General features: G+C 43.7%; 3 protein-coding genes across 3 annotated transcripts; 2 read left to right on the top strand and 1 right to left on the bottom strand.

Annotated features, from left to right (window-relative positions):
- Positions 1-6,067: 6,067 nt before the first annotated feature.
- TTF1 (transcription termination factor 1) lies at positions 6,068-23,453 on the bottom strand. Its single transcript, XM_065418771.1, has 11 exons — positions 23,372-23,453; positions 18,313-19,260; positions 17,646-17,890; positions 16,448-16,633; positions 15,407-15,485; positions 14,235-14,365; positions 11,788-12,016; positions 10,528-10,617; positions 9,197-9,262; positions 8,349-8,434; positions 6,068-6,638 (listed from the first exon to the last, which is right to left on the bottom strand). Exons 2-11 carry the CDS (start codon positions 19,197-19,199, stop codon positions 6,466-6,468), a joined length of 2,172 nt encoding a protein of 723 aa, XP_065274843.1. The 5' UTR covers positions 19,200-19,260; positions 23,372-23,453; the 3' UTR covers positions 6,068-6,465.
- Positions 23,454-27,125: 3,672 nt separating this feature from the next.
- Positions 27,126-124,027, top strand: CFAP77 (cilia and flagella associated protein 77). The gene is made up of 6 exons (XM_065419036.1): positions 27,126-27,296; positions 82,040-82,139; positions 83,398-83,626; positions 108,113-108,215; positions 110,588-110,689; positions 123,905-124,027. The coding sequence occupies exons 1-6, from the start codon at positions 27,126-27,128 to the stop codon at positions 124,025-124,027; spliced, it is 828 nt and encodes a 275-aa protein (XP_065275108.1).
- An 11,331-nt stretch (positions 124,028-135,358) lies between these two features.
- BARHL1 (BarH like homeobox 1) lies at positions 135,359-143,863 on the top strand. Its single transcript, XM_065418933.1, has 3 exons — positions 135,359-135,818; positions 140,184-140,406; positions 143,569-143,863. Exons 1-3 carry the CDS (start codon positions 135,359-135,361, stop codon positions 143,861-143,863), a joined length of 978 nt encoding a protein of 325 aa, XP_065275005.1.
- The last annotated feature ends 316 nt before the right edge of the window (positions 143,864-144,179 follow it).

Genomic DNA, 144,179 nt, shown 5'->3' with positions numbered 1-144,179 from the left:
ATGCAGGACATATTACAGCTGTTTTTAAAACAAAATAGCTGCCAAAATTACAATTCAGGCTTCTGCAATTCCCCTGCAGCAACATAAGATGTCACAATCATCTAAAACAGTGCAGCTCCCTGATTTCTTTTAGTTGTTATTGGGTCATCAACTGTTGCTGGAGAAATAACCGAATTTCAGGTCTCAGCAGATGAATAGCTTTCTAAACTGAATTCATGGAAGTCCTATGGCCTGTGTTTGCTAGAGGTCTGACTAGATGACTGCAGTAGCATCGTTTGGTTTTAACAACTATGAATAGATCATTCTAATATTGAAGAACTGGCAACATACCACCACACTGAGCATACACTAAGCATAAATGCAGAGTTTGACACTAGAATAAGCAGTCTTATTAATACAGTTTTCTGAACTAAACTTGCACCCTTCCTTATTCTGGAACAGTTTTCAGCTGTAGACAAGCCCTTAGGAAACAACTTAAAAGTTTTTACTCATAAAAGTTAATATTTTTGATTAAAAAGAAAAATATAAAATGCACAGGCCAATAAAAACACATGATGCACCTAAGAGACCACACTATGGCTCCTCTATGAATTTGGACATTTTATAAACTGATACTATTTAACCAGAGGCCCAGAAATGCTCCATAATTCTTCAAAAATTTATTACTCTAATACTTCTACAGTGCCCAATGTGGGCTATGTAATAAAGATTCTTAAGCTTACTTTTCTGAAAAAAATTCTTCAGATCAATAGTCTGTTTATAAACTTCAGTTATTTGACCATTTTTACAGTATCAAAATCAGTTTGGTCATATAAGTGATTATACTGAAATGGATTTGTCTTAGCCAGTCAGAGCAGAGGGGAGCGCAAGGAGAAAGGGGGCAACTGTGCAGTTACTGACTCACCAGTGTAACAGCTTAAATTAGCCATATAGCAATCAATTCTCCGCAGTCTGGCTAACAGTACACTGGCTTCATTAATATTCCAATGTTTCAATTAGGTGGAAAATGTTTGACAGAATCTACAAAATCTTAGGGTATGTCTACACTACGAGAGTAGTTCGATTTTAGTTAAATCGAATATGTGGAGTCGATATTACAAAGTCGAACGTGTGTGTCCACACTAAGGACAGTAATTCGACTTTGTCAGTCCACACTAACGGGGCAAGCGTCGACATTGGAAGCGGTGCACTGTGGGCAGCTATCCCACAGTTCCCGCAGTCCCCGCTGCCCATTGGAATTCTGGGTCGAGCCGCCATTGCCTTCTGGGTAAAAAAATGTGTCGAGGGTGCTTTTGGGTAACTGTCGTCATCCAACCGTCACTCCCGCCCTCCCTCCCTGAAAGCGCCGGCGGGAAATCAGTTCGCGCACTTTTCTGGTCAGTGACAGCGCGGACGCCACAGCACTGCGAGCATGGATCCCGCTGTGACCATCGCTGCAGTTGTGGCCGTTGTCAACGCATCGCAGCTCATCATCGACCTTTCACTGAGGCAGATAGAGAGAAATCAGGCGAGGAGGCTACGGCACCGGGGTCAGGACCTGAACTCCGAGAGTAGCACACGCCTGTCTGAAACCACGACACCCAGTGCCGAGGACATCACGGTGGCAATGGGTCTTGTGGATACTGTGGAACGGCGATTCTGGGCCCGTGAAACAAGCACGGACTGGTGGGACCGCATAGTGCTTCAGGTCTGGGATGAATCCCAGTGGCTGCGAAACTTTCGCATGCGGAAGGGGACTTTCCTCGAACTTTGTGAGTTGCTGTCCCCTGCCCTGAAGCGCAAGGACACCCGGATGCGAGCAGCCCTGACTGTCCAGAAGCGAGTGGCCATAGCCCTCTGGAAGCTCGCAACGCCGGACAGCTACCGGTCAGTCGCGAACCAGTTTGGCGTGGGCAAGTCTACCGTGGGGGTTGTTGTCATGCAAGTAGCCAAGGCAATCGTGAAGGTACTGCTGTCAAAGGTAGTGACCCTGGGAAACGCGCAGGCCATCATAGATGGCTTCGCCGCGATGGGATTCCCAAACTGCGGTGGGGCTATAGATGGGACTCACATCCCTATCCTGGGACCGGACCACCAGGCCAGCCAGTACATCAACCGAAAGGGCTACTTTTCAATGGTGCTGCAAGCACTGGTGGACCATAAGGGACGTTTTACTAACATCAACGTTGGATGGCCGGGCAAGGTTCATGACGCTCGCGTGTTCAGGAACTCTGGTCTGTTTAGAAGGCTGCAGGAAGGTATTTACTTCCCGGACCACAAAATAACTCTTGGGGATGTGGAGATGCCTACAGTGATCCTCGGGGACCCAGCATACCCGCTAATGCCCTGGCTCATGAAGCCCTATACTGGCGCCCTGGACACAGAAAAAGAACTGTTCAACTACCGGCTCAGCAAGTGCAGAATGGTGGTGGAGTGTGCTTTTGGCCGTCTCAAGGGGAGATGGAGAAGCTTACTGACTCGCTGTGATCTCAGCGAAACCAATATCCCCATTGTTATTGCAGCTTGCTGTGTGCTCCACAATCTCTGTGAGAGCAAGGGGGAGACCTTTATGGTGGGGTGGGAGGTTGAGGCAAATCGCCTGGCTGCTGATTACTCCCAGCCAGACAGCCGGGAGATTAGAAGAGCCCAGCGGGACGCACTGTGCATCCGGGAGGCTTTGAAAGACAGTTTCCAGACTGAGCAGGGTCACCAGTGAATTTTAAGTTTGTGGACTCAGAACCTGAACTTGCCACCGTTTCTTTACCCAGTTACCGTTGACTATCCTCTCCAGTTACATACCCCCTTCACCCCCTTCCCAAAAAATAAAATCTGTTCTGTTTTGTTAATGAACACCGTTGTCTTTATTACTGTTTTCGCGGGAATGTTTTAAACCTGGGACGCAGACTGTGGCGGGGTGCGGGTTTACTGTTGTGATGCAAATGATGCTTCTAAACTCCAGGAATGACGGGTTCCGCAGTGGTGGACTGGTTGTTTCAACAGAGCCTGCCAGCCCTCCTGGGCGGGACAGCGTGTATGTGTCGGCTATGTGACTGTCTGGCAGGGGGAGGAGGGTTACAGCTCCCCTGCTGCGGGGCTCTGTGATGCATTAGATCTGTAACTGCCCTCCCCCGCCACAAAGTCACAGAGCAACCCCCCCCCCCCCAGAACACGAAAACCACCTCCCAGATTGAACAGGGTCACTAGTCACTGCACTGGGTATGTGTCCTGATCCTGGACCTGACCCCGCCTCTGTACCCTGGTAAAGGTGACTGTCCTGTCCAATTACCATGCCCCTTCCCCTCGTTCAGACAGACTCTCCTCCAAAATAAAATCATGGAAACAGTAATTAACAGAAACGAATATTTTATTATGAACCACACATGAAACGTGGGGGTTGAAACTTGCACGGGGGCTTCTGTGAGGTGTGTAGGAAAGGACTTTTAAAATTTTGGGGAATGAGAGCCTTCTAGTGCTAGAGCAGTCTGCAGGGGTTGACTGAAAGTTTTAACGGCCCTTGCCGCCCCTCCTTCTTTGTACTTTGGGTGAGGGGGGTGTGGGACTTGGTGGCGGGGGAGGGCGGTTAGAGATAGACCGCAGCGGGGCTCTGTCCTCCTGCCTCCGGTCTTGCAGAACATCCACAAGGCGCCGGAGCGTGTCCGTTTGCTCCCTCAGAAGTCCAAGCAGCTTTTCAGTAGCCTGCTGGTCCTCCTGACGCCACCTCTCCTCCCGTTCCATGACTGCTCGGTGCATTTGGGACAAGTTCTCCCTCCACTGTGTCTGCTGGGCTGCCTGGGCTCGGGAACAGCTCATTAGTTCTGAGAACATGTCCTCCCGCGTCTTCTTCTTCCTCCTCCTAATCTGCGCTAGCCTCTGGGAGTGTGCTGACAGGCTGGGTTGGGAGACAGTCGCAGATGTGTCTGTGTGAATGGGAAAAATGGAGTGAATTCCTGAGACAGATAAATGAAGTTGTGTACAAAGAACCTAGTCTTTCTCTGTGAACAAGACCATGCACTGCACCTCTCACATGCGCACTCAGGACAAGGTCGAATTTTCGGCCATCGCCTTCAGTGCCTGGGGTCCTGCAGTGGTCTTGCAGTTATCTGAGAAGCGTGGCAGGACACCTGAACTTCTGTAGCGTGCAATCATGGTAAGCCGTAGACTTCTGGCTGCTTAAAACTGTACTAGTAGCACTGGCCTCCTTTCACATTGAAAGCAATGCCAGTCTCTGCTGCCAGCAATCAGGACAGCATGAACTATGCCCCTGTCCCACCCCCTCGCGGCTGTTCCAGGGAAAGATCCCTGTATGCTGCCCCTCTCCCTCCACCGCGTGGCTGTAAAGCAGTCCCAATACTAACATTCCCCTCCCTAATTCAAAGCAGGGCGTAATGAGCGACATCACCCTGCTGAGGATCTCGGAGTCCCAGAGGGAAAGGATGTTTCGAGAAAGCCTTCAGAAACCAGGGCCGTTTGCCGCTATGCTCTGCAGGGCAATGATACCAGACTATCTGATGGTGTCGTGGCGCGGTAACGTGTCCTACCACGGAGGGCCCAATAAGATCGCCCTACCCAGGAACCTGATGAACAGGCTGGAAATGTACCTTCTTGAGACCTACGAGGAGTTCTCCTATGAGGATTTCGCCTCCATCCCCGGCCATATTGACCGGATTTTCGCGTAGGTGCACTGGGACTAAAGAGTGGAGCGTCTTGGGCAGCATAATCATGACTTACCGGACATTGTAAAAAAAATTTTAAATACTTGGGACTAAATTGTGAAGAGCCTAAGGCAGACAAATCATGAAAAACCCTTTGTTACGATTGTAAATATTCCAGTTTTTTTGCAGTTAATTGTTTACATGTTTAAGCACTTTAATAAACAGCCATTGTTAATATTATAAATATTCTAGTTCTTGTAAAAATAAATGTTTAGATATTTAAAGCACTCACTGCTTGATCCTTCCCCTGATTCTGTCTCCGGGGTAAGGGATGGGGACGGTTGGTAGGGGATCTCGGTAAGGGTGATGAAGAGCTCCTGGCTGTCGGGGAAATCAGCGGTGCCAGCGCTGTCGACTGCCTCGTCCTCCTCATCTCCTTCTTCATCTTCCCCGTCCGCTAACATGTCCGACGAGGAACCTGCCGCGGACAATATCCCATCCTCAGAGTCCACGGTCAGTGGTGGGGTAGTGGTGGCGGCCGCACCTAGGATGGAATGCAGTGCCTCGTAGAAACGGGATGTGTGGGGATGGGATCCGGAGCGTCCGTTTGCCTCTTTGGTTTTTTGGTAGCCTTGTCTCAGCTCCTTGATTTTCACGCGGCACTGCGTTGCATCCCGGCTGTATCCTCTCTCTGCCATGGCTTTAGAGATCTTCTCGTAGATCTTTGCATTCCGTCTTTTGGAGCGCAGCTCTGAAAGCACGGACTCATCGCCCCACACAGCGATGAGATCCAAGACTTCCCGATCAGTCCATGCTGGGGCCCTCCTTCTATTAGATTGCATGACCATCTCTGCTGGAGAGCTCTGCATCGTTGCCAGTGCTGCTGAGCTCGCCACGCTGTCCAAACAGGGAATGAGATTCAAACTGGCCAGACAGGAAAAGGAATTCAAATTTTCCCGGGGCTTTTCCTGTGTGGCTGATCAGAGCATCCGAGCTCGGACTGCTGTCCAGAGCGTCAACAGAGTGGTGCACTGTGGGATAGCTCCCGGAGCTATTACCGTCGATTTCCATCCACACCTAGCCTAATTCGATATGGCCATTTCGAATTTAGCGCTACTCCTCTCGTTTTGGAGGAGTACAGAAGTCGAATTTAAGAGAGCTCTATGTCGAACTAAATAGCTTCGTGGTGTGGACGGGTGCAGGGTTAATTCGATGTAACGGCGCTAAATTCGACATAAAAGCCTAGTGTAGACCAGGCCTTAGTCATTACATTTCAAGTTGATTCATCCACAGTTGTTATTATCTCTGAAGACTGGTGGTACCCTCTACTTACCTAAACAGTTTGTTGCATTTTTTTTTAAATACATACTGAACACAGCAAATTAAAAAAAATTCTCCTTACACAGACTTTTTTTTTTTTTTTTTTTTAAAGGCAGATTTTTTTTAAAAAGAAGATCCTAACTTGACATTAGAATGCTGAAAACCTAAGTTCATTCAGACAGGCTTACCCAGGACTTTAAGCAAATTTGTAATGAATGAAATATTAAGAAAAAATATTGTTTTTCAGTGTTTCCACAAGTCCAATACAAAGTGACCTTTAGCTTCCTCAAACAATCTGAAGATAAGGTTAAAAGTCTCTAATAACAAAGATACTGCAAAAAATAATCTGTATTTACTTCTCTCTTCAATACAAAACAATAGAAGCAGACTTGCGTGTCTTCATTCTTCCCATTATTTCATGGCCATATACATTCAGTTTCTGATTTAACCCAGTTTAATCAAAATCCATTTTTCATATTGGGGGTGTGCAAAGAGGGAGCATTTTAGAGGATAATCAGTCATTGTCATCAGCATCATCTTCACTGTAGTCAAAGATATCGCTGAACTGGAAAACCTTTCTCTCGCAGCTGGAAGGCGAAATGTCACAACTCTGAGGCCTCTTCTGCCTTTTTTCTAATCTTTTCTCAAGCAATGGAAGTGTCTCATCATAAAGGTAATCGATTATTTCTTTAAAAATGAACAATACTCAGTTTAGTTTTAATCTCATCTTGGTCTTTTCATTAGCAAACTGTGTTCTCTCAGAAAGGTTTGCAAAACTAAATGTATTGTTACTTTTTTTTTGCTGATTAAATTAACAATTGCATTTATGTGCTAAGAGTATATGGTGCACTTTTTCCAGACAGACAATCTCAAGGCACCATATTAACATTAATGTTTGCAATGTACCCCCATAAGCATAAGATCTGTTTTACTGATATCAGAACTTTGACAAAGAGAAGTGAATTGACTAAGCTTAGGGAGCAAGTCAGCAAGTTGGAAATAGAACCCAGGAATCCTGAGACTCTTGGTCTTCTGCTCTAACCATGAATTTGTTCTGCACGGTCTTAATCACAGATTCAAAAAGGAAGTTTTTCTTGTTTAATATCAGAAAGGTATTATGTGATGGACGCTGTTGAGTGGCAGATTAGGGGACTAGGAACTCAGACTCCTGAGTCCTCTTACTTGTTGTCAATAATTCACTTTGTGAACTTGAGTAAATCCCTTAACCACATGTAAAATGGGGATGATAATACAATCTTACAAAGTGATTGGTATGTCTTAATTAGTTGGAAGTGCTTTAAGAACCTTGGTTTAAAGGTGTGATGGATATGTACAACACAGTACTATAAAAATGTTGCAACAATCTCCACTTAAATGTCTGATGGTTTAAAAAGGAATAATTTAATATAATCTTTTAATGGGAAACCTCAATGCCCTACACCCTTCACAGCTTGGTATTCCACCACTGTAATCTGTTTATACCCTTCAGGGCTCAAGCTGGTTACCAATGCCTTTTTCATGCTGCCTCCTTGTTCTCCAGAACCTAGGCTTTTTATTTTTAAATTAATTTTCTAGCTGTTATGGTTGCTGAGCTAGCACTGAAAATGTGAACTGAGCATATAACTGATACACTGACGTCTGACTGCATTTGCGGTACCCAAAACAATAGCTCTGATTGGTGTGACCTGCCCTATTCATCTCATACAGTAGGTGCTAATTCAGACACCCAGTGATAATACTTTAAATGTCAATATTGTTAACAGTTTCATGGCTCCTCAAAGCATGCCAGAAAGGAATGGGGAGAGAATATATGAAGACCTGCACAATGTATAATGACAGCTCATTTTGGCACCACGAGCAAGTTGACTTGGAAAAAGCACCACTTCTTCCCACCTCAAATCAAGAAAGAGCCAAGCCCAGAGAGACTAGCAGAGCTCTACGAGGCATATAAACCACATTGCCACCCTTTATGGGAGCCATGTTCAAGAAGCCCAGTGGGACATACATGTCTAATACAGGGCAAGTCAGGTCCAAGTTTCCCAGCAGAGCCCATGGGCATATTTGGTCTCACCGAGAGGAAGCCAAGCATAGAGACCATGAATGATCATATTTTGAATATCTACTAGGAGCAGCATCTCCAATGGGTAGAGCTTGGACTGGTAATCCTATCAATACACACACACATAAATGCTTTCTAACAAAAGTAGTACTAAAAGTTCCAAGTCTAGGGTGGTTGGGCAATGCAGACTGACACTGTGAACTGCATCAGTGATTGGGTGCTATTGCGTAACTATACATCAAAAATATTAAACGATGATAGAATGTGTATGATCTTAGTCAAATTATATAGGGAAAACCTGACAGAATGACACACAATGCAACCATAAATACACTAACCGGGAAAAGTCTTTGTTTGCCAAGAAGGGACGCTGGTAGCTTTTAACTTGTAAAATTTGGCTTGAACATAGGCTTCAGGGACATCTCTGAAAAGAGAAAGGTTCAAAATTAGTGATACAACATTCTATCGGGAAGTTTCACTATTAGAATGGCGTCCATTCATGGGAATGGCACTTTTTGCTCCAATTAACCAACCTCTCACAGTGTTAGCTAAAATCTTTTTGGTCTTTAGACCACTGAATATAGATCCCAAATAAATAAAAAATATTGGCCAAGACACTCTTGTCCCTTTAGCATTAGTACATCAAGGCAAACACTGTATGTTATGAATGTGCACTAAACAGTAAGTGGGGTTTACAGTGGAAAATATTTTCCCTTCAAATCAGCTCTATTGTATGATCTGGAAAATTCAGTACACAAAGTCAACAGTACTGGGTATTTTACATACAGCATCCATTCTGTTCTAAGAAAAGACTGCAAAATTACAGTTCAATTATCCAATAATTATACTATAATGATGAAATAAAAATGTCCCCAGTGTTATTCATCACAGGCCTTCATATAGGGAACAGCAACTCAGCCTCAGAATGTAAGCAGTATTTGTATGGCTATAAGATGGGGTGGGTAGAAGAAATAGCTTTCCGGCATCTTAAATTTCAACACTGATTCCCAAAGTTTTAGGTTCTAATCTTGCGGAGATCTCTGCAAGTGCAGAATCCTATTGAATTTAACAGGACAACATGAGGCTGTATGGGTCCAAACCTGTGGATTCCTTTGTAGCACAAGCCAGATAAGATGTATGATAAATGCTACTTGTTTGTGGCCATATAATAAACAAAAGTTTTTACCCAATTATCTCACAGAGCTCTTCCCAGTTCACTTCATTAGCGTCTTCCACCTTCATTTCATACAATCTGAGAATCAAAATACAGAAGGAACTTATAGGGAGATCTGAGACGGCAATTAACTAAACCCTGAGTCTATGTTCCTTCTCCCCATTACAAGACACAGCACATTTTGGGCTGGTAAAATCTGCGTGTAAGTGTGCTTGTGTGTTAAGTGCATAAACTGTGTTTATGCAACATTAAGGTTGCCAAATTAAAACAAAGCTATATAAAAATATCTTCTACTCCTTGTGCTCACAACAGCATTTTCAAATATTGTTTCATGCGCACTGACAAGGCTTACACTGTCTATATCCATCTGTTGTCTAGTCTATTGTATTACACATTTTAGGCTCCATGGGGCAGGGACCACCTTTTTGTTCTATGTTTCTACAGTGCCTAGCACAATGTGGTCATGGTCTATGACTAGGGCTCTTAGGTACTATGATAATACGAATAATAAATTACAATAATAAAATAATAATAATAAGTTAAGGTGCTAAAGTAGAAGCATTTAGTTAAAGTCCTTATTTTGAACTGCTCCTATCTTTCTGAAAGTTTAATCTATTTGCACTAAAATTTTCCAGATTGTGTGTGCTCTGATTACAAGAGTAAAAACATTTTTTTCCCAAGTGCCAGCCATGAAGATTCAGCCTACGCTCTTTCCATCTCATGCTTCATTACCAGTAGATAAAGGTGCTGAAAGCCAAATTAGGTCCTCAATAATACTTAACATGCATGCAACTGCCTGTCTTCAGATCATGCTCTCATTCACCTGTGGCAAAATCACTGAAGGCAACAGGATTACACAGTTGTTACTGATTGGAATTTAAGTAATTTTCTTGATGATGCACAAGATGGAAAAGAACATACTAACTTGCTCAATATCAGCTATGTTGGCTCTGTAGGACTAACAAGAATAAAAAGAAATGGAGAACAAATATGAATCTGAACATACAGAAGGAGCAGCTCCGTGGAGTACGAAAGTACTGTTTTTTACATAGTCAAGCCACAGTCTAAGTCCCCAGGATAATTATTAGGGTGCTTTATAACTGTTTTTCTGTTACAAAATGCCTGTATAAACATTACAGAAACCTAAGTGTGGAATATAACACCATGGAGGTTACTGTCCTTTGAGTTTAATAATCCAGAAACCTCCCACTCTTCACTTTCCCCCTACATGTACTCCAGATTTTTACTTTACTAGCAGGTTCTTATCAATCAGGACACTTTCATAACATAACCCATGATCCCTAGACAAAAAACACAGAACATTGCACAAATATGATCCATACCTTTTAATAAGATTGATTTTGGCCTGTAAACCTTTAGTCCCACCATATACATTCTGCCCATTGGACATTTTCTTTGTTACAATTGAAATCCTGGGGAAAACAAAGATAAGAAAAGAGCATTTTCCCACCATGTCGGGGGGGGGGGAGGGGGGGAAGAGAGAAATCAGGGTTAGGGTTTAAAAAAAGATCTATTTTTGTTCCCCACTAAATTAGAGAGTTATGTGTTTTGTTAATTGTCTTATATGGCTCTATAGCTTTGCTTTTCCCTCTAAGACCCTTTCTCCCCTACCTTCCAATCGTTTTACCTCTTTTATGAGCTTGCTAACGTGTTTTGTAAGTGAAACTGTTCAGATCCAAGAGGCTCAGTCTAATGCAACATTCAAATCTAGGGGCTTGAATCTCTTGTCACTTACATCAGTGTAATTCCACTCACTATAGTGGAATTACTCCAGATTTGCACTAGTGTAAGGGCGAACTTTGGTTCTAGATCTCCTATTTCTTAAAACTTTTACTTTTCCATCATTTCCCTAACAATTTCTTTTCATTACTATGATGAAAACCACCAACTGTGCCTATGAAGTTGCCTCTTTTCTTTCAAAAAATAATTCATAATATGTAACACCACACTGTCACAGACAACAATAGAACAGGCCCAGACCGTGCAAAGACTTCAGCATATGTGTAACTTCACCCGTGAAAGTAGCCCCACTTCCAGTTATGTACATTCTTATGTCTTTGTAGAATTGGGGCCATAGTCTGTGTACAGGTAAACACAAGTTTTGGAACTGAAAAAGAAGGAAGTCTTTTAAAACCAACTGATGTGACACGTATCTATTATGACCAGTTGTTTAATCATGCAAACATATGCCACAGTACATCTAGTTTGAGGAAAGGGAACAAGAAGGTAAGGGCTGGTCCACACTAACCCCCCACTTCGAACTAAGATACGCAACTTCAGCTACGTGAATAACGTAGCTGAAGTCGAAGTACCTTAGTTCGAACTTACCGCGGGTCCAGACACGGCAGGCAGGCTCTCCCGTCGACTGCGCGTACTCCTCTTGCAGAGCAGGAGTACTGGCGTCAACGGCGAGCACTTCCAGGATCGATCCGGGATCGATTTATCGTGTCTAGACAAGACGCGATAAATCTATCCCAGAAGATCGACTGCTTACCACCGGACCCGGAGGAAAGTATAGACGTACCCTAAGAGAGGTAACTCCAGAAGTGTGTATTAATAGCCAGACCCAAAATAAACCTTACCATTTCTGTTTACACTGTCTCCAATATCTGGTTCCCACTTTAGCTTCTATCTCAGTCCAAGATATGTTCTTGTACAGTTGTTCACGTTCAACTGAGAGAGTTCCACCTGAGTTCTCTGCCTGTAGCAAGAATTGTATGTCTTCCAAATCAGCCCTCTTCTGAATGGTCTCCTTCACTGCTTGAACTAGCTTCTGTGTCTCCTCCTTACTCCAAGGACCAGAATTAACCTCTATATTATTAAATAAAGTTATTGATTTATATAGCACCTCTCACAAGTGAGTAGAATAAAGAGAAAAAGAAGTGTCTGATCCTGCATCACAAGTGAACAAAGGACAATATCAGGAGCCAGGAACTCCAGAGCTCCATTCCCACACCTATCACTAACTCCTTCAGTAGACTTTGGCTAAGTTATCTAACCTCTTTGGCTGAAGTTTTCAAAAAGGATACCAAAAATTAGAAGCCTAAATCCATATCCAGGCATACAAATAAGTGGCCTGATTTTCAAAAGTGCCAAGCACCCCAGCAATGCCCATAGACTTGAGTAGACATTGCTGGGTACTTGGCAGTTTTGAAAAGTTGAGCCTCTTAGTTGCATGCCTAAATATGGACATTTTTGATAACTGGCCTCTGTACCAATTTCCCTGTCTGACAAATGCAAATCATACTTGCCTACATCACACAGGAGTGTTGTGATATTCACTTATTGTTTATATAGCACATTATATTTTCAAAGTGCACTGCAAAGAACTAATTAGGAAAAGAAGAAAAAACTGTTACAAGCTAATGCCATCTGTTTCTTGTAGTAACAGCTGGAAAAATAGAAATGGACCTCTTAGAGAACAGTGATTTTTTTCTCAATATTTGCTGATGAAATATAGCTCACCTTAAATTGCAATGCAGTTTCAAACAATGGCAACTTTTCAAACATTCTATATGAGAATATGGGAATGAGAGAGAGAGAGAGAGAGAGTGTGTGTGTGTGTGGGTGGGTGGAAGGGGAGAGAGATTAGATTAATGCACGGTTTGGGCTTCAATCTCCAAGTTAATTTTTCCAGAAAACAAGTTTACTTGACTTTCCATAAGTACTAAATTGAAAATGTAACAGGAATACTTGTACAGTAGCTAGTGTATATGCATTACTTATTTGTGCTAACTGGAGATATGTTCCTATTTTTGCAATGGAGGAGCATGGGGAAGTGACACATACTAATGCGTCTACTTTTTAACACCAGCCACTGTGTTACAAAAGCCTCCCAGTGAATATTTTTACTGCCATTCCATGAAGCAGGGAAAATCTTTCCTCTCTGCAGATTAGAGTTACCAAAAAAAAAAAAAAGTCTTTTCATTTTTGAGAAACAGCAAACCAAAAAAGTATACTTAGCCATTTCTTTGGCTAAAGGGACTGCAGCCAACTGAACCTGTCTTAAATATAATATGAATTTGCAAAGGGTATATTTCCCTACAAAATCAACTACAAAATGAGGTATGACTGGCTATGGATCTAAAATTGAATAAGAGTCAATGATGTGATGCAGTTGTGAAAAAGGCTAATTATCATTCTGGGGTGTATTAACAAGAGTGTCATATGTAAGACAAGGGAAGTAACTGTCCGCTCTACTCAGCGCTGGTGAGGCCTCCGCTTGGGTACTGTGTCAAATTCTGGGCACCACAATTCAGGAAAGATGTGGACAAATTGGAGAGAGAGTATAGAAGAGAGCAACAAAAAATGTTAAAAGGTTTAGAAAAGGTGACCAATGAGGAAAGGTTTAAAAAAAAAAAAACTGGGCATGTTTAGTCTTGAGAAAAGACTGAGTGGGGACCTGATAACAGTCTTCAGATATGTCAAGGGCTGTTATAAGGAGAGTGGTGATCAACCATTCTCCATGTCCAGTGAAGGTAGGACAAGAAGTTAAGAGTTTAATCTGTAGCAAGGAAGATTTAGGTTAGATATTAGGAAAATCTGTTCAGTCAGGCTGTGTCTTCCAAAAAAGGTTGTGAAATTCCCATCACTGGAGGATTTAAAATAGGTTGAACAAACACCTGTCAGGAATGGTCCATACAGTGTTGTTGTAGCCTTGGTCCCAGGATATTAGAGAGACAAGGTGGGTGGACCAACTTCTGTCAGTGAGACAAGCATTTGAGCTTACACAGAACTCTTCTTTAGGTCCGGGAAATGTTTTGGCATGGTCTAAGGTTTACATGTCCTGCCTCAGTGCAGGGAGCTGCACTTGATGATCTTTCAAGATACCCTCTGGCCCTACATTTCTAAAATTCTATGCACCTAAAACAGTGATTTGGAAAAGCAAGAACCCATGCAACCCCCAGAAAGAAATCAACCCCCTGAACTGTTTAATTCATAACATCCAAAAACGATACTAAAAATACTTGCTAGAGTAGTAACTTAAAATGTGAATTGTTATTTTTAAATGATGCATATTATGCCTTACGGGACTTAATCTGAGAATACTTCATAGCAACTGAGTGGGTACTGCGAGACATCATCTCAGAAATTTTCTTCCAGTTGTTGCCATGTATAGCATAAAACTTCTTTAATTTTTCTTTTTCGTCCTCAGAATACCTAAGATAGCAAAAAGTAAGTAGCTTCAATTGCAAATCCAAAAAACCCCAGGTTGCTATAGATGAACATCACCTTTAAAACGTCTGAAAAGATACCCGCTCCTGTTACAAGTAGTACTTTGAAACAGACCTTTTCCTCTCTCTAGTCTTATAATGGATATCTCCATTAATTTATTTAATTAATTAAATTCATTTATTTATTTATTTATACTTACAGGAATATTAGTTTGTTTACTTTGGCTTTATTCACTGTCAAATGCACATTTTCCCTGTACAGTCAGTCTCCCTGTTTACATGGATGACGCAACAAGGTAGAGAAAAATATTTTAGAGTAGAAAAATGTGATTGTAAACCCATAGACTTGTCAGAGGAACTCTGACAGAGGCAGTACTTGGAGAGTACTAAACTTTATTCATTCAGTCATGGAATTTTCAGACTACAGGGCTCAACAATTTATGTTTTAAAAGGAAAAAAACAATCAGCAATGAATTATACATGCCACATTTTGTTTTTAAAATAAACCCAAGTTGACTGCAACCATAAGAGAGCTTTTTCTAATGCAGTGTCAAACTCATCAAAAGATGTGTGCTGTTTAAGATTGCTACTCTTTGTGTGAACAAGGAGGGAGGGGCTATCACAACAGAAACTCTGGAGTCAAAACTCACCAACGAGCATTCTCTGAGAGAGCCTCAATTCTGAAATGCACTTCTTCCCATTCTGCCAAAACCCAGATTTTAACCTTCCAGACATGCTGCAAGGTCCAACTTTTTGCTCAGATATTTGTGTAGGGGTTAGATTGAGGGCAGGACAGGGTGTTTCATTAGGTGGGAGTTGCAATGTAACAGCAATGGAATTGGAATCAATTAGGACTGGTCAGCAGAACAGTGTAAATTCATTATTTTGTTTTAATAATTGGAAAGTTCTCACATCAGGGGAGGGGAGTGGTCCTCTTAGTATATATGTTTTTAAAACTGAAATAAATTAATGTGTGAGCATCTGAGACAATTTGTGAATTCAGATGCTGCCTGAATTATTTTCTTACCTCCCTTTATAGTTGTTTGGGTCAAACATCTTTCTTGCCCGAAAATATACCTGTTTCCAGGGCCGTGGAATCCCCTCAGCTACAAGACAGACAAATAATACAGTTTTAAAATATATTAGACACAGAGAAAAGGATACTGACGAAACATAACATAACATACTAATGGGAAAAAGATCAATGATTTTATATAATCAGTGTAAAAACACATTCTATGGTGCTGAAGAAAATGGGAAAAAAAGGAGTTGGCACCAATTTGAATTGAATCTCCTGAACAGTTTTGTCAAACAATTAGTACAACACAAAATAAACATAGTATGAAAAGTCATTTTGAAAGTGCATTAAATAAATAGATAAAAGACACAGATGAACAAGTATGTTATTTGAAACATCTGCTTTTTGAAGAGAAAAAATGGTTTGATCCTGTTTTCTAGCACACATGAAAAAGGGACTTAGCAAGTAATTTGGGAAATCATCAAAAGTTCAATAGTTAATTTTCCAAGATAGGAACAAAGCAAATAGAATTTTACACACAAACATTTTGACTAACTGCCTCTTTTAGTAATCTAATTTCCTTTGATTTAGGCCAACACTGTGCATGGAATTTGCCAGCTTATGTACACTGAGAACAATGGTTAAGATTTGCAAAGCAGCCTAAGGGATTTAGACTCATATCTACCATTAATAAGCCTCCTAGGTTGCTTTGAAAATTTCAGCCAGTCGGTTTACTTATTGCCCAGCCAGTAAGAAATGGCACAAATTGCACCTTTGATCATAAAGGCCTTAAAAATCAATTAATCTTGCTAGGTGGGATGAAGTTGAATCCCAACCTCCAACCCCATCACAAATGAACACAGCTATTCACAACAGCATAAAAGATATTTTACAACTATATGTAATCTCGAAACTGTGTTTCTTTCATTTTAGTAAGATTTACAATTGAACATTTTTAAACAGATCATTTTACAAGACATGCAAATGATGCCACCATATACTGGAGGGCAGGATCCATCTACCTAAAGTGGAACTATAATTAATACTCACCAATCTTCATACCAAAAGCATATTTTGTTTTCAATTTGGTGATGGCTTGTTGCTCTTCTGGGTACCGGTAGGTAAATAAGAGTTTCTCTGCATTCTCTATTTCTGTAAGCGATAAAAAGTCTTCAACATTCTTCTGTATTTGAGTATTTTCCTTCTGAGAAAACCTGCCAAACTTGATAGGCATACCTGGAATATACAATAAGTTAGGTTTAGGAAAACCAAAACTCAAACACCTCATTTGCATTACATCTTGAAAAGACAAGTTTACAGGAAATTTTGGCAAACAGATGCTAAGATAGCAATTAACAGAGAAAGGGAGCAATGACGGATGATTTAGATGTACCCTAGTGATTATAATTTGGGTGCCAGGATAATGTGCACCAACGAAGACTGAAATAAGAGAAAAATGGAATTGGGAATAAGGACATAATAGAGCTGTTCACAGATGGAATGCAACAATAATTTTCAATAGAATATAACACAGAACAAGGAAACAATATTCAGACAGTAAATGTTTTACATCCTAAAACAGAGGCCTTCAATCTGTGGGGTGTGCCCCCGAGGGGGGCACGGAGTAATGTTTGGGGGCGGGGCGACTGGAACCTGGACCAGCCCCCTACAGGGGGTGGGGAGGGAGCACTGCCCAACTCTGCTCATGACTGCCGCCTTAGTTGCCACTCCGCTCCCGGGGATCCGTGCCTGGAATCCTGGCTGCCGGCCCCGCACCTAGGGTCCCACCTGCAGCTGCCAGACTGGGGTCCCCACTGCCCGCTCTGCGCCTGGGGTTCTGTGTCCAGTCATCACTGCAGACCTCGGGTCTGCTCCTGCCCCTACCCACAGCTGTGGCCCCTGCCTTGGCCTCCTTATCCCTGTCCACGATCCCCCAATCGGAGCCACAGCCCCGCTCCTGGCTCTGGGGTGGGGGGCTGGAGGGGTGAGGGGCAAAAAGTTTGGGGATCACTGTTCTAAAGAAACACTCTAGCTGGAGCTAAGTCAGACGTTTTGTCTTTCTGTTAAATAATTTAAACCGGTTGCTATTCCACCGGAATTGGAAGCTGTGATAGAGTCTCCTGTATTTCAATTTCTAGAAGCCAGATATTTTGGACATGAAAGGCACTATATAAAATCTCTTTTTTATTCTCCTCTATCCAATTACTTTCAGTCCCCCAATCAGTACAGTGTCCTCCCGGGGGCTCACCTTGTTCTTTAAACTTTTTAAACCTGATCAGGTCTCTCCCAGCCATCTTTAGGATTGATGTTTCTGACAATGTCCACACTTGAGGAATGAACTCCTCCAATTTCCTTTTGACAGTCTCCAAATCCATTGCTGAACACATGGAACTTTCAAGGAACTCTTCATTATTCAACATCATAGAGTTTTCAGATTCTGTAAATCCAACATCCTGGTCTTCCTCAGTTTCAGATGCCACAGACTCTGGTAACCTGGTAAAGAGAAGAATTATATAGCTCAATGGTGTAGATGATTATCAGCCTCCCTATGATTCTTCAAGCCAAGGGTAAGGAACTATATTCCTTGCCTCGTCCCAACCTATTTCTAACCCTTACAATATAGCTGTAATTCCATTAAGGAATTCTGATACCAAATCCTGATCAAATGGTTTGTCAAGGTCATCAAAATCCCCAACATGTAAATGTAGCTTATATCCATAGACGTTTTGATGGAGGACACTAGTAAGAGAGAAGCTGTTGACTTATAACATTTCCCTTTCTCTCTGTTACTAATACCTTTGATTATTCAAAGTGAAATAATTTTTAGAACATACTTTACTTCACCAAATGCAGTAGCTCAGATAACTATGTGATGGATGCAATAGAAATGATGAGAGAGAAAATTCAAGCCTTACGTTCTCTTAGCTTCTGAGGTTGCTTGTTCAGAGTGTGATTGGAAAGGGAAATCAATATTTCTAACTGGTACCATGGCTTCTTCAGAACAGCCATTATTACCCTCTGAAGTAATCATAGAAATGTCAGCAGTCACATCCAGAGGATTTTCATCAAATACTGAAGAAATCTTTCTCATATCAGTCTTGTCTTCTTTGGAGGATTTTCCACCTTTATGGGTTTTGTGGCGTTTTTTGGGCACTACGGGAATGCTCATTTTAGAAGATGACCCTGACATCATAACCTCATCATTCCTTTCTTGAGAGGACGTAGAATTTTGTCCTGAATATGACAAAAACGATGATGCAAAGGTTTCATCACTGGCTTCTTGTGTCTCACAGGGGCTGGACTGTTTTCTTTTCTTCTTTTTTTGGCTTCTGCAATCATTTCCAAATGCATACAAGCCAGGCAGTTTGTTTACCTCATCCTGCTCTTCTGACAAATTCTTTTTTCTTTTTTTCTTCTTAGCAGATGCATTTACATAAATATAATCAACTCTCTCCAAAGTTGTGTCCATCTCTTGGTTCACATGGATACAGAGTACATTATTTTGCTCCTGCTCACTATCACTGTGTTTCCGTTTCTTTTTTTTCATTTTCTTTTTGGAAGCATCTGTTACAGTTTCGTTATTAACTTCACACTTCCCACCAGTACAAGAATTATCTAACCAAGAGTCTTGTTTCTCTTGCTTGGTTTTCTTTTTTTTCAATTTCTTTTTATGAACATAAATGTCCTGGGAAGATTGATCTTCAAAGAGCAAAGGAGAATGAGGGCAAACTTCCACACTCTGCATACATTTCTTTTTGTTGCTTTCAAGGCTCTCGCTATGTTCTCTGTTTTTCTTCTTCATCTTTATAAAGTGCAGGATATGCAAATAATTTGTACTTGCTTCTTATGTCTGCTTCACTTTCCTTGAATAATAAAAAGAAAATAAGTTTTACTCAAGTGTCATAATTTACACAAGTAAACTTCATGAAAGTCAACAACATGCAATTGGATACTATCTTGATAATCTCTACATCAACACCATTAAATAGAGTTACATGGAAGAAAAACAAGGATATTTAAAATTACCACTGGCACTACTTCAGAGTCATCCAGTTTTCCTAAAGAACCAAAACATTTAAGCTGTTGTGCTTTCAAATGCAATTTTACTTTGAAAAGTGACTAGGTAAAAGTTGGTCCAATAAAATGTATTACTTCACCCACCTTGTCTCTCTCTAGATAAAAGTAGCACATTCTTACTCAAAAGAGGTCCCCCAGGTTCTATTCATTTCATGTTATATCTCCTTACTATAGTGACAAAAATATTTTTTTATTGATCATTTACTATTAGCTCTAACTTGCCTAAGACCAACAGAGTTACGGAAGAGAGCTTACTTCTATCCTGGCTCAAGTATCATACTCTAGAACAGAGGTTCTCAAACTGTGGTCTGTGGACCACCAGGAGTCTGCGAGCTCCATTCAGGGGGTCCGCAGTTAGTTCCCTCTAAGGTGCGCATCTGGGCGGCCGCACACAAGAGAATGAAGGGCCACTCACCTAAGTAGTGGAGCCTCGCCGGTGTGGCTCCACTAATTAGGTGCCTGGACCCTGGAGAAGATGCACATGTAAGGTGAGGTGGTGGCCTTGGGGGAAGTAGGGGGGAGGGGGCAGTGGAGGGAGAAAAGGGGGTGGGGGGAATTGGGATGTGCAGGGCTGCGGCTGCCAGAGAAAGAGGCGACTTTCCCCAGCTCCAGGGCTGCAGCTGCTGGGGAGAGACGGCCCTCCCTCCCAGCCTCAGCAATGTGGCAGGGGAGAGACCCCCCCTCCTTCCCAGCCCAGGCTCGGGGGCTGCTGCGGCGGGGGGAGAGGGGGCACATCCATTGCATTAGAAAGATAAGACTACTGATATTAAAATATGAGTTGTTTGCTTTTATTTGTAGAACAAAAAAAGTTTATTATTATTAAGGGTTTTTTTATATAGCGCTTTTATGCAAAGCGCTTTACAATAGTTAGCTTACGGCACAAACAACATTTGGAAAGATCATTAAGTGGTGCGCCAAGAGCCTCAGCAATTTTCAAGTGGGTCCATGAAAAAAAAAGTTTGAGAACCAGTGCTCTAGAAGATATACACTGATTACGGACAGATTTGCAAAGTCTGCAGAAAGGTACAGGCTGACAATCAATCTAAAAAAGACAGAGGTAATTTATCAATCTGCACGAGGGAAACCCAACACAAAACTAAAGCAACACACAGCTGAATGCTGGTACAAACTTCTGTTACCTTGACAGTATATTGTCTAATGATATTACCATAGACAAGGGGCTGACAAGTCATATTAACAAAGCCAGTTCATCATCTGGCAGACTATCAGAGTCTGGCAGCAACACGGTATAAAAACAGTTGTGCTGTCCAACTTGCTGTATGGTTGTGAGACCTGGAAATGCTACAGGCATCACATTAAGCTTCTAGATAAGTTCCATTTACTATATCTGTGTGCTATACTGGGCATCAAATGGCAGAATAAGTTACCAATAATGAGGTTCTGGAACGTAGTCACTCTACAGGGATTGAAAGTATGCTTATTGCATCACAGTTAAACTGGGCTTGTCATGCATTTCGGAGGGGTGACACCAGAATGTCAAACCAGTTGCTATATGGCCAATTGTAAATGGGCAACTGCACATGAGGTGGCTAGAAGAAACACTTCAAGGACACATTTAAAGCATAACTTGAAACAGTACAACATTGAAATTGACAGCTGGGAGTCGTCAGCAACAGACAGATCATGCTGGTAAGCAGATGTCAACAATGGGGTTACCCAGTTCAAGATTAACCACCATATGGATTTTAAAGCACAGAGGCTGAGTCGTAAACAGCATCGGACTCAGCCTCTGTGCTTTAAAATCCAACATCAGCAGACACAGACTGTAATCCCTTCCTCATCATCGAGCTACTTATGCATTTCATGTGGAAAGGGCTGCCAGTCTTTTTAGCCACAGCCATACGTGCAATAGGTAAAACCGTCATCAGCGTCATCTTCAGCCATGGAGGACAACAGCAGCAACTAGGATGAAACTACAAAGTTAGTCCACAATGGACTTCCTACTAATACTAACAGGAGATCATACAAAGATTAAGACTAGAACACGACCCTTATATAAAATCAAAGAAGACCACTTTTTCAAAAAAGATACTTAAAGATCAACACCTAAAGCCATTTTTAGGGACCTACATAAAAGTAGCATGATTTTTAGAGATGTTACTGTCATAGAATTTAAGGCCAGAAAGGACCACTAGACAATCTATTGTCACCTTCTATACATCACAGGCCACCAACACCACCCTGCAGCCACACACTAAACCCAACATCTGAAATTAGACCAAAGTATTACAGTCCTCAGGAGACTAAACTATTATGTGCCACAGGCAGAGAACAGGAGGCACTGAGGTGCACTAATACCTGAGGACCCCGCAATAGCAGGAAGCTGATTACATGAGATGTACCCAGATGAACCTGGCAAACTACCACGCTGCAGAGGAAGGCAGAGCTCCCCGAAGGCCAGTGCCAATCTGACCTGGGGGGAAATTCCTTTTCAATCCCACATACCTTGATCAATTAAACCCAAGACACCTTTGTAAAGGTTAAGGCTTGTCTGGACACACTCCAAAGGTTTGTTCCTAGTGTAGCTGAGAAAATGTTTTGGAGAGCATCAAGACTAGCGTACAAAAGTGTTAAAGCTCTTGAGTTAATTAGCCATCAGTTAACCCAAGATAAAAATCTTCAGTAGGGACAAACCCTCTGAGGGCTTCCCCTATTCCTGCCCCCTTTTTTATTTGAGAGAGACAAGGTGGGTGAGAGAATATCTTTTATTGGACCAACTTCTGTTGGAGAGAGAGACAAGTTTTCGAGCCACACAGTACACCATTTATAGCTGCAAGTACATTAACTACATGAAGAAATCAAGCACGCTGCCATGAACCATTGACTCTCTGGCCTCTCTACTGAGTCTGCCAACAAGGGAACTGATTAGTCAGTAATAGTTTTTGTCATCTCATTACCTGACAGATACCCCTACATTAATTTCACACCGATAGCCATTCCGTGACCAGACAGTAGTTATAAGAGAATGGTAGGGCTGAACTACCTGCCCACCCCAGGGAGGCAAGTTACTGTGTTAACGCTAATGTTGCGATTCTTCCCATAATACCATCCCCAGCCGCACTTACTCCCGCACAAAGGAGCTCGGTTCTGGTGTCCCAATAACATTCTGCCCCAAGCCATTATCATTCTGCCCATAATCCTCCCCACCACCACTAGCCCCGCCTTCCTTCCACTTGACTCCTCACTGCCCCCAACCCTCCCACCATCCTTCCCTCCCTCCCCGCCCCCAACCCTCCCACCACTCTCCCCCTCACTGCCCCCAATCCTCCATCCCTTCCCCTCACTCCCCCATCCCTAATCCTCCATCCATCCCCACTCGCCCCCTCACTCACCAACTCTCCCACCACTCGCCCCCTCACTGCCCCAATCCTCCATCCCACCCCCCCACACACTCCCATCCCTAATTCTCCATCCATCCCCACTCGCCCCCTCACTGCCCCCAACCCTCCCACCACTCTCCCCCTCACTGCCCCCAATCCTCATCCCCCCCCACTCCCATCCCTAATTCTCCATCCATCCCCACTCTCCCCCTCACTGCCCCCAATCCTCCCACCACTCTCCCCCTCACTGCCCCCAATCCTCCATCCCCCCCCCACTCCCATCCCTAATTCTCCATCCATCCCCACTCGTCCCCTCACTGCCCCAACCCTCCCACCACTCGCCCCCTTACTGCCCCAATCCTCCAGCCCTCCCCCCACTCACCCCTCACTAACCCATCCCTCGCCTCCACTCCCCCCAACCCTTCATCCAGCCTTTCCTCCCCCACCCTCTCGTTCTCTCCAAAATCATTCCGCCTTCCGTCCCGCATCGCCGTCACTCCTCCTATCAACCATCTCCCCCATACTCCGATTTCAGGCCGCTCCCCCCGCCCCATACCTGTCCAGCTCAGCTTTCCGCAGGACACAGCAGCACCACAAGTGCGCACGCCTCGCTCCCGGAAGTGTCCGTCGTCATCCCGCTTCCCCCGGGCGGCCGGGCCGGAAGTGTCTTAGCCGAGTTCCGCTGCCCCATGGACCGGAAGTGTCCCCTGCCGGACCTGAAGAGGAACGGACCCGAGTCCTTCTGTCACTGGCTAGCGGGTGCGCTGCTTCCGCTCGGGAGGAGAGAACGCGGCGCCCCGTCGCGCCTGCTCCTCAGCGGGCTGGGCCTGGCCTGGTTTGCATCTTCCGACTAGGCCTGGGCTCCCCCTGGGCCCTTCCCCCGACCCCCGCAGCCTCGGGGCTGTGGTGAGCCCGGCCAATCCCCTCCTCTCCCGGGCCAGGCCAAGCCCACCTTGTCCCGCGCGGGGCGCTGCTGAGCCCATCGGCTTCGTTCAAGGGGAAACCTGCACAGCCCAACACGTCCCACTGCGCCCTCAGTCTACATGCCCGCCCCCGATTGTACATCACTGTACAACCGGCCAGGGACCCTGCCTACAGCTTCCGGGAAACCTGCCTGGGAAGCTGCTTTTGTTGGCAGGAAGGTCAAAAGTGAAAACGTGGCCAAAAACTGTGCTTTAAATATTCCAATTCTAGGTTTGTGTGAGCAACACAGGTGAGAAAGTGTTTTAAAGCGACCATGTAATTGGCTGGTGGGAAGGCCTGATCCTGCAAATCACTTTACCCTGACACAGTGCACCTGCCTGCAGTAAATTATAGGATCAGTAGAGCCCTGAAAATCTGTGGATGTCTGTGCATGGGAAGAGATACAGATTTTGTATCTGCACAGGGCTCTAAGGATTAGGGATCTTGTTTGTGCATTGTAACATGCATTTTTTTCTTGCATGGCTATTAATGCAGTATAGAAGTTTCAAAGACTTGATTTTTTTAAAAAAGAACTTGCACAGTTGAGGTGCACCAGGATTGGTAACTGATCATTATCCTTTCCTGTTTTACTTATGCACTTATATTTTGTGATTTAAGGTGGTAGTATATTGTCCTAAAATTCTCTTAATAAAGCTTTGAAATTGATTAAGCTTGCTAAATTGGTGTGGACCATGTTTTTCCACCCGGCAATATTTAACCAGATATTAACAATAGATCATAGTATGAGTCCAGCTCAAGGAGAGTGGTAATGTGAGCAGTTCCTCAATATAATCATCCACATGTGCTGCTTTTACTAGTTACAACTTCAACTCAGGCATCAGATGGCTCTCCTCTTGTCCCTCCCTTTTTGACAGTCTGGCTGCAAGCTAACAGCAGACAGAATTCCAGCAAATCCTGATGAGTCTACTTTGACAGCTTCCAATTTGTCTAGGAGTTCAAAATAGAGTTCAGAGGAGGGACAAGATGAAGCAGTCTGGATGAAACTGAAGAAAAAGAATTCAAGCTTTCCTTGGCATTTTTAGCAAAGGGAACATAAAATCACTCTTGATAAAGGAAGATCAACTCTGGCAATTATAATAAAGTATGTGTCTCCCTCTCTACTATGTGATTTAAAACATTAAGCATATGTGTTCCTGTCTTGTAACTCTCCCTGACTCAATCCCCAGTAATATATTGACAGAAGATAATTTCAGATTAAAAGTAAAATATAAATTCTTACTCTGAAAAAAGATATTTTCAGCTCCTGTATTTCAAACTTCTTAATGTTGTTGTAGCCTTTTTGGTCCCGGGATATTAGAGAGATAAGGTAATACCTTTTACTGGACCAACTTCTGTTGGTGAGAGAGACAAGCTTGCTAGAAAGCAGCTTGTCTCTCTCACCAACAGAAGTTGGTCCAATAAAAGATACTACCTCATACACCTTGTCTCTCTGTTAGCACTTTGTATTGTCAGGTTGGGATTTAATCAGTTTCCCCTGTCATTTGTTGAGGCATTCACATGGAAAAGAAAGCACTGAAAAAAGAGGATTATAAAAATACCAGAGTTGGCTGGGTGTGGGGGGAAATCAGCTATATTACAGGATCTAGGTACTACATGATACGTTTCCCCCCATAATTGGCTAGGTTTCCGGGGGGCAGTGTCCCTTGTAACGGTGAGCTAAGGCAGCCCTTTAATCTCTGCATGGTTTTGGGGGAAGCAAATTGTAAGTTTTCAGAATGGAGAGGTAAATAGTGGTGTCCCCCAGGGGTCTGTTCTGGGACCAGTCCTATTCAACATATTCATAAAGATCTGGAAAAGGGGGTAAACAGTGAGGTGGCAAAATTTGCAGATGATACAAAATTACTAAAGATAGTTAAGACCCAGGCAGACTGCGAAGAGCTATAAAAGGATCTCTCAAAACTGGGTGATTGGGCAACAAAATGGCAGATGAAATTTAATGTTGATAAATGCAAAGTAATGCATGTTGGAAAGCACAATCCCAACTATACATATAAAATGATGGGGTCTAAATTAGCTGTTACCACTCAAGAAAGAGATCTTGGAGTCACTGTGGATAGTTCTCTGAAAACATCCACTCAATGTGCAGCGGCAGTCAAAAAAGCGAACAAAATGCTGGGAATAATTAAGAAAGGGATAGATAATAGGACAGAAAATATGTTGCCTCTATATAAATCCATAGTACGCCCACATCTCGAATACTGTGTACAGATGTGGTCACCCCATCTCAAAAAAGATATATTGGAATTGGAAAAGGTTCAGAAAAGGGCAACAAAAATGATTAAGGGTATGGAACGGCTTCCGAATGAGGAGAGATTAATAAGACTGGGACTTTTCAGCTTGGAAAAGAGACGGCTAAGGGGAGATATGATTGCGGTCTATAAAATCATGATGGGTGTAGAGAAAGTAGATAAGGAAGTGTTATTTACTACTTCTCACAACACAAGAACTAGGGATCACCAAATGAAATTAATAGGCAGCAGGTTTAAAACAAATAGGAAGTATTTCTTCACACAACACACAGTCAACCTGTGGAACTCTTTGCCAGAGGATGTTGTAAAGGCCAAGACCATAACAGGGTTCAAAAAAGAACTAAATAAGTTCATGGAGGATAGGTCCATCAGTGGCAATTAGCCAGGATGGGCAGGGATGGTGTCCCTAACCTCTGTTTGCCAGAAGCTGGGTATGAGCGACAGGGGATGGATCACTTGATGATTACCTGTTCTGTTCACTCCCTCTGGGGCACCTGGCATTGGCCACTGTCAGAAGACAGGATACTGGGCTAGATGGATCTTTGGTCTGACCCAGTATGGCCATTCTTATGTACTTTGGTGACCCACGTTTCCTCCTCCATCTGCTGCTGCTTTGGAACAGCAAAAGGCTTGTGAAAGGGCCAGTTCCCCAGCAGGGCAGGCACCGGGGTCAAAGTTTGCTTGGGAGGGAGGAGGCCGGGTTACTGCCTGGGGACACACACACACCCCCTTAGTAATTTTCCCCGCCCCCAAGCCCTTCCTTACTATATCCATTACAGAGCCTGTTAGCGTCCTTCGTTGTCCTGGCAACGGGCCGCTCCATCACTGCGGGGGGGTGTGTCTCCTCATAGCGGTTCCTATTGCCCCCCCCCCAGCTGTAGCCCCGGTGGGGTGGGTCTCAGGGTCGGGGTCTCTGCCTCTCTTCTGTCCCTGCGCCCGCAGGGTGCCTCTGCCCCATTGGGGGGGTGTGTGTCTCCGCTTTCCCTCTTCCGAACCTGCCCCCCCGCGCCTGGTGCGGTCTAGGGCGCCGGGAGCCAGCGGCACCGCGTTCCCGAGCGCCAAAGCAGGACCCCGGCCATGGCGGCGGCCACCAGCGGCCCCAAGGAGCTCCCCCGGCGCCGCAGCGCCAGCCAGATCTGTCCCCCGCCGCGGCGGCCCAGGACCCTGGCCGAAGTGCAGCCGGGCAGCGAGAACGAGCGGCTGGGGGTGGCCCGAGACAGCATGGTGCAGAACCCGCTCATAGCCAAGGTGAGGGGCACCCCCGGCAGAGATCCCCCATAGACACCCCCCGCCTGGGTAACCTCAACCCCAAACACCCACTTTCCCCCAGACAGCATGGTGCAGAACCCGCTCATAGCCAAGGTGAGGGGCACCCCCGGCAGAGATCCCTCATAGACACTCCTTACCTGGGTAACCCCTACCCCAAACACCCACCTTCCCCGAGACAGCATGATGCAGAACCCGCTCATAGCCAAGGTGAGGGGCACCCCCGGCAGAGATCCCTCATAGACACTCCTTACCTGGGTAACCCCTACCCCAAACACCCACCTTCCCCGAGACAGCATGATGCAGAACCCGCTCATAGCCAAGGTGAGGGGCACCCCCCGCCTGGGCAGAGGGAGACCCCACCCAGCCTGGGGATAACCCCTACCCCAAACATCCACCTTCCCCCAGATAGCATGGTGCAGAACCCGCTCATAGCAAAGGTGAGAGGCACCCCCGGCAGAGATCCCCCATAGGCACCCCCTGCCCGGGCAGAGGGAGACCCTACCCAGCATGGGGGGAACCCCTACCCCAAACACCCACCTTCCCCCGGACAGCATGGTACAAAACCTGCTTGTAGACAAGGTGAGGGGCACCCCCGGCAGAGATCCCCCATAGACACCCCCCGCTGGGGCAGAGGGAGACCCCACCCAGCCTGGGCGGAACCCCTGTCCCAAATACCCACCATCCCCCAGACTGCACAGTGAAGACCCCACTCAGAGCCAAGGAGAGGGGCAACCCTCCCTAGGAGCCCCGAGATACAACCCTCTCCCATCATAGAGACCTCCAGGACCCTCCTCACTCCATCCTCCACCCTAAGTGAGCAACCCCTCCTCCAGTAGATTTCACACTTCCGGGGAGAGCATGGTGCAGAATCAACTTGTTTTCAAGGTACTTGGGAGCCCACCTCCTTGGAAGACACTCCATCCATGTCCCCCAAGGATAAGAAAGAGCCCCATGGAAAAGAAAGAGCCACACACCTCTCCCAGGGGAACACAGAGCTAGTTCCTGAACTTCCATTACTGGAGGGGAGGCTCCATGGTTCCCAAGTCCTATTAAGGAGTCCCCGCGCTCAGCAGAAAATGGTCCAGATTACACCAAAGTACCCTCTTCCTCTCCCCCCGCCGCCAAGAAAGGGTAAATAGAAATGCCGGACTATGTAGTAGCAGGCTAAGTTTACTATATGACTGTGATAAAGACCAGTGACCTTGATCTCCCTGACATAGTAAAGTTGTTGAGCAGTGACAGCATGTTTGTAAGTATTGAAGAGCAGTGCTTGCTGGTGCAGTTTTAAACGCTAGAGAGCAGCATTTAATACATTTATATCATGCAATGGTGTCCTGCTCTTACTAATGCTGAGATGCAAGTGATCTCTGAAAATAAACTTTCCAGGCAGAGAGGAGTTGTTAAAATACAATTACCTACTAATAAATGTTGGTATTTTGAAACAAGCTTTCCATTGGGGTAAACAATTTTAGATCTGTTAATTTTTCAACAATAAACAGAATTTACACTATAACAATAACAATTACAAGAGTACTAGTAAAACAAACACATCTGCCATCCGTACTATAAGCTACAGAGAAAATGGACTAGAGAGATCATACAGTAACCAGGATAAGGGGGAAATAGTTGTATGTGCAGGGGTAGAGGGAACCAATACTGATCCCATGGCCACCAAAACTGGTAAAAGTTTTCAGAATGAAATATTGGGAAAGGGGGAGACTAAAAGAAAAGAAATCCCCATATCTATATATTAGTGACAGAAAATGTTAATTCTATCTCTCTCACTCAAGGAGATTAGTATCTTTTCATTAATAAGCAGGAACAGGGCTTAGTGGTCCAAAAATAGTAATGCCATAATAGTTTGCCTTTCTATAATACCTTTCATCTCAGGATCTCAAAGCATTTTACAAATATTAACTAACTGAGCCTCAATACCCGTGGAAGGTAGTTACGGGACATACAGAGATCATAAACTACTGAAATGCAGGTGCCGGATGTGGTAACTGTTTATCAGCACCTAGCAACACTAAACAATAATGGAGGGCAAGAGGTGAAGAAAAATCCTGCATCCAGTTGTAAATTTAGAGGATGGATTTAGCTTAGCTAGGTATAAGGCCTAAGTTGACATTTTAGCCAGAGAACTAGGGTTAAAACCACTTCTGAGACCTCCAGTCTTCTTGGCCATATCAGCTCAGCTTATGTCTTTCTGAGGTGGATAAATTGAGCTTCATGCAGTTTCCTGTGAGTGCCTTTCAGACTAGACCTTAGAAATGAAGGTTCTGTGTGGACACTAAATATCCTATAGTACTCTTTGTGGCAAGGTTTGCCCCAGTGTCCTTGGGCAAAGTATCATTTCCCTCTACTTTTGTGCCTTGTGTTGTGTGTCTGTTACTTACCTTACATCCTAGAATTGGCTGCATTTCAGTACTCTTGTACATACATAATTTGTGCTTTGGGTTCCCCCACCCCCAGTATCTTAAAATAGAAATAAGCCAGAAGGACATCCACAAAGCTTGTCTCAATGATCAGATCCTACACTGTGCCTCAGGCATCTCTTTAGAGCAATTGTAAAAAGAGAGAGATCGTTCATTTAAAAAGCAATTTAACTTCGCCAATGATAGCAGGAAAAGGATTTCAGGGGGGGGGGGGATAATCAATTGGGAGTGGGAGGTGTTAGAAAATGAAAACGTGGCAAGTTTGCAGCTGTTCAGGGCTTGTGGGGCAGTGGAGATGGGAATCCCGCAGTAAATATCAAACAGTGTAGCAACGTCTTAATCTGGGGCTTGTAAGGTAGGAATGTGCTTATGGAAAGAAGGGGTTGTGAACTGTTACTTTTCATTTAAAAACAATAGAATGGAGAAGGGCACAGCCTACGTCACAAGTGGAAATGGGCCCAAATCAAAATTCCAGAGCAGAGCACTCCCCAAGCTCAGCTTTTCCCTAGTTACAAGTGAAAAATGAATTGCTGATTACATCTTACTTACATATCCACATAAGTTACCACAATGTTGTGCATGGCTGGCATGCTCTCAAGATCAGGACTAGAATAACAATGGGAGCTGACTGCACCTCAGGACTGAGGTACAACACCCCTGGGAGTTAGCTCAAAGAGTGACAGAGATCACACACTGCTAAGATGCAGCCACTGGATTTGGTAGCTGTTTATCAACACCTAGCAACAATAAACAGGGATGCTTAGCGTCCTCTGGCAGGATGACTGTACAGTTAGGCTCTTGCTTCCTGGTTACTAAATTCACTGCAATTTGAAATTATTAAAAATGGTGTTTGTGATGTTTTTCTAGTCTCTGGCTTCTAGGCTTTCCTTTTAGTGCAATACTCAGGAAGAGTTTGGTAACCAGACTTCATCCATTGAGTATTCAGAGGGACTTGGGGCTGTTTTAAATTCCTCTCATGTTACTGCTGTAATATAGTAATCTCTTGCTAAATATATGTTTGCATATATTTATACACACTCATCGCTGCCGGATCTGAGCACCTTGTAAACCTTCTTGTATATCTCTTCTTTTGAATGAGACATTTCAGACTAGCCTTTTTCTGTCACCTTTTTCTTCAGTCATATTCATGGCAGTAAAATTCTGCTTCTGCACAGAAATCACCAAAGCCTGACTTTTGGGGGGCATTCCAAGTCTTTCAGCATTTTTGTAAACACTGTTTGAATTACTGTTATGCCTTTTTTTTTAAAGTGATTTCAGTGAGTGTCTGCTCCATTCCTCCTCCTGTTTTGCATCTAATTTAAATGGAAGTTATATTTAATATCATCAAAGCGGTATGAGTAAATTGAGGGCTTGTCATAAACATAAGCAAACAGCAGCTCTGGGACCCTACTCTTGAGGGGCTTCCGCAGCCTGTATGAATTTAGCAATATCACCCCTTTGGCAGTGGATTCAGAGCTGAAGGAAACCACTCACCACCAAATGCCCACACACACTTCAGCACTGGGGCTTTTAGCCTGATTTCTCCTCCGCAGCCTTTCTGGAACTTTGGGGCCCTGCACATCATAAGCTCAGCCCTGAGCAGACCTCAGTTTTGTAGGTATGAAAGAGTAACTGATTTGCTTTTCCCCCTGGCAGCCACTTGAATTACAGCTTTTGTCCTCTTGATGGCACTCACAGAATAGCCTCAAGGATCAACCAACTCCTCCATTCCCAATCCTCAGCCAAGGGCTGGGGAAAAAATGCTGACCTATTAGTGTTCCTCCCTGCAGTACTGTGGGGCTGTGATTGCTTCTTGTTAGAGGATGAAGAGGAGAAGCAAGGTCTACCTCAGTCAATGCCAAGCCTCTCTTGAGTCAGCAGCATTGAGCAAATTGCAAGCAGACTGTGTCTGTGTTTTTTCCTCTCTCCTCTTGGGGGCAGCCTCTCCTGCTTAATTTCCTCATTTTACTACAACATATAGTGCTGCCATTGGCACCAATATAGTTCAGGTTGTGTCACTGTAGTTAGGGCTTGAGTTCCTTTTATAATCTCGCCCACCCCAATTCCATGGGGTTTATAGTTTAGCCATAAAAATTCAGAGTTTTAAACATGATATAAAAACTTCCAGCCTTTCAGCAATTACATTTTTTTCTTTAAAAATCAACTTGGTGATTATATAATGGGAGTACAAAGAAAAAAGTAGTTTTTTTTTTTTTTGCTTGTATCTCAAAACCACCTTCATTTTATAACCTGAAAATCTGAAGGCTGTTAACTCACTGGATCCTTCAGCTATGTTATCAAGTGACAGTTCCTTTTGTTATAAGTGGAATTTGCCTGGGACAAGATTGTACTACATTCCTTCCCTCCCTCCAACTAAAATTTTAGAAGGATTTTTATAAGGACAGATGTTAACAGATCACTATGATTTTTCTGTAACTAAAATGAGTCAATATTTTCCCCCTTTATTAAAAAAGGTGTTAAATTATGTATTTATTTGAGAGTTAAGGTCATGCTCAGTTAAGGAGTAGCTACCGTGTATTGGGTAAAAGCACTTCTCACAATTAATGCACCTGCTTTACATCAAAACAGGTATAAACAACCAATCTGCTGGATAAATTGTATGTTTACAAAAAATATAAATTGGGATAATCCTGCCACGTATGTATCATGTATCATAACTGATATGCATTTGTTACCCAATACACAACATTATTATAGAGACAAAGCTTCCACTGAAGTCAATTTAAGAACTACAGAACTGGGCTTAGAGTTACGTGTGTCACTATCGCTCAGTTGATAGGTCAGAGTTGCCACACAGGAGCCCTGTGCAGCTAGGGCCTACTAACCTTGACAGAGCTACTTTAAAAATGCCTAAATATGCTGGCCTCCGTGAATGGGCAGGTCTGTCGGGGTCCCAGAGCTCAGGCTTCCTCACCACAAAAAAACCACCAGAGGTTTGCTAACCCTCTAAGTGTACCAGAATCATGAGTCAACCTCCCTACGATCATCAGATTGGCTTAAAAAACATGACATTTTAAAAGCAACAGATCTCAGGTTCTTTTTATTTGCCTTCTGTTGTAGCATTTGGGGGGCGGGGGGAGGTCACATTTTTAAGCTTTTATCCATAGCCACAAAGTCTAGAAACTGCCTTTAAACAAAAAATGAAAGCTAGGATACTCAGGCAATAACTTAAGTACGTGAGCTGAGGCTTTAAAAACAAGTAAAATATATCACGAAACTCCTGATAAAATCATGAGAGAGGACAATGCTGATCCCATCACCATTAGCCCTGCAGTCGCAGCAGAGAAATAATGGATTCAGTAGGGCAGGGAGACTGAACTTCCATTCCTTCCAAGTCAAAGTGAGATAGGGTGGGCAAAGCTAGCTCTGCTGCTGCTCTTGCTCTGGCAATTCTATGGATACACAGAGTACTTCAATTTCGAGGACCATCAGTCCAGAACCTTTCGCAGGGGCTCCACCTGGTAAGTAGGTATATAACAGGCCGGAACCTTTCTCCAACATAGCATTCAGATTTATTTTTTCAAAAAGCCTCAGTAATATTGCTATCAGATACTCCTAAACAATCTGATTGGTTACAAACTAAGGCAACATGGAACGTCACTCACGGAAGTAATTTTGGGATAGGGAGGAAGAGGACAAGAAAGAAAAGCATATTGCATGAAGTTATAGTACACCCTGCAGAAATCCAGGAAACTAGGTTAAGGAAAGACATTAGCTATAAATATGTGTGGTGGGAGGGAAAGGCTATTTATTTCAACTTATAAAATGCACTAATCAAGGCTATCTCTAAGCACACTCGTGAGTTATTGTTGGGTTACCCACCTTCATTTGCAGTTCGGGCCTCTGTTAGCACACCTGCATCCAGCATCGTCATCTTAACAGTTTTTTGTATGTACTGTAATCATCATGAATTAGTTTCTTGTACCTATAGTTAAATCCGATTTCATATCTTCAACCTTCTTCCCTAATCATTCGCTTTTCTTAAGCACTCACTGCATAGTTATATCCATGTGCCAAGGTAAAACTGCAACTGTCAACTAGTCTCACCAACACCCTCTGTCTTTGCATGAGCCACTGTTACAAAATCAAGATGCTCTGCTTAACCTTTGGCAACTTGGTTTCTCACCCTTTTCTTGGCGAGAGCAATCACCCTAATAAGTAAGTCACGCCTATTTAGTGCACTGAGATTTAAAACTGCATTGCTGTGCCTTGTGACACTACTAGATTTACACCTTCACACTATTGTTTATTTTAGAAATTTCTCCATAATTGTATCAGGGCACATTTACAAAAATTATAAAACAGGATTGCTAGTAACTGGTAAAATAACCAGATCCCTGCTCCTCCTCCTTCTCAGACTAACCTAGGGTGGAATCCTCATGTAGGGAATCCGTACACAGCTTTGTGTGAGTTGGAGGATTGGACCTTAAGTTACTAAGGGTTTCCTTTTAAAAAGGATCATCGCTACTGAAATTTACCAACATGTTCATAAACAATAACACAGCACATTAATGTTCATATGCATGTTAAAAAATTGTGTGAACATAGTGTCTTTGTGAAAGGTGACAGATTGACATATAGTAAAATCATCACTCTAACCACCGAACAGATATAGCATATTCAGCAACAGTTCAAGGTTTTACACACTGCCTCATATACATGCCTCCCCTGTGACCTGGAGTGACCAAATCTAGGAGTGAAATGATAGTTAACATAGGAACATAAGAATGGCCACACTGGGTCAGACCAATGGTCCATCTAGCCCAGTATCCTGTCTTCTAACAGTGGCCAGTGCCAGATGCTTCAGAAGGAAAGAACAGAACAGGGCAATTATCAAGGGATGCATCCCCTGTTGTCCAGTCCCAGCTTCTGGCAATCAGAGGTTTAGGGACATCCGGCCACATGGGATTGTGTCCCTGACCATCTTGGCTAGTAGCCATTGATGGATCTGTCCTCCATGAATTTATCTAGTTCTTTTTTGAACCCAGTTATACTTTTGGCCTTTACAACATCACCTGGTGACGAGTTCCACAGTTGACTGTGCGTTATGTGAAAAAGTACTTCTTTATGGTTGTTTTAAACCTGTTGCCTATTAATTTCATTGGGTGACCCCTGGTTCTTGTGTTTTGTGAAGGGCTAAATAACACTTCCATACTCACTTTTTCCAAACCATTCATGATTTTATGGATGTCTATCATTTCCCTCCGTAGTTGTCTCTTTTCCAAGCTGAATAGTCCCAGTCTTTTTAATCTCTCATAGGGAAGCTGTTTCATACCCCTAATAATTTTTGTTGCCTTCTCTGTACCGTTTCCAATTCTAATATATGTGTTTTTGAGATGGGGCAACCGGAACTTTGTGCAGTATTCAAGGGTGTACCATGGGTTTGTGTTGTGGCGTGATGATATTTTCTGTCTTATTATCTATCAGTTTCTTAATGGTTCCTAACATTGTTAGCTTTTTTGACTGCCGCTGCACATTGGGAATATGTTCAAGACTTCAGAGTCCATTCAGCCTTTGACCTCTCTGTGGCGGCTGCCAGGGAGAGGGCCAAATGTGACGTGGCGGTTGTTTATCCGTCATGACATGGAATCCAGAGGCACTCTAAGTAACTTCCCCTTAATTATCAGTTTTGTTGGTTTAAGTTATTGTTCTCTTTCCCAATTTCTGTATTGACTCAGTTATTCAGAACCATGAAATCTCCTGTTCAAAACATCTTAAGGGGCCAAATCTTAGCTTGCCTTAGTAATGTGAGTATTCCCACTTATCTAAATGAGACTACACGCATGAGTGGAGTGAGCAGGGTTTGGCCCATAGTCTTTGTTTATTTGATGTTAATTATTCTATTTACCCAAATTCTCTGCATGTGGTGCCTTCTGTACCTACCACTCAGGGACACTGAGGATTAATTAGTGTTTGTGCGGCATTTTGAGTCCTAAATATTATGATTATATTATTGCCATCCAAGGCCAACATTACATTTTTAAAAGTGTGTTCCAAGAAATCTATAGAGTGTAGCTCAATAATTAATTAGATAAATACATTAATGTAGGGCTGGGTTGTTGAGTAATCATTTGACTGGTTTCTGAGCTTTGTTTCACCAGTCCACTGACTTCTAAGGGTTCCCTTCTCAGCATGAACTGATCTAAGTTTTAAAACATAAATTATTTGGTACCCAAGAAGTTAAACTCCCAGTGTGCTTAAGTGCCATCCCACATCTTACATGGTCACTGTTGAGATTAATAAGGCATTTCAAAGTAGTAAATAAATATTCTTTACAAATGAAAATGCTGCATTTTTCTCACAATAATTTAAAGGCACATCAGGGTTCAGGCTAGAAACTGACAAATGTGGGTCAGTGGACAGAGGAGTTAGTTACTAGTAGCACATTAAATGGAAAGTTGCTCAGCCAAAAGGATTGCATAGAGCAGGGGTTCTCAAACTGGGAATCGGGACCCCTCAGGGGGTCATGAGGTTATTACATGGGGGGTCGCGAGCTGTCAGCCTCCACCCCAAACCCCGCTTTGCTTCCAGCATTTATAATGGTGTTAAAATATATTTAAAAGTGTTTTTAATTGATAAGGGCGGGGGGTCCACACTCAGAGGCTTGCTATGTGAAAGGGGTCACCAGTACAAAAGTTTGAGAATCACTGGCGTAGAGTATATAAAAGAATGAGCAAGAGGGAGTTTTGATCCTTTATGTGAACCAAACAGTACAAATTGGTGAGACCAATAAACCCATAGACATCACAAGGTGAAAGCCTTTATGTTGATGAAAATCTCTTGTGTTTATCTGTGTAATACAATGGAAATAAAGGTTTCAGAGTAGCAGCCGTGTTAGTCTGTATCCGCAAAAATAACAGGAGTACTTGTGGCACCTTAGAGACTAACAAATTTATTAGAGCATAAGCTTTCGTGGGCTACAACCCACTTCTTCGGATGCATCTCTAAGGTGCCACAAGTACTCCTGTTATTTTTAATGGAAATAAAGACTCAAAGATGCTTTGATTTAAAGATGCAGTATTAAAGTTAGGCAGTACAATAATAACCATTAGACTGGATTGTTGTAATAGTATAACCATAATGGCAGTGTTGTCATAGCAGAGAACATCTACACTGCCTCTTGTGAGAACCTTCAGTGCTGGGAAATCTCAAAGAAATTAAGCTAAAGGAGGACAGAACGTAGCTGGAAGAGAAAAAAGGTCACAAATGGAGCCATGCATAAAATGAGTCTGTAATGCCACTAAGTGCAGCTGGAGCGGTGTCAAGCTGTAACGTTTTGTGACAAACCTAAGACTTGGACTGTGTCGTCTGAAAGATTGAAGAAGCTTTTGGGCTAGCAACCAGTTTATGGCGTGGACCCAAAACCATGCCAAACCAGGGTTGTTGTTGTTTTCTTGGTGTTCTCAGATTAATTCAAATTCCAAGTGAAAGTCAGAGGGAGTGAGCCCCTTTTAAATAGAGGAGAGAGGTCTTCAAAATCGGCCAGCACCACTCAGTTTCTCACAGTTCTTTTTAAAATGTATTCCCCTCTGCTAGTTCAACCAAATACTTGATGATACCACCTCATTCACACGCCTTTCTCCAGAGACAGAGAACCCAGCAGCTTGAGAGCAACACCTTAGACTCCACTAAAAGAAACTCATAAGAACACAATAACAGCCCTACCTACTGGAACAAAAAAACCCCAGCACCTCTGGACGAGCCGGAAGAAAGCAGGCTGAGCATACAGTAAAAAAAACCCGAAGAGGCTCAAATAAGGAATTGCAGCATCCAGAAGAAATAAGAACTACACAATAGGGAAGGCAAGAAAAATTCTCAAGCACACAGGTATATTTCTAGTTTCCTAGAGGAAAGTCATAAGAGCATCTCTTTATTTTTAGAGGATTTACTACAGTGAAAATAATTTGTCCATCTTTCCATGTACTGGATGGCAGAAGATAGATCAAACCAAATGACATTACAAAGGTCTTAGGGACCAATTTTTTATTTCAACATTTTGAGAGTGAGTCACACTTTCTTAAAAGGCAAAACCCCCTTACCATACCAATTCCCTTAGGCTAGGTATTATGTTTATTTATTGTATCTAAAATCTTTGTAATCTTGCAGTAATGATTTAGTTCTCACCTTGGCCACTCACTCTATATAGATTAGACAAAGTCCTGAATTTTCAAGGATGTTCTAACTTTAACTTTTACAATTCTTTAAAATAAAGTACATTGCATTGTAACTTTTTGTTTGCATTTGTTTTGATTTAGAATCGATTTAAAGCAACACTGTCAAATGAAACTTGGACCAAAATTTTAGATAAATAAATCAGTAGAAATATATATTCCATACCATGTTTATTTTATATATACATATATTTTCATACCAGTGGAAATATTTATTTTTAAACAGACATCCCCTTCTGTGGTTGCAACCCAAAATCAGAGTACTTAGAACCTGCAAGTGAAACTTGATTAAAAGTAAAAGTGAAACTGCCTTCACCAAGTTCTCAAGCTAAGAGAATGGCAAATGTTCAAAGTGAGCTAAAGACTATTTAGTGAAGAGCAATTTGGTTGTTGTTTTTTAAATCTGCTTTCATTATGCTTATTGGGTAACACAGATAAAGAGATTTCTTTGTTTGCAGTATGATTTTTAAGCTGGCAATGTCCCTTTAAGTTTGCTTTCCTATGACTCATTCAGCTTGCCTCCATGGTTGCTACGTGTCCCCTTCCATAGTCCCATGAGATACCGATCAGCTGGCCAGGAGGCGATTGTAAGGACAATAATTACCATGTATTATTGTGTGTTAAAGCACTAATACACACTGAAATGTAAGTTTCCTCTCACATCCAAAAAAAAAAAAAAATGTATCTTATTCTCTCTGTCTGTCTCCACCCCTCTCTTCCTTTCCTTTTCCACCCAGAGCCACTGTTATGGGCTCCCTCACTATCTGTGCTTCCATAATCAGAGACATAAAATTGTTATCAGATTAGCCCCAGCAATGAAAAGCACAGTCCCAGATCACACTCACAGTTAGTTAGCATTTAGATAGGCTGGGACAGGGGTCTGTACAATAGGCATCAAAGCTGAACTCTTGGTGCAGCAAGAGGGATTAATTTCTTTAACCAACATGCCTGATCTGGCCTATCTCATTACCCTGCCTTGTCAGTGTCGATGTTAGATTTGATTGAAGATTATACCATTTAGGCCTTTCCCCTGTTTTCCACAGAAATCAGGCCTATTGAATTGCACATTCTTCCATGGGCCCCCGTCAATACTCAGTGGCCTGAGCCTCTAATTCTGCTTCATTTAAACTTCATCAACTTTTCCAATCAAGTGGAAGGATCTGAAATAGGCTCCGTAAGCAGAAAGGCCCTTTTTCCTTTTGTCAGATAATTTATTCTGTTCTCTCTTCCCCCCCCTTGCTCTCCCCCTCTCTCTCTTTTTCTTCTTTTCGCTCCCCTTCCCTGATGCTGAAAATGAGATTACAGTATTTAAATGACTATGATAATCAATCGGGGGACCTTGAGCCAAGATTGAGGTTAATTTTTCTTAGCAGAACAAAGAAGCGTGATGCCTTTGGGGATTTGAAGGTGCAATCTGTGGTTCATGCTTGTGTTTTTCCCCCCCTAAAATTGCAGTTTTTAGGAGTCTTTGCTTGTTACTAACTAGGCAGTTGTTGTGATTTTTAACGGAGGCAACCCCTAAGAGAGAAGAAATGTAATTTTGAGCTGATAAACAGCTAACGGCCTTCAATCAACAATTTTAATAGGAAAAAAAGTTACTCACATAGTGTGACTACAGATCTAATGAAAGTGCTATAATTTACCTTATTTATTTTTAAACATTGAATAATTTCCCACAGTGTTATAACTAGTAATTACAGCCTACATTGTGCTGCTCTAAACTTTTGAATGAATAGCCCTTTCATTCAGCTATACTCCGCACTTTGGCAGCTTTTTGGTACCTGGAAAAAGTTGAGAGTTCGTCATGTTTTTGTTAGTTGGAAATAGGATCACTATGATCTTCCTTAAAACCCACACAGAAATGGCTTATTAAATTATTAATGTATTTTTAGTTGTAACAAGTGGCCATTCACTCCTACAGCTCTTTCCCCTACCTTTCTTAAGAAAAGGAAAAGAGAAACACGTATTTCTTTGCTTCCATCCCAGCTGTCTTGTCAGAACTGTTTTACATGCTGCCACCCAATGTTATCTTTTATTTGTGTCAGGAGAGAGGATTTGACAAGTTCAGTACACAATGTTCATTTGGCAAGGCAAATTTTTCATACCAATTTTGAGTAGAAAATGAAACCATCTTTCAACAGAATGAGCAACATCATTTTTGGACAGACTTATTATGAGGGGAAGGATTGCAAAACTTTATTTCCCTACACGATCCTGAAAATCCTGGAAATAATACATTTTGTAAAAAATGTACCATTGTTTCTTGAGGCCATCAATTTGTTTTAGAAATAAAAAATCACCCCAAAACGTAGTCAGGAAAGTGCAGCCCCTCTGTGCTAATCAGATGCTGCTGAAATTGGTTGCATCATAGATAATGTGGTTTTGTTTCAAATCTTTTAAACTGTCAAAAGGTTGGGAAAGGCAGATTGACTTCAGAAATGTGTCAGCATTCACCAAGAAGAACGTTCATTAATCAATAGCAGTAAAAGATGAGAGATTCAAAGGTGCCTGAGGAAATTAGGTGCCACGTCCCATAGAATTGCAATGGAATCTGGGTGCTTGACCCTCTTAGGATCCTTTGAGAATCCCAACTGTAATTTCTGGCTGTAGTAAGAACTATGAACAATCCCATAAGAGGAAAAGTCTAGTGGTAAATTCTATTGTCTCATTGTTTCCATGTGCTCCCCCAACTGTATGTATCCACTTGTTGTAATTTAGACTGTAAGCTCTATGGGGCAGGGACTGTCTTATTGGTCTGTGTTTGTACAGCACTTAGCACCAATGGGGTCCAGGACTGGGATTCCTAGGTGCTACCGCAATAGGAATCATAAATAATAAGAGATTAGATAGCTAAATATTTACTAAAGACAAATGTGTGTTTAAAAAGGAATGGTCAGAACCATATTTTAGAAACACCTATCACAGTTTAAATATCTCCAGTGAGGTTTGGATTCATCCCAGTGCACAGGGCCCACACCAGGTCCTACCTGCCATTTAAGTACCACGTTCAACAGCTTAGGACCACATCGTGCATGAGCTACGGGTTGCCACAGGAGTCCACCTTTGGATGTTGTGGAGGGCCTCAAATGAGCCCCCCGCAGATGGTGAATTTCACCCCCTGTAAATAGGTCTGTCACCTCTGCCACTGAGGTGATTGTCATTATAAAAGAGACTTCCCAGCAAAGCCCCATTTGATGCAGGAAGGAAGGACCCTGCTTACCCTTTAGAAAGTAGCAGAAATTGGAAAGATTCAGTGCTATTGCAAAGTAAGTTTGTAAATTAACCAATGTACTTATTTAAAAAACATTAAAGAACATATCTTACAACAAGCTTTAATCTTTCAGCTTTCCAGTGTTTTCTTGTGAGAGGAGGTTAGGGCTGCTGGATCCTTGTAATTGCTGATCCAGTGACCCACCCCCAACATGGGCTTTCCACACCAGGGCAAATGTCACTCTTTGGGATTCCAATCTCTCCTGTTGTACTGGAATTTTCTCCAATGGCGACATGCATGCAACTGTAGATTCCTCCATGCTAGGCCCTCTGCACCTGTAAGCCTTTAAGGTTTGATTTTGCTCCCGGGAAATCCCAAGTGCCACACCTCCCACAGTGTTCAATGAGAGTTGAGAGCACTCGGCATAGGGCCCTTAATGAATTTCACCCATAATAAAACAGGAAGTGGCCCATGGATCCTAGTCACTATGTACCTGAAAGAGTGCCTCACTTAGCCTCTCAGTTACCAAACCCATTTGGGGCAATGGTTTGCAATGACATTTTCCTCTCTTTAAGCAAATGTTGACTCACCATGGGGGAATTAAAACTCCATTAGATGTTGCCACATTGTACTGCAGACCCCATTACAGTGGTTGAGTTGCAATTAATTGGTTTCCTCAGATATTACTTAATTCAGAGAAGGCAGGGATGGAAGGGAAAGACAAGACTGATCTAAACAATAATTTCCTAAAATGACAATCTAAATAAACTAATGAAGTGATTACATAGTTATTAATCTCAATATAAAGCAGAGTCAGAACAAATATTGGGTACATAACGATTTAAAAAATATAGTAGAGTTAGTATCCACTCTGGTTATAGTCATCATAAAGCAATCAGCCTGTGTGTATAAAATGGATGATGTCTTAGCACATTAATTATATTTTATGTGAAAAACTGCCACTTCAGAGGATAACCAGCCCCTACTTTTGTTTAGCTCTATTGTTTGTGTCACTGTACTATAACTTTCTAATAGCTGAGTTTGAGGTGGCATCTGCAGATTTGTTGACTTCAAAAAAGTTTTGTTAATTTTGTGTTTTAAAAAAATTAGAACACAGTAACAGCAAATGGAGATACTAAGTATAAAAGTGTGCTGTCGTTACTAATCATTTTGTAACAGTCGCATCTGTAATATATTCCATGATGTGATAGCCATGTCGGTCCCAGGATATTAGAGACAAGGTGGGTGAGGTAATATCTTTTATTGGACCAACTTCTGTTGGTGAGAGACACAAACTTGGAAGCTTGGAAAGACAAACCTGTCTCTCTCACCAACAGAAGTTGGTCCAATAAAAGATATTAACTCACCCATCTTGTCTCTCTAATATATGCCATGAGTCAAATGCCACCCGCTGTTTCCCCCCTGGTATGAACGGTCCCGAAAGCACAGCCTCTTTAGTTGCACAGGGAGAGAGGCAGATCAGAGAAGAGCCATGCAAGAGTGAATCTGTGATGTCACCCACTGAGGACTTCAGAAAAGGGGCCAAATTGTGTGGCCAGTGGATCTCCATAATTTGTCCGTCCAGTGTACTCTGTACACAGGGGCATTCAGGAGCTGTTACTCTAAGGCACTTAGCTGAGCATAGCTCAGTGGTTTGAGCATTGGCCTGCTAAACCCAGGGTTGTGAGTTCAATCCTTGAGGGGGCCACTTAGGGATCTGGGGCAAAATCAGTACTTGGTCCTGCTAGTGAAGGCAGGGGGCTGGACTCGATGACCTTTCAAGGTCCCTTTCAGCTCTAGGAGATAGGATATCCATGGACTATAGTAGTGGCTGCAAAGCAGCTATCTCACGTCCTGCTGCCAGGGAGAGGATTTTGTCTCTTCCAGCTCGTAAGTAATTCCTCTGTGCGAGGCTCATTTACTCAGGTTATGGGGGCAGGAAAGCATTTGACTCTGATAATAAATAGGCCATATAATGTTTTAAAAGATGCTATAGGAAAATTACTGAGTGGATGTATCTAATTTTTAATTTAAAGTTTTTACACAAAGTTGTTATTTATCACCACCCTCAGTTTTTAGGTGAATTTAGCACTTGTACTCATTGGAAATTGACAGCCCTTGAAATTGGAGGCTTGCAGCTTGGGCATCAGCAGTGCAAGCTTCCCTCACATTGGCCTCTGCAAATATACCTTAATTTTGATGATCAACCTCTAGTGACAATAGTTCAGGTTGTGTGACCCATTCAGTCCGTGGTCTGTCTCCAGAGATTGCCAATTAGTGCAACCTGGGGTGGGGATGTTTGTGATGCGATCACTGACCACTGGGAAGCAGACTGACACCAAGCTCACTTTTTTTAAGGAAAATATTTTCTTTATTGATTTCAGCTCATTTACAATCAAATATTTCAATTACAGTGTCTTGACATGTATAAATACCTATCTTATTACCACATGAATATTTAACAGCATATTGTATATTGACTGTACATTGCTGTATCATTATTTGTTGCCCTTTTTCAAATTATTTAAACAAAACCATAGCTTGATTTATTTTAACCATTCCGATTCACGTTTTAAAATCTTTATTGGGAAGCTAAACATTTTCTGGGGTTGGGGTAGAGTCTTGGGAGATAGAAAGAGTGGAAAATTAGAGGAAGAAGGGGATGTAATTCAGTTTTCCTCTTTGTGTGCCCTTCTTGACTGACCAAACTCATTTCACAGAGGCTGCTGAAGAACCATCAGAGGGTCACCTCTTTCAGCCACTACTGATCTAGGCTTGATTTGCGTGGAAAGGTTCTATTATCCCACTCCCAACCTCTTGAGCCATCATGTCCTCTGGAAAAAGTACTGAGTTTATATATAACAAATCAACTTCAAAATACTGGTCCTGCTCCCAGTGACAAAAGTGGGAGCAGAATTGGGTTCAAATAGACCAAATTCACTTGACAGAATCTCTTCTGGGTGAAACTCATTGCTGGCAATGCTCATTCCTTGTGTCTTGTAAACTCTACAGTGGCCCTTTGTGAGAGGATGCCTTCACAGACCCCCCGCCACTTCAGGGAAGTTGGTTCTTTGGCCTGGTCTACATTTAAAATTTATACTGGCACAGCTATGTCAGTCAGGAGCAGTGGTGCTGGAAATAGGGGTGATGCTGCACCCCCTGGCTTGAAGTAGTAATAAGCACCAAATACCTGGTTTCCATCATCAGCACCCCCATTATAACAAGTGTGCCAGAACCCTGGTTAGTGGTGTGGAAGAGCCACACCCCAGTGACATGGCTATGCCAACAGAATCCCCAGTGTAGAGTGCTTCTGTCAGCATAGCTAGCGTTGTTTGGGGCAGGGTGTTGGTGGTATGTTGGCAGAATCCCTTCTCCTGTCAGTGTACATTGCATCTGTGTCAGCACACAGGAAAGTGTTGGGGGAAGGACATATGCAAATCAGTGGCCAGGAATCTTGTATATGGAACACAGCAGCCGCCATAGGGGCACATGTGGTTTCCCTAAGTTGAGGAGATAGATATCTCTTCAGCCCCCACGCAGAGCAGTGCACAAAGGCTGATTGGCTGAGCTTTACGTGGGTGAAGTATATTTCCCCTATAGTTAACAAATGTAAATCTGCTAAGCACCACTACATTGACACTAAGACCTGAGCTACACTTAATGTATATCGGCATAGCGATGTTGTCGGGGTGAGAAAAAAAACACACCCTTGCCCAATATAGCTCTGCCAACAAAACCCCAGTGTAGACACAGCTATGCCAATAGAAGAGTGCGGCTGTCAACGCAGCTAGTGTCGCAGGGCAATGGTATTCGTACACAGGCAGAAGAACTCCTGTCAGCATACACTGCATCTACGCTAGGGGGCTATGCGGGCATAGGCTTTGTAGCGTCAACATAGTCTAACTGAATGTGTCCCCATTAAGCAGAATTTTTGGTAACTGTCCCATTTAAACAGCAGTCACTGCCATTTACTAGCATTCTCTTAAATATGCTCCCTGTGGGACTGACCCAGTTAAACGGATTTCCCAATTAATCACACCCAGATTAAGCAGAGTATCTTGTGTAGGCTCAGGACAAACCTTATAGTTAATGTAGAGGTGCAGTTCCCAATATAGTAAACATATATACAGCCTCTAGAAATGCTACATAGGTTGTCTAGCATTTATCCTCCTTACAGGGAGGTACTTTTTCATACCTAACCAGGCTGTCGGTATCTCTTTAACATCTGAAGAGGGTCCATTGTAGACTGGCAAGGAATATCAAACAAGAAGGAAGCTGGTATATATTTCCCAGTGACACATCTAGTTAGATCATGTTAATTAGAGCAGATTTTCTAGAGATAAACCAAAAGCATGCCAAAGCTTGGGCAAAAAAATCTAAGTGCCCAGTGTCAATTATTCCTTCTGCCACTCCAGAGCATCCCTTTCCAGGACCAGGATGCCATTTTGAAGCACCTGAAATACGCAAAGCAGTGTCAATAGCAAGAACTGCTGTAGACAAAGGCAAGGCATCATGGGAAATGCCAAACCAAAATTCTAGGATACACATTATCGATGGCTATTCCACTAGTGTCGTTCTGGAGCTAATGCTTCAGTGTATTTAATTTTCACCTGTGTTCTTCTGCATCACAGTGAAATTGCTTCAGTTGTTTTTCTGAGACTCTTAGATTACGTATCATTATGTATGTACAGTCAAACCTCATTTATCCAAATAAGATGCGGGATATGAAATAATTCAGGTAACAGAATTTCTGATAAGCAAGTCATTTTTCAGCATATGTTATACACAACAAACTTGACTTTGGTTAAAATAAATTAGTTTTGTGGATTCTCATGATTTGGCTAGCTAAGGTTTAACTGTATTCATTTTCCTTAGCATCAGTAAAATGAATCACCATTTTAAGGGAACTGGGTATTTCACACATCCTTGTCTTCAATCTCACTCCTCATTAAAATTATTGGTCTACTCATGCTGACTGAAGTCAATGGGAATTTGGCTATTGACTTCAGAAGGAGCAGATTTGGACTGCATGTTTTCTGTCATCAACATTCTTAAATATTTGAGGCCACTAGATGAAGTCCAATAATTTTTGTTCATCTTACCGTAAAATGTAACCATTACAAGGTCTGGCAAAAACACTTGTGAAACTTTCCAATTTAGTTCACCTGTTTGATGTTATATCTCTGAGAATCTAAACTAAACAGACTCCAAAACAAACAGGCATTGGTGCCTAAAACTCCACAATGACATATTAAGAATTGCTTAAGTGTCCATAAGCAAACAATATGTTTCTTTAAGGAAAATGTTGGGCAACTCCATTGTTCAATGATGAACAGAGATAATGTTAATTCAAACAGAAGAATCTATATTTAGCTATTCAGGTCAAGTAAAGTAGGACACAGGTCTGAATGATGAATCTTAATAGTTTAATACAATTTCTTCAATATGGATGAGGTTTTTGTGCAGTTTCCATTTCAAGAAATGAATTGTTTGTAATGTACAGGACATTGATGCAAGAGACAAATTGCAACAATATGGCCCAAAGGAAGAGGGACTGCGTTGGTTAGTAAAAATTAGAGATGGTCCTGAGCTGGAACATAGCAACTGAATTCCCCCCAACTTTCGGGAAGTTTAGATATGGATCCAGACATCACTGCTCAGGTCTGTTTATAATGTGCTGAACAAAAACATTCCCCAGAGCATGAGGACATTTGGATTTCGATCTGATTCCAGGTCAGAACCTAATGATTTGGACCCATCTCTTGTTTACAAATAATAGTCTGTGGGCTAATTACGGCTGCGCAACTCCATTAGCATCACATGAGTGTACCGGAGAGCAGAATTTGTCCTTTTATGCTTGTATTAGCTCTGAGACCACATTTCAGTTAGCTGTTTCAGTATTGGTGAAACGTTACCATATGATTTCATGACCAGCTGTGTTACCTGGGGTCATTTCTGTGCAAAAATGAAATCCACCAAGCAATGACTAGAAAAAGAGAATTGCCTTTTCATAAGATCTGCGTAAATTGTTTATTTTTATGCCACCAAAATTCATAAGAGCCTATTTATGAAACTGTGCCACGCAATACAAACCTGCACTGTTTTCTTTTCTTCTCCCCGCAGGGCTGTTTGTGTGCATCAGTCCTTTTGATTTGAGAATTTAACAAGTAATTCTAATTTGGGACTTTGGAAAACCTGTGATCCTATCTAGCATGTCGATCCTATCAGATGTGGCTCTGTGCTTTCACTGCATTGAAAACAAAAGGGAAGAAAGAGAACACATGGCAGTCTCAAACTAGAAAGGGCTTTGCTGTAAGAGGATATTGAGTTTTTTTTTTTATAAAGCCCAATATTACGTTTGAATTATGCCTGAATAAGGAGAAAGGACATTGTTAAAGAGCCCTAAACACTGACCGTAGTGGATCCCCTTTCTTCCAAACCCTTCAGTGATGTTGTTTTTGGCTGTAATGATTTGGTATTGTATTTATAAGCCGACAGGGTAATCCAGAGAGCAGCAGGAGGGACGGCTGCCTTAAATAAAGCTTTACAATGCTGCTAATTAAAATGATCCTTCCTCTCTCTAATGGCTAATGAGACAGAAAGAAGAACTAGGGAGGGTTAATGAAAATGTTGCCATGAGATTCCTTTCTTTAATTGGTCTTTTTAATGTTTTAATCTCCTTTTGCGGGGGGAGGATTGAGAAGAATTTTCTTTAAATCTTTTTTGTACAGTGCTGATAGGTTTAAAATCTTAATGTCTGGCCTTTAAAGTGTGTGTTTCTGTGTATATTAAGTGCCAACAACAAACATTGTGTGTGTTGTTGGTGGTACATGGGGGGACAGGTTTTGAATTTGAACTGACATGAGAATAAAAACATTTGAAACATATTTTAATGCGCTGCTTCCAAGACTTCCAGGGGGGCTATTTTCAATGCATCCTCGCCCCAAGGGCTGAGCCTGTAATATATCTTGAAGAATTGGTACTGATGCTTGATGGTATTTAGAGGCTTTAGTCATGATGCTCTATTAAATGCAATGTTTATCCCATGAATGTGTCACAGGGTCAGCTAAGATGTCAGGAATTCAATTAATATTCCATTTAATAGAACTCTCCCTGCCCTAACCTTTTAATACTATTAGCGTGTCCCAGGCCTCTTCCTTGTTAGGGTCAATCCTTTGACTTTTTGCCCCAGCTAATTCTTCTAGCAATAACAGGCATGGGGAAATTAGCCCGCACACACTAAAAATTAAATTACTGTGGAACCTAATGGATCCAGATTTTTGTACAATATGTAAACTCACCAACATTCAACTCTTGCAAAACTCAGCAATTTGGTTCATGGGGATTTCTGTGCAAACTCCTTCCCCACACCCCATTTTTCAGCTTGTATGGGGCTTGCATCCCCTGAGTTTCATGTCCAGATGTACCCAAAAACTCAGAGAAACTCAACTGAAACTGCCAAATTTTGCATAGTTGTGGGCCAGTGATTTCCACATGAAACCATTTATCTTCTCTCTGGCACCTAAAACTCACTCAAAAATAGGGACTGCTCACTCAATGGGATTATTAATGTGCATAAAGCGTACTCACATAAGTAACTGTTTACAGAATCAGATCTTTAGTTTGGAACTCAGGCAGTTTAGCTTGATGGTGGGTTTAAAGCTACTTACAATTGTATATCAACTGGAAGTCACTGTTTTAAAGTGTACCTACACTATATCTCTCTTCCAGCATGCTCATGTTACCCAGTTTTAATGTGGGCAAAAGTTTAACAGAATGAAACCAATACCAAACAGTATCAGGATCATCTGTTCAAGCTTCAAGCATGCTTCTACTTTGAAAATTGACTCTGTGAAAGAGGTATCAGATCCTCAGCAGGTGTAAATTGATGATAGCTGTATTGAAGTTAATGTAGTTATGCCAATTTACATCAGCTGAGGATATGGCCCATTTTTTCTAAAAGCCAGCTCTCTGAACAAGTACTGAAAGAAAGCTAATATTGTGCCAGTATTTTTAAAGGGTTAATGGATGACCCTGGATAATTATAGGCCTGTCAGCCTGACATCGATCTCAGGCAAAATAATGGAATGACTGATAAGGGACTCTATTAATAAAGAATTTATGGAGGATAACATGATTTATGCTAATCAGCATGAGTTTATTGAAAATAGATCTTGTCTAACTTTGGTATTTTTTATGAGATTACCTGGGTTTTTTGATAAAGGTAATATTATTGGTGTAATATACTTGCTATACTGCAAGGTCAGAAATCTAACAGAGGGCTCTTCAGTCTAGCAGATAAAGGTATAACAAGATCCAATGGCTGGAAGTTGAAGCTAGACAAATACAGACTAGAAATAAGGTGCACATTTTTAACCGTGAGGGTAATTGGGACAATTTACCAACAATTGTGGTGGATTCTCTATTACTGGAAATATTTGAATCAAGATTGGATGTTTTACTAAAAGAGATGCTCTAGTTTACCCACAGCTCTTAGACTTGAAGCAGGAATTAATTCATGAAAGTCCTATGGGCTGTGTTGTGCAGGAGGACAGATTAGATGATCACAGTGATCCCTTCTGGCCTTACAATCTATGCATCTATGAATAAACTCAGGAAACTGAAGGTTGAGCTGGGCTCTTTGCTGTTTGGGCACCACCAGCAATAAAAATTCTGCAGTTGGAACCTAAGTTAACAATTCTCTTGGTAATACAAGATCTGGAGTAGAATCCAGGTCCCCCCATCTTTGTGTTGTCTCTGGAGCGCTGACAGCAGTAAAAAGTAGCAAAACCTTAGGCAAGTAAGCAGATCTGGCTACACCGAAGAACGGCTGAGTAAGAAGATGCTTTTCTCAATTTTCAGAGTAGACTCCATTTTAAGAACTCCTCAAGAAAGCAAGATCGGAACTCCATCATGTAGTAAAAATGAAAGAATATTCAAAGGAAACCAATGTTCTAAATTATTCTTTACCCAGCTTGTCTTTACATTTCCAGCATTAAATGGAACAGGGTCCTTTTCAGGCAGCAATTATGGTGACTTAAAACAGACAATATGGGTTACAGTCAGTAAGAACACCTGCATGCAGCTGTTAGCAGGGACTCTGCTATCACCACAGCTGTGATTTCAATAAGATTTGTAAGAAGATCAACCAATAAATACAGAGTATGTACAGCAGCTCCTTAGAGTGGAATGAAAATCAGACTTTGTGCCAGATATTTTCATGCAACATTCATTATTTATGCAGAAGCGGAGATATTTCTGGAACACAGCATTGAACCATGAATGACAAGGCATCTTTCCACAGTGCAGGGTGCAGGAAAATTGCAGTGAAGTTGACAGCTTTTTAATGTAGAGTCGCTATTTCACTGAAATACGGCATGTTGGCATTTTTAAAGTACAAGATGACCTATTTATTAGCTGTGAATCAAAAGAAATTACATGCTAGAAAATAAAAAATGGAAAGTTACATGTTTCTTCCAGCTGGTAGGGTCTTTATCCCTCAAAAACAAAGCAGAACCAAAACTGTAAACAAAGGACCAGCGATCACAAAGCATTAAAAGAGGTGACTTCTTTTAACATGTGTGATCAGTGTTCATCTTGTAATACTGGGATTATCTGTGTTTGTTCCCTTATATGTGATGTAACACTAAAGATAAGCGTGGTCATTATACTTTGAGTTTCACTATCATGACTTTACTTAGGCTCACATCATCCTCTCCCCCATTGAAAGGGGAAGGTGCCTGAAAAACACTGGCTTCAATGGAGCTGCCCTTAACCCGCAGCAGGACATAAGGGCTCCCTGAATTTAAACTTGTGTGACTCCCAGGTGTCCTCCCATTCACAGGAAGGCATTTCCTTCCCATGTAGAAGATGGGGGTATGGCTCTCCAGTGCATGGGATATCCCAGGATACATGAGGATCTCAGGGCGTTTATATGTAGAGGCAGTTCCCTCCATCCCTGCGTGCTACTCTGAGGCTCTTCTTTTGATCCTAAAGAGTCAGCCATGCCAGAACATGAGATCACCAAAATCACCAGAGGCCGGGTGTAGAAGGTGCAGGGTTAATAAATGAGGAAATTCAGTTGCTGTGACCAGAATTAATGACTCAGAATTTCTTTGAGGTTGAAGAGGGATAATGCCATGTAAAGCAGCCATACTGCCAACTCCGCCACTGAATGCTTTACCCCATGTCCTCTTGGAATCCCAATCCTGAACAGTTTATTTAGCGGGGCATCTGTGGTATATCAGGAAGAAGGAGAAGTGTCACTTGGAGTTCTCTCCCGCACTTGCTTATGGGGGTCTGTCATCCTCTCCATGCAAAAAAGCAGCGGAATGCAATGGGCCCCTAGTTTTCATTTAACACTGGTGATCATAATGAATTATTTCTGTACAGACATCATAATTTTGTAATTCAGCCATAGTCAATGAACTACAAGACCCCGAGTTTTGCAGTAATGTTGCCCATGTCCTGCCACCAGAAAAATGCACATTTTTAATGCTGTGGGAGACTAGATTGTCTCTCTGATTTACAGAAGTAACTTGGACAGAGCTGGCCACTAGGTCCATCCATGACATTTCAGGACCAGCAGGAATTTGTCTGCAGTTTTCCCATTTCATTAAATGGGAAACAGCAGGCTGAGACCCTCATCCAAGAGACTAATATCAACGTGTAAGTGAGACTAAGCCCAGTGTAATGAGCATTTATTTGAACATGGGAAGAGGTGTCTTTTCCTAACCTCGTCTCCTACATCTAGTTAACTCACTACACCAAAATCTTACAAGAAACTTCCTTAAATTCCTCTCGCATGTGAAAAGGGGAGCCGAATGCTACAATCAAGAGGATTCAATGGAAGAATGGGGTGTTAGAAAATACAACAACTCAGGAGGAGTTTTACCATACACTGAACAAAGGCAGATAGCCAAAGCCACCTGAACAACTCTTTTACTCTCTGCCAAGAAGGGAAATGCCACATCTGGAGGAATATCCATGTAATCCAGTTTGTCATTTGGAGAGTGAAAATTCAGTCTCCTCCGAGAATTTTGCTAATTATGGTTTGAACAAATGCCAGTAAAAAAAAGAAGAAAATCCATTAAAATAGTTGGATTTGGCAACTGACATTCAAATGAAGGAGGAACAAGTTGCAACCATCCTTCTCTCCTATCCCCCACAGTTGACTTTAGTGTTTTATTTTAAGAAGGGAGGAGAGGTAATTAGTGTATGAGCCCAGATTGGGTAGAGTGTTAAATGGAGCTTTATGAATCCACACCTGTGCATATGCAGTTGCATTTCATACATCTTACAAATCTCAAGGCAGCAGGTCCCTATCCTATAGGGTTTGTTTTTAAATTGTTTCTCAGTTTTTACTTTAAGAACAGAATTTACAACCAGTTTACATGAAACCTAATCCCCACACAAAAAAAGGGCAATGCATGTAGTACAAAAGCATGTGCCAAATCGTTAGATATATATACAGTAATACACGTTACTATCAATGTGCAAGTACAGGAGTAAAAATCCGATCCCTAGACTGATGCATGCCACCCATGGGTCTGTAAATATCTGAATCTGCAGGATCATAGCTAGTTTGTGGCATCATCTCCTGGCTTAACCAATCTACCCTTTTTTCCGCTGCTTCTTTAGTGAGATGGTGATGTCTTGTTGTCCTACTGTATGACTTGGATGTTGTTTTCAAGATCAGAGTGGCAGACTTTGTAGGCAAGATGAAATGATTGCCGACTCTTTTCTTCTTATTAAGTTTGTTTACATTTTGGACCACTGAGATTTAGCTGGATTTCTAGTTCATGTACTCTGCTGTGAGAAGACCCCCAACATTCATAAAAGTGAAGCTGTCTAAACCCACATGACTCTTAGATTAATTTGAAAGATATAATGTGAATTTTGTATCACAAACACAAAATTCTTAAAAAAAAAAAAAAAAACCCCACAATTGGCTGAATAGAAGGCTAGAGATACACCTAAGATTATAGGGTAGGTGCAGTGCAAACTTCAACACACAGGCCTCTCAATGCGCTCTAGTTCTGAGCTGACACACCCCTTTATGTCTGGGTTCCAGGCCTTTTCTGAGCAGAGAATATCAGCCATGTCCAACTGTATAGCAGAATAGTGATGGGGACATATATCCATTAGGCCGTGACCACCAAACTCACTGACTCTGTCGTGACCTAACAAGGATTTGAACCTATGGGCAGGTCTACACTACGGGGCTCAGTCGACCTAAGTTATGCAATTCCAGCTACGTGAATAACATAGCTGGAGTCAACGTAGCTTAGGTCGACCTTTTGCAGTGTCTACACCACGCTGGGTTGACGGGAGAAACTCTCCTGTCGACTTACCTTACGCTTCTCATTCCGGTGGAGTACCGGAGTCGACGGGAGAGTGATCGGCAGTAGATTTAGCGTGTCTTCACTAGACCCGCTAAATCGACCCCCGATGGATCGATCGCCGCACGTTGATTCCCCGGTAAGTGGAGACAAGCCCGATGACTCCAGAAGTGGACAGCGGGGATTTCACAATCAACCATTCTGTATAGTTTTCACCTGTGCTAAGCCATCTGTGCATCAGGGAAGGAGAGAATTTCATTTAGAATCTTAAGAAAGGAAAATCCCCCTTCGGTTCCTTAGTTGTTTCTGTATATAAAGTATATTAACAGTTTTGTTTGTCAGCTCAGCTAACTACCTAAAAAGGTAATTAAGAGGAGGAAAGATGATAGGAAGCTCCCATTGACTTCAGTGGGAGCAAGATCACAGTCAACCTTTTAGTGAAGACTGAAGCAAAATAGGCATTAAACACCTCAGCCTTCTCAATGACATCTGTTATTAGCTCTCCTTCCCCACTAAGCAGAGGACCTACACTTTGCTTTGTGTATCTCTTGCTTCTAATGTACTGTATTTATAGAACATCTCTTATGTCCCTTGCTAGGTGTAACTTATTTTGTGCCATAGCCTTTTGGATTTTGTCCCTACATGCTTGTGCTCTTCTTTTGTATTCATCCTTAGAAATTTGTTCATGTTTCCACTTTTTGTAAATTTCTTTTTGATTTTTAGGTCATTAAAGAGCTCCTGATGGAGCTATATTGGCCTGTTACTATTCCTCCCATCTTTCTTTCACATTGGGATACATATTCCATCAGTATAATAGCCAGTCATATCAGTATAATCTTCACCTCCCTGCAACACCTGGCTAAAAGTTATTTTAAAATACATGTAGAATCATGGCACATTTGAACTACAAACAAGGTAGGTATTTCAACAATTATGTACATTCATTTATGCAAAGTTAACATATATGCTCTTCCACAAATAATCAGTCCATTTAAAAAATACCTAATTGACCATTTGACACTTAATCAAGTCCTCCGCGCTGAATTCTGAATGGTAAAACTTAACACAATTCCGTCTTTTTTGGTTAAATTATCTTTCTAGTTCTACACTTGCATATATACAAGCAACATACTGTAATACAAGATGAATACATTCATCTTAGTAATTTATCTCATTTCCTTTGGAATGGTGTCCCTCAGTGGCTCAGAGAAAGTGGAGCTGTTGTTTTAATAGATTTGAATTTTATCTGCCTCTGTATTTGCAGCAGGGCATAATAATAATAATAAATTATGATACTAATAAGTAAGTTGTACAGAATGGTAACAGTGGTACCATTCCCCACCCTCCAAAAACTAATTTATGGGTACATTCTTGTGACTTTAGGGGTGTAATAAATTATCAGAGTTCATTTTTTCATCCAATTTGAGGTGCTGCAGCTGTGTTTTGTAAGCAATAAACTCTCTTGTTGTATTTCTTAGCTAAGCACTGAAAAACAGTATGATTTTTCCCCTCCCTTTCCAGTTATTGTAGCAATGCCTCCTGGTAGCTTCTCTGAAGTTAAGAATTTGCCAGTATTTCCATTATAAACCCCAATTTTCAGGGGTCTATAACTCTGCTCTTTTAAATCTCATTGGCCTGAAACTTGACATACAACTTGGTCAACCCAGATCCATTTTAAAAAACTAAAATCTGGCCCCAGCCCGAAAGTCTTTCAGAGTCTAAAACTCCCATGGAATGTAGAGCTATATGTGGTGTTCAGAGGTATATGTAAGTGTGTGGGCGTGAGAGAATTTATATCCCTTCAGTCTGCTCTTCTGTATTTGTGGCTGCCAGACAGTAGCTGAGGGCCTCTTGTCTCGAACACAACTCAAGACATGATTTGGTCCTGAAAATGTTAGATTTTTGTAATATGCTACTGCACCATTGATATGCAAAGCCTGATTTACCCATGCAGTAGGCCACTTTCCGCCACACATCTGGTGGATTCTGCGGCAAAGATGGTTCAGCCACTCAGGATTCCCCAAGGTAGCGTGATTCTCTAGTGCTGCAGAGCTGACAACAGTTCCCACACAAACCCACCTGCCTGAAAGCAACATAGAGATCAGAGGCCGATACATCCTCAGGCCCACCTAGTGCCCAGCTGCCACGTCATCTTCTTGGTGCTATTGGGTGACAGAGTAACTTAGAGCAGCCTTCAGCCAGCCTAGGATCCAGGGGGTGGACCAGCAAGATTTGCATATACCCTTCTTCAGCTGCAGCATACAGTCTTTGAATATAGCTGAGGATCAGACCAATATTATCAGTATCAATTATTGTCCCTGCCCAAATACATGTACTGTCTAAATTCAACATGACACAAGTGAGGGTCAAACAGAAAAAAAGGGGGAGAGCAAGCAGGGAAGATGAGGTACTATGGGGATAGTGACATCAGAAGGTAACGCTGTAAGGCAATTTTGGTGGTCCAGTTGCTGGGGTGGCTTGCATGATTAGAGCATGGCTCTGCCAGACAGTGATATCGCACGACGTATTATTTTAACTATGCAAAATCTTCCTGAAATAAAAAGAAGGATTGATTTTGTCAGTGGGATTTTGTACAGCTAGTATCATACACTTGCTGTGCTGTCTTGCTGATGCTCTGTGACAGAGGTCCAAGTAGGCTGGTAACTTTTAGCACAATGGGGTGAACCAACAGTGGAATAAAAATCACCCAGGCTTTCAAGAGCTCTCTCAGGGGGAGCATCTGACCATGCTAGACAACGAGCATTTCACAGTCCCTTTGTGCAGCATGCCATTCGATCTGATGTCACCTCAGACCTCAACAGCAGTGCTAGACTAATGCTTTTGCTAAACCAGCCTTCTACATGATCAGCAATTAAGCTGTGAAGTCAGCCCCTTAATATTATGTTAATATAGTTCAGTATATTAAATGTAAAACAAGTCGTAATTTATAAAGGTACCTCAGCTTACTGAGTTTAAATGAAAGCAGCCGTAGGGCTAACACAACCGTATGCAAATCACCTGCCTTTTAAAGCTAACAATAGATTTTGCTTTATTGTTTTGGCATTTAACGACTGGGAAAATAATAAATTAAGCCACATGGGGAATCCCTGGTGCTTTTGCAAAGTGGAGCACTGCCTGTTTGGAGAGAGAACATTCCCCATATTTTTCCCTAGCTGCATTTCTCTTAACCTACCACCTTGTTAAAGTTATAGGACAAAATACTCCTCTCACATTACCTGGCAGATCTCAGCTCTGAGATTCTGTTCTCCCTACATCCATTGTACAGCCATAGATGAAGGCGACAGTTCTCTGCATGTTCAGGGAGCAGAACAACAGGATCAAGTTCTGTCAGGCCACAGGGATCTGGGAGAAGAATATTGTTCAGAGTGCTGGAACTTTTAAAATACCTGCTAGGTAACAACGAACTGTGCAGAGATGACTATCTTCTCTTGGTGTAATAGGGAGTGTGGTCAAATGACTAGAGCGGGGGGGGGGGGGGACTTCACAGTTGTCACCACGCTGCACACCACGGTCATTCCAAACTTCATGGTGACAGGAAGGAGAGAATTCAGATCCTCTTGCTTCAAAGCAGAGGTCCTTTCAGCTAAAGAAGAATCTCCTTTAGTTGCTCTCAGCATAGAGCCTATGACAATTGAGCAGTTCAGATTCCATCCAGTGGTGCAGATATATATAGCAATCTTATAGGTACCTATAGAAATAAAAGAATGTGTTTGCTGAATCTTTCTATCGTGCAGCAGACCACCTAAAATATTAATTAGATTACTGCTGGTCTTGTGCTCAGTAGACAACACATGGTGGAAGTGCTATAGATGGGGCAGGGAGAGAAAACAGGTGATTGTCTTATGTCATTAACGTTACCTCTCCAGCGGATTGAGAGGAGATCGGATTGCTCAGGGCATGGGAAAAAGCGGGGATGGACTTTTGCTTCTGATAGTGATTCAGATCTGGTCCAGGTCAGTAATAGCTGCAAATTACTCCCACCGCATGGCTCTTTGGAGGACTATGTGAAATGAAGTTGGTTTGGTCCTTAATGGGCAATTGTCCACATCACAAATGGCACTATTTAGCCCCCACTCGTTGGCAGCCTCTCAACACAGAACCAAGTGTGTCATGGACAGTCAACTCCCCCACATCCCTAGAGGTGGGCTCTCCACGCCAAAGTTTTGCAAATCAGTGTGTGAGGGAAATGAACTCTTCTGCTGCCCATGCTGTTCCTGTCCTGTTACTGAACGTAGGACGTCACTCTCCAGGGCTGGCACCTTTCACAGGCACTTCCTTAATTCAACAATGTACATATCTATGTGAAGTAGCATGAGTGGCCTGTCTTTCGGAGTGTGACTGATACCAAGGCCTCCTTGGAAATGGGGAAACCAAGGCACCCTAGAGACTGCAACAGCAACATAGGAGCTCGAGCAAGATAGCCCCCCTGGAGTTACTGTGATACTAGGCAGCAATATTAATTAGCAACCGGAAATTCCACCAAAAAAACCCCCACAAAAAATTAAATACACAAAAAATGTTAAAAAAAATTATAAATGCAAACATTCAAAAATGACAAATACACACCCACATAATACAGCGAAATTCCACCTTGAGCGTCTCTACACTTATTTACAACCCCCTTAAAGCCTTCCTACATATGTCGGTTTCACATCAATGCTGCTGTTTGCCCTAGTTCACTCCATTTAATCCATTGTCCTACCATTTGCACTTATGCATGCACCAGGTGGGGAAATTGTAGGTATCAGTTAATGTTTGTGCAGCACTTATACAGCACTTTGTATGTTCAAAGTGCTGAGGATTATGGTTATTTTGATAATAATTCTCTACAGTTACCTCTGTTTGAAATCAAGGATGTCTGGTGAGTACAGATGGTTGAACCAGTCAAGCAGAACACACAAAAAGCCCCAATTAGTTTTACATCTCCAAAGCTCTTACAAATATTAATGCACTAAATAATCATTGCAACACGGAGTGAGTACTGGTATGTATTATTGGCTCAAATTAATTCCTAATGTATCTTGCTAGAAATTGATAGTTGCACTATCAATGAATCTAGTCCATTCTCCAAATCTGTAAAATGGGGAGGAGACTGAAGTAGAGAGGGTACGTGACAAGCCATGCCACAGAGCAAGTTAGTATCAGAGCTAGGATTTGACACTCAGCCATTCCTGGCTCCCAGGCCTGCACTCAGATCACTAAACTATGCCCCTTGCAAAATGCAGTCCCAACCTTCCATCTGTGAACAAACATTTTTAAAGTTCAGATTCAGAGTGAATTAGGATTCACTGAAAATCTGGTCCTAGAGAACTGAAAACTGGATGTTGATCAAAATGTGGAAGGTATCAAAAATATGGAGCTAAATGTCTAGAGGGGCTAAAATGTTGGAATAAATGTTTGATTTAATAATATAGATGTGTGAGTACAAACATAAGCAAGTCTTAGAATGAGATTTACAGAACGGAATGTCTTTAAAAGAGCAGATTAAAATACAGATGCCCCTATTATTTTTCTATAGTAAAAGTGCAACACGGAACAGTTCGCTTGTGCCACAAACTATTTTTTCATTTGTGTTTTTGTTTCATGGTTCAATATCTTCCTCCAGCTGCTTGTGTCTCCTTTGCCATCTCCTCACTTTGATCTATTAGTTTTCCACAGAAATGGGGTTTATAAATCATCGTAATGCAGCCCTGGGAAAGACGGTGCTTAGTGCAGGGAGAAATACATTGCAGCTAACAGCCACGGCGGGGAGGAAAACTCTCGCCTCGGAGCAGGGCTTTCGCGACAGGTTACTGATGTTGCTTGGTTATTTTATGTCTGCATTCGTGCCATCGGGGGCAAGGCCGCAGGGAGCACTGCCTGCACCCCCTTTGTAATATTTCAAACCTCCATCTGCAGGCTAACACAAACAGCTCGTGGGCTGGCAAGGGAAGGGGAAGCCAGCAGTACAGTGGGAGGGAAGGTAGGACAGGTGGGGATGAATCGTTTTCGTTCTTGCTTTTGTGATACTGCCTCTTTTTAAAAAGAAAAATGTTTCATCACATCTCTAATACATGCTGGAAACACGCAGATTTCAAGCAAATGTCTAATCTCTTGGGGGCAATAGTAGGGTCCAGCTCTCCCAGGGGCCTAACAGCTTTGATCCCTTCCAGCCAAATCTTTGGTGCCTCATTTTTGTTCTGTGTTTGTACAGCCCCTAGCATGGTGGGGTCCTGGCCTAGGACTGGGGCTCCTAGGTGCTATGGTAATGCAAATAAATAATCAATGTCCCCCCTTATGATTCTTATCCTCTGTATCGGGATCTTGCTGAGGAAGGTCCATGCTTCCTCCTGGTCTCATCCTGGCTGTTACATGAAACTGAGTAATGAAAAAGCAGGCCCTACACCAAGATTTAGGACTTGACTAAATAGCCCCCATCTAAGTCCGTGTCACATTCAGCCCCTGTGAAAGCAGGCACAATCCCCTTCACTTCAGTGGAGTGGTGCCTGCTTATTTGTCTAGCTCACCTCTTGTGCTTTGTATATCAGAACTAAGAATGCTGCTCTTTTGCTTTTTTTGTTTTCTACTCTGGCTTTTGAAAATGGCCATTGCTGTTAAAAAAGAAAAGGAAAAGCTAAGGGGCTGAGAATACTAGTAATAACAAGGGACCTAACATTTATCAATCAGCAACATGCTCACGCCCAGTAGTGAATTGAGGTGAATTATTCCAGGCCAAATCCTGCTGGCCTTACTTATGTGTACAGTGTCCCTGATTTCAGTGGGCCTACTTGCATGAGTAAGGGAAGCAGGATTTGGGCCTCTGTCTATAGTTCACATAATGCAGGACACAAGCTCTTCTCTGTCCTGTTTGTAAGATTAGAAAATGATGCTCCCCTACAAGCCGTGCTGCTAGTTAGCTCTGCAATGGCTGGACACCAGTTCAGTGAGCAATCTCAGGAGGACCCACAGGGTCAAGCTGGTTCAAGAGCTACTGCAGATTTTCTCACAGCAGAGCTCTGGTTATACCAGATAGGAGACTGAGACAAAGAACGTTTTCCAGTTTATCTGCTTCTTCCTGCATTTCCACTCACTCTCTCCACCGCCCCCCCCCCCCCATTATTACTGGTATAACCTGTGTTGGCCAAACCCTTCGCCCTCCTCTGCAGCCATGGCTGACCCTAACCTACTGGACATGGTTTTGTTCTCCTCCAGAATGGGAGGGAGGAAGGTCAGTACCCTCACCCACACCCATGTGTGCTGTGAAGCTCTGTTCTGTGGGGGGGTCCCTATCATCCATGGTGTAGGACCAGCATCCCCTTGAGTGCATAGATCCACCAGCCATTCTCCCCTACAGAGGTGGCATGCACGAGTCACAGGGGTTCCTGCACATCCAAGGCTGCAGTAGCAGCCATGGTGCTGCTCCGTAGCCATTCTGCAGCACAAGACATAGGCTTCCACGTCCCCAGCCCAAGATGGGATCCCCTGAGCCTGGCTGCTGGGAACAAGGATTTAGTCCTAAATGCATGAAAACCGATAGAGTAAACCACATCCTCCTTAGCTATGTGACTTTTAGCTATTAATATAATATGGGGGAGGGTTTTCCTAAAGGAAACCCACCTAGCTTTGTAAACACTTGCTGCGTTCTTAGGACCCTGGCTACTGATAAAATTACACACACACAAAATATCTTTTAGTATTGAAGAGCAGAAACAGCCTTGGATTGGCTGCCATGCTGGAAACTTACCTATCGTTACCAAAGCACTTGACCCTCCCCACCCTCTTCCCCGTAATTGCCTTGTTATTGTCATTGTTCATCGGCTGGCCCCTAGAGAGGCCCATGGGAGCAGTTCTGCCTTAGCTAAACCAATATCTCCTGCAATAACCCCCTGCAGTTTCCTCTTTGCTGTCCCACGTTGAATAAATCCTCCATCTGTGTTTGCTGAATGATCATAAAGACATGATTGAAGTTTCAGATTTATGGCTTCCTTTGGATTGAAGTGGAACACTGGTAATGCCAGAGCCTGTTTTGTGACTTCATTTGACAAGGTATAGGGGAGGGGGATGTGTAAGAGCAGAAATAGGAATGCAAAGATTAAAACTATATTTTATATCCACAGTATGGACACACACGTGTGTGTTTAATTCACATACCTTTCCATAGCACCTTCCTTCCAAGGACCATAATGCGCTTTACAAACATTCCTGAGACAGGTAGGGATGTGTGTGTAATATTTTACACAACCAGTGAAACCTCTCTCAAGTAACCACACTAGGGACCTAACAAGAATTGGTTGCTTAATACAGGTGGTCTTTTAACTACGGATCAAACAAAATGGTACTGTTAACTACTCTAGAGTGGTTGCATCCGAGTGTGGTCCTTAGTGCAGGTTTCATAATCTATGTACCCATGTCACTTCTTCTAGATTCCATTGTTAGCCAGAGGTGGTCGCTAAGGGAGTGATGCAAAGCAATCCCCCTCGTATAGTAATGGAGCATGTTGCAGCCCTTTTTGCGATCAAAGCACCAGCAACCAAAGAGGCTGAAATTCCTAACCTCAGCAAGTAACAGTCAGTCCTTTTGTGGCCAAAGGTACGTTGCGCTCCATGAAAACAGGAACTAGCTTTGTAAATACACTGAGTATTCCATCCTCCTGTTTGTGGTAATAAATTACTTTTGAAAATTTCGGGTATCTGTGTTTGGAGCTTTGGCAAGTATCTTGATATTCACAGTCTTTCAGAGGAGCTGTGCATGCGACCATGTGTTGAGACCTGTCCTGTGCATTCAGCTCTAGCCCAGCAGTATTTTATGTACTATTACAGGTGATGGATGGTCACGGTAACTTGAAACACTGAAACAGTTACTGTACAACTGTCCCATTGGGAACTGCATGTACTTGGGGTGCCTAAGTATTTTAATCTGGACAACGTGGCCCTTCAGAACAAAGCCACCACTCAACCTTGCTGAGATTTACATTTTTCAGCGTTGGTATCAAAAACCAAATGGAGCTTCCCAAATATAGTCTGCTTCCAAATATGTTGAGCCACCATTCTGCAGAATTTTGTGGTCATAGTAAATTTACTCTTCTCTGATTCATGGCCATTTATATTCTAATTTCAGCAGAAACCTATAAAATTCATACAACACAATGCAGCCCTAAATTAAATGCATTTCAGCATCCCTATATAACCAGTGAGTCTTTGGTCTTTAAATTACTGTGTGTGGCTGAGAAGGGAACCTCTATGGGAAAATTTATTCCACCTTATTTAGAAGGAAAAAACCTCTTCCCACCTTCTTCAGGAACAAAGATTATTGTGTGTGTTATAATGAGGTATTTATAATAATGAAAGCATTGCGTGTTTGACTGGCTATAGGGCAGACAGAAAAGGAATAGTAGACTTCTGTGAGCAGTAGTATTTGTGTGATGCATGGTAATATTTTTCCTTAGTGCATTATCAAAAGAAAAAGGCAAGATAAAAATATCTTCCATTTCCCCCTAATTTGTAGTTTTCTGGTGTTAGCAGGGCTTATAAAACACATGCTCCCAATTAGCTGCTCCTCTTAATTTAAATGCTTCATAAATTATCTCCTGCGCTTGTGGATTATCACTTCATAATGTGAGTTAGCATTTAAATAAATAGCTGCGATGTAGGAAATTAGAGAGGTTTACTGTCTGAGGCACCAGAATAATGAAGGAAAATACCACAGCAGCTGAACAGGGGTTGGGAGAGATATGAGGAGCCGCATATATCTTTACCTTTTAGCAACCAAATTTGGGCTGCTGCACTGAAAATATGGGTCAGAACTCCAACAGAGCAGAATCCTTTTGTAAGAGTTGAGTAATAAGGGAACATACAGAAGTTTGAAGCATATAAAACATCTGATGTAGCAAATACTGGCTTTTTAGGGCCAAGTCTTGCTGGTCTTACTCACACAATTAGCCCTTTTGGAAATCAATGGCATTACTCGTGTATGTTAGACAAGCAGCATGACCCACGGTGTTTTAGACTTTCAACAAAAACCATGAATAAAGACAAAGTGATAAACATGAGTAGGGCCGGTATTTTATTGTAACGATTTGGTGAAGAAAGGAACAAGGAAATCACTAGCAGGACTAAAGGAAATATAGTAATAAAGTCAAAAATAACTAGCATTAATATGTACCCCAAATTACTTAAACTAAAAATGTGGGGGGGAAAATAAGTTATGTTCTCAGTCTGTGGGCTTCAATTGCAGTTTTGACCATACCAGAGCTACCTTAGTAAACCCAAAGCAATAATTGGAAAGCCAGGTTAAGTGTAAAAATTTAGCAGGGTAAAGCGGGACAGGAAGAAAACTCAGGAGGGAATTAAAGATCTCACCAAGTGATCACTGGTCCTTGGTGTCACTGCAGTTTTTCTGCATGAACTCCTGGGCAAGATTGTGCAAGGTATCAAGCATGCTCTACTCTGCTCCCATTGACTGACCTCAGTTGGGAACTGAAGGCACTTGGTCCCTCGTGGCATCAGCCTCTCTCTGTTTGCCTCCCGTACAGCCCCAGGTTTAACACCACAGCTCTCCATGCAGTTTGTTGAGCCGTTACATCTCCCAACCCACTCGCTCACACACACGCATGAGTCCCAACATGTCAAAATCATGGATATTTTTGAAAAAAAAAACCACAACAAAAATCATAGAATCTGTGACAGCCATGACCAAAGTCCAGCCTTAGGCAGGAGTAAAGTTATTAGTCATATTATTGCCTGGAGAAACAGTTTGACACATTAAGCTTTCACAGTAACTGCCATTATGTAATGAGGAGGGTGTGATTTTTGCTTGCCTGGTTTTGCTATTAAATTTCACTGTGCCAAGTACATTTTGCTGTGGGACGGAGTAAACACTATGGGCCAGAATCTTCTCTCAGTTCCACATGTGCAAGCCCCACTGAGTTTACTTATCACTGGCCGCACAATTTGGGTCCATTATTTGTTATATACTCAAAGGTGTGGGGACAAATTCTGTCATTTACATCCCTGCAAGCCTACTGATTTCAATGGAATTGCACAGATGTAACTCAGGACAAAATTTTGCCTGAAGAGAGACATTTAACCAACTTGATTTCCCCTATGTTTGGTTAGTAATTTTTATCTAATTTTTCTAACAGCCTGGGTTGAAAACTGCTCTCAGCTACACATGCAAAGATTTTGATGTCTGTGGGAGTTGCACATGTGTAATAGAGCTGAATATGGCCCATCGTATACACAGATACACACCCCTGCATTCACATGGTGATAATGAAGCATGCAATTATTATAGCATATATTTCTCCCTGGAGTGATATTGCCGTTCTCATATGAGAAAAAGTGAAGTGAGTCTTGTGATACACTTCAAAACAGCAAATCCTGCCCTGTTCAGATCATGAAAACATGTTAGTGGAAAAAGCCAAACTTGGACGCTGACAAGACAGACATATTTACTGGTTTGTGGCATCATTAGGAAGGAGAGAGAAGCCCACACTTGAAGCTCATATGCACAGACACAGGGTGAATATTAGTGAAGATATTTCACTGCATGTTTTCTGACACAACTCTCTCTAGATTGAGTGCTACCAAGTCAATTTGTGATGCACCTGAAGGGTTTAAGCTTTATATTCCTGGCTTTACAAATAGCATAAGTGCGTCCTATGGCATTTCTTCTTTCAGGCAGCTGCAACATCCAATACATTTCAAATTCTGGGACTGAAATCATCAGTGGGGCTAGAATTTCTTCCTAAACCTTTTGAGGAGCCCATTTCAGCCTTTGCTTTAAAGTTAAGGTTCAGTGTGAAATGTAATTCTGTAGAAAGTGTGTTGTGGGATCCCATGGTCGTCTCCTAATAATTTCCATAGCAACTGTGCTCCATTTTCAAATAAAAAGATGTTTGTTGTTCCCCTCCCCACGCCTCAGAATCTGAAAGTCAGGATGGGTTCTTGTCTTCTCACTCACCACCAGCAGGCCAAGCTGACTGTGGGCCAAACTGTATCCTCATTGACATCTGGGAAACCCCATTGTACTCCATGACATAGTTGCATCCCCTCTATCTTCAGATTATGTTCTGCGTGACATCCAATGTGTTTGCCCAAGTGTAACTGATTTGTCCCATAACTGGAAGTTAGTGAACATATATTCTGGTGGTGCACAAGGAGTAGAATCTAGCTCTTTCCTCCTTAGCTGTGTTGGCTCTGCAGGTCTAAGTGTAAAAGCTTAAAGCACTAAAGGGAGCTGATCTGACTAAAGAGACACAGGGAGTGGGACCAGATCCATTTAGTAAGAAGGTGCCATTTTTACAGTCTCTTTCTGATGCAGAATGGCACTTTACATAGTAAAATTGGAACCTGCTGCCTATGTCTTTCCAACTGATCTAATAATCATATTTCTGCAAATTTTATATCCCTGACCCTTGTAAAGGGATTGCAGTGAAGGCGTTTTTTAAGCTGCATTTTAATAAGTCAATATGAAAGCTCAAAATTATTTAAAGCTTCTTAAATAGGATTATATTTGATTTCTTATGGGAATTGTGAGGGATAGTCTAGTAAAGATGTTCTGTCCTGCTGAGGTTTTATTACATTAAAGAAACAGCATCCTTTTTAGTAGCAAAAACTTTTAACTGTTCTATGATGAAAATGGAGATTATTCAGTCCAAGTAGTACAGAAGTTGGTAACTTCTTGTTGCAATTATCACAGCCCTGTGTCTTCCTATGGGAGATCTGAGTACCGTAAATAAGGAGGGGTTGCCTGAATGTAACACACTGCTTGCCAATCTCTGATATTTGATTGTTTGGCTCTGGACGTTACTGTGATCGTGTTGACGAATATGTATACAACAAATACCAGTTCCCTTGAATTAACGTGTGCAGCCGTCAATGCAGCCAACAGATACGTATCAGAGGGTTAACTTTTGGTCCCCAAGACTGAGTTCTATGCTTTGGACCGTATCCATGGCCTAGTAACATTGCCTCCACAGAAAGGCATTGAGCCAAATTTTCAGCTCCCTTGACATCACTGTCGTTGCATGGATCTCACTGAGAGCACGGGGTCCACTGTGTTCTACTGAGCCCCAGCTGATTTATGAGGGAGGACCGAAAGTGCAAAATACGCATAGCACGGCTAAAGCAGGGGACAGGTTACAAAAGTGTCTGCAGGGTGTGAACACCAAGGGCTTAATTCTCCCCTGACTCATTGGGCTCACAGTGGATGTAAATCTCGACACAATTTGGCCTCAATGTTCTAGAAGGATTCTAGAAAGTGGTCCCAGCGAGGTTCATGAGGAGTGGCGAAGTAGGTAAGTATTATCCCCATCTTGCATATGGGAAATCTCAGAGCAAGAATAAAACTCAGAACTCTTGACATCCAGTCCCGTGCGCTAACCACTAGACAATGTTCCCCCCATTAAGAACCCCAAATAATGAGTCATATTCTACCTTCAGATAGGTTTCAGAGTAGCAGCCGTGTTAGTCTGTATCCGCAAAAAGAACAGGAGTACTTGTGGCACCTTAGAGACTAACAAATTTTATTTGAGCATAAGTTTTCATGGGCTACAGTCCACTTCATCGTCTATGCATCCGATGAAGTGGGCTGTAGCCCACGAAAGCTTATGCTCAAATAAATTTGTTAGTCTCTAAGGTGCCACAAGTACTCCTGTTCTTTTTACCTTCAAATAGGCACTCAAAATTCCTTTTGAAAGCAATGGGAGTTGAGCACAAGTATCTGAGGCCAGAATCTGGTTTAATCAGATGAATAGTCTCAAAGCTCTTGTTGTTTTGGGAACAATGACCCAGTTACTGCTAACCTTTCCATCCTCTCTTTTCTACTGTAAGGGGTCAAAGTTTCCTGGGTGCCAAATGCAGATATTGATACTAGTTGCTCCCACTGTCGGAATGGATGTACAGTATTTTGCCCACGTTCTTGCCTGTTCGTTCTAGGGTCTGATAATATGCTGGAAAGACAGAACAGTTCATTCTACTTTCCCCTTGCCCCCTTCTAAAGGCATCTCTATGCTCTGCTCTGCCACACTGTCTAGATGACTCACGTGAGTATACAATTCAGAGGGTTACCCGACATCAGTAGAGGCTGCTCTGGGAACCCCTCCAAAGCCAGCAGAGTAGAGGCACCCTTCCATCAACGCCTCCATACTGTTTCCTCTGCTCACCTTCCACCTTTGACAGTCTTATTTCACCTCGTAGGGATGAGTGATTGGTGTAGCTGGTTTAATGGTGGGATTTTCAAAAGAGTAAGTGACTTAGGAGCATAAATCCGATTGAAAACCAATAGGGACTTATATTCCTAAGTCACTTTAGACCCTTGAAAATTCCACCCACCGGGTCTATGTTGCTTTAGGAGTCATGCATGTGAGGAGCATGAATTTGGGCATCCCTGTTTAGAGATGGGCTCAAGCCAAAGCCCTGGATCTGAACACCCCTCAAAATTTGGAAAATTGAGATCTGAACTTCGCCGCTCAGACCCACTTCTATCCACACCCACTTTTGCTCTGACCATGTGCCCCCTTTTCTTCCTGCCTAGCAGCTTTGCATAATATGGACAGTCCAATTTCTCTACCTTTTCTTGCTTGTGTGCTAGCTCTGGGGCAGAATTGCTCTGGTGTGCACGTCACCAACTATACCTCCCTTACAGAGAACAGATTTGCTTTTTTGGCCCTGTACATTGGCACAAGACTCATATTTGGCCTAAAGTCAAGAGCAGATTTAATAACAGAGGGAAACTCATTTTCAATATTTCCTTTTGATCTAAATTAAACACTTAAGAACGTTCAATTTTCAGGTGTGTACCTGATAGACTTAATGCCATCTTAGCAGAATCAGCAGAAAGAGCAAAACTGGACAAGGTGTTGTTGATTTATCAGTGATAAAATAATTCATATTGGGGACAGAAAGATAAATATATAAATACTGATGAAGAGCCCAGAATCCATTAAGGAACCCCCACAAATCTCCAGGGTTACCTGACACCATGAACAGACTGGAGCATACCAAACTTGGAATTTCATTCCCTAGCAAACCGCCTCTTTTTTCCTTGTTATATGGAAAACCGATTTTGTGTTTGTGCTATTCTGGTGCTAGAATTGTCCACCTAGAATACTTAGAACACAATATCTGCTAAGTCAAGAAACAGTGCAATAAGCATTTACAAATTGCCAGAAGTTGGGAGCAAAATATAGCTGTCAAGTGAAAACTAAAAGGCTGGTAAATACTCCCATGAAGAAGAATGAAAATAATGTGTGCGTAAATACTTTCATATCTGGCTGGCCCTTTAAAACCAAAAAGATAGAGTTCATTTGCATTTAGATCTCTTTGGCTCCCTCTTTTCATCTAAAGACAAATCCTCACAAAGGCTGCTTAATTAGACCAAATTAGATTTCCACCTAGTGGCTTGTCATTCATTAGGAAATGCTGTTCTTTTTCTCTAGTTTGGTAATTATAAGCTGGTCTATACCAGCCTCACAGTATTCGCTTCAGACTCGAAGTATGACTAGCATTCATGATTTGTGCAGAAGAGAAGAAAATTATTCAGTCCCACCAAGTCCGCCCATTTTACAAGTTGGATAAAGATCATCACTGGAGTCTTTTATATAATAGGGTAGCCTCTTTCTTAAGTCTTTAATAATTAATTGTAATAGCATATCTCATGGTAATTTTCAAGACTAAAAGCTAAGTACAAACAGTTCTTGCGTGTACTAGCATCTCGCATGGTCTAGCTCTTGTACCAGACAGTGCATTTCTTTCCCTTGGAGATGCACTCATAGTCCATCTAAGAAAACTCCCATTCAATCTTTTATTGTTATTTGTATTACAGTAGTGCTCAGTGGCACCAGTGGAGGTAAGGGCGCTAGGCGCTGTACATATCCATAGTAAGAGACACTCCTTGCCCTGAAGAATTTACAACTAAATAGACAAGACAGACAAAAGGTGTGGGAGGGAAAGTATTATCATCCCCACTATTACAGATGGGGAACCGGGACAAGTCCTTTAATCTCTCTCAGTGAAATCCTGGCCCCAGTGAAGTTGATAGCAAAACTCCCGTTATCTTCAGCTGAGTCAGGATTTCAAGCTCCATGTCTAAGGACATGCAGGCAGTATGATGCAGAACGGAGGATTGAACCCAGCTTTTCTGAGCCCCACTCCAATAGCTTAACCACAGGAACATCCTACCTTTTTATCCTCTGGTAGTGGATAGTTCATAACTACACTTTACCCAGCAAACTCAGTCACCTGTTGACTAGTTTGCATCCTGTCTCAGGGCTCTATTCGGAAATTTTACTTGCTTATATTCAAAGGGAGGCTTGCGAGCCACAGTATTTTTCCCTTCAGAAAGAGCAACTGAAATAAGTTTCCAACTGAGCCTCTTCCATACTCTACAGCAGCTAAGAGAGAGCATTGTTTTCTAATTGTAGACCTCTTCGATCGCATATTAAGGCCCTTTGCCCCAACTCTGCTATACCAAACGGTCAGTTGCCACGTGTTATTAAATTCACTTTATAGCTATCATCTGAGAGCATAGAAGGATGAGCTGTAGCATAAAGCACGTCACCATAAAGAGGGATTTTTGTTTCAGAAAAATAGTTCTAACTGTGCTTCTGCCCAACCTGGTTAAATGTGGACTTTGCCATACAAGGAGCCAGGGTTGCATTTCTCAGTCACTATCCAAGCTTGGAGATTATTCCCTCACGAGTTGGGGCAAGCGTTATCTCTCTCTGTGCCCCCTCACTTGGCCACCTATTTTAAAATCCGCCCCAAAAGCTAATGCAACCCGAGTGTACGAGTCTTTTAAACCAGATCAGTTATTTTTCAGCAAGGTCAATCCACTAGGGTGTCTGGTGATTGCACGTTTGGATTGACTCAACATCATCTTAAATGTTGACGTTTTGCCAGCACACCATCCTTAGCGTGAGGCAGAGACCCTTCGCTCAGTGGAGGCCGGTGACATCTGACACTGTAAGGAAAACTGAGGCACGAAAACCAGTTTATAGCAGTGGGTAAAGACCATGCCAGAGAGCAGATGATGCCCATCCTGCCAGGAGCGCAGCCAGCTTTTCTGCCGCCCTAGGCGGCGGAAGGTCCCGCCCCGAAATGCCGCCCCCCACAGAGGCGGCGGAAGGTCCCGCCGCCGAAATACCGCCGCGGTCGCCGCCCCCCAAATTGTAGTGCCCTAGGCGACCGCCTAGGTCGCCTAATGGGTTGTGCTGGCCCTGCGTCCTGCTTACCCTCACCAGCCTCTGCTACTTTCATTTCTTAAACAGCATCTTAAATGGGGGAAATCTTTCAAATGAAATAATGACACTTAGCACTTCAGTATCACTTTCAAGTTCTACACACCTCAGTTAAACTTGCAACCCCCACCTGTGAAGTTGCTAAATATTATCCTTACTTTACCAATTGGGAAATTAAGGCGGGGGGGGGGGGATATGTCTCTCACCTTTGATTGTTACAGGCCGGCGTCTCTGTCAGAGCCAGTACTCAAAAGTGGCTGACTCCCGGTCCAGGACTTACACCACTAGTGCTCTGCCTGTGACTAACAACCATAACATGACACTGCAACAACAATTAAAAAAGCCAACCACCATAATGAAATATGTCAAAGTACAAGTCATTAGAGCCAATGTTTTCATCTGGTCTTTGGTAGGGAAGAGCCAGGAGTATGCACAGGAACTAGCACATTAATCATGTTCACTTCCATCTTACATGGAGGGATTTTCAATGAATCTATAAAGAAATGAAAACAAACCCACAGAGAATGACCCCTGCACTCGTCAAAACTTAAAACAGTTCACTAGCTTTGATTTCTATTTTTGAAGCACTCCTGTCACTGTTTTATTTACTCAAGATTCACTCCAAAACTTGCTAACTCCGCTGCCCAGTATATTCGACCCTTCACTGATCAGCCTGCCAAATGAGCGTGCCACACATCTGCTAGATATTTATTATTTCATCCCATTTTTATATCCAAAATATCACCTGTACAGCAGAAGCCAGGGGATATGGCACCAAATGGCGCTCTAGTCTCTCCTCTGCCACTGACTTGCAGGGTGACCTTGAACAAGTCACTTTTCTCTGGCACAGCGCCCCCATCTGTACAATGGGGGTTATGATGCCCACCGATCTTTGTAAGTCACTTGGAGATCGACTTTTTTAATCGTTTTCAGTGCTACAAAAGCATCATGTCATCCTTTTGGAAACAGCATAAGCTGAATTCTTATCACAGTCCCATCCCCCGTGCAACCCAATGAAGTACATTGCATGACCACAATGGCAAGATTTAGCACAAAACGTATTGATGTTAGGGCCAATTGTTACAGTATAGAAACGCGATTGAAATCTAATGAGCAATACCTCTTCCCCCGCCCCACACTTTGTAAACTAGGGGCCAGATTCTGTCCTCGCTCTAGCAGCACAAAAGGCCTGGAAAGGCCTTCTGGGGAATTCACCTAGAACAAGGCCAATGTAGGCAGCCCAACCCATGCAGACCCTGGCACAGAAGTGCACTGATAGGAGGAGAAATGGTCAGTGTGCTTTGCACTACAGCTATTTTGGACTGCAGAGCAGCCCATTGGCAGCTGTGGGGATAGTCCCTGGGGCTGCTCTAACTTACATTGGGTGGCATGCTGGCCCCTACAATAGCCTGGAACTTCAGGAGGGACAAAGGTGGCAGAAAGCCACCCCTCCCCCAGCCCGGCCCATGTTTATGTGCTGCATCTTCAGATTCATCCCTAGAGTAACTTCGATGAGACGAGTGGAGTTACACCAGGGTGAATTTGGCCCAGTGTCTGAGAAAAACAGATTATTCTCAGATGCTGTAATACTTGTATCTAAAAACTCCTCACCCTAACCCCTGTTGTATTAATCTAGATCAGGGTGGGCAAACTACAGCCCTTCAGCTCCTGCTGGGGAACAGGGTCCAGGGCTGGCCCCGCTCTGCCCGTGCCGTGGCTCTGAACAGCTCCCGGAAGCAGCAGCATGTCCCCGCACTGGCTCCTACGCGTAGGGGCAGCCAGGGGGCTCCGCATGCTGCCCCCGCCCCCGGGAACAGTGGCCAATGGGAGCTGCAGGGGCGGCACCTGTGGACAGGGCAGCACGCAGAGCCGCCTGGCCGCGCCTCCATGTAGGAGCTGGAGTGGGGACATGCTGCTGCTTTCGGGAGCTGCTTGAGGTAAGCACCGCCCGGAGCCTGCGCCCCTGCCACAGCCCCAGCCCTGATCCCCTGCCCCAGCCCTGATCCCCCTCCCACCCTCCGAACCCCTCAGTCCCATCCTCCTGCACCCCAGAGCCCGCACTGCCAGCTGGAGCCCTCACCCCCCCCACCCCAGCCCCCTGCTCCAGCCTGGAGCCCCCTCCTGCACACTGAATTCCTCATTTCTGGCTCCACCCCAGAGCCCGCACCCCCTCCTGCACCCCACCCCTCAATTTCATGAGCATTCATGGCCCGCCATACAATTTTCCACACCCAGATGTGGCTCTCGGGCCAAAAAGTTTGCCCACCCCTGCTATAGAATGACGGATGCATCCTGGCCCAGAGGAGCATTTAGTAACTTTTTTTTTTTTTAAGGGGAGAGAAATTAAATACAAAAAAATCTTACCTTGTGTAACATTAAGATTATGGTTTTGAGCACTCAGAAATCAGGAAGTGCAAAAATTAGGATTTTCACATTATTGGATTAGCAGCTATTCCACTGAGTGTAATAGCTTTATCTAGAATATGTGCAATGTGGGTGAGTTTAAGCTTATTATGAGAGTATTAGCCATTGCATTTTTTGATTTTGAATATGTAACACTTATGCACGCAAGTCACTTTATTCACCAGAGTAGTTTAATTGAATTCACTGGACTACTCACGTAAGTAGCTTTATTGTCATGTGTAAATGCAAGGTTGGGTCCCTAACATGCGGTCTTTGATGTTGAGTGTAAGTAGGTTTCTGCATTTAACATTAATTTGACATTGTATTGTGTCTAATGTACCAACATACATAGCTTATTCTCCCACTGGCATCATATTATGAATAACAGGTTCATAGACATTATATCACATCCAAGCAGTCCTTTTCAGACAGGATGCAACACCCATTGATATACAGCCCCATGCAGTTTCACTCTTTCTGACTTACTTCTGTGGCAGTAGTCTGTGGTCTGGTGATTTGACTACAAGACCCGTGAGCCAGGAACCAATAAATTCTATTTCCTGCTATGTCCCTGATTTCCTCTGCAGTCTTGCACAAGATAATGAGCTTCTCTGTCTCTCTTCCCCCAGCTGTAATATAGGGATTATTACTTAAGGACGTGTTGTGAAGATTAATAAATTAGGGTCAAATTTTGTGGTCTTTCAGCAAGCAAAACTGCCATTGAATTTGACCTTTCATGTTTATGAAAAGCTTTGAGGATGGTAAGCGCTGAGTGTTATTACTCCTCTGCTCGAGAATGGAAGTTATATGGAGCAAACTCCTTGTAACTAGCTGCCAGGTAGCATTTCTCCAGAGCTAACAAACCTGGAGCTGTCTTTAGAAAACAGCATCCACATTTTACTAATCATTTTTGGGCAGGAGGGGAGCAAACAAGTCCCCCCCCCCCTTTTTTTTTTAAGCTCATCAAATTTGCCTCCTTCAAAACACCAAACATTCCTGTTCTCATCTACCTAAACCTGATGTTGAGTTACCGTCCCCCAGAGGCTCTCAGTAGCTCAGATCTGATGTATCCCTGCACTTTGTAGCTCACCGCCTTCTTAGAGTGTAATCAAACATCAAGCTAAGTAGCAAATAAATCTCCCGATCTCATAAGCTGCACAGCAAGATCATGTAAATGCAAATGAGGGGCTTGATTTCAAGCTGTCGCGGGGGGAAGGGGGGAAAAATGCTGGGCCGTGTCACTGCAATCACTTCACTCTGTAAGTGCAGTAAATCAGCAGTAATAATAGTAATGGCAGCGTGATGGGAGGCTTTACTGTACAAGGGGGTGTAATGAAAAGTAGAACAGAAGGTAGGGAAAGGAACAGGGTCATATGGATTGAAAAGGCACAGGCATGGGGTTTGCAGGCTTCCAAAGACCACAGAATCATCTGGGAAGGAGCTGGGTATGCCCAGCTGAATAAAAGCACAGAGAGAATTCATGAATTTCCAGAGCACCCCCTCCCAGTGAAGAGCTGTGTTAGATACAGGGATTAAAAATACATGCCTCCCTCTCTCTCTGTAGCTCTCTTTGCAGGCCTTTTCTATCTTTCTATACCTCTCACATTCTAAATCTCCCTGGATGAGTGAATGTAGGAGGTGGGGGGTTGATACGCTATAAGTATATATGAAATGGGAGGTGCACAACATATTTGCAACAAAATAGGAAATGCTTGAAATGTTTGCATTTCGGTGAAAATTTGAAATCAGTCCCATTTCCACACTGAAACAGGCCCATTCCCAAGCAGATTTCTTTTCTTTGCCACCGAGTGAGATTTGGCGATCGCCTTGCGCTATTGGGAGTATATGGCTTATGACATGTAGCTGAGCAGTTCTGATTCTACCCAGCAGAGGGCAGTGGGGCACATACACAATCGCCATTTTCAAAATAAAACCAACCCCCCCCAAAGCACAACCCCTATTTGAGAGTCTTATTAACAAAACAAAACAAAAAAATGGACACGTGTACTCAGATTTAAATGGAATTCATTGTTTCTTATAGGAAATAGAACATTTACCACCCTTCTAACTGCATCCTCAATGAATATATGGAAAGAGTTAGTTATAGCATGGGTCTCAAGGTGATCTCTGCAGGATGATTAAATGCATTGGGAATGCTTCAGGGGGGAAAAAACAGGGTCATCTTTTCTGAATGGGCTGTATAAACAATATTTAAGATGCCTGATTTTCCTTGCTAACATCATAAAGGGAAAAAACTTGCAGAAGGTACCAAGAGAAAATTAGGACCGCCTGGGATGCAGAGCGAGATGGTTTTAATTAGAGCGGAGAGGTGGGAAATAAGGCGGAGAGATGACATCTTAATGAGGTTTAATGAAGTTGTCTGCTGATGGGGACAGCTGTCAGACAGATCTGTATTCCAGCCAAGCAGCTTTGTGACAGGCTAAACCTGAAAGGAGGCAATGCTGGTGGAGTGGGGGGAACAGACAGGAGGCTTTGCATCAACTTTGGGTGCCTCTCTGAAGCATTTAGTAATGCAGCACATCTAATCACTTGATGACAAACAACTTAAACTGACTGATAAAGTTATAATAGTTTTTAGCTAATTCATGAACTAGGCAAACTTTAATCCTTAATGTCTGTTACAAAGATTGCCTTCCTTCTATAGCCGATAAGAGACTTCCTTACGTAAGTGACCACTTGGGCGGAAGGACGCATACGACGAAGTTCTGGGAGGTGTTCAGAACCTCCCAGTTCCACTGATTTCAGTGGCAATCATGGGTTCTCTCAGGGTTTGGCCTATTGGGCCAGATTCTCCGTTGCCCTGTATCTTGTGTTGTCACTTACACCATGGGGCTGTAAAATGCAACCAGACGCAACTGAGCTCTCACTGAGCAGTGGTGTAAATGACTGCACAAGGTGCAATGCAAAAGAGAATCAGGCCTCTTAACTATGAAATAAATGAGCTCAGTTTGTGGAAAAATTCAAATCCTACCAGGGCCCCCACACTAAAAATCTCACTTAAGCTTTTTCAAACAGATTTGCAAGAGTGTTACGGGCCTCTGCCTTTGCTGGGCTTTCAATGGGGTTTCTCCCCCACAACACATCTCTTTCATTTTAATAACTAATTTCTGACAGCAAATCATCATTTTCTGTGATATCAGGCTAGGATCCCAGGGAAAAGCCTGTGCTCATGTATTTGAAAAATGCTATAAAACCACAATTTGCCTTCTATGTCAAATTTTTCCTGCTGCTCAGGAGAAGGCTGTTTATTGGTTCTGGGTTATATGTAATCGCATGGAGGTGGCATCACGTACAGACTCCCTGCAGACCCTTTGAATAGGCAGTCTCTGGAACCAGGATGTGTATTATTAAACCTTGCAGTAATCTGCAGTATCTAATGCAGCCTCTCTCTATTGCTGCTATTAATCTGGCGTTTTTATAAAAGGTAGACACATTGCATTTGTGGGGACATTTTCAAGGATTACAAAATGGGAAATGACGGCCTAGAAAGGAGTACTGCAGAAAGGGATCTGGGGGTCATAGTGGACTACAAGCTAAATATGAGTCAACAGTGCAACACGGTTGCAAAAAACGCAAACATCATTCTGGGATGTATTAGCAGGAGTGTTGTAAGCAAGTCACGAGAAGTCGTTCTTCCACTCTACTCTGTGCTGATTAGGCCTCAATTGGAGTATTGTGTCCACTTCTGGGTGCCACATTTCAGGAAAGATATGGACAAATTGGATAGAGTCCAGAGAAGAGCAACAAAAATGATTAAGGTCTAGAAAACATGACCTATGAGGGAAGATTGAAAAAATTGGGTTTGTTTAGTCTGGAGAAGAGAAGACAGAGGGGACATGATAACAGTTTTCAAGTACATAAAAGTTTGTTACAAGGAGGAGGGAGAAAAATTGTTCTTCTTAACAGCTGAGGATAGGACAAGAAGCAATGGGCTTAAATTGCAGCAAGGGAGGTTTAGGTTGGACATTAGGAAAAAATTCCTAACCGTCAGGGTGATTAAGCACTGGAATAAATTGCCTAGGGAGGTTGTGGAATCTCCCAACATTGGAGATTTTTAAGAGCAGGTTAGACAAACACCTGTCATAATACTTAGTCTTGCCATGAATGCAGGGGACTGGACTAGATGACCTCTTGAGGTCCCTTCCAGTCCTGTGATTCTATAATAGCAAGGAAAATTGGTACGAGCTCCAGCCTTATTCATTGCTAACATTTCCCCCTCCCTCCGTTCACTGTAACTTCTCACTAGTCCTGGTCATTTACTAGAAATATACCTAAAATCACTAACATATGGAACAATAGATAAAGGGGAGGCTTATCTTGCAGTTAAAGCTCAAGGCTGGGTAACAGGAAACCTGGGTTCTATTCCCAACCCTGCAACTGATGCACCGTGTGAACTTGGGCAAGTCATTTCACCTCTCGGTGCTTTAGTTTCCCCCACCTGTAAAATAGGGAGATAAAAATAAACCACAGCAGTAATGACTTACATTTGTTTTAGATTTTAGTGACGGCTGCTCCCCAATAAAGACATGGTGGCCACCTGTCACAAGCTGAATAAAGAAGTGAAGAAAGGGAAGGGTAGAAGAAAGGGTGGGTTTTTTTTATTATTATTATTTTCATTTAAAGGGGCGTCTGCTGGTCTTGTGGCTACAGTCAGCATTCACCCTTTGACTTATGTTAAGTTTCCTTTTCTTTGACTTGCCAGGTTGCGGGGGGCCTCTCCAGCCTGCAGATAAGCACTATTCTGTGCCATTTCCCCTCGCCTGGACACATACCAGCTTCCACCAGTCTTATGCCTCTCCAGCACCTCTTAAATGCAACCAAGTGGTTTGACACCTATACGCAAGGTTTTGCTGGATTGCTGTGCTGGAGTCTGGACTACAGAGGGGTGATTTGTAGAGCACACCAGTGTGTTGTACTCTAACTCCCGCATGCTGACCCTGCTGCCGCACGCTATGTGTTCCTTAATGCAAGCTGATGTAGCTCTGTTTGGAACAGGACTATATCAGTGCATGTTGGCAGGGTCTACACAGGGGAGTTAGAATGCAACACAACCCTCTAGTGCATTCTCTGGGGCTGTGTAGACAAGCCCGAAGATTCATAGGAAGTCTGCAGGCAGGATTAAACCATTCTGCGGGCCAGATGCAGCCCACATGTTTGACACGCCTGCTCTCAATGCATCACAGCCCTTCTTGTTCCACTGAGCAGGAGAGAGGCTGCACAGAAGGATGGGTTTGTTGGCATGGCGCAAGGTATCTGCCACTGCACCAATCCAAGGTCTAAATCCTCATCATAAGGGTGCACAGCGGCTACTGAGCTATTGTAGGAGCACTGGAGCTTCTATACAGCTGCTGCTCACCAAGATGTCAGGTTAGAGTGGGGATGGTTTTATTGCCCTCCCAAAGAACTCTTTCATCCTGTTGCCTCAGGCTTTGCAGATAGGGCAGCGGTTGGTCCAGAGAGGTGTGAATTGCCTACTATATCTCAAAAGGGTGTTGACCCTGGAGTGTAACAACAGGCATTTCAATATCACTGTCTCACTGCTGATGATTTTGAAACATCCACATGTGGCTAGAGCTAAGAATTTCCACACCCATCCTACCAACCTGACCCCAGGGTCGCCCAGAGGATTCAGGGGGCCTGGGGCAACGCAATTTTGGGGGCCCCTTTCCTAAAAAAAAAGTTGCAATACGATAGAATACTATATTCTCGTGGGCGCCCCTAAGGGGCCTGGGGCAAATTGCCCCCTTGCCCCCCCCCCCCCTGGGCAGCCCTGCCTGACCCTATGATACACACGACCTGGCAACTTCATATTTATACCCTCTCTGGACTGAAAAATATCCTGTCCCAAGCCCCACAGAAAGAACAAGGTCCACTGCAGAGGGTTTGGGAACTCACTGCTTAATCTTGCTCCAGCCATCCAAGAGCAGAACCTCACTAGACATAAGCTTTCGGGCAGCCGGTCATCACCCCTTTGCCCCCTCCCTTTCAAAAGCCAATAAGGTTTCAAGACACACAAATCTCAGAGTGACTTCACCATGGAGATCATGGTCCAAATATAAAGGAGAGAAGTGAAGTCGGTTAATCCCACAGATTGCATAAAGCTGGGACACACACAGGAGAGCAAAGGGGAGTTAATTTTAAAACTAAATAAAAACAAAGTGATTGTGTTCATGCTCTTTCTTTTCCGAGCCGCGAACACCAGTCAGTAATATTTTTGTTTTCTTTCCCCCCTTTGGTTGCTTAGATTTGGCTTCTCAGAGATTATTGATCATTCTGGGCATGAGTGAACATGACAGACTCTTCTGGGGTTAGTTCCAAATTTCAAAAGGGATGCACAACTTGTAAATGAAAGACACACGGAGCTGAAGGAAATTTAAGGACTTTTAGACACTGTAAAGGTATAATCTGCAGAAGTAGCCCTCCAATAACCTTGTTCAAACAAATGGATTTACTCAGAGTTAACCGAGCAGATTTGAACATATACTATTTTAATATTTCAAATCCATGTATTCTTAAGCAAGCCTCACCCCACTTTTCCAGTAAATCTAGGTTGGTTTACGATTTTGGGACAAACCCATGCAAAATTCTGGTGAACCTTGATGGTTTTGACTGAGTTTTTTTTGAGATTTGGAGTTCATTTGAATCTGGGAGAGGGGGATTCAAACGCACATGGATCAAAAAAACCTAAAGCAAATGTTGGCACAAACCCCTGTGGACAAACCTGCTGAGTATTGTTTTTCTCTGACACAATGTAAGAATGGTCAGTTTGCTTCCCCACCCCCACCCCATCCCCGCCTCATTCCCATCCACCAGTCCAAACTGGTTTACAGCTGCAAGCAATACTTGAAGAAGAGGGGTTGAATGTAATGAAGGACCTGGAGAGTCTAGGTAATTTTCATAAACAAGGGCTGAAGAAAACCCCTTATTGGTGCAATACAGAATAATGTTGCAGAAGTTCTGCTCCTGCCTCCTTCAATAAAACAAGAGCCTCTCCTTCTGAAGGTGCCATTTTTATAGTCGCTTTTCAGACAGTAGCCACACTTCAAGGGACCCATCTGTGACTTGCTATACCTTGGGGGAGCGGCTTGTAACCTCCATATTCCATGTGCAGAAGTTCTGCTCCTGCCTCCTTCAATAAAACAAGAGCCTCTCCTTCTGAAGGTGCCATTTTTATAGAGTCGCTTTTCAGACAGTAGCCACACTTCAAGGGACCCATCTGTGACTTGCTATACCTTGGGGGAGCGGCTTGTAAACTCCATATTCCTCATCTGTATATAATTGTGATATTGCAGATAAAGCATGCCATGTGAGGTATCAGAGGAGATGTTATAATCGGCTGAAAGTCACTGTTCTATCTAAATATGTATATCTTTAGTGCATATGAAGTTATGAGAATTGTGTTGTATGGTTGTCACTAAAACATGCTGTAAGTTGGGGAATCAGCCGGATGTTAGCTCCCCAGAGACAACAGCAAGGAAAGTAACCAACGTCCAGGTGGGGTGTCAAACGACCATCGGCAGCCATTGTCCAGCAAGGGAGCTACAATTCAATGACTCACCTGCATAAGGCCACACCAGGGGAATTGCTCAACCTTGCCTGGGGACTCAGCAATGCCCACCAGACACGCCTGGACTTGTGTTCTCCAAGCACATGGGCTAAGGGTATAAAACAGAACAGAGGGGGGCCCATGCTTCGCCTTTCTCCTGCCCCCACCTATGCTGCAAGCAACAACACTACTCAGAAGAAGACTGAAGACTCCAACAGAGGGGACTGGCCCAGGTTTAAGGGACAAACTTGTATATTATGAACTGCAGTATCCAGTGGGGTGAGGAAAAACTGCTTAATCTAGATCTTGCCCAGTCTAATAGGGTTGAGAGTTTAGACTGTGTGCTTATATTTTATTTTATTTTGATAACTAACTAACTTTTTGCCTATCACTTATAATCACTTAAAATCTATCTTTTGTAGCTAATAAATTTGTTTTACTGTTTATCTTTACCAGAGAGTTTGCCTGAAGTGTGTGGTAAATGTGCTCAAGTTTTCAAAGCCTAGTGTATATTCACTTTCCATTGATGAAGCGGTGAGCCAATTAATAAATCTGCATTGCTCATCTTGAGCAGTATATTCCTGAGGTACAGTGCTGGGAGCTGAGGGGATTTGGCTGGTGTCTTACTCTGTGTGATTCATGAGTGGCTCTGGGAGCATTCATGCAAACTAGCTGGGTGTGGGGCTCCACATGCTGTTGTGCTGAGTTATAACAGCACCAGGAGGGGCTTGCTGCTGGTCACTAGCAAGGCATTGTGAGACAGCCCAGGCTGGAGAGTTAAGGGGGCACAGGAGTCCCACAGTCCCAGGCTGCCCCCCAGGGATCCCATCACACCGTCTACACTAGGAAATGACCCATTGCTGAAAATGATTGTCACCAAAAGGCTCTGCTAGCCCAGCCTCATCTGGAGATGACAACAATTTAGGTGCTGATGTAGATGGGACAAACTTGTTTCCATACCATTCCTGAGAGTGTAATACGTCTTGTTAAGACCAATCAAGCTCCACCTTTGTTAGCAATATGAAGACAAGGTTCCAAGCAGGTGCTGCCATTTTAAGAACTGTGTTGCCTAACTCTCCTCAGAGTAAGTCAAATTGACACGGTGCTTAAAACGACACCAGCAACTCAGCTATGCTAGAACTCCCAGCATTGCTGACACTAGTGGAACCAAACTGGTGTTAGCAACATGAGGGACTTTTTGAGAAGTTTCCCTGCTGTAAACAGGGCTTAACTGTCCGAGCTTTTATTACAAATCCCTATTTTCAGAGGGTTTAACGTGTTAAGCAAAATCTTTACTTTTCTGACCCTCTTACTCCCAATCCTTTCCCTTGCAGGCAGAACTAGGAAAACCTCGGAGAAGCTGCTACACTCTTCCAGGCTATGACTTTGCATATGGGTTATACCTTCATGGGGCTGACGGAGGAGTACCTGAAGGTATGACAATGCAAGTAAAGCTTAGAGATGCCATTAGAGGCTATTAAAAGGTTCCCCCCACCTGGATGTCACCAAACGACCTGCAGGTTTGAGTGTAACAACATGCCTTGTACCTATTAAAGTCTTAATACCAATGGAGGAGGGTGGGGGAGAAAACACTCTCATTGAGCTGAAGGGGGAGAGTAAGAACTCTAGCATTTTACCTGCTCATGTGAACACCATCTGTGGCATTTGGTAACTGTTGTGTGCAAGAGTCCCTGGCCTTGTCTATATTTGGGATTCAACCATCAATGGCCAGCAGCCGGCGTAGCTGCACCAGTGCAAGCCCCAAAAGCATAGACCAGGAAAGTTGTAACATGCTCCAGGTGAGCTTACTCCTGTTTGAAATCAGTGTAAGGTCAACTGGTGCAAGTTGCAGCTTTCCCTTTCTACACTCGGGGCGCGTATTAGTGCAGCTACACCAGTGGCCGGGCTCCGATGATTGAATCAGGGCTAATTCCAAATATCAACAAGGCCTTTGCTTTGACCTGTACCCAATTGCTGAGCCTGGTACTCAAACACATGAAAAACCCTGCTTCGCATAGATAGTGTGGAATGTATGAAAATAGCCATGTGCTTCAATCAAGACCAAGTCAGGTTGTTGTGACCCTTCTGTCCTGTAGCAGAGGCCTTCCTAAGAGTGTACAAAGTTTTTCTAAGAAAATGCACAGCTACTCACAAACTCAAGGTTTGTCACGGTTACAACTTACAACTTTTGAAGCTGACCTACCTTTGCAGAAACTTTTGCTCACGTATGTGAAAACTGAGCAGAGATGGGCCCAAATCCAAGCAAAGCTGGGCACGAATTGGCCCACATTCATGAGCAGAGCTGGCTTTTGCATTGGACACGTGTGAAAATTCACATAAGTTTCAGTGAGGAAAAAAAATGGACGGCTTTGTCAAAATTGCTGAGCATTACAAATTGGAGGTGGGGAAATTGTGGGAAACAGGAACAATTTACTTGAGAAACTCTGTGCTTAAGATTGATGGATTTTCTTGCTGGTCTCTGTTTGAACTGCACTGATGTGAATGCAGTTTGAATTTCACTCTGAGTAGAGGACTAGCAAAAGGCCTATGCATCGCTTAATTCCCCCTATGTAGTACACAGGCCTTGAGCTGGCCCTCTGCACCAGAATGAGATTCACCCAGGCTGGGTTATTCAAAATGAAATCCTAGTAACTTCCTTTGTTCTGGCTCTTGTCTTCCTTTGTGTCCTTAGCGATAGGCCACTGGCATTCAATGAAACCCAGGCCCCCTTCCCCAAGGGAGATGCCTCGGAATTACATTGCCATGAACCGTGAGGCTCTTAAGGCTGGTTATGTCACAGCACATGAATACAACCTGTACCGCCAGCTCAAGGACATCCGCTGCAAAGAAGATAACGACAGTCGTTTTAAGAGAGCCCCCCCAAAAGTACCTCCAGATATGACCTACGGAATTCTAGCACGGTAAGAGGGAGAAAACCCGGGCTTCTCTAAGGGCTAGATTCTCCTCTCTGTGTCTCCAAACAGTGACTTAAGGGAAGTTTGCTGTGAGTTGAAGTGCTGTAGCATAGGAGTCTCCTAAAACATATTCAACTCCAGCATGCGCATCTCCTGAATCCCCAGAAGGGGAGTGGCCTGACCCAGGACAAAGCACAAATTAGTCACATCAGCCTTTAGATGTCTTGTGGTCTGATTGCACCCAGAGAGTTCGATATCTAGTGCTAGCCTATGTGCCTGCAATTAACCATGCCCCCAATAAACTGCTGGTGCAAAATTCCATCCACAAAAGGAGTAGCAGGACTGACTCCCCTTTAAAAATATATTTGGTCCGTATCCTTTAACTCATGTAATTGAATCCAAGTAATTGAAGCTCTGAGATTATGGGCTAGATTTTTCCATAGTCCAGCACCTTGTGTTGTCATTTACATCAGTAGAAAGAGGGTGTAAAATGCTACCTAACTATCTTGATGCAATCAGACAGCAAGTCATCTAAATGCTGCTGTGGCTAATCTGTGCTTTGTCTAGGCCAGAGGTGGGCGAACTACGGCCCGTGGGCCACATCTGGCCTGCAGGACCATCCTGCCCGGTCCTTGACCTCTCAGCCGGGGAGGCTAGCTCCCGGCCCCTCCCCTGCTGTCCCCTCTCCCCCGCAGCCTCAGCTTGCCCGCCACCAGCACTCTGGTCAGCGGGGCTGCGAGCTCCTGCTGGGCAGCGCGGCGGCGTGGCTGGCTCTGGCCAGTCGGCGCAGCTGCCAGTCCTGGTGCTCTGAGCGGCATAGTAAGGGGGAGGGGAGCGGGGGGGTTGGATAAGGGGCAGGAGGTTCTGGGGGGCAGTCAGGGGACAGGGAGCAGGGGACAGTTGGATGGGGCAGAGATTCTGGGGGGGCGATCAGGGGACGGGGAACAGGGGGGATGGATAGGCGTGGGAATCCCAGCGGGCTTGTCGGGGCAGGGGTGTGGATAGGGGGCGGGGCAGTCAGGGGACAGGGAGCGGGGGGGGTTGGATAGGGGGTGGGGTGCCAGGGGGGCAGTTAGGGGCAGGGGTCCCAGGAGGGGGCAGTCAGGGGACAAGGAGCGGGGCGGGGGGTTGGATGGGTCGGAGGTTCTGAGGGGGTAGTCAGGAGGTGGGAAGTGGGAGGGAGTAGATAGGGGGTGGGGGCCAGGCTGTTTGGGTAGGCACAGCCTTCCCTACCCAGCCCTCCATACAGTTTTGGAACCCCGATGTGGCCCTCAGGCCAAAAAGTTTGCCCACCCCAGTCTAGGCTCAGGCCACTGCCCTTTTTGGGATTCTGAAATGCTGGAGATGTGCATGACGAAGGTCAGTATGTTGCAGGAGACTCCTTTGCTGGAGCACTTCGGTTCACAGCATAGTATATAGGGCCTGATTCTCTATCACCCTGCAGCCATGTAACCATTTACACGAGTACAAAATACGTATACAATTCAGATTTGGTAGCATTTGGCATCCACTTTGCACTGATGTCAATGACAACATGAGGTGTTGGGCAATGGAGAATCTAGCCTATAATCTCAAAGAGCCTCAATTAGATGGACTCAGTTATATGAGTTAAAGGATTAGTGCTAAAATGTATTTTTTAAAGGGGCTTCAGTCGGGCCACTCATTTTGTGGATGCGATTTTGCACCAGCAGTGAATTAGAGGCATGGCTAATTGCAGGCATGCAGGCTAGCATTAGATGTCTAACTACCTATTTTCTACTGGTACAAATGATTATACAGGTGCAGAGCATTAGAGGATCAGGCCCTACATACTTTATTCATGCATATGTGATGACCTCTATGTTTGGAGATATACATCCTAATAGATAGGTCATCAAATAGTCTTCGTATATGCATGAGTAAAGAACATAGGGCCTGAATCTCCATTTCTCTGCACCTGTGTAACCATATATGTATATAAATATAATCAGGAATAAAACGTATACTCTTCAGAGGTTTAACAACAAAGCAAAATAACTCAGGGTCTCAGTTAAGAGGGCTGAGAGATTAGAAAGCTCAATTTAAAAGTCATCCAGGGAGGGAGACAAAGCAGCTGCAGACTGGGTCAGCCTCTACTAACATACAAATCATAACAGCCTCTTGCAGAGGGGTTTAATTTATTGGGTTTTTTAATGAACAATAAAATCATGCAAACAATAATGTATGGAGCAGCACAGAATATTCCCTTTTCATCCCTTTCACATATGCCTCTTTGTTTATTCATTTAGTACATGTAGAGTCTTCTATTTAGTACCTGGAGTGGCTTGTTTTAAAATTTGTGTTTTGTCTTTGGTGACTGGGATGCTAATGGTTTTGGTCGCGGTCTCTCCACTTGACTTCCATATTACTATGCTACTAATACTTTAAAATTCCTTTTTGTCTCCAAAGCAACTCTTCTACCCATGATTTTATCACAAGTCTGGCAATATGGGGTGTTTTTCTTCAAGTGCCGGCTCCCAGAATCATGTGAATGTGTGAGACTCTCAGCTAACATTTAAAAAAAAAGTTTCTAGCCCTTGTAGTTGGAGAAAAGCTTGAAAACGTGACTCTGAAAGGCTCCAGCACCGGAGGGCAAACAAAAAGAACCCAACATTTTAAAACGCTCATATTTAAACCAGTCTCATGATTTGGGGGTGGGGTGGGGGTGACTCATGGTTTCAGGATGCTTGAGTCTGGCAATACTGTATGATGGGGATGGGGGTACCCTGTTGGTCAGCCAGTTCCTCTCCCTTTCAATTTAGGATTGTTCCTATTTTCTAGTGCATTTGTGCAGTTTGTTCCCACCAATGGGGCATCCATCATTTCCCTGATCAGACTATTCAACAACCCATCACAACTCACTGCCGTCAATTTTTTCCTATTATTCATCCTAAATTGTCTGTGTCTTACTTTCATCCCATGCCTCTATTATACTTCCATGAACTACCCTAAATCATTCCTCTTCCTCCTTGGTATTTATGTCCCTCCTTAGCCATCTCTTAGCTAAGCGATGCAAATGTAGCTCTCATGCAGCCCCTTCACTCCCTGATCTCTTTTGTGACTCTTCTCCAGTCTCCAATTCATTAGTATTTTTACTGCACTATCTCGGGGCAGTTGCATCAGAGGTGAACAGAGAGGGATAAATACCTCCCTGCACTGTGACCTGATGCTTCTACACATGCAGCCCACTGGTTGTTTCAGTCAAATCCAGACCTTAGAGCAGGAGTTTAATACCCGTATATTTGTCAGTAATTATAAGACTATGATCCATGTGTTTCTCCTCTGCAAAAATACGGGATGCACACAAGAACTACGTGGCCCAGAAAGAGCTGCGGAGTCAGCATATTCTCCACCACGGAATAAGGTTGTATGGAGCAGCTGGCTCACAAATGTGCAGAAAGCCAGAAATCTGCAGGACAGCAGTGCCCCAACTCTAGGGATCCTGGCCAGCTGCATGCAGGGACCCTCCCTGTATGCTTTCTCTGGACCCTGCTCATCCACATCAGCATGGCTAGGCCCAGGAATGCCTTAAAGCATAGGCCCAATAAGCTCATGCCTACGGCCCCAGCTCCCTGAATCATGTGATTACATCAGAATCTCATCTTTCATTTAAAAAAAGTAAACATCTAGCCCTCATGGATGCAAAGCAAACTTTGAAAACGAGACCTAAGTGTGACCAATGCAATAATTCCTGCCTGAGTCTGCAGACAGCCTGAAACAATAGCTCTGTCAGGTGCAAACTGGGCCCTGCCTCTCACTGGGGAGTTAATACTGAGACCCACTAACCTGACGTAAGAGAGTTCTGAGTGTGGCAGGAGGAGATGAGTGTAGTGGGCCCACCTACCCAAGCAGACACATGCTGGTTGCTGGGGTAAATATTAAGGTGACCCCCTGCTGCTACTCCTGCTTCTCCAGAGGGGAAGTGGACCTTTGTTGCTCTCCCTACAGCCACTCCTTGGGGAGATAAAGGGGCTTGTACCTCTGCTTCTACAAGAGGGGAGAGGACTATTTTGACATTGCCACTCCAGTTGTGGCACAGGGCCATGGCATGGCTCCAGTTGGAGCCACACGGGACCCCGATCACCTTATTCAGTCCCCAGCTGTGCTGCCGTGGGCGGAAGAGCTTGTCCGTTGCACTTTGTGACACCTTCAAAAAGGTTTTACGAAGCACACAGCAGGCATAAATGCTGCCTTAACTTGCACCTGTTTTACTGTACGGGGGTTGAGGGGGTAAAGTTGTGTGGGCGGGGCAAGCCCCACAGCTTCATGGGGCTCTTCCCTTTGCATCTTGACCAGGATAATTTCCCCTTCCACCTTTTGTAGTGGGGAGTTAGTCAGCCACAAGGAAGAGTGGAAAGTATCCTGCTTAGCACCCTTTGCCTTCAGCCCTGTCCTGCTGTGGCCTTCCCCACATTTCTCTCCCCTGGAGGGGTGGGAAGAGGGGAGCCTCTAAGAGCCAGTAAGAGTTTGTAAATCACAAGCATTCAGGTGCATCAAAAGCACCTCAAAAGCACCACACTTTCTGAACCTGGCACAGAACTGCCTCTGTTGTTGTATCTTGTAGGTTTTTTGTGCTCTGCCGGGGGCTGGGCTAGACATTACTATCTAGCTTTTAAAATGAAATCTAATCACTAACAAAAGAAATACATAGCAGCTACAAATTCAAGGGAAAAGACATGATGAGCAGTGGTGTGTATTTTACGTGATAGTAAATGGGCTTTGCATATGCAAATTGAATGGATTTTAAAATGGTATTTAATGACAATTTTCGTAGCAGACATTAACATTAATTGCATCAAAATGAAAATGCAGCATTAGCTTGCTGTTAGTAGCAAATGCCCCAGCTATAAAGCTTTATCTTTATCAGTACCAGCCCTTGCTGATGTGACAGGGCTGCTCGGCAAATTGCAGGCAAAAGGGCTTTTATGTTGCAAAAGTATCCCCTAACGCAGACCAAAATCAACATCAGTTTTGCTTTATTTCTTCATAAACGGGGAGGTTAAATGGCTGCCTGAGAGAGATCTAGGCCTGGTTCAAAAGTTTTACTGAAAATCCACAGACCCCACAGCATCAGGGAAAGAGGCACCAGTCTTTTAATTTAAAGTTATTGTAGCACATCTTGCCTGTTCTTTAATAGCCACCTTTTATGCAGACTGATTGTATTTATCCCCTTACTTTAAAAGCAGGTTATAGACAAAATCAAATTACTAGGATTATTAAGGAGTTGTTATGGCCACTTTGATAAAAGCGGGGTATTAAACTTACTTCTCACAACTGGTGAGTTAAAGATACCACCAGCAAAGGCAAAAGCTATTGGGTCAGATTCTATCTCAATTATATTAATTTCAGCAGGGCTACCGAAGTTGTAAATCAAGGTGGAATTTGGCCTGTCATTAGTTTATTCTAGGTCTGGAGATTCTGCTTTAGCTTCCTCCTGGTTTAGTGGATTATGGCTTGGAAAATTGTTCTAGCCATGCTAAATTGTATTTGTAATGTCTGTTAATGTTTATTTACAGACCCCAGTCAGAAGGCTCTAAGCAGTTCCAAAATGCACAGCCTAGTTCATGCATGCTGGAGATTTCTACGCCTTGATACATCAGGCAGCCAAAACTACACATTTAAAAAAGTCACTTAATTATTGGTACATTTAAATAATTTCCATTTGCAGATTCAAAGCTATTGCCCAATACATCGGGCCCTACCAAATTCACGGTCCATTTTCGCCAATTTCATGGTCATAGGATTTTTAAAATCATAAATTTCATGATTTCAGCTATTTAAATCTGAAATTTCACGGTGTTGTAATTGTAGGGGTCCTGACCCAAAAAGGAGTTGGGGGGGGGGATGTCACATGGTTATTGTAGGGGGGTTGTGATACTACTACCCTGAATTCTATGCAGCTGCTGGCAGCAGCGCTGCCTTCAGAGCTCGGTGCCCGGAGAGCGGCAGCTGCTGGCCGGGAGCCCAACTCTGAAGGCAGCGCTGCCGCCAGCAGCAGCGGAGAAGGAAGGATGGCATGGTATGATATTGCCACCCTTACTTCTGTGCTGCTGCCTGCAGAGCTGGGCCCTCAGTCAGCAGCCGCCGCTGTCCGACCGCCCAGCGCTGAAGGCACCACAGAAATAAGGGTGGCAATACCGCGACCCCCCCCCAAAATAACCTTTTGACCCTCCTGCAACTCCTTTTTGGGTCAGGACCCCCAATTTGAGAAAAGCTGATTTCCCCCATGAAATTTGTATAGTATAGGGTAAAAGCACACAGAAGACAAAGATTTCATGGGGGGAGATCAGATTTCATGGTCTGTAACGTGTTTTTCATGGCCATTAATTTGGTAGGGCCTTACCAATACATCTCAGCTGTGGCTGCTGATCATTGGGAGAGCACTCTCAGCTAAGGGGGGGCGGGTGTTTGGAGGTGAAAGGGCGGAGAGAATTGCAACATATGGTACCTTCATGGACTCCAGGAGCTGGGAACTCAAATGCCTTTAGAAAAAAGCTGCTTTGGTGAACATCATATTCAAATAAAGCAAAGTTACATCAGACTATTTAGGACATACTCTGTGCCTCGTCCTCTGAGGTACAGCAGACAGCACAACTCAGGAGTAGGGGCAAAGATGACTTTATGTCACCCTTGCCTCTTTTCTGGGATGCTGCAGGACTCCTAGGATGGCCAGGTGCCTGGTTTTCAACTGGAAAGTCCAGTTGAAAGGGGGACCTGACAGTGTCCGGTCAGATCAACTGACCGGACACCCAAAGTCCAATTACTGTGAGTGGGGTAGGCAGGGAGGCAACAGGTCATCACCCGCTCCGGCCCCTACTCAGCCAGGACCACCTCCTGGCCCCGGCTCCGCAGGCAAGTCCTTTCTGACCTAGGTGGCGGGGGGTGGGAGAAGAAAAACAGCAAGCAACAGGGGGAAGAGGGGAAGAGTAGACAGGGGCGGGGCCTCATGGGAAGAGGCGGGGCCTCATGGGAAGAGGCGGGGCAGGGCCTCAGGGGAAGAGGAGCGGGGCCTTGGGGGGGGGGGAATTGGTGGGGCAGCGGCAGGGCCTTGGGGGGAATAGGTGGGGCAGGGGAGATTCCAGCACTCCTGCTGAAGTTGGCAACCCTATGGAGGACCTCTGCTTAAACTGCTGCACAGTTATAGGCTGCACAGCCCCCCAGAATCCCACGCAGGGCTGACTGTGAGCACTTGTAGACTGTGAGAGGAGGCAGCATAGGGACACTTATGCTGGCCCTGCTCTGCGTCCGGACTGGGGTAATCTCCTATGGCCTGTTGCGGTCCCTGTACGCCACCAAGGTTGCCCAGAGGGGCCAGAGGGGCCAGAATCCAGCTTTCTCGTTCCCATTTCAGTACAGCAGCAGGAGTTACAAGGGCAAATTCATGTGGGGGAAGCAATTTTACTGTCACTTGCACATAGTCTGTATTATGATATTGCTGCCTATGGATAACGCACAGACTCCTTTTCAAACTAGAGACGTGCTTCTCTACATTTCAGGTGTCAGCCCCACTGCCATGACCCAGGGCTACATGTCTCCCCCAGCCACTAATGTCAGGCATTCTCCACGGGCATCGAGAGCAGACTTCCCTACCATTTTGGCTCATCCAGAATAAAAATAAATGTGAACATAATGCTTTGGTTGTTATCCAGGTCTTATTAATCTTGTCCCAATCTGTACATTCTCCATAGTAAGGCAGATCGTCTTATGCAATTGGACTGCATTGCAGACAACTTTTTATTTCAGAAGGTTGAAAAAGCTACTAGGGGGGAAGCTGTTCTAGACTTGATTTTAACAAATAGGGAGGAACTCGTTGAGAATTTGAAAGTAGAAGGCAGCTTGGGTGAAAGTGATCATGAAATCATAGAGTTTGCAATTCTAAGGAAGGGTAGAAGGGAGAACAGCAAAATAGAGACAATGGATTTCAGGAAGGCGGATTTTGGTAAGCTCAGAGAGCTGATAGGTAAGGTCCCATGGGAATCAAAACTGAGGGGAAAAACAACTGAGGAGAGTTGGCAGTTTTTCAAAGGGACACTATTAAGGGCCCAAAAGCAAGCTATTCCGCTGGTTAGGAAAGATAGAAAATGTGGCAAAAGACCACCTTGGCTTAACCACGAGATCTTGCATGATCTAAAAAATAAAAAGGAGTCATATAAAAAATGGAAACTAGGACAGATTACAAAGGATGAATATAGGCAAACAACACAGGAATGCAGGGGCAAGATTAGAAAGGCAAAGGCACAAAATGAGCTCAAACTAGCTACGGGAATAAAGGGAAACAAGAAGACTTTTTATCAATACATTAGAAGCAAGAGGAAGACCAAAGACAGGGTAGGCCCACTGCTTAGTGAAGAGGGAGAAACAGTAACAGGAAACTTGGAAATGGCAGAGATGCTTAATGACTTCTTTGTTTCGGTCTTCACCGAGAAATCTGAAGGAATGCCTAACATAGTGAATGTTAATGGGAAGGGGGTAGGTTTAGCAGATAAAATAAAAAAAGAACAAGTTAAAAATCACTTAGAAAAGTTAGATGCCTGCAAGTCACCAGGGCCTGATGAAATGCATCCTAGAATACTCAAGGAGCTAATAGAGGAGGTCTCTGAGCCTCTAGCTATTATCTTTGGAAAATCATGGGAGACGGGAGAGATTCCAGAAGACTGGAAAAGGGCAAATATAGTGCCCATCTATAAAAAGGGAAATAAAAACAACCCAGGAAACTACAGACCAGTTAGTTTAACTTCTGTGCCAGGGAAGATAATGTAGCAAGTAATTAAGGAAATCATCTGCAAACACTTGGAAGGTGGTAAGGTGATAGGGAACAGCCAGCATGGATTTGTAAAGAACAAATCATGTCAAACCAATCTGATAGCTTTCTTCGATAGGATAACGAGTCTTGTGGATAAGGGAGAAGCTGTGGATGTGGTATACCTAGACTTTAGTAAGGCATTTGATATGGTCTCGCATGATATTCTTATCGATAAACTAGGCAAATACAATTTAGATGGGGCTACTATAAGGTGGGTGCATAACTGGCTGGATAACCGTACTCAGAGAGTTGTTATTAATGGTTCCCAATCCTGCTGGAAAGGCATAACAAGTGGGGTTCCGCAGGGGTCTGTTTTGGGACCGGCTCTGTTCAATATCTTCATTAACGACTTAGATATTGGCATAGAAAGTACGCTTATTAAGTTTGCGGATGATACCAAACTGGGAGGGATTGCAACTGCTTTGGAGGACAGGGTCATAATTCAAAATGATCTGGACAAATTGGAGAAATGGTCTGAGTTAAACAGGATGAAGTTTAACAAAGACAAATGCAAAGTGCTCCACTTAGGAAGAAAAAATCAGTTTCACACATACAGAATGGGAAGAGACTGTCTAGGAAGGAGTACGGCAGAAAGGGATCTAGGGGTTATAGTGGACCACAAGCTAAATATGAGTCAACAGTGTGATGCTGTTGCAAAAAAAGCAAACATGATTCTGGGATGTATTAACAGGTGTGTTGTGAGCAAGACACGAGAAGTCATTCTTCCGCTCTACTCTGCTCTGGTTAGGCCTCAGCTGGAGTATTGTGTCCAGTTCTGGGCACCGCATTTCAAGAAAGATGTGGAGAAATTGGAAAGGGTCCAGAGAAGAGCAACAAGAATGATTAAAGGTCTTGAGAACATGACCTATGAAGGAAGACTGAAAGAATTGGGTTTGTTTAGTTTGGAAAAGAGAAGACTGAGAGGGGACATGATAGCAGTTTTCAGGTATCTAAAAGAGTGACATAAGGAGGAGGGAGAAAACTTGTTCACCTTAGCCTCTGAGGATAGAACAAGAAGCAATGGGCTTAAACTGCAGCAAGGGAGGTCTAGGTTGGACATTAGGAAAAAGTTCCTAACTGTCAGGGTGGTTAAACACTGGAATAAATTGCCTAGGGAGGTTGTGGAATCTCCATCTCTGGAGATATTTAAGAGCAGGTTAGATAAATGTCTATCAGGGATGGTCTAGACAGTATTTGGTCCTGCCATGCAGGCAGGGGACTGGACTCGATGACCTCTCGAGGTCCCTTCCAGTCCTAGAATCTATGAATCTATGAACCTATGCTTTTGAGAATGGCACTTTCCAATCTTGGTGGATGCATATTCCACAGTTCGTTTTGTTCGCAGAGAGTTGCGAGCATTAGGGCCAGGCTGACGTTATGGGGCCTGTTTGTTCCAATGGATGTTACTTTGGAAGGTCATGAGTGCTTTAGACTAGTTTACTAGGGGCTGGGTTGATTAGCCACTCTGCTTTTTGCTGATTCCACCCCTCCCCCACCCAGAGAATTGTTTTCTACAAACCATGTGGCCAGCTTTGTTGTAAGAGTCATAAAAAGGACATTTTTCATCTCCTTTTTCCTTCTCTCTCTCTCTCTTTTAGTATCAGACATAGATTTATTCTCTCCCTGATGCCTATGGCATTCAGAGCTGGGAGGGGTCAGGGGAGCCGCTGATGGGACAATAATAGATAATACAGTGGTTCCCCAGGGTCTTGTCCAGCTCCGTAGCCTATCCATCAGCAGGCAGTGCTTGTGCCAAGGTCAGCACTAACGAGGATGTGGTAGGGTCCCGGCCTCCCCCATGGGGCATCCTCCAATCAGATTTCTTGGATTCATGCTCCAGCTTCTGATCTTTACAAGAGCTACCTTGTGTGAACCAGGATTTGCAACAGAGCGTGTGTCCGCTGAGTACGAGCGCTGGAGTAATGGCTGGGCTCTGCCTGTGCACATGCTCAGGCCCCTCTGAATTGTAAACAGGTTTCTATGCTTTCTCGGAAGGAAAACGGCAGTCATCAGTGTTACCTCCTGCAACAGCTAAATACACCCTTGCGGGATGAGAATCTCCTACACAGAGTGTAACCTACCTACATAATGTTTGCAAATTACGGTTACCGTTTCCTTTGCATTTATTCCCTTGGCACCTTCACTTTAAGTAAAACCTCGCTCTGTGGTGTCAGCACTGAAAAATAGGTCTAACATCTCTGTTCAACCATGGTACTTATCTTGCCCCTATTCCTGTAGTATCTGAGCACCTCACAATCTTTCATATATTTATCCTCAGCACCCCTGTGTGGTAGGAAAATGCTGCTATCCTCACATTACAGGGGACAGAGGGCAGATTTTTAAAGGAATTTAAGCCCCTGAAGATGCAGATAGGATCTAGGGCGATTGTTGTTTAAATCAATAGGAGGGGCATGTAGGTGCTGTTGAAAATCCCACTAGGCACCTATCTGCATTTTTAGGTGCCTCAATGCCTTTAAAAATCTGACTAAGTGACTTGCCCAAGGTCATGCAAGAAGTTTGTGGAAGAGCAGGAAGGCGGGTTCAATTCTCAAGTCCCGGCCAGGGTCCTAACCACAGGGCCACATTTCCACAGGTTTTAGTGACAAGTGTTTCTGTGACCATCACTGTGACTGGTGTTAGTGTCTCACACTTCGCCAATGCTCCACTAGCCTCAACGTTCCTGTCAGGAAGTAGATTGAGACACAAGAAATGCATTTCACTATTGGACCAAATAGGAAATTAGGCATTTCTAGAGTTGTTGTAAGATAAACATGATTACTCTGGTTTGCTATTGTGAAATTAACCTTAAAAAAAAAATCAGGACTAACCCCAACTGGACAATCAGCTTTCCAATCCAATCCAAAGGCAACATGTGTCCTGACCACCATCCTCATGTTGTCAAGAGAGAAACTTCTGTTTGAAGAATAATTCTTTTATTATATTGGAGATATTTTAATTTTTTTATACCAATTTACATTTCCTTCTAACTAGCGGTAGTGTAGCTAGAGGCTGAATCTCTTTTATAGCACACTGCAGTTCTCCTAATTGTCTGCACAGTGCTTTGAACATTCAAAGTGCTCTGTAAAAGCTAAGTATTGTTATTGTTTTGAAATAATTTTGAGTGTTCTCATGCAAACGTTGGTTCTGGTAAAATATGGATATTTGCTGTAGTTGTTATGGTTTCTACTCAACTTCTTCGGGCTCATGGATATTTTTCTTTTTAAGAGGAAATGAGCTGTCATATCGTTGTTAACATACAACCAAGTCTTGCTTATCTTACTTATTATGGAAGGCATGATGAGTAAGGGGAACAGCATATGGCCTTAGTGTTAAACTTAAGATCTAGATTGCTTCTTATCAAATAGGTCATCCTGAATAGCAAAAGAAAGGGGAAAGAATTTGCCCTCATACGTATGTAATCCCCTTATGTGGTTTGTGTGGGCTTTGATTGTACATAGATTAGAGCTGGTTGAAAAAATTCTACTGATTTTTTTTTTTAAAACAGAAAATGGCTTTTTGGATTAAATGAAAATTTTCACCCAAAAATTTGTTTTTTGTCAAAAAATTATGACTTTACAATGAAAACCTGAAAATTTTAGAAGAAAAAATTTGATGGAAACCTTTTTTGTTAAACTGTTTCACAACAAAAAGTCCCTACCAGCTCTAATATAGATATTCAAGCACTTTACTTTTGCTGTAACTATTCTTTCAACAATGAGTGAAAATAAAGGACCCTACGACTGATTTCCTCAACTCTTCTTTCACTAGTTGATTTTGATGGTTGCCCATTGAATGCTGGAGCTGGTTAGAGCAGAGCACTCCAACCTGCATTTCAAACTGTGCTTTAGGAACAGGGCCAGCGGGTTTGTAATGGCCAGCTTCCATAATAACCATTTCCTGCCTTAGTTTTTCAGAGCGCATGACACTGAGGCTTTCAAACAACTATGGCGGGAAAATATAGATATTTAGTTTTCTGACCCTCTGTAAAGCTCAAAAGGTTAAATTGGCCACAATTACAGCTGAGCTGCCTAACAGCCAATGCACAACTTTCAACATGTGAAGTCAGTTATTTAATGGACAGTAAGAGCTGGACTTAGTCCCCTGTATATAAGATATGTGCTTGTGTGTGCGCTTATGACTGTTATGAGGGTGTCTCTCATATTCTTAGCTTGGGAGAGAACAGTAAAGCAAATTGGTGCTCTTGTAACTACGTGTACTCCTAAGTACAGCTATGAGCATCTGATAAATCTTTTAAAGTGTATGTTTACAATGGATTTTATTCTTTTTACTGTCCTATACGTATGAGCCCTCTGAGCAAAATAACAGATCCTCCAACACTTAAAAAAAGTGGTTCTCTCATTGGCTGCCCACGGTGAAATAATGTATGTTATTTCCTCATCCAGATTCCAAAAAATAGTAGAGAAACATTGGAAATTCAGAGTAATCTGCAGCAGCACACATCCAGCAGTCCCTGTGTAGGCAAAATACCCACTGATTTCACTGGGAGTTTTGCCAGCATAAGGACTGCAAAAAATTGGTCCCCATTTTTTAATTTTTAACCAATTTGTCTCCTCTTATTTACTTCAGTGGTTAATGAAAAGTGAGGATAAGTGGAGAGCATTTCAAAATGATCTTTCAGGCTTCTCTATGGGTTTATTGCCAGGGCCCATTTAGAGTCCTATGAAGCTGTAAGGGTAACTTTACCGTATGCTCTGCAATCTCCTTAGGAAAATAAAGAGGCAGGACATTAATGCCCTGCTAGTTTTTCCATCTCTCTCGTTAGGAATACGTGTGCACGTGTGTAGGGACTTTTGGAGCGGCTAATTGAATTCACCCTTGTGAAAATGTTAACAAATTGTAAATGACCTTTTATACAAATTTAGAAGTCAAGAATTTGCTGTTAAATGTACGTCCCTCCTCTGCCGTTAGCTTTTATGCATAAACCACAATTAAAAAATAACAAAAAGCCCAACGGCCCTCTTTCCTAATTAGCTGCAGAAGTCAATGCTTGTGAGTGTGGTTAAGTGCCTCAATTACTTCCCCCTCCTCTTGACTGTCCTTGTTAGAACAGACAGGTCTGCTGGCCAAAGGGGAACAATTAAGGCAAGCGAAAGGCAGGCAGCGTGCAGGGGGATGGCTGGGCTCTGCCTGCCTCCCAAGAAAGGGCCATAGCTGTAATCATGCCCCAGATTCCTGCTGGGCTATACAGAGAGACAGATTAATGGTGGACAGATAGCTAGTTCTAGCTCATCAGTAACAAGGAAGGGTGGGGAGACAGCATAAGAATACAGCTAGTGTAGTCGGCATTTTCCTGTGCTGTACACCTGCCCAGGCAGCCTGGGATAAAGCATTAGCTCTCTACTATTATTTAAATTGCAGTCGCACCTGGGACCTCGATAGGACCAGAACCCCATTGTGCTAGGTGCTGTACAGACCCACAGCGTGTCTGTGGCCAGGGCCCATCATATGATGAACTGTAGTCATTAAATTGTGATAACTGTCAATGTCAGATCACATTTTTACATCTCCATGTCCAGACTGTTAGAGAGCAAATGTCTGTCTCTGTGTCCCTTCCCCATCTCCTGATTTCAGGGTTGTTAATCTAGGCCAGTGGTTCCCAAACTTGTTCCGCCGCTTGTGCAGGGAAAGCCCCTGGCGGGCCGGGCCGGTTTGTGTACCTGCCGCGTCCGCAGGTTCGGCCGATCGCGGCTCCCAGTGGCCGCGGTTCACTGCTCCAGGTCAATGGAAGCTGCTGGAAGCAGCGGCCAGTAGGTCCCTCTGCCCGCGCCGCTTCCAGCAGGTCCCTCTGCCCACGCCGCTTCCAGCAGCTCCCATTGACCTGGAGCAGCGAACCGCGGCCACTGGGAGCCGCGATCGGCCGAACCTGCAGACGCGGCAGGTACACAAACCGGCCCGGCCCGCCAGGGGCTTTCCCTGCACTAGCGGCGGAACAAGTTTGGGAACCACTGGTCTAGGCTCATCCTAATGGCAAGAAAATTAAGTTCCATCTGTTTTCAGAAAAAGAAAAATGGAATGAGGAGATAAACAGAAAACCCCATTTGCTTAAAACAATTTGCTGCCGTCTATGGCCTTGCTAAGGAAACTTTTGCTGCCGTCTATGGCCTTGCTAAGGAAACTTTTGCTTTGGAGAGTTCCAGGTAATGATGGATTTCCCAATGAGAAATCCATCGTACACCAGTTCCCCAGTTAACATTCTGAAGCCAGCTACAGATCACAAGTTCTTGGTCAGTTAATGGGACACACAGACGAGTTCAGTAGGGAGAAAGTTGTTCAGTGGGTATCCAGATGGATAATAATAATACGAGGATAAAGAAGTAAATCCAGGCATCTTGCTAAGAGGTCATTCTATAAATGTGTTACTTTCTCTCCCACTGGGAGGAGCAGCTACTTCTCTGCAGTGTGACGATTCCAGCAATTAGCCCCCTGAGAGTCATACTACAGGAATGGAGGTTGATATTTAAGCCAATCCGATCATATCATGGGCCTGCAGTATTGGTTGCACTGTTGTGACCAGGACATTTTCCTGGCTGATGTGATGCAGCAAATTTTTAACATGTCATGTCCCACCATGTAACCAGAAATGACTGTTTCCCAAAAACCAATTGCCACCAGATATTTACACTGCATCAACATGGAAGGTAACTCATCTCACCATAATGCAAACAAACTCTCCCCACAACAAGGAGAATAGTCACAGAAAAGATACAGTAAAAGGCCTATATGGTGCTATCCACACATACTGTCTCACAGCACTTTTCGACAAAAACAACAAAGCCGGAAGCTAAACAAACAGTAACCCAAAGCCTGTCCAATAAAAATAAGACCTCAGTCTTCTTAGACTTTGTCTACAAAGGCAGTGAGAAATTCTGAGTTCCTGATATCAACAGGAAACAAATTCCACAAAATGGGGGCAACATCAAGAAAATGGCTCCATCAGACTCCTACATATAGGATTAACGGCAGCCTCAGGTCAGAGAATCGCAAAAAGTGGGGTTAAGAATAAACGGATCTAGTGCATCTTGGATGTACAAGGGGCCTAAGCCATGCCAAATTTTAACAGTAAAAAGCAAGATCTTAATGTAAACATTGATTGCTCCCAGAAACCAGCGTATACTCTAGGGCAGGAGTTATATATTGTCCTTCAGAAGCTCTAGTATAGCACATATGGTACAGCAAATGAAATCACCCACTGTTTGGAGACATGAGCTTATGGATAAAGTTTCAACCCTAACTCTTATCTTGGGCTTTGGTTTTATCAAGCCAGTCCCCTTAGGGCTGAATTTTCAGAAAATCTGCAAATCGGTGAGCGCACTCTCCATTGCAAGACATTTTGCACATCATAGGCATAAAAAAAAAGCCTGAGTTTGTACTTGCCAAGTTTGCATTTGTAGCAATGTTTGGAAATTTGGCCTTTACTGTGATCATTGCCAATTGGACTGTGAGTGAGGAAATGCAATGCTCAGTTCTAAAGGAAGAGGAACTGGTTTGAAAGATTTTTCCAATGAGTGTCAAGCTGAAAAAGTCATCTACTCATGCACTAATCTACTGCAGCAAAACAGCAGCTAGGGTCTGACAAACCACCACAAACCAAAAATAATGGGACTGGGCCTGCATTTTTTGCCTGCCCCCTGTTGCATCTAAACAGGATGTGGTTTTATGTAGCTCTTGTGCTGCAACAGTCATCCCTAAATCTAAGTTTTCCTGGCTTTTGGTGCATTTAACTCCTTGACATCCTAAGTCAGTTGTACTGATGGGAAGTCTATGAATAAGAGCAGCAACCCAGTCCTCAAAAGCACTCAGCTAAACTCAGTGTTAATCTTATAGAATCTGTTCTGTAGACATTTCCATTTTTAAAAAATTAATTGATTAAGCCATCAGGAAGGTGGGTGACACCATAACTCTCATCTACTTGTTTGGCACTATTATGGTCTATAGCATAAATTCCATGTAGGGCTAGTTCCTGCTCCTATTAAAGCACCATTTGTCATGTACAGTTTTTGCAATAGGCCCTATCAGCTGCACCCTAAATATGGGTGAATCCAGTGGCAAATTCTATCATTCTGCTCTGCCTGCCAATTTATCTGATTGATTATCAGTGGGTGACCTGTAATGTAGGAGAAGCAGTATATTGGAGCTCAGGTAGACCAGGGCAATTTAAGAGCTCAATTTTGCCCTAAATGTTTATATCTGATCTGTTTTTGACTTACACTAAGCACAAAAAAGCATCTACAAGTATAGCTTTTACCCTTTTACAGCAGAGATCAAACCACTTGGGCCTTAAAAAATTCCTCCTGAGCAGAGTCCTTTATACCAACTTTTTGCCAAATGTGATTTTTTTTTTTTTTTTTATGGACAATGTTTAAATCTTTGAAAATAAGTTTGAGGGGAAACTGACACAACCTTGACTACAGTGGTGCCACTCTCAGAGTCGAGTATTGTGGATAGATTTAAATTTCATCGTAACAAAATCGCTGTCTCCACTGGAAGGAGCATCAAGAGCTAAATGAGGACCCGTCTTGAGCTGAATCACGTTGAACAGACCTCTGCGCTGTCATTGATTTTCTGGGAAGAAAAAAAATGCCTCTGGCTACTAAACCAAATTAGTAGTCACTGATGACCAATTATTTTGCCCCACTGTGAACGGAGAGGCGTACTAAAATTCCAGTTTGTCAGACCCAAGGCTCCCTTCTCAAACACCTTTCAACAAGCGTGTACCAAAAGTCCCTCAGAAGGTTCTGACGGCTCCCTATTTTCTGCAACTTCTCGTTCTCCACAAAGTTTTAATGAGCTGCAGATATGATGATGGCCTGCCGTAAAAGGATCCCGTCTAATCTCGGTAGAGCACTATTGGGCAGAACGCACGAATCATAGCTGTCAGGATTTATACACACATACACAAAGAAAGTGTCAGACTAATATTTGCAAATTATAATTACCATTTCTCTTGCATGTCCCCTGTGCCTTCATTTTAGATAAATCCCAGCTCCGTGGTATCAGTTGCAAAGCACTGAAGGATCGCATTGAGTGGAATAGATTTAACTAGTTTGTAGCTCATTTAAGGTCTACACCATTTTATTTTAATGTGTGTTAATACTTTATTATACTTAGCATTATTTGTACAGTAAAAAGAACCCATTAAAAGGCTGAAAGTTTCTTTTCCAAGAGATTTCTGGCAGGAGAGTCTACCACATCATATAACCAAGTTAGCAGGAGCCTGTCATTTCTATTGAATGTAGTTCTAAATCCTGTCTCTTGAAAATAATTTAGCAGAAGAGTCTATTAAAGACACAGAAAATGTTCCAAGGGTAATAGTTTTGAAAATGTGCATAAATAAATTTTAAACTCTGTAGGAAATGTCAACATTGGAAATGGCTCGAACAAGGTGACTATAAACGGAAGAGGCTGGGTTTTTTCCACAGGTATAAATAATTTGTTACATCATATCAAAACTTTTCTTTCCTCTCCTTCCCATGGCAGGGCCGTTGTGCCAAAACAAAGAAGATCTCGCTTGTTGTGAAGGAGCTTTGTTTTAATCCATAATAAATGTTTTAACTGGCTGCTCCCCCACCCCGCACAAGCATCGGCAAAACAACAACAAAAAAGTCCGCCTGATTTAGAACGATAGCATCTGTTTCCAGACATTTAGGCAGGGCTACAGGAAGAGAGACTCCTCTTCTTCAGTAACACTAATGTGAGAGTGAATTGCCCCTTAGGTCTGCTGCAGATGGTAGTTACTGCATTAGTGCCAATCCTGGGCCCATTTAAATCAATGGCAAAACTCCTATCAACTTTGGTGGGACCAGGATTTGACCCACAAAGAGTGGGTTTCCCTCTGAAGTGTCCCTGGTTAAAGTTATTGTTGTAGAACTGTTCTTCCCCCCCCCCCCCCCCTCCACTCCCTTTTCCACATTTAGCTCATAGAGGATCTTGGAGAAACAAGGTGGAGCATCCACAATGAAAAGATATCGTAAAGCCCCTGCTCCAGCCAAGCACTTGAGCATGGGTGTAACTTTGAACACGGGAGTCATCCCATTGAAGATTTAAAGTTACACATGTGCTTAAGAGCCTTGCAGGATCAGGACCCCAGTGTAATTAATCACAAGAGGGAAGGATCTCTGAAGAAGAGGATCAAACCCAAATTCATCTTTCAACCACTCCGTTCAACACAGTTAAATAGTCACTTCCATGGAGCTATGAGACATGCCTCTGTTGCAAAACGAATAACCACCCTCTGTATTAGTTGAATACCTACCACACTTACACCTTTACCCCCTATGTACCATGTGGAAGTGAAATTAGTGCTGGTAGAAGGTGAAGTCTTGACAGCCTTGGAGACTAAATCCCTCTGTTTCTTAACACGTAGAGCAGTGGCACTGGCAGCACAAGCTTCTTCCCACCCTCACTCTTGTGCTTTGACCCTTTCCTGGATTTCATATCCAGGCTGAGAGGAGCTGAATATACAGTGGGGCAGCACCCTCTGTCCGTTGGGGAGCAGGGGCAGGGTGGGTAGGGACATCACACAGCAGCAACCCTTCTGAACAATGAATGCGGGGAAGGAATCCCAGTCAACCAGGAAGATGGTGGCCATGAAGTGACACACCCATGGGAGTGGATTAGATGGGTCATTGCTCTGTCCCCAGTTTGATCATTTCTATGTTCCAAATGTATCTTTCTGCACACTGCAAGCCAATGTGATCAGTAATGCTTTCTGTTCCTTTCGTCATACTGGAGGGCACTGTATTAGCCGCTTTCTGATGACACAATATGCAAGCACCGCACCAGTGGGACAGTGGCTTGCACTATACCATCCAAACAGTAAATAAAGGGTGATCAGCCAAGCAGCGAACAAGTTAATGTGTGTGACTTTGTATTGTGTTTTTGCCAAGACTAAACAAATGTACCCAGATAGACTGAGTTACTAAACCAGGCTGTCTAACTGAAGTTACCTGCTTAAGAGTTGCCAGTTTTCCCCTGGGGGCCCTCTCTGTGGATAAAGGGTGCCCAGCACTTCACACAATGAGACCTCAGTTTTGCATTTTCTTTTAGTAAATTATTTTATCGCTTCTCGGCTCTATGAGCTAAGATGTGAAAAAATTATCTAATTTGCCATGTTCCCTGATCAGAATGTAGATTCAAATCAGAGGGAGAAAAGGAAACCAAGGGACAAGTCAGTGTAATCTTTTGTGTCATGGTGTCCCCTTGCTAGCCAGCTGGTGAATGGTTAGAGTCAGCAGCTGGTTTGTAAGCAAACGCTTGAAAAGACCGACCCTGGCAGCATGTGATCTATGAAATGGTAGATTTGTAGAAAGATGTCTCTTCTCATACAAATGGCCTCTGGGGGTGTATATTGCTAGATTGGGCATCCAGCATCATTAGAAAACACGACCATAGATTAGGCTGTTCTGAACCATGTGGCGTGCAATAATTAAGTAATAAAAGTCACCGCAGGGGTGAAGGAAACCGAAACAGAAGAGTTACTATTTGCATATGCACTGCTGGCATCCTTCTGCACTATTAAAAGATTCTCCAAGCACGAGTGGCATTTAAAAGCTGGTTGCTAGTGATTTCAGACCGAGTCCTGCTGGACGCTTAGAAGCACAAGAAAGGCGTGGTTTTATGGACCAGAGGACATGCTCTCTCCACAGAAGACAATCTCCTGGTGCAGGAGAAGGCAGTAGTAGCCCTGATTGCTAGCCAGTGGTGGTAGTTTCTTGCTGTTAATGCCACCTAGCAGTTGGCCTGGACAGGCAGGGAAGAGAGAGCATTCCTGTTGTAGTAGTGGCAACTAAGGCTATGCTACAGGTGTAGGCAGAGCAGGGTGTCTGGTAGCTACATATTGTAATAGGCTACTACTGCTGCAATGGAAGAATTCCTCATCGGAAGGGTGTGTGGGGAGGAGAATTTATACAAATGTTTAGATCAAGATCCCTTCACTTACTCATCATTTAGGGTTTTTATAGTTTAACATTTGCTGCTGGAAAAACCATCATGGAATCATAGAACTGGAAGGGACCTCAAGAGGGCATTTAGGCCAGTTCCCTGCACTCAAGGCAGGACTAAGATTATCTAGACCGTCCCTGACAGGTGTTTATCTAACCTGCTCTTAAAAAAAATAATTAAAAAAAAACAAAAAACCCTCCAATCATGGAGATTCCACAACCTCCCTGGGCAATTTATTCCAGTGCTTAACCACCCTGACAGTTTGGAAGTTTTTCCAAATGTCCAAACTAATCTGTCCTTACTGCAATTTAAGCCCATTGCTTCTTGTTCTATACTCGGAGGTTAAAGAAAAATTTTCTCCCTCCTCCTTGTAAACTGTTATGTCCCCTCTCAGTCTTCTCTTCTCCAGACTAAACAAACCCAGTTTTTTCAATCTTCCCTCATACGTCATGTTTTCTAGACCTTTAATCATTTTTGATGCTCTTCTCTGGACTCTCTCCAATCAGTCCACATCTTTCCTGAAATATGGCACCCAGAACTGGACACAATACTCCAGCTGAGGCCTAACCAGCACAGAGTAGAGCGGAAGAATTACTTCTCACGTCTTGCTCACAACACTCCTGCTAATACATCCCAGAATCATGTTTGCTTTTTTTGCAACAGTGTTACACTGTTGACTCATATTTAACTTGTGATCCACTATGACCCCCAGATCCCTTTCTGCAGTACTCCTTTCTAGGCAGCCATTTCCCATTTTGTATTTGTGCAACTGATTGTTCCTTGTTAAGCGAAGTGGGTTGTAGCCCACGAAAGCTTATGCTCTAATAAATTTGTTAGTCTCTAAGGTGCCACAAGTACTCCTGTTCTTTTTGCGGATACAGACTAACACGGCTGCTACTCTGAAATTTGCATTTGTCCTTATTGAATTTCATCCTGTTTACTTCTGACCATTTCTCCATCATGAAACTCACCCTGAGGAAACGAGCTGTATTCACAGTAAGGATGTTTTCTGCTTTATAGCTATTGCTCTGGCTGTCCCCGTCTTTCATATTGGCTGGTGAAATTAAACCTGCCCTGCCACCTCGGACCAAAGGCACAAAGAAGGAAGGACGCACACACACAGTTCTGATTCTAACAGCTTGCCACTTTGGCTACTATCAGCTCAATTTGGTTAGCCAGGAGACTAGCTGAGAAGCAGATGCCTTTTTACTCTCTCTATTCTTCTGTTCCTCGAGGCTTAGCTGAGCCATGTGCTGAGCATGTTACCTCTGGCATCATACAGGCAGTGTACATGTCTCCTGGCTGGAGCATTTCACCATTGTATCCAGTCACACACAACTACTGTATTGGAGCCCGTTGGGAAGCCACATCAAAAGCGGTGTATTTAGTGTGATATTAAAGTCAGACTTTTACTAGTAAGACTCCATCCCTCCCTTCCTCTCCCCCCCCCCAAAAAAGGTTCTCCAATTTATTTGCCAACTTTAAAAACTTTATTTTAAGCGGCAGGATGTATTTGATGCACTTGGAGAAGGCATTGGACTGGGACCCAGGAGATCTGGACTCAGTTGCCAGCTCTGCTACAGACTCCCTACATGACCTTGAACAAGTTCATTTAATCTCTGTGCCTCAGTTCCTCCTTTGTTAAATGGGGATAATAATCCTTCCCTGCTCCCACATTTTGTCTTATCTATTAAGCTCTTTTATTTATGTCTGTACAGGGCCTAGCACAATGGGGCCCTGATTTCAGTTAGGGCCTATCGTCAGTAGTTATACAAATTAAAATCCTGTATGAGCTTCAGAGCAGAGCCCTGCAACCCAACCCAAACCCAACAGGACCCAACTACAAGTGTTGGGTTTGGGTCAGCTCTTCTCCTCCTGCCCATGGGGTTGGTGCCGGGGCGGCTTCATGCCTTGTTCCTGCCAGCCAGCACCATCTTGCTGTTTGCACTGCAGAGTGTGCGCGCCAAGGAGTCACAGCACCTCTCACTGCACAACACACACAGCCCAGGCGGGGGCAGCGGCTGGCAGGAGCAGAGCATGGAGCCACCGCTGGGCCAACCCCATAGGCCAGAGGTGGCAGTTGCACTGACTTAAGTTTAGGGGGGAAAGTCGGAGTCAGGTCAGAAAACAGCTCGACTCTTTTGGGCTTGGCTCATGTGGGCTTGGATCCAATTTAGGTCTGGGTCGGGCTTAAAACTTAGGCCTGAGTACACCACCACTTCAGCCATCATCACTTGTAATGATCACTAAACCGCAGTGTCAGGGATACCGGAATCTCTCTCTCTTTTGTTTTAATTGTATTTCCTTCCCTGATATAGTTGTCGTCGTTTTGTGTGAAGTGGGGGGAGGAGGTAAAAAAAAAAAAAAAAAGAGAGAGAGAGAGAGAGAACAACAACAAAAACAAAACAAAACAAAGAAAAACAAAAAACTAAAAGAGCACCTACCATGCTAGGAATCGGGGTGTGAAACTCTATGCAAGGCCTGTGATTGGATGGTGGGGGTGGGGGTGGGGTTGCTTTGCCATTGTTAGAAATTTTAAAATCAAGATTGGAGGTTTTTCTAAAAGATCTGAGCTAGTTCAAAGAGGAATTAAACGCGGGAAGCCCCATGGCCTCTGTTATACAGCAGGTCAGGCCAGATGACCACAGTGGTTCCTTCTGGCCTTGGAATCTGTGAATCTTTGTGCAGCTTGTGTGATGAGTTCTGGCTCCTCTGTATACTGATTGCAGGGATCGAGGTCAGTGAACGATGAGATTGGGGGACCTTGGCCTGAATGTCTATTTTCTTCATCAGTGAGGAGGAGTCTGTTGGTTTTGCTTTTCGAGACCTCCCTCTCTGAGCACAAATGGGTCATTTTTCTGATGGAACATTTCAACTCTCGTTTAAGTTGCCTAATGGGCAAGGTGTTTATCAGCATCTTCCCTTTGTCCCGCTACAGCTGGAAGCCCCTCCCAGGCCCAGTCTGCCGGCCCTGCTGTTGCCTGGTTAAGCCTCTTTGGCACATGGGAGCTCTGATGGACTTCAGATCCTCTCGTCACACCACCTCACTCTTTGTGCCCCCTTGTTAATTCAGAGGCAACTACCACTCAGTTGGATGGGGAACATACTGACAAAGGGAGGACTTCTGGAGGCCTGTCAGGGCCAGAATCACAATTCAGAGCTCTCAGATATTGATGTGAAGGCTCAGCACAGCCTTTGATCATTTTCCCCTGAGCTACTTGGTTTCCAAAATGGATGCCCCAAGTCCAGAAGGCTAGAATGTGTTGTCTCTAAGTCTTAGCTGGGTCCCAGACTAAGTTGTCATGCAAGGTGCTGCTGCGATCCTTCCACCATACTAGAGACCTTTACTGCTGGAGATCAAGCTGTCCCAATATTGTGAAGAAAGGCATATTTGGTGTTTGGAGTGTAGTGAATGCACTAGGGAAGCTTACACTATATATTGCGTGGTTATCTTGAGCAAATACTATACTTGGGGCACTTAGTGCTGTGTGAGTGGACATGATACTGTTTCTTTCTGCAGCAGAGCCCGCTCATCAAAACAGATTTTTGTGTTTCCAACAGAGATGATATAGCCATAGCATTCTCACCAGTCGCATTTTCCATCCTCTGCAGACATAAATCAAAGTTTTTATTAGAGGGACCGAATGGGTGTACCGGGGAGGGGCGGGGGCTTTGGCCCATTGTGACGTTATCTTCTGAATGTTTTGTAGGCCTTCCACTCCCTTCTTCGACCTTCTCCAGCACAGGTACAAGGAGGTGTGGATGGAGCAACAGAGGGCAGTAGCCATGGCCCAGCAAGTGGGGAAAAAAAAGGTAACAGCACTTTGGACGTAGTGTCCCTCACTTGCTGTCATAAACTTGTGTAGCTTTGCTGACCGCTGTTAAACCACTGCTTTGTTCCTCCCCAGAGTTGGAAACATTTCAGTAATGGGTGAGAGGATACTGGCTGGAGGGCACAGGGCTTTTATACGCTCACTCCCTAAGAATGTAGGGCTTGAGGGATACGCCTCAGCCCCTAGCGGCTCAAAACGATTCCATGGTTGGGCCTGGAATCTTGCTACAGAGCGACTTCATGTAGGCAATGCATTTGGAGAACAAGAGCCCCTACATCCCCTTTTTATTTTTATAAATACCTGCGGAATTTTTCAGGGCAAAAGGCAATGCCCTAAATGTCAGTTGCTATACAATCAATGATAAGTTTAAAGAGGAAGCTTTGGTTCCCTGGCTGCTAATAGCGCCATCAAAACAAAGCAAAAAGATCTTAAAGTACTGCATTTTCTGCGGCAAAGCGTTTTCCCTCTGCAGAAATTTCTGTATTTCTCTTTTTTCCTTTCCATTAAAGTCAGTTTGGCTTCAGCTAGCAGGTATCTAGAGCATTGTTCTATGTCAGCTTACACCACCATAGCTATAGAGTGCAAATCTCAAGATTTGTACAACTGAGTATATATTTTAGGGACGGGGGGGCAGATTTTTAGAGGTATTTAGGCACCAAAAGAAGCAGATAGATGCTTAATGGGATTTTCAAAAGCCCCTTGGCACCTAACTCCCAATGACTCAATAGGAATTAGGAATCTAACCTACCTAGGCAGTTTTGAAAAGCCTACTATGCACCAATCTGCATCTTTCGTTGCCTAAATACCATTTAAAATCAAGCCCAAGGTTCCCACTTTGATTTAAAACCCTTATATCAATTAAGGTGAATGGGCTTGATTGTCCTTAACAGTAAGGCCTCTTTTTTGCCGCTGCTGTGTGAAGCGGCCTTTTTGTAAATGACAATTGGGCCCAAAGTCTTCTGAGGTTCAAGAGTCCTCCAAGGAATTTTATCTTCACCCTGGGAGTCCCTGTGAAAGATCTCAGAACAATGTCACCCCCAGAGATGGACTCTCTGCAAGTTACTTGGGACCAGTGACCATCCTAACATACATTCCAACATGCATTAAAATGAGTAAAGGCACCAGCCCTGATCTAGGCATTGCTTGTCTGTCTCCAGCAGTCAGAGTGGTAGTGTGAGTGTGAAACACAGCACCATTATATGCAGCAATATTGTAATAACATTTAAAAGCAGCCAATGACTGGTTTATTAGTTAATGGCTCAAGGAAGAGTTGAGTTAATATGGTAATGACCAATTTCAGTGGTATTATTGCCATTACAAAGCATGTTTTATAGTTGAAGTGCAAGAATACAGTGTTTTTAATTAGCAGCTATTTTACGGCTGCACTGTCTAGAATGTTGGAAAATACATTGCTACCTGATCTATTAATGACTGATTTTTTTTTTTAATCAGAGAGAGACTATTGTGTTTCCCTCCATTTTATCAAGAGTTCCTGAAATCTGTAGGCATCTCCTATTGTATTAAGGAATGCAAACCTAAATACTAGACTGCACTTAGGTGATACAGAATCCCGAGTTTCACCATAGAGCCAAAAATGTTCACAAAACCTGTAGCACTTTGTGTGATGAGTCTATCAGGTGCTACAAGCTAAGCATGGTCATGCTAGCATAGTACTTGAATGGGCAAGAGTCAAGAAATCCCCACCCTGCAGGGTGGACTCTTCTCCTGGGTCGGTATTGAACCATTGCTCTAGCATGGAGAATCGGGCTCTGTGCTGGTCCCTTTGGGATGGAGTATAAAATAGAGGTTTTGGTCACTAAGAATCCCATAACCGGTTTTGCAAGAGTAGGCCCATTAACCTTTTTGCCCTGCTCAGATCAGAACTACATCATCTGCTTATCTAAAATCCCTCTGCAATTCAGTTAAATATGGATAATTTTCTCCTTCCTCTTCGGAACAGCTGCCCTGTTTCACTTCAGAGGTGGCTGCATCATAGTGAGAAGGGAAATGATGCTTCTGCATAGTTTTATCAGCTTATTACATTTGTGGAACATTGATGTTTTCCTGAGCAAAATGTTCTCTGCATAAATGTCAGCTAGAGTTAAAAGTTAATATGAGAGGAAGACCCAGATCAATTAAATATGAGTATCCCCTTTACCCAAAGGCTGCCTCATCTACCATCGATCCAAAAATGATTTAGCAAGAAATGTCTAATTCACACAATTATAATTCTGTCGGGATGAGGTCTAAATTGCTATTTCACATTGGAGATCACCTTATCCATGAAGGCATCTATTCACTGGAGTAAGCTTGTTCCTAGGTGGTTATTTCCCACATCTTATTTGCCTTTAGTTGCAGAAAAGGAAAGTCTATGAAACTCGGACCACGCTTCTCAGAAAACAACAACCGCCTGTGAAATTGGATTCCCTTTGGCACATGCCCCACTTTCAGAAGGTATGATTGGGCACCTGCGCAGATACATGTGTTCCCCATTTAACACTATACAACAGTGTGCTTGGTATTATTGTACAAAGCAAGCAATGAAGACAGCCCTTGCCCTGACGAGCTTGCAATCTAAAGCCCCAGTTTTGCAAACACTGCCACATATTTCATTTTAAGCTAAGCATGTGAATTGCCCCATTGGCTTCAGTTGTACCACTCACATGGGTAAAGTTAAGAATGTGCATGTTTGCAGCATAGGGGCCTAGAAGACAGATACAGAGGAGACAGCCGGAAGGAAGGAGTGACCTGGAGGTTCCTATTTGTTTGCCAAATTCTTGTGAACGCTTTCAACAGCTTCGCCAGATCAGAAACACATCTTTTTATGCCTCACTCTTAATACGAGCCTGATCTTTTATTCTTCATTAATATCTGAACTTCAAACGTACCCCTGAAAGGAGCATGCAATACTGTACAGAAAACAGGCATTTACAAAGCGCGCCATTTTGTTGCTTTGCTCTATAAATAATTCATATCACACTGGGTTAATTTGGTTCAAGAAGTATTGTTACCCTGAGAATCACAGGTTTCCAGAAAGTCTGCACTCTTGGTATTTCTCTAAACTGTCTGATTGACAATAGTCTCCTTGAGATTGAATGAAGGGTCTGCTGAGGTTTATAGAACCACATGACACTTACCTAATTTGATCCAGGTAAGAGACAAGGTTAAGATTTCATGTCCTAGCATGGGATCTAAACACCTCGCTGTATTAATCTATGCACCCTGTTGCACTCTTGGGTGCTTTTTTGAATTCTGGGATCTTTGTTTGTGGTGTAAATTACAGAGAAACTGCAAGTACAGAGCCAGGGGGCATTTTACAAAGAAAGGGAAGAAGGGAGCTAGGCTGAAGGGGGAAAACAACTGAAAGACTGAACATCCAAAACCTGTGGGGAGTTTACATGGCCCAAATCACATCTGGCATTGATAGATACTATTATAAAGAACCCCTCAGCATGGGCCAACATTTTTTGGGGAGGAGGGGTAGTTTTTGCCTCTATGTTGATTTAAACTGCAGGTTAAACAATGAAGAGGATTCGTGGCTTCCTGAAGCTAATCTACTTGAACAAATTGCAGAGTTTCGACCAGGAAATATGTTTTGCACCACCTTGATGTATGCCTCTTACGTCCTGCCTAAGTCTGTCCTATTAGCATATGTCAGTAATCATTTATCCCAGCTGCCTGTCAGCACAGAGCTGCTGCTGCAGCTAATGTCAGGGAAAGAACATGACCGATCGCTGTTAAACAGATTGTGTAAGTCACACGAGATACTGGGGCAAGCCTTTGCTTTATAGCTCCTCTCACCCTGGACCTTTCCATCACTATTCATTTTTCAGTCTCTCTCTGTTTTTCTTTTTCACTCGCTCCCTTTTGTTTGGTCTGTGAGAGTAGTTGGGTTTTTATATATTGCCCACACAGGCAGTCTCATGCATTCTCTTTTCCCAGCTCTTCTCTATGGTCCGCTGGGACTGTTTCATCTGTGGGATCCAGGCCTTAGCCAGTTTTCTACAGAGGCCCATCGATTCCATCATCCTTCTATTCCGTACTACATTCATCTAGAAAGTGTTGCTTCTCCCCAGCTGCAGATATGATTTGCTATCAGTCCATATGAAAACTTAGATTGGGAAAGGCAATGCTCAACAGGGCTTCAGAGCATGGTTCCCATAAAGGGAAATTAAATATTTCCATTGTGCGGCCATGAAACTATTTACCTAGTTAATACAGCAATAATAATAAAACAAAGGAGATGCGTGGTCCTACGGCTGACAGTTCCATGGCCATGTACCTCTACTCAATGGTTTCCAATCCCTGGCCTTCATACATATCTCCCTTAGTTATAACTTCAGATAAGGGGTGGTGAAACAGTTCCATTAAAATACGAACTGGTCCAACAGTTGAACCACACTGAACCTAAGCATTTGTTGGGCATGGTGCAAGAGATCTTTTTACTCAAGCACTTTCTTGGTTGTGGTTAACTGGCTCCGATCTTAGTGAAAACTGAATATGATGGCACAGGGAGGGGAGCGGATAGTGCTGTCCACTGTAGGCAGTTTAACATGACGCTACCTTTAATCTATACAATATGTCCCGATGCTTCGGTGATGGGGTTAAAAAATCAGTTAATAAACAATGTAAATCTCAAGAGTCTCTTCTCATTCGATTTCCAACCCATAAGAGGTTAGGAAAATCTTCTCATAAGGCTTAAGCGGCATCTAGACTGGATCCTATCAGTTAGTGCAAGAAACTCGATGCACTCAGAACTGTTTGTAGACCCGTTTAAACTCTAATGGCTCCCCTGGACCAACCCCCTTCTCCCAGGCTTCCTACTTCTCTCAAGAAACCCTCTCCCAAGCACCACTTCCTGCAATCTTCGTTACTGCTCCTTAGCCAGCCCACCCTGGTCTCGCCATGCCCCACTCCCGCACACCTTCAGAATTCTGCCTCTGGAGCAGAAGCCAGCCCTGCATGGTTCCTAAGGTCCAGTGGAGATAAGGAGTTCCACGAATCAGACAGCCCACAGCTGGATTTTAACTATAATGGCTCTCCAACTCCACCCTCTGTTCTTGGGGGCTTCTGCATTACCCAGGGGAAACTCAAAAGAACCCCCTACACCTCCTGGCCACTGCTACATTTCCCCCAAGGAAGGAGGAGCATTTAAAGCCAGTTTATGGCAGCTGTCTAGAGCGTACAGGTAAGGCGTATTCTTCTCAGCCACACTAGCCCAGGGAATGGCAAGGAGAGAGGGTGATGGCAGTGCAGCAAATGGTTCTTGGCCTTGGAGCATCATGTTTTGGTCTAATGTGCCCCATAACACACAGGGCACTTAATATACTGTCTTGTGTTATTTAACTGTGAATGGTAATTTGGGATTCAGGAGAAGGGTTGCTATGATACAAGACTGGAAGGCAGGAGATCCTGGTTCCACTCCAGGTCTGCCACAGCCTTGCCGAGACATGTGGGCAAATTCTATGCTTCAGTTTCCCCATCTGTAAAATGGGGACAATAATGCTTTCTCATCTCAGTGAGGGGAGGAAGGAGGGTGGAAGGGTTGTAAGGTTCAACTGATGTTTGTAAAATGTTTTGAGACCCTCCTCTGGAAGGCACCCTGAGTGGACACCGATATTGTATTAATACTTAGCTCTCACATAGAGTTTGACAAGCATTAATCAGGCCTCAGCACTGCTAGGAGGTGGATATTATTCCTGCGGCAAAGCTGGGACAGAGAAGAGAAGGATATTCAACAGCGGCAATGGGAGAGCAAGTGGTGTGAAGCTTCCTCTCTCTTAATGATCAGACTTTGTCATTGCACGTCATCTTCCAGGTGCTTTACAAACATCGGGCCTGATGTCTCATTGATTTCCATGGGAAATGAGAGGGCTGAGCGCCCTGTAGCGCCACATCCTTGTAATGGAAGAATAAACCCTATGGTAATGACATTCTTCTTTTAAGCCTTTGAAAACGAGAGGAAAATTTCTTATACGTTTTGCCCTGGTCACATGCAGAGAGCTGCAGAAATTGGGCACACAGATCTTCAGCAGCCCTGAGACTGGAGTCAACACTGAATCCACCTAGGACTTTCACCTGACCTCAAACTAGTGCCTGGTGAGAGGGAGGGAGGAGGAGAAAATGAAGGAGCTTTGCTCTTTTCCACTAATTGCCTCTGTCCATTCTCCACAGCTCCACGGTTCCGTGACATTACATAGTCATTCAGTCACTAAAGTATAGACAAATTGACTATATTTTCATTTGGATTTAGGTTTCAGCCCCACTGCTTTAGAATAATGGCACATGCTATTAAGCTAACCATTTGATTTACAAGCTTTCATGCACTGTACAGTTTGTTCTTACTTAACAGCTCTTTGTGGAAGACTAACCCTGATTCCTGTCTCCTGGGCCCCCCAGCTCGGCAGTCGCTGCCCAGCTTGCTGATATAACAGGGTAGTGGGGAGCCAGTGACACACCAAGGTGCAGTTCATTAGTGAAAGTTGCTGATTTGTGGTATTTTTACAAGACACAACAGGCAGTTGCTCTAGGCTTAACCCCTTGTTTATCCCAACAGGAAGCCTCTACCCACCCACCCAAAGAAGGGAAAGGACACTTTTCAGTTGATTTGTTTTAGTTTCGGTTCGGTTCCTGGGTTCCGGTTTTGCTAATGTAGCTCTCGTGTGTCCAAGAATTTCTCTGTGACCCATTTTATTTCTCCTTGCTAAAACTTAGCCTTGAGGGACCACATTCTAGGGAGTGCAGGGAGAAACAAACCTGTGTGTGATTAGTAGATATAGCTACATACATATGCTGCAGAATGCAGGGGAATTCCAGCTATGTACAGCCCAGAGAAATGCACCTTGCCCCCTTTAGACAATCTGTCCCTTCTAGACATGGGACTAAATACACAGGGGATTGTAAACAGTGGCCAGCCACTCAGAAGGGGCACATTCATAAATACGCAGACCACCTCCCTTACTCATTGGTAGCATCTGTTATGCTCCGCTGCAATGCTGATCATACAGGATGTGCAGAATGAGTTCTTCTGTAACTTATCAGAGGAGCCGGGACTGGGGGTGATGTGAGCTGTTTCACTGGCTAGCACACATATGCCCATGACCACCCAGAATCTGGCCATAAATTTGTTTTGCCTTCAAATCAACCAAATTCAGATTATTTTATAAGGGATGTTTTTCCTTGTGGGCCTGAAGGTCAGGATTCCAGCAATGCCCTTTTTGCAAACACGCCGTGCAGCAGCCAGATAATTAAATGTATGAGGACGAAATTTGGGGCCCAAACCAAAATCCCAGATCCAAACATTCCCAAGCTTTAAAGAAGTTTGGCACCAGTCCACCCTTTGCAGTGCTAACGAACTGCAAGTCAAAGCAAACAGAACCACACAGTTCTTGTGTGTCCGCCATATACAAACGAACCTTGTGCTCCCACGTTAGGTGCACACAATGACATCTCTGTATTTATCCTGTAGGGGCTGCTCACAAAGCCTTTTTTATTGTTTTAATACCTTGCTGCTATATGGAATAGTTTGAAAAGGAAGAGGTCATGAAAATCTTGAGCTTCAGAAGAAGAAAAGAGGTTAAGGTAATTTTGGAGACTTAAATAAATTGGACTCGCCTCCTTGAATATTACCATGTGAGTTGATTAATCATGCTGGCATAATCTGACAGTGGTTGCCTAAAACATCACCTTGTTAACAGGCAAGGATCCTGCTGGAAAGAATTGTGTTTTCCTGATATGCACTGGATATAAGGAAGGAGGAAGTGGCTTTCTAGAAAGAAGACCCAGGATGCAGGCTGAGCAGTCCTGGGGGAGGAACCCTGGAGCAGCCAGAACCAGGGAGAAGGATTTGGCTTTGATTTGTGTGTTTCATTTTGAGTTTCTTTTGCAACTAAAACCAAACCCTATGAAAGGGGTAAATTTTCACCCACAGCAATCTAGTCAGTGACAACTCCAAAGATGACTAGCTCTCTACAATGCACTGGGCCAGCTTGGCTTCTGACCTCATAGTTCAATCACGGATGTATCTGACCCTTTATCTGTTTAAGGGTCACAATTTGCCTGTTTTAGTTTAACCAGAATTTAGTCCTAGGTGTCCATTCTGATTCTGGCAGGAAGCTGCTGTTGAAATGTAGCATTTGTACAGCACCAAACACAGTGAGCGCCAGTCCTGATTGGGGCCTTTTGGCTCTACTCAAACATAAATGTTTAATAATAATAATAAGCTAGCATGTCAGTAAGCCAAAATTGGACAGTCTGGACTAGCTTCTAGTCTCAGTTGTACTGGTATAAATCCAGAATGGCTGTCAACTTGAGTGGAGTTACTCCAGAATGCACTGATATAAAAGAGAAGAATTGGTCCCTGTCAGGATAAATATACCTACACACTGTCATTGACACGCATTAATGTCTCTTTACTCATTAGAAGTTTAAACTTGCATAGGAATGCAGGCTCGCTTTCCAGGGAAAATATTCTTGTTTACTTGGGCACAAAAGAAAAAGAAAAAAGAGATATCCCACAACAACTTTGGACAAAACATTTGTCAACATACACTGCTTTCCCAAACAGAGGAAATAAGCTGCACTCAATACGCTATATGAATAAGCGATAAGCAATTGACAAGCAAGTGTTAGGATACCTTGGCAAAAGACTTAATTTGCAACCTAGCACAAAATCAAAGACACTGTCAACGGATGAGCAGCTCTCCTTGAATATGCCTTGCATTACCTGAGAAAGCACTGTCAGGTAAATTTCCAGTGAAAGTAATTAAGGAATCCCCACTGTATAAATTTTGCAGCAAAATTCTGGGCTCCAGAATTTGATTCTCACCAGGGATCTGATATCTGCTCACAGCCTGATCCTTCGCAAAAATTAACAGTTGAGGTTTAATAAAAAAAAAAAAAAAAGAGTAGAGTTTGTTTTTTTATGCTGCACCTCTATTTCTGTCTAAGGAACTGAACTGACAAGCACAGCTCATGTAATCCTGCAATTGTTGTCTTGTCAGAAAAGCTTTAGCCTGCGCTTAAATAACCAGTGTTGGATACATGTAGTACACACTGGGCTAGCTGTTTAGATATGGCATTTACCTTCAGAAGTTTGAGGAGGACAGCAAAGAACTTCACACATTCAGGGTGTTATAAAACTCATCTCCTGGAGATCTAGATCATGCTTAGAGAATAGAGTAATGGCCAAGAGAGTTTTCCATGCTAAATTGCCAGTTGAAATCTAGCTCAGGTCAGAATATTGACTGACCAAGAGTCAATATCATCTGAGGGTTGTTCTGCGGCCTATGTGAAATGAATTGGTGGGTCTCAGTCCAGTTCCTAGTGGACAGAGCAATTGGCACCTTGTAGGCAATTTAGATGCCACGGTAATAGACGCTATATAAAAACCTAAGGCAGATAATCTCAGCAGAGGCACCAAAGATTGAATAGGCTATGGAAAATGGAACTACCATTTTACCCTTAGAGGTGATCCTTCCAGATCTGGGTTGGGGCAACATGAGGGAATCTTACTACTGCCTGCACAATCCTTGTTTTATGGCTAAATTGAGGACTTCAGTCTCCAGTGTTGGCACCAGCACTAAAATCACTTTGGTTTCCGCTAACACTTTTGCATAATGGTGGCCGATATCTCACTCAGCATGGCAGCTCTGATCACAGCCTCTGGTACTCCCCTTCCCATATATTTAATAACCTCAGTAATCCTATTTTCACCAGTATCCCTTTCCATGTCTACAGTGTAATTAGTAACTTCTCCCCTTGCGTCTCTAAGCCCTCTTCAGCAATCCTCAGTTTACCCTTCCTTCCCAGTGAACTGATGGCCCTCGGTGCTTTTCCCTCTGAGCTTCTCCACTACTCTTCCAACTCCTTCCACTTCTCCTGATTGACACTGATGTAAGGGAAAGCCGGATCGGGTTCTGAAGTTCTCTGTTAAAAGGGGTTACCTTCTGATCAGAGATAGGCCCAATCCGAAACCTAAACCCAAATACCTCAGAACCATTTGGAAGTTGATTTGCAACTGGTCCACTTCCACTGTACGTTCAATGAACCAAGCCAAAATCTGAGATCCGACATACACACTGAACTTTGCAGCTCAGACCAGCTCTTGTTTTTGATGGGGGGGGGGAAAAATCTATGTTTTAAATTGCTTTTCCTCCACCTTTTGTTAAAAATAAATTGAGTGATTTTAGTGCTGGTGGAAGATCCCAGATTGACAGCCCTGGAGACTGAAAGCCTCAAAGTGTCCATAGGATAAGGTAGAGCACAGGCAGTGTGTAATCTTCCCCATACTAACACCTCCAGGGCTGAGAGAGTAACGTCAGTATCCATGTTCATTCCAATTCTTGTCCCCCTCATTGGCTACCAACAAGGGTTGGCAGCTGGTGCCTGTTCTGCTGGTGTTTCCCGTGCTGGGGACACTTATCCATGAGCAAATGGACTCAGACCAGTTTGCTTTCAACATCTTTTTGCAAATGTAATACAATTTGTGTCCTCAGCATGCACTGCAGGGTACCTCCACCACTACTTTCACTATGAACTAAGCACATGCAAATGCTTTTTAAAAATCACCTGACATTTCATACCATGGGTCCCTTTCTACCTTCAACACAGGACACATTTACCAACAGGTTTGTTGGTCTAGAGAATAGGCTCCCAGTTAAGCCCAGGACCTCACGCGTGCTAACTCCCCAGTATGCTCTGACAGCCAACATAAAAGTTATATGAATCCAGTGGGATCATTTGTCAAGGTGAGCTGGATGAAGGTCCAAATGGGTGAATTCCTCTAGACCAGTGGTTTTCGATCTTTGGTCCACAGACCTTTGGGGTCTGCAGACTGTATCCAAAGGGGTCCACACCTCCATTTGAAAATGTTTAGGGGTCCATAAATGAAAAAAGGTTGAAAACCACTGCCCTATACCCTCCCAAGGCCAAGTGACTTTTGGTGCTCAACTTAAGACATCTTAAAGGGCCCTAATTTTCAGAAAGTGCTGAGCACCTGCATTCGGCCAATCAGCCCCTTTTAAAGTGTCTCAAGACAAAAACAAAAAAATCACTAGGCACTTTTGAATATCTTCATGTTTTTGAAGCAAAATAAGAATTATTCCCCCCCACATACACACGCCATTTTAATCTCTTTATTTTCCTTTTAATTAGAAAAGAAAATGTGGAGTGTGAGGAGGGAAATAACCCTCCATTTATTTAACTTGCTAACCACTCTACCTACAGTAATAGCCACAGTATTTATAACCCTAATAATCCAGATGCAAAACCCTCTGAGTTTGGTTCAGCTGTGGACAGAATAACATCTGCTTTAAAAATATCTCCTGCTCTGTAACATGTCATGGCATTTGTTGACAACCCTATTGAAAGCAGCTCTCAATGTGACTGTGAAGGATCTTTCAGTACCTCTCTCTCTTTCCCAGACAGTTTTTGAAAGGGAGGTGGGGGGGGGGGGAACCATCAATACAGGGGGAAAAAGGCATCAGCAGCCAGCATCGGCTGATGAGGCGCCTCACCTGGGCCCCCAGCGCACCGCCTCCAATTAAATCAAAATGGTTTGTTTTTAATGGTCTTTTACACTGACAAGTGGGCTATCATTCCAGGCCCAGATAGCTGTCAGGGAGCTGAGGCAAATCCTCCGTTGATAATGCCCAATGCTTCCAATTAGGAACCGAGGCCGCTCCTGGCGTGCTAACGATTCCCCAGCCTCCCCCTAGGCCCCTTCGGCGCTGGCTGTTTCGTCTTCACTCCTCCTCCGCCGCAAATTACTGACACAAAACGGAGGCGCCCCGGCGTCTCCTCACCACGCCAGGCCCGGGCCCTGTTGGGTTTAATGAGGCGATGGAAGTTTTTGCGGCTCTTTCGCTAAATTCTTTTCTTGTTTGACAGCTGCTCGAGTGTTGACCTTATAAAAGATTTAGTGTTTCTCATTATTTTCTGTCAAGCTTCACAAGTGATGGCTTCACGGAAATCATTTGCATCCATATATATGTGTGTGTGTGTGTGTGTGTTTGTCTGCATGGGGATATTGTATATATAGGTGAGAGTGCATGTGTGTACTTGTCTCCCATATTGTGTGTTATTCTCCACTGGAAAGAAATCTATAAATATGACAGTGTTATCTTGTGTAGTTTTTTTTTTATTTTTTTTTTTAAGAAAACTTAAAAGGGCCTGCCTTTGTTAGGATCCTGTAAATGAGCGATGCTTTGGAAAGGGAGTAAAGATTGTTTTCCTGTGATGGAAGCTTAAAAAAGGGTTTTGTCACCTGCTAAAGGGATTAAATCAAGTGGGTGATGGGGAAACGAGGGGGAGTCTGGGGGCATCCCTGTTGTTAAAATGAAGAGTCATACAAGGAATGGATGCTACTTCCCCATACGTGTGCAGTTTGGGCTAGAGCTTACAAAAGGAACAGGTAAAACTACATTTCTTTGCAACTGGATGCAGGTCCTTTCACTGAGGCAAGAAAAGCCATGACCCCATTCATTCCCCACCTAGCATCCCTTGACAGGTTCATTCTCAAAAGCAAATCATATCAAATAATGTAATCCAGTTATGTCAATCAAATATTCTGCCAGTCTCCCATGCAGCCCTGTTCATTAATAAATACTACTAATCACTTTATACATGCAAAGGGCTAAAGTGGTAATATAAATGTAGATTTCTAGTAAACAAACAAATTTAGTTCCTATATACTTGGAGCAAAATAAAAGTCTCGGGGCAGATCCTCAGTGTCACTCCATTGACACCAGTGGAGCTCTGCCAATTTTCACCAGCTGAGGATCAGGCCCTCACTCAGTATTTATTGCCTTTTTCTGTCTTTCGTACTATTTATCCACCCTCCATTAAAAAGATAGATCGGCCTTTACTTGCAATGACTTTTGCACAACAATGCTAATGCTCGGTAGGTGATTCTTTATATTTTTCTCCTTTCTCAACTAAAAGGACTTTGTGTAATTGAGAAATGTATGTGGAAGTAACCCACACATATGCATCTCTGATTTTTCATAACAAGGGTTTTCCCCTGTAATTCCTGGATGTGAGGTCAGATGTTAAATACAATCCAGCTACAAAAGGCTTGTATGGATTCTTGGTGTGATCTGACATTAAAATATGGTTTCAGTTAAAAGTTGCTTTTAATGAGCTGAGTTGAAAGTAATTACAACTATAAAACCCTACAACATATGACATTTAAAAAAGCACTTTGTACATTAGCACCCGCTCACATGACTTGCTTCAATTTGTGTATCAGATGTGAGACTTCGGTATTACAGTTCAAACACCATCAGAATATTGGTTTAGATTATCAGAGTTCTCTAGAGAAAATGTTATTTGGTCCATCATTTAAAATGAGAATTAGAAGTGGAACAGCCAGAGATTAGGATTCACCAGTTTAGCATTGACTTCTTGTTCCAACCTCTGTCATATTATGACCTCTGACATAAAGCCATCCCAGTCTTGACTATAATTACTGTCCTGGGACTAATCCATACTTCTCAAATGACCCTTGTTATCAGAGGACTTCTCATTTTTTAGCGGCAAATTTTGCTTTAACTTACACCTGGTGCTTCCCCACTTATTCATGCTGAGGTCAGACGCCTTAGGCTGTTCATAAGTTTGTGGAGGGCTCTAACTGTTCTTATTGCCCATTGTTCCTACATTTGGGTGGTGTTAGGGTGCAATCTCAGTGCAAAGTTCCCAGGTGTGCTAGTGAATGAGCAGCTCGCCTCTCTCATTAGGGCCTCAAACGCAACCAGGAGTTGATGTGTTACAGGTCAGGAGGGCTAGTTCCAGGTCCACCTAACTGCAACATGTTCTGATGCTCTGGAAGCTGCTAAGCTTGAACTATTACCCCTGTGAAAAGTAGCCCTCCAAGTTTAGGGTGTCAGCCTGTGCCAGGAAGCTAATGTAGGAATTTTGACTCTAGGACTAGTCGCATTCAACCATAATCAGCATTTACCCTGGGTAACGCTAATAGAATGCATCCACTTTTATTGTAGTTTATACACTGGACACCAGAGTACTGCTGTTCACTTGTAGGAGATCCTTACAAACCTAGGAACAAATCTGTTTAAATAACACTTTATTTCTCTTCTGTCATCTTTATATTTATGAACAAAGGACCCTGCATGAAAAGAGGGATTTCCCCCCCCCCCCCTTATGCATTCCCCTGCTTCTGTGTTCTGCTAGAGGTAGCCATTCTCACAGCATGCAATGCCAACGTCACAAATTATAGCATGACTTCAGCTGGGGAATAAAGAGCTGGAGTGGAGGAAGTCAAGTCAGGCGTCTGAGCTTCTGGACTTGAAGTGAGGTGGTAGAGAAATACAACAAGTATTTATATATAAACTAGAATTGTTGCAAAATGTAGCACTTCCGTCCAGTTTCACACAGTCCAATGGAAAATTAATACCATTGTATGTGAAATAACAAGTACATTAAAGCGATTGTCCCTAAAGTATTTGAGTGGAATTTTCAAAAAGCACACAGCCCTGGTTCAGTTCTACTTCAATTCAAGTCAGGGGTAAAACTCTCGTGGTTTTCCAAAGGAGCAGAGTTAGCCCAACTATAAACACGTTCGAGAATCCCAAGCTCTGACTCTTGAAAGAAACTGAAAAAATGATCAACTATTTTAAGAGAAAACACATTAGCTTCTTGGATATCTCTCTCAGACACATTTTCTTCTCATAGAGAGATTTATTGTGTTACAACTGTGATGCTGAGACACTTAGTATAGCCAAATTTTTCAAAATTGAGTGTCTACACTTAGGCACTTAAATCCATATGAAAGCACTTAAATGCCATATTTTCAGAGCTGCTGATAATCTAAACCCACCCTTTGTCTGCCTTAGTCTCTGCCCGGAAGGATTTACAATCTAAATAGGCAATCTCATACACACACATACATGCATAGATATTGTATATATTTGCTGTGTATGTATATGTACACACACCATCACCACTCTCAAAAAAGTCATGGGAACTAATATGTCATCTGCCAACTATCACCCTGATCACTCTTATCTGTTCCATCCCTTTCCCCCACTCTATGTCTTCTTGCCTATTTAGGCTGTAACCTCTTCATGGCAACAGCTGTCTCTTAAGTATGTTTGTACAGCACCTAGCACAAGGAGGCTCTGATCCTGACTGGATCTTCTAGGTGCTACCATAACAACAACAGTATTTCCTCTTGTCTTCAGTGTGAGGAGTGGAATGCATGCCACACCTCTGACCATGAGCCCACTTATGTAGGTGCCAACCTTTAGCCAGGGACATTTGAAAATGTCAGCTTAAATGAGTGATTTGTTGTAATGAGGTTATAGGACTTGTTTCTGGAATGTTAACAAGATTATCTCCATGATTAAATACTCATCAGCCAACCAGAGAGTTAGTCTTAATTTTAAAATTGTTAATTGACTTTCTTTAGAGTAAAAAGAATGAGGAGTCCGGTGGCACCTTTTAAAGACTAACAGATTTATTTGGGCATAAGCTTTCGTGGGCAAAAAACCCACTTCTTCAGATGCAACTTTCTTTAGAGTGCGGAATAATGTTCTGAAAAAGACTGAAGTCGATGCGCTAAACTGTAATCTGTTTTCAATTTATATTACAAGTTTCTTCTCTTTGAATTTCTGCTCGCTGTAACTAATCATATATCTGCTTCTTTCATTGTAGGTTGGTCCTCATCTCAGTACCTTTCCAGACCGTGACGCTCATAAAAAGGCATTCAGTGTCTACCACTCAGAAATACCTGTGAGATGTGGTCCCCTTGCCCAGGGCATATATACAGCCGCCTGAAAGCGCCACAGAAGTCAATTACTGAACAATGTAACATGTTAGAATACTATGTTAGCAATATAAGATAGATTTTTATTCTAGTGTACAATTATTTTTTCAAGTTTAGAAAGGCTACATTCATGTTGATGTAACTGAATAAATCAGAACATTTACCAGTTTCTGGCTTCCATATACATTTCGTCACTAGGAGTATATGCAAGCATTTTAACCAATCTTATCATATCAAATAAGAACATAAGAACGGCCATACTGGGTCAGATCAAAGGTCCATCTAGCCCAGTAGCCTGTCTTCCGACAGAGGCCAATGCCAGGTGCCCCAGAGGGAATGAACAGAACAGGTAATCATCAAGTGATCCATCCCCTGTCGCCCGTTCCCAGCTTTTGGCAAACAGGAAAAAAATCCATTACTGTGGTCAGGTTAATAATGCTACAGTGCATTTCTCCCTTGGATTCAAAATGGTAGCACAAAGCCACCCCTACCAGCTTGATTATATAGCATGACTACACTGAAGATAGCTCTTCTTTCCTTCATAGTACATTAGACAGGAGTAACAGTCCCGGGTTCCCTGATTTATATCTTATCATTTATATAATATTTTCCAATATGTTCCCATTGATAAATAAGTCCTCTGGTAGTTCCAACCTCAGAAAAGCACTTAATGGTGTATTTAACTTCAATGGGACTTGAGTACGTGCTTAAATACTTTGCTGAATTGGGGCCTTAGTGCAAAGTAACTCTTTACTTGAAGCCAGACAATGATGACATTTGTACATGATTAACTCTTGGCTCTTTGTAGCAATCAGGCCTGTCCGTTTTCCACAGGCCTGCCAAATGAATTTACAAGCTCACCCAACCTCAGTACGAGTAATGACTATTATTATTATTTCCTATACACATTACAGTAACGCACTTAGATGCCCCATCGTGCTAGACACTGTGCAAACACATATGACGACCCAGACCTGCCCCTAAAGAGCAGCATTTACACTGGCAAGTTAAAAAAAGGCCACTCCCAGTGGGATGTATCACCTTAAGAAAGTGCCTCTGAATAATGGGTCTGATCACTTTAATTGCTCTTCTGAAAAACTGTTCCCTGAATAATGAATTACTCCTGTGTTTTCTGCTTCTCAGCTCTATTAACATGTCTCGTGTTGTACCAGATATATTTAAATACAATCTTTTAAACATCTGTTTGCATCATTCTTTTCTCACTGAGTGGCCCTATCAAACTAGGTCCTATCATTGTAGTTCCTTAGCATCTCACAATCATTCAAGTGTTTTATCCTCACAGCACCGAGCCCCGTGTACAATTCTAATAGAAAGCTGGGTCGGCGTGAAGCCAGCCAAGAGATCAAATGGATGGTTCCAGAACTGGTGCCCAGCACAGGACTTCCACCTAAGAATATCAGGCTTTCCAGCCTGACCTCTTGAACCTATGCGTAATGGGACAGAGTCCTGCATGAATAGTGAGCATTTTTGATCTGGACCCTGGGATAAACAAGCACTTTTCTTACCTTGGAGGGATGAGTCCATTACGCTAGCAGCTCCCTGGGGCGAGCTAGGCCTGGTGTGTTGTGTCTGAGATTTCTAAGTGGTCCTGCCCCTAGGGGCAGCTGCTGCTTAACTACCCATTCATATAAGGGAGTGTCTGCCTCACGGCTCCACCCTGAGCACACCTGAGCCCAGCTAAGCCTGGAGAGAGAGATAAAAGGCCAGTTCCTGAGCTAGGTGCTCTATATATTTTTCTCTGTCTAGTGTGGGTCTCTTAATAGAGCAGATTTGAAGTAGCTGGCTGGCTAATAGCAAGATGTGATGTGCTGAGAGATGTTGGGTGTAACAAGAGATCTTTCCCATCACGCTGGGGAGGAAGAAGGCTGGGCCTTAAATGTCTTGTTTGGCTAAAAAGTGACTTGGCTTATAACCTGAATCCTGGAGCCAAGCAACTGTGCATCTAATAAACCCTAGCAACAGGCTCTCATCTATACACTATGATTAGGTTCATACACAACCTGCCATTCAACAACAGGAAAACAACTTCCCTGGCCACGTAAAGTGACCTGTCAGCTCACTGGAAGGCTGGGTGAAAGGGGAAAGGACCATGGTAATATTAACATCTCTCTCCCTAGAAGGGCTTAATTAGAGCAGGGCTAAAAAAAAACTTTCTATGGCCCTAACGAATGCTCTTTGAGTGCTGTGGGCTTACAGAAAGTCAGTATGGTGAAAAGGAGACTAGAACTAAGCTCCAGGGGTCTGATCCCACATGCTGCGTGCCCTCAACTCCTATAGAAGTTAATAGGGTTTACGCAATCTCTACACCTTGCAAGGCTGGGCCATATGAAATTGTGAAAAGAAAGGGGTTTAGCTACCTCTCCCTACTATATTATACTATACTATGGGTCCCTACCAGCTGGAATACTGAGCTTGTTACAGTGGTGGGTATCAGATGCCAAACATAGAATATGAGGGTAAGAAGAAGTAATGGTTGAGTCAAATAAAAGAGTGTTAAAGGGGACTGGCTGGCTCAGGGGATGGGTAATGGACTGTGGAGTGTTTTACCTCTAGATTGCCAGGTTGAATCCAAGGACAAAAAGTTGCTGCAATCTGGTGGCCTGCTCAAAAGAAAGTTGGTGCACCTCACTCCAGGTCCTCCTGGACACACATCCACATCACTTCAGTTTGAACCAATTCCCACCCTCCTGCCTTTATTGTCAGTTGCTGCAGAGAGGCCAAGGACTGAACAGGCCATGGAGCCTGAATTCCATTCACACTGCAAGTTGTGGCACATTGGCAGGAGACGCATACGCTGCTGCTGCCCATCTAGCACCAAATTCACTAAGAAGAAGAAAATTAGGGTCCTCTCATTTGTACATCATGATGCAAAGTGCTGTGTCAGCTAGTTCTAAAAGCTGTTTTATTTATCTGTTAATTTGTTGCAAAGGGAGCCTTGGCACTGCACAAAGGGGGGCGGGGGCTAACAGAATATGCAGATGTCTCACCTATTCATATGGTATTTCCAGGTCTGCATCCTGTTTTTCAGATCCGCTTTCTTCCCCCACCCCTTCCCCAGCCCTTCCTTACAGGATGCTGCTTGTCCTGCAGTGACACCCACTGGTAACTCTAAGCTTTCGATGCTCTTGCAGGTTCCCCACAGCTGGGCCCTCTTTGCAAACACCTCCTAGTTAATGATTTCTGCAAAGCACAAAGCTGCGGTTTAACTCTGATTCCCCTTTCCCATGTTATCATCTTCCCAGAACCCTCTCTTCCCTTCTATCTGTGCTCTGCAGGCCTTCCTACTAGTTCATAAGATGTTCATTTCGTTATTAGAATATCCTGAGTACAGCACATCAACCCTGCTGCATTCCCTCGTCTGCTGGAACTATATGCCCCTTGCAGTAAATGCAGAGTTTACATGTCATCATATAACTATGAATTTAGCATAATAGAGTCTACTGGGATATTTTTATAGGTTAGCCTCTTAATAATTCCAGGTGTGGTTTAAAGACTTTTTGTGGCAAGAGTTATACAAGAAATAGGTGCTAATTTAAAAAAAAAAAAAAAAAAAAAAAGGTATCGCTTCCATTTATAACAGTACCCAGACTGACCTGAAATCTCCTTGCCTTAAATATCTGCATGAATCCACCCTAACTGACTGAGATCATTTACAGTTCACAGCCCTTGCCCCGATTTAGGGGCTCTCTTTACCAGTTCACACACGTTCCGGAGCATGAGGGCTGGTTCTACCATGTAAACAGGACAGGCAGTCACCTACAGGGCAGTAAGAGCTAAATCCTCAGAACAGATGAACTCTTACAACGCCCATGGGAGTTTTAGATGCCTTGTGCCTCTGACGACGTGGCTCTAACAGATAAGGAGGAGTTTCCTTCGGAGGAAGGAATGGATGTTTGTCAGTTGCACAAGACATCACAACTCCTAGCAGTGGCCCTGGGTGTGTGGCATAAGCATATGAGGACACTGCAGGAGGCACAGCTCAAACTCAGTGGGGTTTGTGCTTGTGTAGTACATGCCTGGTGTTTTATGAACAGAAATGCCTCAGGAATATGGGTTTTAACAGCAGCTATGCTTGTGTTATATAAAATCACTGGACAACAAGCCTGTCATAAGGACCAGATCCTGCAAAGGTGTTGGGTGCCCCCAACTCCTGCTTCAGTCAATGGGAGTTGGAGGACACGCAGCTCCTCACAGGATCAGGCTCTGAAAGCTGTAATAAGGCACTCATTAACTAAAGGATTTAGGCCCAGATCCTCAAAGGTAACTCCATATGAGCTAGGCACCAAAATACCTTTGAGGGCTGTAGTACCTAGAACACACAGATTTTCATTTCTTGATCAGTAGTCCAACACCACCGCAGACGAGTAGTGTCCCAAAGTTGCTGCTGGCTGCATGGTGGCATGCTGTGAAAGGAGTTGATGGGGCTCGTTCCACTTGCTCCTGGACAAGTGTGTACATCACAAAAGAATCTGCACATTTGACACTGGAGATCCAACCTCACACGCTATATACAGACAAAACTCCTGATGAAATCAGTGAGCATCTGGTGTGTGCAAGGAATGCAATATTGACCTCCTGACATTATTAAAAGAAAGACCAATGAGCAAATGGGCCATGGACACTGAACTACTGGACTTCCTCTCCCCTAGAATGGGGTCCTTTGCTCAGGTTTGAGACGGGTTCTAAGCGCCTGGAGGATAATAGGGTTATAAGGAATAGCCAGCATGGATTTGTCAAGAACAAATCATGCCAAACCAACTTAATTTCCTCTTTGAAAAAATTACTGGACGTATTTATGATAGGGAGGAAGCCGTAAAAGTGTTATAGCTTGATTTTAGTAAGGCTTTTGACGCAGTCCCACATGACAAACTGGGGAAATGTGGTCTAGATAAAATTAATATAAGGTGGGTGCACAACTGGTGGAAAGCTCAAACTGGAAGCATAGTTATCAATGGTTTGCTGTCAAACTGGAAGGACAGATCGAGGGGGGTCACACAGGGGTAAGTCCTGGTACTATTCGCTATTTTCATTCATGACTTGGATACTGGAGTGGAGAGGATGCTTATAAAATTTGCAGATGACGCCAAGCTGGGAGGGGCTACACGCACTTTAGAGGACAGGATTCAAATGCAAAATTGAATATGCATCAACCATGTGATGCAGCTGCGAAAAAGGCTAATATTCTGGGGTCTATTTACAGGAGTGTCATATGTCAGACATGAGAGGTAATTGTCCTGCTTTACATGGCACTGGTGAGGGCTCTGCTGGAGAACTGTGTCCCATTCTGGGGAATCACACTTTAGGGAAGACATGGACAAACTGAGAAAGTCCAGAGGAGAGCAACTAACATGATAAAATATTTAGAAAATTGATCTATGAGGAAAGATTAAAAAAAACCTGGGCATGTTTAGTCTTGATGATTTCTCAAGGTCCCTTCCAGCCCTACATGTCTATGATTCTACGATTCTATGTTGGTGGAGCAATGGGAAAGCTTGCATTGCTTCTACTGCACAGGTTGTTGCTGTGGCTATGGATAAATAGGGATCCTCTGTTTCCAGTGCAATTAATCTAACACAGGCCAAGGGAACTTAAATATAATAAATACAGTGTGTGGTCAAAGCACAGGCCTAGGAGTCTACTGACTGGGGTTCTAGTCCTGGATTTTCCACTAACTAGCAGTGAGACCTAGAACAAATCATCTGGGACCCAGGCCTGCGAAATGCTGAGTAATCTCAACATCTACTGATGTCAATGGGAAATGAAGGCAGTCCAGTAAGAGGTGCTCAGTACTTCATGCGATTACATGCTTAACTACCCTTCTATATGGCAAATCTAACTGAAGTCCACCTAACTCACAAAGGGAGGGTTGAGTACCACACTCATTGCTTGGAACGTGCTTTGAGATCCTCAGATGGAAGAGGAATAAGAAGGGCAAAGTATATCATATTATATTATCTTTATTCTATTATTCTTCCATCTAGTGTTCAGTTCTTCTAAATCTATTTCACAGCATTGGCTCCCCCAGTGCCAGATTCAGCTAGAAGGTAGAGCCAGTGAAAAGTCTAGATCCTACAAAAACGTAAGCACATGCCTACACTGATTAGTTTCATTGAAGTCAAAACCCTAATTAATTAATACTTAATTGAAGTCAATAGGACTACTCACATAGGCAAAGCTAGGCATGTGTTCAAATCTTTGGGAGACTAAATCTGGCATAACATAACATAACATTCATTCTTTATGTATATTAATGCATTAATTATATGTATGTACAAAAACAATGAGGAGTCTGGTGGCACCTTAAAGACTAACAGATTTATTTGGGCATAAGCTTTCGTGAGTAAAAACCTCACTTTGTATTTATTAATGAGGTAGCACCCAGCAGATCGAGCAATGGAGCAGGACCCCATTGTGATTGGTACTGTACAAACACACAACCAAAAGCCAGCCCTGCCCCACAGAACTGATTTACAGGCAGTACCATTTACCATAAGTGACTGGTTAGTAGAAGGTTAAAGGAAGAGGTTCCAAACCCAGACAGAAATCTAATCCCTCCTTTCAAAACCTTAGACACAACCTGCTCCAAGGAGCTTAAAATCAACTCTCCTCATTCCAGTAAGACTGCAGAATATTCGTTTTCCTAGTGTACTGTTTAAAAACTCTGAAAAGGATGAACATAAATCTACATGTAGTCATTTCCTCCCAAAAAATAATGAAATGTAGATGACAGATTATGATGGACTTTGAAAGCCTCCGAGCTTGCATTACCTGGGAACTTTACCAAAGCAGTTTAACGTTGGTATTTTACCAGTAAATACAACGTGACAACTTGAGGCTCCAATTTCACAACTTTCCCTATAATTAATTTCCTCCCCCCCCCCCCGCCCTAAACTGAGCATTAATATTTTTGTATTAATTAATGGTATGTTGTTGTTGTTGTTGTTGTTGTTGTTAGCAACATTAGATGTAGAGCCCTTGGGGAACTGCTTTGTAATGTGCCCTGTCACATCTGAAAAGACAATTACCTACTGCATTGTCCTGACAGCTAACCTGAAGCAAAAACAAAACTGCCTCCGAAAGGCTGTTGGGTTTGGGCTGCTGGGGAGAGCTCCTGGAGCCCGAGCTATTCTGTCTAAGGGGGAATTGAGCGAATGGAAAATAATCAGAGGAAAGTGAAAATGTTTCCAGCCACTCTGGAGGCTGCGTGGTTTAGCTAAAGAATTAAGCCACGAGGCGATTAGGATGTTTCTGATCCACCCGATCCAGTGAACGTGGTCACTAAATCAAAATAAATCTGTTTAACCCGATTCTGTCTGGGGGAGGCTAAAGTCCTGGCTACTTATTGGGCCTGGATACCAGTGCCGTGGGAGAGATACACTAGCACAGCTAATCATGGGCGATTACCCAGTAATGCAAAGAGCTTTTATGAGCCACCTCTGTCTATTTCACCCGGTTTTAAAATATACAAAACTGCCTCTTCGCTTGGACCCCATTGTTCTTATTTAGTTAGATAGTTAGTTATACCTTTTAAAATCCTGTCTCCTCGGGGCAGGTGGAACCCGGCGGAGACTTTCCCAAACTTGTGCCCTGCACCGTGTTAAAAAGGGCAACCGACTCAAACCCACCTTTAGAGCCGCCAGGGAGAAAGCGGTGGGGTCGGGGCTCTGATGAGGAGCTGAGTTCTGCTGGGAGAGGCCCTGCACATTCCCAAACTTGTATCAACGCTAAACTCCCCCGGCAGAGAGATTTTTGCAATGATCCAAGGGGTTGGGATGGAGCCAGACGCCTGATAGTCAACTGGAGTCTTTTCCTTGACTTCCCTGGACTTCGGATCAGCACCATGAATCTAGCGGCGGTTCAAAAAGGTAACTTCAGATGTACAGTTAGAACTGAAACGTGTCAAATGAAGCCCTAACCCCGCCACACACACCTTTGTAAGGACTTTGGGCTGAGTGACTGCAACGTGGCCTGGCTCTGGTTAAAACGGTGCAAAGGCAGGAAGATGCTAATGGAATGATATGCCACTTAAAACAAGACTCTTTATGGACTTTGCGCAGAGAGCACTAACACCTTTCTGTTAAAAACGAGGGGGAAAGAAATTAACCCAATTAACAGCAAGATTTCCTTAACTAACTTCAAGAGAGTGCTTTCGTTCCCCCCCAGGCTGGTGTGCTGAGCCTGGCTGGGAGGGAGGAAACTGGGGAGGGGGGGGAAAACAATAATAAAAGAGAACATGTATGTCTCTAAAATCCTGGCGCTTGTTGGCAGAGGAATCTCGATTTTCAAGGTGGAGGCTAAAGGCAGCGGTTAGCCAGCCCCAAAGCAGAACTCCATATGCAAACAGTTTGAAATAGCAGCCGGGGGAAAGAAGGGTACAGTTACCTCCTCTCGGGAGCTGGCGTAAGGTGCCTGGGTTTTAGCTGACCATTTCATAGCATGAGTCAATTTCAGAGGTGGCAGGGATGGGCAGCATTAGGGCTGTGCTTACTACTAACCCGGGTCAGGGGGGATCAGGGCTGAGCATCGCTGAAGCGACGTTAAACAGCACAGTTAAAAGGGGTAAGGCCTCCCTGCAGGGGAAGGATGCGCTAAGAATCGTCCCTAGATTTTTTTGTTTGTTTGCTTTGGTTTTGTTCTTGAAAGCGGAGGAGAAGGAAAATCTTTAGCCTGGAAATGGGGAGAGCGTGTGCTGGGGGGAGGACTAGGCTCAAAGTCCGACCCAGGACTCCAGGGGCAAGTCCTGGGAGTGCTGGCAGGGTCTGCCCCTCTGTGACAGCTGGCAGCCGCGTTCGGGCCTCTCTGGGGACAAGCCGCAACTTCTGCAGTCCCGAAGCTCGGTACATTGCCCGCTTCCAAGCTGCTGGCCAAGGGGATCTTTGGAAGAGGGACAAGAGGATGGAAGGGGCGAAAGGCGAAGAGGAGGAAAATAAATAAAAAATGAGAGGGGGGGAAGATTTTTAGAAATAACACAACTTTGTACAGACAGATCCACGCAGTTCCCTGCCATTGTGGCGAGGGGCTGCTCATAACTCAGTGTAACATACAAGGCTGGGGCAAAAGACCCGTCAGAAACGACAAAACCTACTACATATAAGTACCTGGATGAACGGACAGCCAGCCAGCTTTGTCTACAAACCTTTGAAGGGTGTATACCTGTAAAGGGGCTTGGTAGCTCTCCCAGTTGCATTGCCAGGGAGTAACTTGAATTAATTACAAACTCCGTTCCGATTGGTATCCTTAGCCCTTAAACTAGAGACAGCGATTTACAAATCTTCGGAAATCTGGAGATTGGTTTTTTTTTAAAGAGCTCCAAAATCTAAGAAAAAAAATCGTTCGTTTCTCTTGGGGAAATAGGAAGGGAAGTGGTTCCAGAAAAGGGGTGGAGGGAACCCCCTCAGAGTTCTCACCTAAATGCAACCCCCCCCCCCCCATCCCTTTATTTCATCTGCATTTCTGGAAGTTTGAGAGGCTGAGATACAGCAGTTTCGCCTCCCCTGAACCGAAAACTCGGGCGAGGAAAGAGTGAGCGCTGGTTAGCGCTCCGACGTGGAGATCATTTCAACCAGAAATGGGGCCCCATTCCCTCGTGGGTTTTTGTGGAAGGGTTGAGACGGGCAGGAAAAGCCAATCCAGCCAAATTCTTTAGCATGGACAGTGAGGAGAACCACACACGCGCGATTCTATCGATTGTTACATTTACTCCATAGTAGGATAAACCTGCCTTTGTATGCTATTTCTTCCTACCTGATGGATCGGATAAGTGTCTCATTAAAAGCTAGATAATCCTGATCTGGATCTGTTTCCTACTTTATTATTATTTCCTCTTTCTGCGCTGTAGCTCTATCTACTGCCCTTTGCTCGATTTACGGGTCTATTATTGTTCTGGCGTTATTTCTAACTTTTCAACCTTTAGCGCTATCTTACTTTAAAAAAAACCCATCAAAAGCAAATAAACATTTCGCTAGACAGAGCCCGGCAACGGAGCAAGAATTTTTAAATAAAAAAAGAACGAAAATCGGTTTGAAGGAAAGAGGGTCTGATAAATCTACAAATAAATCACTAAAACATTAAAACTTCGTCCTTGTTAAAAGCCATTTAAATGGGAAGAGGAGGGGTTCTTACTACTCCTGTCGTCTTCAGCATTTAGAGCACATTTAAATCATTCGTCCGTGGGTTTTTGTTTTTAAACATGCAGAAAAACTTTCTCAGCGTGAGGGGAACTAATGATTCAGCTAATTGTGGAAAAAGCAAAAGTTAAAAAAACCCACAACCCCCCACACATCAACCCAGGCCTACCCCCTATTGGTAATAACCCCATTAAGAGCTTCATCAATGGTGTAATGAAAGCAAACAGGGTGGAAATTGCCTGTAAACAGTTGGATCTGGGCTGTAATTAATTCAGTGTCTCTTTTAATCAAACTGAAAGGAGATCAGGTTCCTTAGTCAGTGTGTGACATCACCCAAAAAGCACCCCAGCCAATGAGAAGGGCGGATGCTCAGACACGTGGCCCTGGCACCTTAAAAAAGAAGAAGAAGAAGAAACCCGAAGTTAAGTGACACTAGTTCGTTTTTTTAAAGGGGAACGTGTCACCAGCGGAGCCGGCGGGTCGAGCCTGCCGGTGCCTCTGTCCAAGGTGCTGAAACCGAGCCGCGCTCAGACCGCCCCGTCCGTCTCCAGGAGGGCGACCCAACCGCTTCGACACCATGGGTGCAGCCGCTCCCAGCCGCTCAGCCAGGCGCTTTCAGAGGTGCTGAAATCTCCATCCAGCCTTGCGTCGTTGGACCAGCCTGATTATTGATCTCCCAAGCAGGATCCGGCCGAGGTGCTGGCAGGGTACCCCCCCCCCTCCTTAACACCCACCTCCCCTTCCCCCCACATTGATTTTTGAATCATTAACTAGTTACGGCGCTGAAAACCCCCTTGGATCGATTTTTTCCCCCTCCCCCTCCAACCTGCGGGCGCTGGAGTTCAGAACTGATAATGTATTGGGGGAGGGGGGGTGGAGTTAGGATTAAATCGAGGGGGGGTCCCCCAAGCAAACTTTGACTTTTTAATCCTTTTTCTCTTTCTGCCTGTCTGTCTGTCTGTCTGTCTCTCCCCTGAACGCAGCTGGCTGGGATGCTGAAGCTGAAGGGCTGAGCCTTGGATTTAATGCACCGCGCCCCCGGGAATTGTTGGTCAACTGGCCCCCTGGATCCCAGGCTGAACTTTGCCTTGTCCCAGCCCCACCCTCCCCCGCCAGGTCCGGACTGCCGGCCCATGTCCGCCTGAAAGGTGCCGGGTGTGAGCGAACGGCTGGGGCTGGGGGACGAGCCTGGCCATGGAAGGCTCCAACGGATTTGGGATCGACTCCATCCTGTCCCACCGAGCGGGGAGCCCGGCGGTGCCCAAAGGAGACCCTCTGATGGGGGAGTGCAGGTCCCCCCTGGAACTAAGCCCCGGCTCCGAAGTCAGCAGCGGGTGCCCGTCTCCCCACTCGCCGGGGAAGGAATGCCTGGAGACGGTGGCCCCTAGGCAAGGGGTGGCCGTGGGCTTGGAATCTCACCTCCAGCCGGGGCAGGGCTCGGCTCCTTCCCAATCCAGAACAGTGACCTCGTCTTTCCTAATCAGGGACATCCTAGCCGATTGCAAGCCCCTGGCAGCCTGCGCGCCTTACTCTAGCACCAATGCACAGAGCGGCCCGGAGCCGGCGGGGCGAATCCCCGCCAAACCCGGGGAGGACTTTCGAGAGAAAATGGACAAAAGTAGCAGCAACGCCTCGTCGGACTCGGAGTACAAAGGTAAGAACCGAGGGGAGGCGAGAGCCCCAGCTACTGACCAGCTGCCCCCAGCCAGCGATTAGCGCTGCCACATGCTTTGCTTTCAAAACATCCCTCCAGCCTTTCTTTCCACTCCTTGCTCTGCTGTGAAGGCATTTTAAAGAGCTTGACATTTCCTGCACTCCCCCTTCCCATCCAAGAAAGCGCTTGCCCTCTGTCTCTGGGAAAAGAATCGTGTGTGTGTGTGAGATTTGGTTCCCTGTTATTTCTTGCAGGGGTGAATCTCGATTTGCTAGTGATCCCGTAGGTTGTGTCTGGGTGGATTCTTTACACCTGCGACAGTCCAGAAATCAGGGATAAATAATGAAAACTTCACAAAGCTTGAGTTTAAAACAATCAGGCGGAACTTTAATTAGTGGGGTGAGGATGGGGATTTATAGCGTCGGATTGAGGAATATTAAAATCACTTGGGGAGAAAAAAAATACAAATGAACCCGCTCCTTAGATTAAACCCGCAGAATTTCCTTGCCCCGTCAAGATCTGAATAATTATGAATCACACGAGCGGTATATGCCCAAGGACTCCATTTATATATTTTATTTTAGCAATTTCATTCTGTATTTTCAGAGGGTAATTGGCTAGTACATCGCGCATAGAGAATTAACCTTTAGACTCTTGGAATTTTGCTTTCCAACTACTTCCAGATTAAAAGAGCCCGAAAGAAATGGTTGCCCCGCCGTTTAGATGTATCCGTTCGCTTTTAATCATCCAGGGGAGCTGTGCGTTTTTTTTTAAATAACGGCATTATTTAAATAACCATGAAAAGAGAAAGAGATTCTTCTAATCCTTAGTGAAAAACACTAGCAGGAGCCTGGGATTTTAACTTCACGTTATTGAGAGGGACATTCTATAACCCCTGTGGGGTTTTTCCCCCCGTATGTGTCTGATTGTGGTGTATCCTTGCAAGTGTATTCGGTCTCTCACACTTTCTTTTAAAACTTTTAACGCGGAAATATTACAAATAGCTAGTTCTAACCTCTGCACAACGTCCACAAGGGATCAACTCATTTCAAAGCGGCCGTTTGAAGTCTGCGCCGCTCTGATTGCAATAATGCACACTGGCACATCAGGCAGAATAAGATTTCTGCTGCAGACATTCCTAATTTCTGCATATTGTATTTATGGGTGACTGACTGAAAGAAAGAAAGAAAGAAAGAAAGAAAGAAAGAAAAAGGGAGGTGGTAAAAATAGGCCTGAATTTCCTTGGAAGTGGAGAACTTTGATCTTCTTTGCTTGGCTGCTTCTTTATTTGTATCTTTCTTAATAATGTTTTACCCATTGACCTTACCATTTTAATTATAATTCATTCCCATCCTCTATTTTACATCAGATAAAAAAAAAACCAACAGCAACAACTAAACATTAAATTCATTCATGGAGAAGTAAGGGAAATGTGCCTCTTTAAAAATATATTTTAGGCAGAAAACTATTTACCAAGCAGATTTTGGAAACTTTTTGAATATGCCCAAATGAAGCTGCGTTTTATATTCTCATTCCTCGCACAATAAGCCGAAGCGAAATGTATCTGGCTGGGAAGGAACAGAAATTGATTCCAGTCTTTTGAAGGAAGGTGATCAAATGGAAGTCGACATTACAAGCTTTTTTTCTTTATTTGTAAATCCTGTCTCTCTTTTCAAAACTGCCAAGCTGCGAAAGAAACTAGGTAGAAAAATAAGTGCACTCTTGTAACTCCTCTAAAGCAGTAAATATGAACTATAGAGAGAGATTTGATCCTCAACAGGAAATTTTTCAAACCAATTTTTACCACGAAATATTTCTAATCAAAGCCAGGCTGCCTGCAAGTGGGAGCTGACAAATTGCATTTCATAGTAAGCGATTAAATAATATATAATAATAATAATTAATAAAAGGCAACCAGCACTAACCAGCCATTCCTCAGTGCAAGGCGAAGTCCGCAGTCAAGGCCGGCTTTCCCCTTCCCTACCAGGAGAAACTCGTAGCGTGTGTGTTCACATTCGAATAAAGTACAGCTGGACGGAAATACATTTAATGCATCAAATGGTAACAAGCAACTAGTTGTTTAATTGTTTAAAAATATAAGGCCCGGTGCCAAAGATAGGGCCCCTTACTCCGTTTTTAAGTCAGTCTTTCCCATGGATTTAAATAAGCCTGAATAAGGACTGAGGGCTCTATTATGCCATAGCTTTACAGGCAGAGTTTACCGACTTCAATGGGAGATTTTTGTTTAAAAAGTGCAGGCACACTTTGCTCCTTAGGGTTTCAGGATTGAGCCCAGATGAAAAACAAACGCTTCCCATGAGTTTCTATGTAGCCAAACTGTAAGCTTTTTAAAGTGAGGTGGAAAAAAACCCTGATATGTATAAGAAAAACGCCCTTAATAACCGAGCGAGCTTTTCAAAGAAATAGCTGTTAAGGAAGGTGTTTTATTTTACCTTCCGCACCTCATCTAAATAATGGGCTAAACATTTTTTGGAGCTGTGTTGACTAATCGTAGAGGAAATCAGAGAAACTGTTTTGTATTCAGTTGGACTGACATCCAAAGGGAAGTTCAGTGGCTAAACAGGGCTTTCTGGGAAGCCGGGAGAACAATCGATTCCACACTGTCGTTTTTCTCTCTCTCTTTTTACCAATTAACTTTTTTCGAAGTCCAAACTTTAATAATGTTTAAGTGTTTGGCTCAGATCCTGCCCCCCCCCCCAAATTCCAATGGACGTCTAAGGAAATCCAGCTACATCTGCAATAACTTTAATGACCAATCAAATAATCCCCAAAGTTTCTCCCCGATCGCTTCACCCTGAGACCTGAAATAAACATCGTGAAGATTCCATTGAAAGGATGTTTTCCAAACTATCATCTTTGCAGAAGTCACAGGCTACTGGTTCCACAGCCCATTTTTTATTTTATTTTTGGAGGGGGCGAAGATGGGGGGGGAGGTGTTTGTTTCGCCAATAAATGAAACAGAAACTCATGTTTAAGAGCTATTCAGTGGGTTTGGTCTCTATCTGGTCTGCTAGATTCTGGATTTCTGGTTGAAGGGTTTCGTTCCCTGGTGGCTCAATTAACCGGATTATTGTCTTCCTACAGAGAGAAATCAACTCGCATTCAACTACAGCCCTGTCACTTCTAAAACCTTTCACAATGAAATTTACCATAAACCCCTGTAAAAACCTAATGCAGCCAATTTATATAAACTGAAGCTTTTTGTTACATAATCTCTTTAAGGGGGGGGGGGAAACCAGAGCTTTTCTTGCTTAGATTTTCCAATCTAGTACAGATGTTTTCTGGTGTAAATCATTCTTTCTAGCCATCAGCGTCTCTGTAATATATTGATCTGCTTGTGTGTATATTATAGAAACAGAGACTTTCCTGCATTAATGAACCATCAAGAAAACATCTCATTAGGCATTTTAAAAGTTAAATCATCGCAAAAGCATGGCCTCACAGCACCAGTTCTCAAATATTTCCTTCTACCCTTTTAAGAATTCCATTTGTCTTATGTCTGTGCGCCATCTGCCCTATTCAGATACATATGCATTTCTTTACAGTATATTAACAATAATTTGTCAGTGAAAAGTGGCTCTTTTTAAGCAGTACATTGTTAAGCCCCACACTAACAAAGAATCTGCAGCGCCTCAACTTTATGGTCAGCCAATCCAGATTCCCTCCCACACTTGATTTTTCCTGTACAAAAATAAACCAATCCATCATTGCAATAACATTGGTTGGATTGACTGGGGTAAATCTAGAGGGGATGGGGAAACTCCGTTGTCAGACATGACAGCGGAGGAGGAAATGTAAAGGAACTCAATCAAAGAGAATAATTTTTTTTTAAATTAGGATTTCTACTAAAAGACAAAATACGGGTCAATCCGGGATGTATCTATCTATTTATCTATCTATATATAAGCCTTTCCCCCAGGAATTTTCTCTCTCTCTCTCTCTTTGAGCTGCATCTCTGGTATTCAAACGAAACATGTGCCATTGGTTACTATTCTCATATCCGGTCATGCCCAGCATTTGCTCTTATTTTTCCAACTTCTTCTGCATTACCTTCCTTCCGAGCGCCATGACATTCGAATCCCATCACCAACTTCACAGAGCCAAACTGCACCAGTGATCACAGAACACCAGGGCCTAGGAGAAAAGGCAAAACTCAGGGCAGACTCGCCCGCTTGCATTTGCGAGAGAGAGAGAGAGAGAGAGTGTGTGTGTGTGTGTGTGTGTGTTATTTCTTTCTCTGCCTGAGCCTCTCTGCTCCTGCTGTTGCAAGGAAGCAACCCAGAGCCGCTTTGTATCCCCTCTCTTTCTGTCCTGACACGACGTGCATTCTTTCTCCCCCTCTAGTGAAAGAAGAAGGGGACCGAGAAATCTCCAGCTCCAGGGACAGCCCCCCGGTGAGGCTGAAAAAGCCCCGCAAAGCTCGCACCGCCTTCACCGATCACCAGCTCGCGCAGCTGGAGCGGAGCTTTGAGAGGCAGAAATACCTGAGCGTGCAGGACAGGATGGAGCTGGCGGCCTCCCTCAACCTCACTGACACCCAAGTGAAAACGTGGTACCAGAACAGAAGGTAAAGGCAACACAGTGCAAATCTCCCGGATTCCCCCACCCACCCGCCCAGGGGAGTTCTGGGGGCAGCCCCTGGGCCCACAGCATCTCCCGCAGAGATGCACCAGGGCTTTCCCAAACCCACCCACTAGGAAGTGGCTTGGAAGAGAGTCCCTGAAAGCCCCCAGGTTTCCCAGCGCATCCGAACGGGAAGTTTTGAAAGGCGGGGGATGTGGGGGGGCACACAGTTAGCTGGGGTGCCAGGGCCCGGGCTAGAGCAGCTAAGGCAGCGGTGCTGAGCGAGGCGCAGAGCCTGCCGCGCGGTTTTATTGGGTAAAGGTAAAAGGATGGGTTTGAATGCAGGCTGCAAAGGCCAGGCCCGAGGGGGTGGGCGGGGGAAAGCGGCCCGCTGCTTGCCGCGGAGTGGCAGTGAACAGCGGAGATTTGCGGATGCCGCCGGACGCCTCCACTTTGGCAGGTTTAAAAATAGCAACCACAGAAGACAGGCAGACCCTTATCTTTCAAACAAAACCTCTCCGAGCGAGAGCCAAGGAAATCCACCCGTGTACCGACCAGCAGCCTGGCTGGGCGCCAAGGAAAGGGGGTTGGGGGTTGGCCTGGACCGAATCTGACCCAGGTGCAGACAGACAAGCTTCCTGGCTCACTTTGCTACTCAAGAACTCTGCTCCCGAAAGGTAGCCCCAGGGTAACCCTGCATGAACCCCCCCTTGATTTCAAGGGGTCTCCAAAGCAGCCCAGGATCGGGCCCGACCCAGCAGTAGGCGGCAGGTTGGCCATCCGAGCTTGGAAGCCGCTCCTAGGACGGACTCCTGATAAAATCACAATGAAAAATGCGAGCCCCGGAAGCCCTGGCCCCAAATACCAGCCGGGTGAATACATAGGTGGGGGTGCAATGGGTCTGCGTGAAAGCAGAACTCCCCCTCCCCCCGCCCGGATAATAAGGATGAAGATGAGCCGCCCAGCCAGGGGCACACGGGGCTGGAAAGGCAGAGAGCCCCTGAGCAACTTTCACACCAGGCGACGCCGCGGTATAGGGAAGCAACACGTGCCTTCCTTGTCTCCTTGTGATAGTTACTTGCTTAAAAAACAAAACACCAACAGCAATTGCCTCCTGTGCGCCCCCCCCCCCTGCTCTCCTTGTGGGTCCTGTTCCCAGCCCCCCATTCAGGCAGCCAAAGAATCCCCCCGCAAACAACCGTCCAGGAAAAAGGAAGAAACGCACTTTTCGATCAACACAACAGCACAACACATCGGCCCATGAATAATAAATCCCGGGCATCAATAATTAACGCCCGTTACAGTAATTACACAATTATTATTATGATGAATAATTTAAGGGTGGAAATAAGTCTAGCGCATCAGCGACAAAACTGCCAAAGACGCGAGACGTTTGATGCGCTCAGCTGATCCAGCGCCGCCCGCCCCGGCGTGCGCGTCCCGGCCTCCGACCCCTGCCCTGGTCATTGCTTGGAGCATAAGCGTCATCGCCACACAACGAGCAGCAAACACGCCTGGGTTTCAGCATGACCCGCTGCCTAGTCAAAGTGCGTCCCGCCTTCACCCTTGCATCGCGTGTTCCTTGGAGGGGCTGCTCTTTTCTTACATTCAAAGGACAATCATAAAATCTCCCAACTAGCCAACTATTTCCCACCCCCAGAGAGAAAGCGATATGGGTATTTCTCAGGGCAGTTCTGATCAATGCTTTAATATTGCCATTTAGAAATCGATCACAACATTTGTTTTTTATATTTTTTTTGGGGGGGGGGAACAAGAACAAATCTTGTGGGAGTTTATTTTCCCCGTTTAGGGTTATTTATTTGGTTTCAATTAAACTCCTAATGCTGCTATAAACATTTCAGGTGCTATTTCTCTCTCCAGATTTCCAAAAGACCTTGCACGAATTCAATCTTCTTTCTAGCTTCACCTGAAATCTGAACTTTTTAAACACAGCTTTAATTTGTGTTTAATTTAAGTGATTTTCAGATGCTTGTGTGAACGTTTTAATAACACAGCGCCCTGATTAGAAACCAATAAGAATCCAAATATCAGAGTGCAGATAGTGCCGAACTATTCAGGAGTGTGTATAATTCTATCTTAGCATGTGATCATCATATATGCTAACATCCGATAGATAGATAGATAGATCATCACTTGCCTGAGCTGGCAAATTAGAGATGGATGTTTCCAATCACTATAGATCAGCGTATGTGCAGTGACATGTTATCATGTGTTGTGATCACATATTATTATTACACACGCAATATAGCAGAGAGTATGTCGGATACCAGTTGCCTGAATATATTTTTCCAGCTAAGGCAAATGGTATCAGACATACTATCTGATACATTATATACTTGTGAGTAACTAATAAAATAATTATTATATGATATATAATGGTGCGTCTGATGAAGTGGGTATTCACCCACGAAAACTTATGCTCCAATACTTCTGTTAGTCTATAAGGTGCCACAGGACTCTTTGTCGCTTAATATAATAAAATAATAATAATAATAATAATAATACCTATCTCATGATCACAAGATGTGATAAAATATACACATGCGCGTACTGCATAGTTCGCATGACACTGCTAACATACTATTCTAATATAGCATCCTGGGCTTGCATAAATAGAGGGCAATTAATACTCTTGTCAATTTCCCTTTCCCCCACACTTCACGTTAATATTCGCAAAGTTAACAGCCAGAGAGTCCACCCTCGTTCCTGGCCGCTGGGAAAAGAAATAGCTGCGGGAAGAGGATTTGGGTTCTGGAAACAATCGTCAAATCAAGGATTGTGTTGTCCTGCGGTTCAGCACAGGCGTGTGAGTGTGTGTTTGTGTGTGAGAGATTCCACAGCTTTCACCCAAACTATATCAAGGGTGCGCGCTGCAACTCTCCCCCACCTGTGACTGCAGGAGGGGCTGCATGGGTCTCAAGGGGCTTGGCTGCTCCTGAGAGAACCGGGGCTGGAGAGTTGCAAACTCGGAAGTAGCTGGAGGGGTGCTCAGGTTTCTTGCCCGTGGAAAGCCAGCGGTTTGGCCACTTCTGCTCAGTCGGAGGAGCGCGGGTGCACCCCCGGCTCTGCACTAGGCCCGCAGGGCTGTTTTTTCTGTACAATGTTGGCTCTCTCCTGACCCGCGTATCTTGGCTTCCCTCCCCAGGACCAAGTGGAAGAGGCAGACAGCGGTGGGACTGGAGCTACTGGCAGAAGCTGGGAATTATTCGGCCCTCCAGCGAATGTTCCCATCTCCCTATTTCTACCCGCAGAGCCTGGTCTCCAACCTGGATCCGGGAGCGGCCCTCTATCTGTACCGGGGCCCCAGCGCCCCTCCCCCGGCTTTGCAGAGACCTTTGGTACCCAGGATCCTCATTCACGGACTGCAGGGGGGTAGCGAGCCGCCCCCACCTTTGCCCCCCCTGGCAGGCGTCCTTCCGCGAGCGGCTCAACCGCGGTGAAGCGCCGACTCCGCAGCAAAGTCCGCTGCCAAGGAAGCCAAGAGGCCCCCTCTGCTCCCTTGCGTAGACCGCCCTGACCATCAGAAACTGTACACCGGGCGGGGGGGGGGGGAGAGGCGGGGCAGATCCTTGGCACTTCAACACCCGCCTAGCCACCACACAAAACCATCGTTCACCCTAAAGGAGCAAGAGAAACTTGGAAAGGAAAAACACATCAAACGAAAACCTCGCGCGCTCTCATCTTGCGCTAAAATCTTGCGCGCTCTCGCTCTCATTTTGCGCTAAAATCTTGCGCGCGCGCTCTTTCGATGCGGTT

The sequence above is a fragment of the Emys orbicularis genome, chromosome 18 (assembly GCF_028017835.1).
Source record: "Emys orbicularis isolate rEmyOrb1 chromosome 18, rEmyOrb1.hap1, whole genome shotgun sequence".
NCBI lineage: Eukaryota > Metazoa > Chordata > Testudines > Emydidae > Emys > Emys orbicularis.
The sequence above is the reverse complement of the archived record's forward strand: the minus strand, read 5'-3'. Positions and strand labels throughout refer to the sequence as shown.

Excerpts from the sequence above, each read along its gene's own strand:
- BARHL1 (XM_065418933.1), top strand. The coding sequence starts at position 135,359 with ATGGAAGGCTCCAACGGATTTGGGATCGACTCCATCCTGTCCCACCGA. Across the intron at positions 135,819-140,183 it reads GTCGGACTCGGAGTACAAAG|TGAAAGAAGAAGGGGACCGA; the intron begins GTAAGAACCGAG and ends CTCCCCCTCTAG. Across the intron at positions 140,407-143,568 it reads ACGTGGTACCAGAACAGAAG|GACCAAGTGGAAGAGGCAGA; the intron begins GTAAAGGCAACA and ends TTCCCTCCCCAG.
- TTF1 (XM_065418771.1), bottom strand. The coding sequence starts at position 19,199 with ATGAAGAAGAAAAACAGAGAACATAGCGAGAGCCTTGAAAGCAACAAA. Across the intron at positions 12,017-14,234 it reads GTATTCTCAGATTAAGTCCC|AGGTTAATTCTGGTCCTTGG; the intron begins GTAAGGCATAAT and ends TTAATAATATAG. Across the intron at positions 6,639-8,348 it reads GCAAACAAAGACTTTTCCCG|AAATAATCGATTACCTTTAT; the intron begins GTTAGTGTATTT and ends TCATTTTTAAAG.
- CFAP77 (XM_065419036.1), top strand. The coding sequence starts at position 27,126 with ATGGCGGCGGCCACCAGCGGCCCCAAGGAGCTCCCCCGGCGCCGCAGC. Across the intron at positions 83,627-108,112 it reads ACCTACGGAATTCTAGCACG|GCCTTCCACTCCCTTCTTCG; the intron begins GTAAGAGGGAGA and ends AATGTTTTGTAG. Across the intron at positions 110,690-123,904 it reads ACATGCCCCACTTTCAGAAG|GTTGGTCCTCATCTCAGTAC; the intron begins GTATGATTGGGC and ends CTTTCATTGTAG.